General features: G+C 47.3%; 1 protein-coding gene and 1 long non-coding RNA gene across 3 annotated transcripts; both read left to right on the forward strand.

Annotated features, from left to right (window-relative positions):
• Positions 1–14528: 14528 nt before the first annotated feature.
• LOC115333736 (gamma-aminobutyric acid type A receptor subunit theta) lies at positions 14529–89719 on the forward strand. Of its 2 annotated transcripts, none has more exons than XM_029997090.2 (9): positions 14529–15500; positions 19556–19644; positions 42302–42369; positions 65745–65965; positions 78803–78885; positions 83213–83350; positions 84970–85122; positions 87860–88116; positions 88608–89719. In XM_029997090.2, exons 1-9 carry the CDS (start codon positions 15421–15423, stop codon positions 88983–88985), a joined length of 1467 nt encoding a protein of 488 aa, XP_029852950.1. In that variant the 5' UTR covers positions 14529–15420; the 3' UTR covers positions 88986–89719. The 2 variants fall into 2 exon arrangements, with proteins under 2 accessions (XP_029852950.1, XP_029852951.1); XM_029997091.2 differs by having other exon boundaries at positions 87860–88104.
• A 5057-nt stretch (positions 89720–94776) lies between these two features.
• On the forward strand, positions 94777–99722 carry LOC121232502. Its single transcript, XR_005931062.1, has 2 exons — positions 94777–96654; positions 97331–99722. It is a non-coding gene; the product is annotated as an uncharacterized LOC121232502 (long non-coding RNA).
• The last annotated feature ends 43240 nt before the right edge of the window (positions 99723–142962 follow it).

The following is a 142962-nucleotide window of genomic DNA, read 5'->3' on the forward strand; positions in this document are numbered from 1 at the left end:
ACAAGGTGGAGTGAGTGAGAGAGAGAGAGTGTGCGTGCGGTTGGTATTTTTTAAATCTATCAAACATTTCCCCGTTCTGCTGATTGCAAACTCCTGCCCGGCCGTCCCTGCCGCAGCATCCCGCGTTGCCATGTCAACAGAGGCTGTCATCCCCTGTGTCGTGAGGGAACGCTCCGCTTTCCTGGGGGCCGCGGGCTGGCAATGGAGGGATGTGCATGTGCCCAGCTGTTGCTGACCCCTTACCAGAGCATTTTTTGGTAATTTTTCCCCAGAGCTTCCAGTGCCGGGAGATGATTTACCCCTCACCAGCCCCTTTAAGATGTCATCATCAGTGTTTGACTTAATCAGGACATCTTGGCATGAAAAACAGCTTTCTCCTGACCCCTGCGCTTCCACTGCAAATTAGATATAATAAAGCAAACAGCTCTTCCACTCCCCGCGATGCCTTGCCACCTTCCTGCCCTCACTGCCGCTGCAGGGGAGCGTGCAGGGCTGGAGGGAGCTCGTGGATTGGGCTGGGCTGTGGGGCCTCTGTCTGCTTATTTCTGCGCTCTCCTCTCCTCCTCTGTGGGAGCGGGAAGCAGAGGCACCGCAGAGCCAGGCTGCCCAGCCCTGTGCCAGCACGGTTTCTTTTAGAGTGTGTTTAAAGCACCAGCCTCCCAGAAAGATGTCCTGCAGGGCTAGCCAGGAAACAAAGAAGAGAAAGTTTGATGAGCTTTCCCTCTTTCCACCAGGGTGAAGATGCTTTCGGAAGAGTTGTGGATGTAAATGTGAGTGCCACTACCAGGAGACAACAACCTCCCCCAGGGTGTTGGTTGACTCCAAGGACAGGGAAGGAGTGGATCTGCTGACTGGTCCAAAGCTCACAGCAGGCTGTCCTCCCTTCTGTCCCTGGGGCAGAAAAAGTGGCAGCAGGGCAATGTGGGGGGAAGGGGTACAGGGCTTGTGCTAGAAGAGAAAGCAACGGCATGCCAACTACCACTTACCTGAGACTGGGAAAACAAGAACCCCCTTGGATCAGGAGTGTCCCTGGTTTTGCCTGGTGGTTACAAGGTGTGGATGGCTTGCAGTGTGAGGGGAAGTTGGACTAGATGATCTCCAGAGCTTCCTTGCAACCAGTGTTTCTATGATTAAATCTCTGGGCATCACCAATTTGTTGGTTCAGTTTTCTCTGCAGAAAAATTGCTGGAAGCATTGTTATATTGGTGGTCTGGAAAACAACTTCACAGCAAGAAGCTGGGATGGTGGGCTGGGAAGCAGGCTGGGAAGCTGCTGCTTCTCCTGGGAGGCTGCTGGCTGAGGCACCCTAGGTGCAGGTTCCCTGGGGACGCAGGCATCCAGCTCTGTCTTTGCTCCTGGGTTGCCTCTGGAGGCTGTCCCTTATGGTTACATCTACAAAGTGCTTTGTCCTCTCCAGCTGTGGAAGAAAAGTGGCCCATGTTCTGGGTAACAGAGTCTGGAGGAAGGGGATAGCAGAAACACAGGTCACCTCACTTCAGTGTGGGTAGTGTTGTGCTGTGTCCTCCTTTGAAGAGGACCCAAGAAGATGTGAAGGTGTCCTGGTTTCAGCTGGGATAGAGTTAGTTTTCTTCCTAGTAGCTGGTATAGTGTTATGTTTTGCGTTCAGTAGGAGAAGAATGTTGATAACACACTGATGTTTTCCGTTGTTGCTAAGTAGTGTTTATACTAAGTCAAGGATTTTTCAGCTTCTTGTGCCCAGCCAGCAAGAAGGCTGGAGGGGCACAAGAAGTTGGGAAGGGACACAGCCAGGACAGCTGACCCAAACTGGCCAATGGGGTATTCCATACCAAGTGACATCATGTCCAGTATATAAACTGGGATGAGTGGGGCTGGGAGGGATTGCTGCTTGGGTTCTAACTGGGCATCAGTCAGCAGGTGTTGAGCAACTGCATTGTGCATCACTTGTTTTGTATATTCCAATCCTTTTATTATTATTGTAATTTTATTACTGTTATTATCATTATTATTTTCTTCCTTTCTGTTCTATTAAACTGTTCTTATCTCAATCCACGAGTTTTACTTCTTTTCCCAGTTTTCTCCCCCACCCCACTGGGGACAGGGGGGAGTGAGTGAGAGGCTGCGTGGTGCTTAGTTGCTGGCTGGTGTTAAACCACAACAGAAGGTCAGGATTTAGCTTGAGCTGTGGGTTATTTAGGCTTTACAGTACACTTCCACTGGGGCCCCCAGGGAAGGCAGCAGTGGGATTTGCTTTTATTCAATTAAGGAAGCAAAATGCATCACTGATATCTGCAAGCCCAATACGGCTAGCTGTTTGCTTTGCAAAATCTTGACCAGCCAAATGTGCAACCACACAGTGCCTGTTTTTTAGCCTTAGCTTCAGGTCACCTCCTATAGCCTTTTGGTTTGCAAATGAGGGCTAGAAACTCCAAAGAAAGCAAAGAGAAGTTTCCAGGACCTGGGAGTTCAGGGTGAAATGGCAGCCTATGGGAACACGGCAGAGGCCAGCAAGACCCTGGTTTCAGCACCCACCACTGACCCAGCCAGGGTTCACTGCGTCCCAGGACAGCACAGCACAGAGGTCCTGCTCTCCTGGGCTGCTGCTCCTCCCTGCAAGCCTCTGCCTGCACATCCCACAAGAAGGCTGAATGCTGTGGCCATTCCTATTTCCCATTCATAAAGGAAACTGCCTTTCCCTCCTGGAGGAGGTTTGTACTGAGCAGTGTTGCAGGAATGCTTTATACTTCCCCTTCCAGTTGCTTTCTTCTCTTGTCTCCCTGCAGTTTCCTTGGAAAGTGTAATTTTCCCTATGGACTTTCTTTAGATGGAAACATTTCCCCTCAATGGATTTGGTGAGCACAGAAAACACCAGTTTGGAATCTGAATGGAAATAATTTGAAGCACCTTGGTGAAGAAAAAGTGGGCATTCACTGAGAAAGCTTGCACCCCTGTATCCATGCCTTGGTTCACGTACGTATGAGATATGGCCTAAATTTATGTCAATAGCTTCCCAAAAGCTCTTGTGCTAGCTTCCACTCACTTTCTACTACCTTCTGCAGCAGCTGGCACCAGCATAAAGCAAATCTAACACGCTACTAAAGTGTTATGTCTTTGCACTCACTTTAGGCTGGTGCTAGCTGCAGCAGGAGGTGTTGGCTGGTGGAAAAATCAGATGTTTTAGCTATTGCTTCAATTATAGGTAGCTCTTCCTGAGAAAAGACTTTTCTGCCTGAGAAAAAGGCAGTGGAGTGAGAGGGACAGCAGCCCAGCATGAGGATGACTGAGAAAGGATGCACAGCTCCTCTCCACCCTGCACAGGGAACACGCTGTAACCCTCCTCTGTCAAGTTTTCTGGGTATCGCGCTTAAGAAAAGGTTCTTTTCATTGCGAAGCTCAGGCTATGGCAAGGACAGACATGGTTAGCAACACAGCTGGCACAGGCAAACTCAGTGTGACCAGTGCACGTCCTGGTCTTGCAGCTGCTTCACCCTGCAAGCACCAGCCCCAGGGAACGCTGCCTCCCCTTACGCTCTCAGGTGCTGTGCTGAGCCTTAATTTTTAAAAAGAAAGCAATAGATTAATTTTCCCAGAAAACATGGTACAAAATGGAAATGTTCTGTGGAGAGGAATTGATTTTTTTTCCTCAATACTCATGATAGTAGATTGTAATAGACTTTGTTCTGATAAGTGTTGCAGTCCTTATCAGTTTAAATTTAGTATTGCTTCATATTAGAAATTACAAGAAAGGTACAGCTAAGACAAAACTTTATCCCAACATCTCATAAGCAGCTGTACTTAGAAAAAGTATTTTTGCTCATCTTTCCAAATTGGGATAAATTAACTCCTGGATTTGGGATTTCCTGCCAGGTCGAATTCCTGTTACAACACTGTTTTCAGTCAGGCTGGGTGGAAAAGCATCAAGATGGAAAGAACTGAACTAAAAGGTTTATCTTAATTATTAAGACTCTAGAGCTGAGCATGGGGAAACCACAGTCTATCACAACCCTACTACTCCTTCACTGTGTGAGTGTGAACAAGATACCTTGTTTTATGTGTCCCAGAGGCAACATGGATGAATACCTCCTCCTGAGGACACTGTGAGGTAGTGTGGTTACTCTAAAAAAGCAAAAGGGAAAGACAGAGGGTGGCCAAAGGGATGGCTCACATCCTTTTTGCAACGTGTTCTATGCAGGGGCGGTCTTGTGTGGTATCAGGGGACTGATGCGGAGGGCTGAGCTCTCAGCCTCCTGCCTGATTCAGTGCTGAAAATGGGTTGAAATGCAAGCAGAGGGAGGTGGGAAAACATCACGTGTGGGACAAAACAGCACTCCAGAAAATTTCTTTTGGGTGTCTGGGGCAGAGGTCTTCAGCCAGGATTCATGGTGCCATGCTCCAGGTAAGGGGGATTACAGACATTGCCTGGGGAGGGATCAGCAGTGGTGAATGAGCGACCTACCAACAGGCCTGGAATTTCCTGGTGGGAAAGGACCCAGTGACACTTCAGTCAGCATGGTGGCCTTCCCCAGGGATCTTCCCTGAGGGCTGGCTGTAACCCCTCCCTGCCATCCCTCCCTGAGCCATAGCTCAGCTCCAAGCAGGGAGTCCCCTCTGGTCTGCATTTTGATGTGGGGAAAGGGATCCCCAAATGTTGTTGTGGATGCAAATGAAAGGACAGAGGTGCAGGGGCACCTGTGGCTTTGAGAGGGATTATCAAGACCAAAAGCATTTAGTATGGATGGAAACCAATTGCTTTCCTTGTTCATTTACCCTGTTCCTATATTCTTTTCTTCTCTTGCTTCCTTTTTTCTTTTTCTTTCTTTCTTTCCCTTCTTTCCTTTCTTTCTTTCCTTTCTTTCTTTCCTTTTCTTTTTCTCTCCTTCCTTCCTTCTTTCTTTCTTTCTTTTGTTATTTCTTTCATTATTTCCAAGCAGGAAATGAAGATTAGACTCATACCCTCTATGCTGGCCATGTCTGACCCCTTAGCCCCAGTGTGGTCCCCTTGGGACAGTTGAACTGGGAGTGGGATCCTTTCAGGGGTTTGTCTGAAAGGTGGTGTTATTCCCAATGTAGCCTTGTGTGGATGCTCATTGCTCAGAAAAATTCCCTTAGCCCAAATCAGTGCAATCAGCTTCAAAACTTGTCTGAGGTCTCCAGGGGTTGTGAGGGCAGCAGGACTATGTGAATCCCTTACAGGTGAAGAAACACCACTGGCGCTCAAACTGCATTTTCCTGCAGTTCTTTGGGTCAAAGCTAGGACACACCTGAAGAGAGACAGCAGCCGTCCCTGGGAGGTGACAGCCACGAGCCCTTGTAGCTCAGTGAGTGCCCAGATGTCTTCCCTGGCCTCCCCTTTCCTCTCTCCCTCTCTGACTTCTCTCTTTTCCCCTACCCTCAGTTAGACTTTCATCTCCCTCTTGGTTCTTCTCACTTTTTTGTGCCTGTGCCTTTGCTCCAAGATATGTCCCTCTCTGCTGGAGCATGCTCCCCTTCCCTCTGCTACATGCACACACATGCAGGCACCATGGCTGGAGATGCTCCTCTCCAGCACAGCCCTGGAGAAGAGTTGCCCTGTGCTCCATCACTCCCAGCCTGTTGCCAGGCAACACACCATCACATAGATTTCACTCCCAAGCTCCAAGATAAACTGTATCTACAGAGGATTTTCCTCCTGTTCCTCCAAAGAGGGACCTCGTGGACATGGGGACTGGCAGGTCTGAGAGGGTGAAGGGTCTCCAGCAGTCACTGTTGGCTGCTGGCTTTGCTGGGGTGCCGCTCTGCCTGGAGCAGGAAAGCTGGGACAGAGTGGGGTGGTGAAGGCAGAGAGGAGACACCTGTAACTCCTGCTGGGACCAACCATGATTTCCTTGTCCCCCCGTGCAGCTTGCTCACACTTGACATCTACCTCCCACGCTGCAGTCACAAGGGATGGGGAGCAAGACTTCTGCCAACCTTTGGGACCAGCGCTGTTTTCTGTTATGCTGGTTCAGATCAAGGCAGTTTCTTACCAGTGTTAAGAGTGAACACAGCCCATCTCAGTTCTTTTCTTTTCCAAGGCATAGGCATACTTAAGACACAACTCCTCCCTTTACCTTCCCATCTGCCAGGTTTGAACCTGGGAAGTCCCATGCTGAGTTTTGTTGGAAGGCAGCGGCTCCCTCTGGGCACAGCCCCACAGGTGGCGGCAAGCCAGACACTTGGGACTGGTAAGAAACACTGGCACAATCCTTGTGTCCCACAGGGATTTGTTTAACAGGTGCCCCACCTTCAGCCTGCACAGGACTGGCAGACTGCAGGCTTTAATTTGGTACTCTGCATACCTACACAGGAGTTTTGTTTTCACATCTACAGAGTGAATGCTAAACTGACTTCAGAAGTTGAGCCATGACCCAAGCTGCTTGTCAGCAGGCTGATGGACTGTCAGACCTATTTCAGGAGCAAGACACATCTCACTGTCTCCCATCCTATAATGTACAAATTGCATTTCATGACAGCCATCTAACAGTCCTGAGAGCAAATTTTGGCACAATTATCACCCTTTTCAGGTCCTAAAAGTCACTCAGCTCTCAGCCACCTATTTCAGAGCTGTCAGCCAAAGCCCCTTGCAATCAGTGCAGTGGTTAAACACCACAGGAAAGCACGCATGAATATTATCTCATATAAAATGCTGACTTAATGAGGAGCACACATCATGTTTCCAGTGAGAATGTATTGCAAATACCCGGTCCCAGGCAGGAGGAATCCTAGAGGAAGCACGCCTTTTCCAAAGCAGCATATGCTTCAGAAAGCACATTTCAGATGTGTCCTCCTGCATTTCCACACTAAAAACTGGACTCAGTATACTGTCTCCATCACAGAAACAAGCCTGCTAGTTGGCTCAGGTGTCCAGTCAAAACTGAGAGACCAAATTTGGGAAGTCAGAGACCTCCCAACTGGGAATGGGGCACTTGCACTACCAGTGGGGACCTCTTGATCCAGCACATAATTAAGGGGATCCTAGTCTGCTCCAGGGAAGCAACTGAGCAGAGCAGCTTCCTGGCATGGTGTGACACTGGAAAGCTGCAGGCTGACAGCACTGCGGTGCAGGACTTTCTGCTGTCATAGTGCCCGTGGCCCTGCCTACAGGGCTGTACTGTGTTAGATGTTCTACGGACGCAGGAACGTAAATGCCTTCCCTCAAGGGGGCAACTGTGCTGCAAATGTCTTTGGATGGAATGGCCATTGGGATTGGTGCCACCTAACGCCAAGGGATTTTTTCCACCCAGTTTTGCACTCCTCATGTAAATAATCACCCATGCCTTAATTGGAGCCTTCCCCAGGACACAGACATGGCACCTGCCTCTCTTCCCTTACTGAAGTATTTTGTACATTTGATCACCAGAAGTGTCAGCATTTCATTCTGAACCAAAACTATGTATTAAAAACCTCCCTGAAATCATCACTGAGCTGAAATATCCGAGTGACTGAAAGACCCAAAGAACTAACCTTTACCTTTTCTACTGCACAAGTCTATCATGTTTGGGGGTGAGATGCTCTTGCAATGTGACATTGCTCTGGCTGCACCTTCCTGGGTTCTTGGTCCCTCACAGAGCTACCCCTGAACAGACAACTTCCTGGCTCTCAATTTAAAACATCAACTTGGGGAAAACTTCTCTTTCTTACTGTCTTGTTTTTCTCCTGTTAATCTCAAATGTCGTCTTACAAAGGTCCAGTGTTTTTAAATCTTCTACAAAGAGAATACTTTAATAGTTAAAAAGGAGGCAAGAGTTTTAGAAGACTGAACTTGTGTGTTGTAGGCAGGTAATTAAACTAGTATCTGCCTCAATTTCCCACCTGAAAAATAAAAACAGGAATTTATGATGAACAAAGGAATAGGGTTGTTCTTTCTGCATTCAGTCTGAGAAACTCTGAATGCAGTTTTATGTTCTCTCTTTCAGCTCTGCTCAGAGTATAAAGCCCAGATGGGCACCCCGATGTGTGTGACACCAGTGTCCTTCACTGATGTCACAGTCTGAGGACTTCATGCATTTGCCCGTCTCTGCAGGTCACACATCTTTGGGATGCTGCCTTCAGCAATGTGCTTACTCAGGCACCTTCTATGTGTTCATCACTTGACACTTCCGTCCACCCATGACATCACTGGCCATCTTTCCCTGCCATTTTCCAGAGTGTGACTGTGCCTGGGTGACCCCTACAAGCCCCTATGCATGGCCTTTCCTGTGCAAGGGGGTCCTGTTTGCAAGCAAGCCCCAAGCCAGTGACCCAACCAGCCCCTGCTGAGCAGGAAAGTCATGGGAGAGAGCCCCAGCTGTCTCCAACCACCGGACATTGCTTGTGGATGACATCACCATAAGCTTTGTCATGGAATAAAATACAGATGAGGACTCGCTCTCTCCTATGTGCCTGGGACACTAATGAGGGAATGGAGCACAGGTGCTCCATGGTGTGCAGGAACGATCTCTTTTATCACTTTTGCTGTAGCCCCTCAGTGCAGGTGGTGGATGCTGCAGGGCTTTGGGAGGAGACAGCTCCAGGTGTCACCTGCTCTGGGAACATATTGTCCCTGTGGCAAGTGGGGACCAGCAACTGGCTTTCTCAGCTCCTCCTGCCTCCTGGGTGATGGTGTTGAGCCCTGGCTCTCCTCAGAGTAGGAGAGCTGCAGGGAGAGATGGAGAGTGAGGACCTGAAACCATTCACACCTCCATGTGGTGGTCAGGAGTGGAATTTTTTACCTAGATCCCTGTGACCCATTTCACTGCTGCTTCCAGCACTTTTTGTTGGATCTCCATGACTCAAACCAGAAGCTTCGACTCGGAAGGGGACTTCTCTGCTGGTGTAAATTGGAAGGAGCATCCCTAGGAGCAAGAGGTGCTATACCCTCTGAAATGGGGATGCCTCATGGGAGACAGGGGCTCAACAGACACACTCTGTATCAGAGCAGATCTCCATCGTTAACAATAATGAACAGGGAGGCATTTTTTGGCACTTCTTAACTGTCTGCAGGGGATGAAGGGCCTTTTCCTTGCCTTGGGCCCTTCACACTGCCAGTCATAATATGATCAGAAATGCCAGTCCCAAAGGGCATCGCAGCTGCTCCTAACCACCATCGTGGAAATGCGAAGAGAAAATAAACCTGGGGCCTTTTATGTGCTAAGCTCAAACCTGAACAGGTCTTTGGCACAGATCAGGAGTTTGTATTTACAGCCCCGAGGTGAGAAGTGCAAGCGGGATAAGTCGATGACAAGCCACTGCGGTAAGCAGGGCCAGACAGGCTGACACCTAGAGGAGCTGGCCCCGATCTCCACGGCAGTCAGTAGCCAGGGGCATACCACTGTACATGCATTCATGAGTTGACTAAGGCTCTACATCCCTCAACACGCATGCAGGAACAAATCCACGCCTGCTGGGGCACCACAGCTCTACTGCAGCTGTGCGTCAGCCCTAAGGCTGCCCTGCGGACCCGACTCACCTGCCTGCAGGTATGGCTGGAGCAGATCGTCCCTGTGCCACAGGCTCAGCATGGTGTCACTGTCACCGTGCAGGTTGTCTGTGCATGGCAGAAGGCTGTGTCTTGGAGAGACCAGAATGCATAGAGCTGTTCTTTCATTGTAGACATGAGAGCTAAACCTTCTCAACAACCACAGCACTTCTGCACTTTCATAATCGAAGGACCTTCACTTGGCTGTACCATTTTTCAAGTGAAGGAAAGCCCAAACTAGAGTGTCTGCAGCCTCATAAGCTAAAAGACAGGAGGAGTGGGAGCTGGTGTATGAACCCTTCTGCACAGACAATCCTTTCTCCCTTCCCTCCACACTTTCCATCCTCTAGTTAAAGAGATTTGAGCACAAAGGAGATAGATACACAGCTGCCTGCAAAGCTCCGTTCACCCATTCATGGTTCCTAAGAATGGTCAACAATTCTACTTACTCTGGAGAAGTCTGCACTATCTTGCAAAGTGATGAAGGATCTTTAATTCGGCAAAGGTGGGGAACCCTGTATATACACTATGTCTTTGGGATATTTCCTCAGGCATATATAACATCTAGTATATGGTGTGTGCAAGCAGAGGGGCTCCCGGACTAATACATTAGGAGTGATTTGTGAGTTAGAGGACACAGAGTTGCCAAAACGACTGTCCCAACTGTCCAAGCAGTTGCCAGTAGCTGTCAGCCCCATCTGACATGGGGACAGTGACTTGTGGTCTTCTCCTGCCAACACCTGAGGGTGATTAGCTGGCCCTGTAATTTCTGATGGAGCATTTGTCCTCCAGGATAGCTTGAGGGAAAACCTTTCCTGCCAGAACTTAGAGCTGGAATTGCAAAGGCAATTGGTGAGTTCAGTCCTGGATGCAGCCGCAGCAGGAGGCAGAGGCTGTGTGCTACACTGGGTGGGAAAGCTTCCCTTGCCTCTGTCCTTCTCTATTTCCACCTCATGAGGTGCACTTCATTTCCTTTCAGGGTGATTTCCACCTTACACACAGGAATGCCAGCTCTAAGGCTGAATATTTTCTCCCTTCCTGCAGGGCTTTTATTAAACTTCTGGTTTAGTGCCTGGTTTGTTTTGCTTTCTCTTCTCTTGTCCTTTTTCTGCTTTAGAAGAACAACCATCTTCTGCTGGGAGTTGTTGGCTTGACAGAAGAGCCAGCCATCCTGCCAGCGGGGAGAGGGGACCAGGAAGATTTTCCACCTTGATGGCAAGCCCTTGGGAAAAACAGCACTTACATGATAATCGTGATGGCAAGGAAAAGAGCTTCTCATTCCCTCCTGCAGCGAGGCAGACACATGACACCTCCTCAGGGCAGGAGGTGGCACAGCTAAGTGGTACTGGTGGACCTCTATTTTGGATGCTCCCTAGTGCTAGTTCTAATTATGGTATTGCCTAATGTTGGATATTTTCTACTGAAATATCTACCCAGAATCCATTTGCTGAGTGCATCTGCATGCTTGGAGAGGAAGTCTAAATCATGCCTTGGTGCTGGCAAAGCTCAGCCTCCCTCTCTTTCCCTGTTTTTGCTAAAAGGTAGAGACAATCTGATTCACTGCCTTGCTGCTTTACTTGTGCAAACCCCTCAGGACAGCACTGATCCTTCTCTCCCATGCCATGAATCCAAAGGTGGAGGTAGCACACAGTTGAAGATTCAGTAAGTAAGTGCTCAACTGTTAGAAACGGTGGAGAAAAAAAAAAAAAGAAAAAAGGGGGAAAAGAAACAAGGAAAAAAAAAAGGAAATTGCACTGTATGTGGTGGCTGTAGACCATAAGCCATGATCTGTAGAAGCTTTCGGCACAACACTGTCACACTGACTGCGACTTGGAGTCAGCAGTGGCCGCAGGATAAGAAGGGAGGTCAGGGTGTGGAGCTTGTGGCAGAGCAACAAGTAAGAGAGGAATGAGAATGAATTATTTGATAGTGGAGGACAGCAAATGGCCACGAACACAATCTTCCATGGCCTCTTCAGGGTGGTTACAGTGACAGCATGTCATCTCCAGCAGCCTCTCACAGCTCTTTTCGTACTCAGAATATGAAGTTCAGAAAAACCCACTGCTGGGCTCTCATGGGAGAGCAGACAGCCCCCAGCAGGGGAGGGAGACCCAGCCTTTGGGATTCTGGGAGGGGCTGAAGCATACCTATCTTCTGGAGGGCAAGAAACAAACACCTCAGTGAGCATCATCACGTGTCAATGTGCATCAGCCTTAATGAGACTCAGCAGACGTGGGTGACTAATTCCAAAGCAGTCCTTTATTCATGAACATGGCTTCAGGTAGATTATTCAAGAGCACACAACAGCTTCTTTGAATGCATTCACTGCTAAGCAATTGGCTTTCCAAAGTTTCCCGTTGTGGCTGAGTGGTCAGCTAATTCATGTGACACGGTTTCTGCTCCCGACTGGGTGAACTTGCAAGCACAAATGTCACCATTTGTGAGCATAATTTTTCCCTTCATGTATGCCTCTGACATTTGCTTTCCACTTACCTTTTTGCCAGTAACGTGCAATCATAGCTGGTGGGAGAGAGCAGTGCTAAGGCCCCAGAAAAGGGAGGAGTGGAAGGGCCCAGGAGGGGCTAAATGGGGACTCTGGTGCCCAGAGCCTTGGCAGAGGCAAATGCTTCTTGACTCCCCAAGAGCTCTTCCCTGGTACCCAGCAGCTTAATTCAGAATAAGTGCCCTCAGAAAGACACTGCTGCCAGGAGACCTGTGCCCTGGCAGCAGCAGATGATGTAAATACCGTACCTGTACAACAGCCGGCACCCGACAGGCACCGGGGCAGCTCATCCCAGGCTCAGGGCTCCCGGTGGTACATGTGCACATGGGGAGATCTCGCAGGACGCTGGCATATCCGTGCCATGGCTGGCTGTGCCCTGCACTGCAGAGCCAGGCACACTGAGTGAGGTACAAGTGACCACACAGGAGACAAACTGCCCTCTGTAAATGGTGGGACCAGCTGCTTTTCAAGTTGGGATTGAGCCTGACCAAGCACAGCCCAGATCTGCTGGGCTGGTTCCTGTTCTTCAACAGGCACATGAGGAAACCTTATTGCTTCGGCCTGTCTCCCCAGAGCCCTTTAGCAAAGATGAACCCCTCAGCCACATGAATCAGGGAGCCACAAGCTTCTGGGGGAGTTGACAAAGCGTGTATTGCTCATGACACCAGGGCACATCGAAGCTAGGGCACATCCTGAGGGCATACACCCTCAGTACAGCAGTCAGCCCAGTGCTGAGAGCCTAGGCAGACAGGCAATGGTTGCTTTGGGCTACAATGCAGCTAAATAGCACCAGCCATAGCCAGATGTCATGGACGAGTCCCTGCATCAAACTGCAGCCTGGGACGCCACAGCGAGTGGTCTGCAGTGAAACCCCGTGGGTAGCGTGCTGCATCCCAGCCCCTGACTCCTCACACGCAGACACATTCGCTGGCATGTGACAAGTGCCACTTATCTGCTTTGGCCTGAGAGAAAACACAGTGGGAGATCACTGCTCTGAGCTTAACTCACGGAGGTCTGGAGGAGCAGGGGTCGGCTGGGCTCTAAATCAAGCAGAGATCATTTTCCACCAGCTTCAGCAGCAGGTGAGAAGACTTTTCCCCTTCCTGTTCCAGCACAGCCTCGTTGTAAACGCAAAACCTTCCTGGAGCCCTCCTTTTCCCCACAAGCCTCGCATGCTGGCTGCCCCCAGGACCTCCCTTTTGTGACAGGAGCCGCAGGGGAGATGGCCTGAGCTGTGACACCAGGACAGTGCATCACACAACCCAGCTTTTCCTTGTTTTAATGTCTCTGCGTCGCAACAGCTCAGTCTGGCCTGAAACTGGGAAGCTCTTCAAAACAGTCACTCTCCATCCCCCTTTTTGGGAGAAGGAGATGCAGAGTACGTGATCTGTGGTGTGCCTCTGATGAGGAAACCACAAAGAGCCATGCCAAGCATGACGGAAGGGAGCATTATGAACCCCAGAGCCAAGGATTTGCCCAGCCAGGACTGGGGCAGATCTCCCTGCAGGGAAGGGTAGGACAAGGGCACTGCCCAGCGGCCACTGCGCATTGCCCTGTGCCTCTTCAGAGGCATTTTGGACCTTGTCCTGCCCAGCTGCAGTGACACATCTGCTCTGCCCTCTTGGCCCAGAAGGCTTTGGAGACCATCCACACACGGATGTCAGCCAGCGCCAGGGGAGGGGAGGCTTACCTGCTCGGAGGGTCTGCTCTGAGCTGCCAGGCAGATACAGAGGAGACAGGATCTGGGACGGTCCTGGTGTGAGAGCTAAGACGTTTCCTCCTTGAGCCATGGCTTCAGCTCCGCGTTCAAAGTGCTGCTGGATCTCTTCTTTTTCCTAGGAAAAAATCCTCCATACATTACTGCATGTCTGATGTAGAGCTCCTTAATTATATTACTTTTTAAAGATATAGATCAGAAGCTGATGCACAGGAGATAGTGACTGTGAAGATTTCAATGGGTGTAACCATTTCAGCAGGCAAAGCCACAGCACCAGGAGCTGATCCTCAGCAGCATTTCTGGAAGTTCAGGCTCCCTTTTCCCACAAACTGTATTGTACCCATAACACAGCACCCCCCAGGGAAAGCTGAGTATCCCTGCCGAGCTGGGCTTCCCTGGCCTGGGGAAGCCTCCAGCCCCACCAGTGGCTTCAGATCTTCCCCAGTGCCCCAGGAGAAGGCCACCAGGCCACTGTGCTCCATGGCATGGAGAGAGTCTCAGTAAAACACTTTTTTATCTCTGTGGCTCAAGGAAGAAGCTCAGCCTTTGCTGATCACACTATTTCAGGCAACGACAGCACCCATCAGCACTTGCAGCTGAGCCACTCTTGTCCAGGCGCATCCCCCCGCTTGCCAAAATGCCATCACCTTTCCCATCCCCTCCCCTGCTCCCACATCCCTGGGAAAAAAAGAAAAAAAAATCCCCTCTGCAAGCCAGCAGGGGTTAATGTTGTCAGCCATGACGTCAGGATCCCAATTTGTCCGGAGAGTCCCCCTCCCCATCCACAAACTCCCTCTCTCCTCCCCTCCTCTTGTGACTTTGCAATGAGCAGCAAAACTCCACAGGAGCTGCGGCAACAGCACTAGGGAGACATCCAGCCCTCCCTCCGAGAGCAGCCCTTTCCGCAGACAGGGATTTATTTATTTTCTACACATGCATATATGTATTTATTTATTTACTGGGTTGCATTTGTTTTCCCTTTTTTTAACCCTTTCAGAAAAAGCCCCAAACCTTCCAAGTGATGAGTCTGAGATTTCCCTAAAATAAAATAACTGCACAGTGGGGTTGGGTTGCTTCCCCTTCCCCCTCGGAAAATAAAGAGGGAAGGGGGAGCAAGTAGGTAAAATCCAGAATAAAATCATATTGCTAGATAACTCACACCTCCCCCCTCACACACACACACACACTCACACACACAGACACACACACACTCTCTCTCTCTCTCTCTTTCTCCTCCTCCTCTTCTCTGAAGGTGGGTAGCAGGAGCCATGCAACATCTGCAGAACCGGATGGCAAAAGAGCAGGAGGAAAAATAATCCAAGTGGAGTGCTCAGGGGACACTGAGTTCTTTTTTCCTTTTTCTTTTTTTTTTTTTTATTTTTTGTTCTTCTCCTTCTTCTACATACCTGTGAGATTCAATTTCACATTTTGCTGAGCCCATTTTGGGGCATTTTATTTTTCTTTCTCTTGGGATTTTCTCCATTGCCAGAGGATGTCTCTTGTTGAGAGGATGCTGAAAGGAAGAAGAAACGAATTCTTTGACTGGCACTGAAGGAGGGGGGGGGGGGATATTTTTCCCCCACATTTTTTAGTTTTTTCATTATTCTTTTTCTCTAGGAAATCATTAACAGGGGGGGTTGGTTTCTTTTTTCCCTCCCCCCCTTTTTTTGGAGGGGGATTTCAGAAGATCCATCCTTCTTTCCCCTCCCCTCCAAAGATTTTTTTTCATCCTTCGTCTTTGTGGAAATGTGGACATTTCAGGCAGACAGATTGAGTGGAATTGTCTCTGCTTTAGCAGCTCTTTGTCTCGCCTGCTGTGCGCAAAGGTAAGGATTGCGATCCCAGGCTGCAGGGACAGGGGGGTTGATACAAGATTTGTTTGTTTTGTTTGGGGTTTTCTCCATCGATCTCTATGTGGTAAAGGGGAGGGGGTTCTTTTCCCAAATTGCTTCCCCTGCTGCCTGCTGTTGTTATTTCCCAGTCCGTGTCATTTTAGGGGGTGGAGGGATGCTCATACATGAGATGTGGAGCAGGCTCTCTGCAGACGGAGCCCACCTCGCAGCCCACTTGCAGCGCGTCGTCGTCCGTCCCCCCCCCCCCCCACCGTACGCGACCTGGGGGAAAATGGCAAAATGAAGCATTTTGCTGGGGAACATGGTGTCCATAGGAGCCGATGGAGTGCATGGCACCGAGCTGTGTGCATACGCACCCCAGCACAAGGCTGCCTTGGCCATGCCTGTGTCTGCACACACACAGTGCACACGCAGCCACACTCACATCCAAGCGTGCTGTGCCTGTACCAAAGCCCTGGCTCTGCGGTGTACGGGAGGCAATGCCTACGTCTGTGCCTCCACGCAGATTTATGGCATGCAACATAATCATCCGTGGGTGCGATCCGTTCAGATACACCCCTGCATGTGCACATTCATCCATGCCCATTCGGGTGCACATGCATGTGTATCACAACACACCTACAGAGCACAACACTCTTGCCTGCTCTGCGTATAGCTGTGTAAATGGTTGCACTAAATACCCTGCATACTCAAGCTGCAGCTATTCCTGGTATATGCCCTGGGCGCTCTGAGTGATCCAAGCAACCAGAGGTGCAGGCACCCATCCAGCCTGGACAAGGTGTACAGAGCACACCTGTTTGCTCTGACACAGGCGTTTATCCACTGTCTTCACACACAGGAGTAGCGCTGCCTACTCCTCCTCACCCTCCCTTCTCCCACATGCTGGCAGGTGGGTTTGTACCTCTGTGCGTGCATGAAGTCTATTGGGGGGGAGCTGTGGCATTTCCTTGCTCAGCCATGCACACTGAGCAGTGTGTTCCCAACACACACATGCAGGTCCCTGCACAGGCTTGCAGATCTGTGTATACAAAGATTTATGTTCCCATAGTTATAAACATGCACATGCGCAGATTCATGCCCACCTTACCCACACCATTCATGCATGGTTCCACTGTGTATGGACACATACACAGGCATGCTCAGAGGCAGTGTCCAAGCAAATGTGTAAAGAGCAATGCCCATATCAAAAGCCTTTGCTCAGACGTGTCCTTGCATGTGTGTTTGTATCTGCTTATGTCCAGGACTGATATTCACCTATAGTCTGCATGTATATCTGTGCACACCTTGGAGACAAAACACTCTCCCATGCGCACATGCCTTCAGCTACTCCCACACATCCCAGCCAGCAGCACAGTGTGCATATATGTAGATGCTTGGCTGCAAGTGTACGTGTATATGCAAAGCACATGCACACCCACACAGAGTCAGGGACACAGTATTCAAAAATTCAGTTCACAGGCTGGATGTACGTGCTCCCTAAGCGGATGCAGACCCATATTTGCCAGGAATAGCACTTACATGCAGCTGCTCACCCGCAGCTGGGCAAATGCACAACTTGACTGTTCAGCGGGAGGAACGTGACTTTTTGAATCAAAAGGAGCACTGAGGGGCAAGAGACCTTGCCCTTAATCATGACACCAGTTTATGCCCTCACTGGGCCAACTTGTAGCTGGTGAGGAGGAGAGTCCCTATATCCCCTTTCCCACTTTGCCCCTTTCTGCAGGGCCCCTGGCACATTGGTTACTGTCTGTGCCTCAATTTCCTTGCCTGTATTAGGGAGGTAACACTGCTTCCTGAGTTTATGTCCTGTGTGAAGCTAAACAGAAGTGTCTAAATTGCTAGAGAAATACATAGTGTCTATATTATGAATATGGAAATCTATGTACCTAGGAATGACTGTCCACAGATGAACAAATCCTGGTGCACATCATCAATCCACAGTGAGCATATATACACAAGCATGTTGTAAAACCTCACATACCTGCATAGAAATCCACAGGTGCAAGTGGACCTTGCAAGCCTAGACACAGTGTGTGTACCCCTATTGCCTTTTTACAGTGATTAAAGCAATGAAATGGAGAGCTGTACCCCTCTAAGGTGCACGCTCAGGAACGCAGCTCAGACACTTCCGCCCCCAGCACAAGTGCTGAACAGTTTGTTCATGCACCAAAGCTGGGCCTGGGAAGTGTGCTGTCTCACATTTGCACATCCCTGTTCGGTTGAGAAATCCCAGCACATATACACCCTGTGCATCCAGAGCTTTAACGCATGCCCAGACTCCCCAGTGGTCCCACATGCCTCCACCCACACCTGTATGGAGAGTCTGGGCACCTGGGAAGCCAGTCTCAGGCACCCACAAATGTTTGTTTCTGTGCTCCTGCATAAATTGTGTCCACAGCCCAGTGTATCATCATAACCCGATGGAGCAAGATCTGCACTCACAGTCATTTCCACGCAGACTTGGATGCGGTCACACACATGCACACACGTTTGTGCATGTTTCACAGCTGTACCCTTGAGCTCCAGTGCTTTCATGTGTCTGCATGTCTGTGTGCACAGGCAGGGAGTCTATACATCCTCCGTACAGTCAGGAGAGCATGCATGTCTCTGGGGTGGGTGGGTGGGTGTGTGTGTGTGTGCAGACACATGGATATGTCAATGCAAACCCCGGTGTCCAGTGAGGCACTGAGCTGGCTGACAGAGGTAGTGCTATGGTGTGGCTTTCCACCTTGACTTGGATGGATGTGGGAGGTGGTGTTGATAGGGAGACATGCTGTTGGGGTGGGTGACTGCAAAGAGCAGCAGTTGTCACCGGCAGGGTCTCTATTCTCATGCAAAGCAGGGGACGAGGGTGGCACAGAGGCTGGGTATTCAGGCAGAAAACCTATAAACCCCGCAGTACTGAATAGGTTCGATATTTTTAGCATCCTCTGCTTTCTGGTTTCCCACCTTCAGTTTTGCTTTGGCTCTTGGGCTGTTTTTAGAGGGAGCTCCCTTCTTGCTGAAATGGCTGGAGGAGCTGGATCAGTGTTAGGGAGGATGGCTGCCCCGCTGTGTGCAAGTCAGAGGGTCGGGAGGGAAAGTATCGCTGCTCTGGAATACAGAGGGAAAGATGGACTCTCCTTCCCTGTCTCTGTCTCTTGATTTGTGTTGCTAAGAAGTCACTCAGTGATGCTGAGTGACAGAAAATGAATTTTTACGTGCCAAAAATCAGGCGTATGTTGAAGCCATAGAACAAAAGGAACAGTCTTTTTTTCCTTTACTTTAATAATATGAAGAAATACCTGGGTGCACTGAGAAGCAGAGGTTTCACTGGTGCTTGTGACAGTGCAGGGCGGCTGCTGAGGGGGGGACTTGTGTAGTGGGGACCTCAGTGCATGACAAGTCCGTGCTGTGCAGTGTGAGACGGGAGCAAGTGCCCAGCGTGGCAGGGGAAGGGGAGCAAGCCCTGCAAGAGAGAGCCTGCAGCTGCCCTGTGCATGCCTTGCTGAAAAAGAAAGGGCAATTTCTGCCTGTGTGTGTGTGTGTGTGTGTGCACCCACCTACGGGCAGGGCACAGTGAGGCACCCCGAGTGCGCGGGTTGGTGGCCAGGGAGAGAGCGTGCGTGGTGAGCGGTGCCTACGTTGAGGGGTGCACCAGCCCGGCGGGACCGCTGGGATGCAGGCACACACCAGGCAGAAGCACAGGGGATGGAGTTTGGGGTACCCAGGAGTCAGAGTGAGCCACAGAAGAGGAGCCAAAATACCTGCTGAGACTCCTGTGCCACTCCACAGAACAGCTTAGGAGCCCTGGCAGCCCTGTGGGGCTCATGTGCAGGTCAGGGGCCGCGAGCTGTGCCAGGGACAGAAAATATGAGTGAGAAAGGGAACGGGGACGCTCTGCCCATGGCTGGGGTGCCTGTCGCACACACAGGTGCTTTGGTGCCATGAGGCGTGAGGGATGCTGCGGTGGTGCTGCCCGGGCAGGACCACCGCCCACGTGGCTGCTGACACACGGATGACAAGGACTCTCTTCTTTTGTCTTTCAGCCCATCCACTGGGAATATTTCTGTGGTGAAAGAGATTGTGGACAAACTGCTGAAGGGCTATGACGTCCGCCTCAGGCCTGACTTTGGAGGTATGGTGATGGCCAGTTGCAGGGAGCAGAGCACGGGGGCCATTGCGTGTCTGTGCTGCTGGCTTGGCCGCTCGCAGCATGTACTGACCTCGTGAAATGCTCCCATCTGACGTCCCCTACCCTGCGCTGTTTGCTAGCCCTCATCTCCTTCTTGCCCTCTCCCTCATGTTTCTTTCTTGCCTTATGTTTTCCCTCCTTCTGTCACTGGCTCCTCTCCTCCCACTGTCACCCATTTCTGCACAGTTGGATTGTCCATGGTGTAATGTTTCTGGGGACTTTTTGCTGCGACAGAGACACTCTGCTTTTCCCCTGTTCCAGAGGGTTGGGGTGATAGCTCGCAGGGCTGTTGGTTGGTCTGCCACGCTGTCCCCTCAGCAACAATATGGGATAAACCATTCCCTGGGGAGCTGGTGGCCTGGCTGCTATTCAGTAGGAGATGCAAGGATCTGAAATTCCTCTCTTGTGTCCTGTGAGCAAAAAGGAGAATGGGAAGGGCCTTCTCTTTGTTGTCCTGGTGGAGATGAAATATGAAATAATCCTTGGGTACCACCGTACTCCAGGCTACAGTTGAGGTCCATTTGTTGGAGAGGAGCAGGCAGTGGAGAACCACAGCTGACTGCACAGGGAGGGGGATTTGGAGGACTTCTGGCTTCATGCTGCTGAGCTTAGCTGTTTTCAGTCTTTTCTGGGCAATGTTATTTCCTCCTCATGAGGAGATGTGTGGGATTGGGGGATGTTCAGCCTGCAGGAGGACAGGAACCACATCGAGATGTCCTTCTTCAGATAACTGCTGGGAAGCAGATTCGTGCTTGTGCTCTCGAGGGGGAGAGATGCCAGGGCCAACTCCATGGTGATACAAGGGAGGAGTTTTCTCCCAAAGGGCGCGATCCAGAGTTCCTTGAAGCTGGGGGTGGAGGAATATCCCCACTGATTTCATCAGGTTTTGAAGTCACCCCTGTGTATTCCAGTTTCCCATGACCCCATGAACGAACCTGTCTCTCCCTGAAACCTCTGTTTTCCCTGTACGTCACCCAAACCTGCGCCCATCCACTCACCACCTCTTACCCTTCAGCAGATGCTGCCTTCCCTCCCCACGCACACTATCCTCACTGCCCTTGCCACCGCGCTTTACCCCGAGGTGGAGCAGGGGCTTTCTGGCAGCAGCACCAAGTGCTGGACTCTGGCCTCAGGGAGGGCTGTGGGGTGGGGGAGATGCTCATCCCTCCATAGGGCTCGGGGCATCTGGGAGGTCACTTCAGCGCAGTGGGGAACCAATTTGGAGGGGCTTGCAGCGCTCTGCGAGGAAACAGGGCTTCCCCCTCTCCCTTCTGTCCTTTGAACATGGGATACGGCTGGATTTGATTTAAAGGCTCTGTCTGGTAAACATGAAATGTCCCTATTAGCTAACCAGCCCCAATCACAGGAATTGGTGCAGTCACACTTTATGAGGGGGAGAACTGCAGAGATGACATAAAAACTGCAAGAAAACCATCTTGTAAGCCATTGAGATGATTATGATACAGTAAAACAGTAGGTGATCTGGTTCCATGGAGGCACAGAGCAGAGGGGTGCAGTGGGGAGCCATGGGGCTGGAGGTCTAGCAGCCCAGGTCCACTTCACAGCCTGTGTGCTCCAATGCCAGGTCCCCAGGGCATCCAGCCGCTCCCCTCAGGACACAGAGCACCCCTTCCTTCAGCCCGCGCAAGGCAGCAAGGGGCTCCGTGCAGGCGGTGCTGCTGACCCTGTCATGTCTGTGTGGTGCACAGGCTGGGCTCGGCAAGCACTGCATCCTTCCTGACTTTAAAATGGATGGTTTGGGGCAACCGTTGCATTTTATTTGATTTTACTCTGAATTCCCAAAGTACAAACTGCATTTTCCCTCACTCAAGCAGAGAAATAGAAAGACGACGGTAACCCTCTTTCCTGCACTCATCTCAGTGTTGCCTTTCACCCTTTCTTGTCCTTCCCTTTGCTCGTGAGTGCAAAGTCCTGGCTGACAGCACCAGTGACCATGCTCGGTGTGCAGGGATGCCCTAACTCTCAGCAAGTCTGGCCCCCTCCCCCTGAGGATAAGCTTATCTGAACAAAATTGCCCCTGCAGCATTTACAGTTGAGGGAAGAGTGGGCTGAGAGGTGAGTCTGAAAGCTGAAGATCATTGGTATTACAAGCCCAGGGGAAAGGGGTGGAAGTTTCCTTGCTTCACTGCTGTCCCCAGAGCTCACCAGCTCTCTGAGATTTTGGGCCAAATCCATTGCTAGGAGAAATCCAGTGGGATCACACCAGGATGTGTCTAACCCTTTGAGGCTTCTAGTTCATCCACAGTCCTGCTGTGGAGAGGGCGATGTTCCCCCCAAGAAATTGTGTGCAGCTGGAAAAGGCACATTTTGGGCAAAGCCCCGGAACCTGTGTGTACGCAGACCTGCTATCTCTCAGGGATGTGTGGGACTGGACTGAACCCCAGTCCCAGCACCCTGAGGACTGGGCTGTTCTCCAGGACACTGCCCCACAGCCCCCCTCGTGCTTCACCTGGACATCCTGCCACCCCTTTGGCTGCCTTCCAGCTGGGTAAGATGGGTGTAAGCCATCTCTGCTGGGGGACACAATCACTCTTCACCCACTTGTGCTCTTGCCCCAGGAAGACCAGTCAGGGTGAGCTGTGAATGGCCAAGGCAGCACCTCGGAGGGGTGGCAGGTCCTGCTTGGAGCTGTGTGCCCCAGAGGAATGGCATGGGGCTATCTCAGGGCTGGCCCAGCAGTGACTGAGGGGTCTGGCTGGACAGGCAGCTGCATGCAGGAGGAGTGGAGAGGTCTGGAGCAAAGCAGTTACCACTCAGTTGCCTGTGAGCCAGGCTGAGCTGCTCCAGAGAGCACCTCTACAAGGCAGAGCCCTCGGCCCTCTGCAGCTCAAGGGTGAGGGCATTGGGGGCGGGAAGGTCAGAGCAGCCAGTGCTGGGCACCCCAGATGTGCAGACAAAGAAAGGTCCTTCCCAGACAGATTCCCACGTGAGAAATGCAACCCACAAAAGTGATAAACCAGGCTGCCCTCTCTTCCCTCCCTTCTCTGCTCTTTCCCTTCTGGCTTTCCCCATATCTTACTCCTACAGGAGTGTTGTTTCCTTCTTGCCATCCTCCCCCCACCTCAGTGCCTGAGGTGGCAATCATCCCGCTTAGCCATAAGGGCAGGGTACCACCTCTGCATCCTGGGGTGCCTCCTCCACGCACCCATGGTTGCTGTCTGCAGAGCAGGAGGGAGCTGGGGACCTTTGGATGTAGAGGCAATGGAAGAGCCTCTTCCTGTGTTCCCTTCGTGCGCCTTGCCACTGCCAGGCAGGTCTTGCACGTCACAACCTTTCTAAGAGAGCCAGTGCTTCCATGGCACAGCAGCCCCAGGCTGCCCTCCTCATTCCAGCACCCCCACCGTCCGCGGGATGTGGTGCTTCAACGGCTCCAAATGCAACTCACGGCTCCCCAGTCCTCTTTTTTTTTGAGAGAAAGAGAACTCCGACTAATGCCAAAAGGAGGACAGGCCTGCTGGGGATTGCAGTTCACTTTTTAATTTTGAGATGCCTCGTTAGCTCTGGGCCGAGCTGAGTGGCTGAGAAGCATCAGCCACTCGTTCTCCTCCCCTCTCCCCCACCCCCTTGGAAACCCATTAGGCCGATGAGCAGGTCGGCTCTCAGGGGTAGTGCTGTGGCAATGAGTGTGACGTGCTCACCCGGGGAGCTGGGCTGAATGGGGGGACACAGGGGAGAAAGGGGAAAAGTTGGAGCCATATGGAGGTGATGGAAAAATCTGGGAGCAACTCCTCCAGAAAGCCATCCCGGCTCAGTGGGGGCAGCCCAAGGGGGTCAAGCACCAGGTGAGGTGCAGTGGAGGGGCTGGCGTTGAAGGGCCTGCAGGTACATCAGTCCTTGGGGTGCAGGTGATAAACCCTTCCAGCCTGGGGAGCCCTGGACAATCCCCTCTTACTTCTCAGCCACAGTCCCCCAAGCCCTAGAGTAGCACACCATGTCATAGAGATCTGGGACAGTGGCCAGGTGGGACATGAAGAGACCACAAAGCCCAATTTTCATGGGCTGAGCAAGGAGATGACCTGGGACTGAAAGGGCAGGGGGTCATTGTAAAGCAGGTCTAAGGGGTTTGGCCAGGGTTGTGGTGGGGATCTGGAGCAGTCTTGGAGGAGGGATTTGCTGGGTAGGAGGAAGATCCAGCCAGGGCCCTTGGTCTGCTGAAGAGGGAGATCTCTGTGCTGGTACTGCAAGATCAGCAACGATGCAGAGCGAGGTCTTTTGGCAGGTTATGCTGGGGGCCCTGCTCGGCTGTGGGGGAGCAGGGCAGCGTATCTCACAGGGAGATCAAATCGCAGGTGGGTGTCATCCAGCTGGCCCTGGCCTGGGAGATGGACAGTATGGTGGGCAAGGTTCAGTGGGTATATTGCAAGCACAATAATTACACCACAGTAAGGCAAGCAGGATGCTCACGGTTTAGGACTGGATGAGCAGGGGATGCTGCAGGTCAGGTCTGGGAAGCATTGCAGGGCCACAGGTTGGGGAGAGAGGGAGCTTTCAGAGCAACACCCTGGTTCTTGTAAGTGCTCTTAGGCACTCGCTTTCAGAAGCATTAGTTCCATAGGAGAAAAAAAAAAAGAAAGAAAAAAGAGTAAACGAAGACTGTATTGCCCCACAGTAGAGAAGGCAATGAAGGAATGGCAGGAGGATCCCACTTGAGCTCAGTGACTCAGCTGCTCTCTGTTTGTGCAATATTTCCAGCCCAAAACTTTGCAAGAGTTTCAAGCAGATAGCTCTGCTTCCCAGGAACGGATGGAAAGGGGACCATTTATGGTTTCCCAGCATCATTTACAGATCTTGTTAGGGGAGGACATTCTCTGCTCCTTGCCCCCAGCCCACCTAGAGTGCAGGGTTCCTAGTGTTTCTCCTGGGTGGTGTGCACAGTATCTGAAAATGCCTGGTGAAAAACGAATGACCAGGAAGCCCTCAAGATTACACAGTAAATCCTGTGTTTTCATGCCTGTGGATCCAGCAGCTTTCCCTGCCCCGTTTTTAATTCAAACTTCCGTAAGGAGAATTAGGGCTTAGGGGGTCTTGGATTGAAATGAGCCTGTGTCCTGCTCCTGTGTCTGCTCTGCGGCAGGGACCTGGCTTCCCAGCTCTCATCACCCTTGCCCGGTCTCACCCCTCTCCTTTGACACCCAAATCCCTCCTTAGCTGCAATATCTTGGCCTCCATCCTTTCTTTCCCCTGTCCCTCCTTCCCTCAGCCCCTCTCTGCTCCATCACACCTGCAATCTCTTGGGGACCCAGCCTGCCTCCACGTCCTGCTCGTTCCCCAGTGTTTCTTCTTCAAAGGCCGCTCCAAATTCAGTGGACCTGGGGATGAAATCCTCAGCCCTTCCCTGTGTAACAGCATCACTTGAAATCCAGAATTGTAAAAATAAATGATTGCTGATGCATAAAGTGTTGCAGTGAAGCATCATCAGTAGTTCAGGGCTCCAAAACTGGCGGGGCTGGCAGGCTGAGCGGCTGCGTTGGCTGGCACAAATGCGGCAGGAGGCGGAGGGGGGCCCGAGCCCTGGCCCACCAGCCCTGTGTGGCTGGGAAACAGCCGGTCTTAGTGGTCCTGTACTGGAAGGAATGGGAATTTGGTTTCTTATGTAGTCAAGGCTGGTGGTATTGCACATTGTTAAGGCTTCCCGAAAATGTCCCTGTTTTCCACTGCGTATAAGGTTCAGCCACAGCGGTTGTGTTTTTTTCATGCAGCTAGCTTGCTTTGGCTTTTTGAAGGGGAGGAGGGAAAATTTAAGCAAAATGATTCAGAAATTTCCGAGGCATGTATGTGCTGGGTTTTTTTCCTCTCCTAAAATGTTGGGGGGTGAAACCGGCAGCACCTCCAGCAGGGCTGGCCCAGGTGCGTGTGTAGCAGGCGGGTGCCCAGGGCCGCCAGCAACCCGGCTGGCACAAGTGCGGTGGTCCCACCACGTCTGTTGCTGGCGCAGCATCCCAGAGTGGTAGTGCTGCTGCAGGAGGACCAGGGTGTGGGGCTGGGAAGGGGGGAGCCCAGCAGGGGAGCGGGCACTGGTCCTGGGCTGCCTGTCCTGGGGGCAGTAGGAGCTGCAAACCTGCCTTTCTAGGGCTTAGTCCTCAGCTCTCCAGCTCTCTTCCCCTCCACTTCTGTGGCAAAATCGTTTAAATCTCAGAGCAGCCAGATTCAATTATCCCTATGCTTCTGAGATGCCTTGAGCCAACTCTTTTGCACGCTTTGGGGCAGGGAATTGAGACTTAGCAGGAAGGCATCCCTCCCGCCAGGGCCATCTCCTTCTCTGCCTGCAGGAGAAATTGCCCAAAGCTGGACACAGGGTTAACCTGAAATGCTGCATTTCACAGAGCCTTACTGCAGCGGGAAATATCACCCTTCCTTCCCTATAACCTGGCAGGGCAGAGGAGCAGGTCTGGATTTGAAAGCAGAAGGGTGAATATGAATCAGATTGGGAAAGGACTAAATTGAGGAAGGAGAGACAGGAGCTGTCTGGAGAAGTCTGCAAACCCCAGTGTCACCCAGGACCAAAGAAAAGATGGGTATGCTGCCAGGGCTGCCAGTAGTCCCACTTTCCTTCCTGAGAAAAGGGTGTTAAGAAAAGGATGTTCTTGGTCAGTAAAACTGGCTGCAGCTGTGTAGCCCTCACTTCCTCCCCTGTTTACGTGACTTCTGGCTCCAGACCATGGGTCACATCCTCTCTAGGGCTAATCCAGAAGGAAGATGACAATCTCCTGCTGTTGTGTCTTACTTCATTAACTGAAGTGGCAGGAAATGAAAGGATCCAGTCCTTCTTGGGACATATGTGGATGTTAACACATTGCCACATGATGGAATTTCTATTTTTTTCACTGCTCTTTTTATAGGAAATACATGCTGTGAAAAGGACTTTCAGGCTGTAAAGTCAGACACTCAGGACTTCAGAAAAGCCAGAATTAGGGTTTCTCCCTGGATCTATATTTGGTCCCCTTGTGAGGATGCATCAGGAGGCAAGGTCCAACAGTCGTTTCCTCCTGAACATCTCTACAGAGCACACAAGAGATGCCATTTACACGTGGAGTTGATCTTTCTTGTTCCCTTCATTCAAGAGGGGGACAGGCTGGGAGCATGACAGTGGAGAGACTAGCTGAGGTAGTCACAGCAGGTGATTAGGACAGGTTGAGCCAGACTGGAGTGAGATGTGTGTCTGATGCAAAGCCTGGGACTGAGCAGGCAAAGACCATCTTGGAATCGTGCTTCCTTGACTACTCTGTATTCAGACCTGCTCACAACACAAAATTAGTTGTTTTTATAACTGTTGTCAAGCACACCAGTACAGCATGAACATGTTCACACCTCTCCTCTGAGGAGTCAAAGGTATCCCCTGCTGTGGGATGCCCAGCCAAAACACCTGATTTTCCAGAATACTTAGCAGCATTGTAGTCAGCACACTGCGTGTTCAAAGTACAGCTCCTATTGATTTCAGCCACAGCTGTGAGTGCACAGCCCCAGTGCCCCAAGAGACAGACATGCAGAGTTCACGAAAACTTGTGAGGTTTAGGTGACTTGCATAGGAAGGAGCACATAGGAACCCCTGTGACACATCCAGTCCTGGAGAACAGGACTCAGCTACACAAACATCTTCTTTCCTTTCCCAGAGGCCTCCCCCTCACTCACTGCATGGCTATCAGCTTCTTCAGCAAATCAGGCAGGGACCCCACTGTCAGTGCTATCCTCTGGTATATAATCCTGCGTCATCCTCAGAGCAAATCCATCCTCTGTCAAACAAGCAAAAGGAATGAACAAGGATCCTGTGGACTGTTTAATTAAGAACTGGCTCCATAACATCCATTCAGCAGTGGGCATCTTTCCACCTAACTTTCATCGATTTTGTTTTCTCATGCATTTTTTTTGAGTGCAATATTTTAGAATATTAGACCAGTCCCTTCCTCCAGTGTGATAGAGCTTGTGAACTTCTTGCTCATGTTGAACATATTTGTGCATTTATCTGTGGCCCCACAAGGTCCTTATTTTCCTCCTTCAGAGACAGGAAGCTCTGACACAGCAGTGGAGGGAGTTTTGGGTGGCGTGACGAAGACAGCAACGAAGATGAGTTCCCCTGAGTCTCAGCCCAGAGTCAAATTGGGCTTGGGTTTCTGAGCAATCTGTGTGCCTGCCCTAGAGCTGTGCTTGGTAGTACCAAATATTTTTTTCTGGATTTGGTATCTGGCAAAGGACATGAATTCTTGTCATCATCCATTAAGCCAGTATATTTTCACAGGAACCGGAGGAGAGGTTGACTCGCACGTTTGTGCCAAAGCCCATGTTGGATAATTGCATCCGGTTGCCCTCCTCCTTCCTTTCCACCCTTGGCTGGTGCAGTCTTTCCCTGCAGCTCTGCTCGGTCCCTGACACAGCCGCTTTCCAGCACTGCTGGAGCTAGTCCATGGTAGTGCACCTTGGCTAGCAAGGGACAGTGCACCGTGGCTAGTGAGGGGCTCTGAGATAGCTCTCTAAAAGAAAGATGTCATCATCATTTTAACAAAGCATTTATTCTGTTAATTTTGCCTCTTTTCTTAGTCATAGATTTTTTATGACCAAATACAATGCATTCAAGTTACTGATTAGTAGAATAATTCCAATATTTCTCTAATTAATTAACTGATTAAAAACAGATTGTTGCTTATAGCCAGTCTGGAGGATGTTTGCCATTTCACCTGGACCCATCTTCCTCCTTGACTAACATCTACATAGCAGTCACCATTTCTGAGATTATTCTTGCTGGTAAACTTGCCTTCGAGGGACTGCCACTGAAAGCAAAATGTAAAAAGAGTGTAAAACCCATTAGTACAAGTCCTTTTGATTACTCAAAATACATTCCCACAGCCCTAGAGCTGTTCATCAGAGCAGCTTTACATATCTGCATTGTTCATTTCCTAAGACTCCCAATATCCCAGTTAGGCAGAAAAATATTTTTAACCCACATAGCACAAAATATAAAAGGAATATGGTGTAGTTTTACTGCTACATGAAAGACAAACTGTGTGTGCATGTCAATTTTCTCACCTATGTCTGGTTCAAAGAAAAAAAAGTTGAAGGCTACTAAAGTGTCAGGCTGAACTGATGTAAGATGGTTCTTCAGCAGTAGTGACAGTATTTGGTGCAGAAGTCCATAAGATCCATTCTTGCAGATAGCCCTTGGTGGGATTTGTTAAGTGCATATTTAGATCTTGATATTTCACGTGAAATATCATGGACTTGTTAAAACATGACTAGAAACATGGACAAGACAAATGATGCACTTAATGATGGCATAAAGCCCATTAAAGGAATTTACATCACATATGTGAGAAGGATAAGTGTTGGACAGTGGAGACATATATCATGAACAGATCGGTCAAATAAACAGGTATCCTGGAGATCCAGTGATTGATCCTGTTCCCATTAAATGGAAAGAAACAGAGCTCTTCTCAGTCAGCCCTTCCTCCCAGGCTGTAGATGTGCCACTGTTTCCTTTGAGCAGGGTATGAATTTCAGGCTGGTTTGGGGAACACTGAGCGTGCAGTTCCTATAGGCTATTCTTCTGGTTTCAGCACTTATCCTTGGTTTTGTGTCAGACCTAAAAACTCTTTTTCTTCTCTGAACTTTCTCACCTCCCCTTCCTGTATCTCCTGCTCTTTGCAGTCCTGCAGGAACAGTGCTTTTAAGTAATTGTGCACTTATAGATGTCTGTGCTTGTGACAGGGGTGAGCCTCAGCCAAACCTACCATGGCTTGAATTTCCTTCCCCAGACCTCAGGACCTCTTAGTTCAAGTCTGGGATGGCTCCGAGTACAGTTATAGTTGGAGAAGAGCCTCTGTAAAAATTACATCTTGTTGTTCCATATTTATTCTCCCTCAGTGGTTTCCATGTCAAACTTGCTCAGTTTACCAGTCAAAACAAGATATTTCTACCTGCCAGCTCTGCCAGCTCAGCCTGGGCTCTGGAAATCAAGCTGTGCTCTCTCTGCTCTGGACATCATCACCAGCAAAAAAGGATTCTCAAATCAGGGCTGAGCTGGATGTGATTTTGATTGTGCATGAATATAATTTGTTCTCAGGTAGTATTAGGGGCTCTATGTGACAGAGAGCAGCAAGGCTCCTGTGCTGTGTAAGCATTGACTAACAAATCTTCCCCACTAGCCGTGGGATGATGGGCCACTGCTAGATCCATTTTACACCTTCAGTGCTCTGGTCTGCTGCTTGACGACAAAACTGTGACCTTACCTTCAACTGTGGTAGCCTGTGAAATCCCCAGAGGGAACAGACAGGTGGCCCCACTTCTTGCTGCAGAGAAGTGGAAGTGGCATAGCCATAGGAAAGGCTCTTACATGCAGTGGGTATTAATTTTGTTCACAAATAGTTCCCCTTCTGGTGGGTGGAGCAGGAGGGCATTCCTCACTGTCCTTTTCAGAAACACTGAAATTTTGAAAATGTTATCATTGGCTAAATATTTCAAAAAATTATACATGGCAGATAATATATTCACTGTGTATGATCATGTCATATAGTAGAGAAAGTGGGAAGGGTGTCCTGGCTATTGCACTAGTTCCAACCTTCACTCTTCTTGTGCTTCTGTAATGAATCTCACCACGGGCTGTCAGCAAGAAGGGACATCAGAGTCTTCCCTGTCCCAGTGCGAGACTCTGCTCTCTGTGCCCACAGGGTTATTTCAGCCGCTAAAAGCCATGGTAGGTTTTTATCTACTATGCAGACCGACCCCTACCAAGAGCAATGACCCAGAAGTAATGTGCCTTACTTGGTTCCTATGACAGTTTATCATGCTGCACTTGCATTTGGGACCAAGACTCATCAGTCAGCTGCGGTGTGAGAACACCAAACTGCCTCTTCCTCTTCTTTCTTTAAGGAGCTTTGAGTTAGTGAGACCACAGCAGATTACTCCTCCAGGTTGGGAGAAACTTGTGCCATGGGAAAGGCCAGGTTTGGGGGCTGCACTGGGCAGTTCAACAGGGAATGCATAAAGAAGGGCACTGCCCATTGCAGGTATCAAAGCTCCGGGTGTAACATCAGAGGCTGTCACACCAGGAGAGGAGGCCACCCAGGTTACGGTTGGGAGCTTACTGGTAGGACATTGTCACCTGAAAAAGGAAACCTCCTCCAGCTGGGGCGGTCTGCTGGAAAGCAAAGGTTTGCTGGCCTCTGGGGAAGGGTCTCAGCTTGGTAGGAAATTTTTGGAAGTGAGGGAGAGGGTAGGCTATGAGCTGAATTTTTCTTCTTATCCTCCTTTCATAGCAAAAATAGAATATTCATCACAAGTTTCCCTACATGTTTTTCTTCCCTATTGCGCACTAGCTCCTTGCTAGTATTTGAAGCTAGAGAAAAAAAATTGATGAGTACTCAAGTTAATAATGCGTGATTATTATGTTGATGAATTGCTGGAGATGAATATATATGTAAAAGCTCTGCAAGATTCGCTCATCCATGCATCCTGAGTGAAAGCAATTATTTTGGTGAACAAATGGCAGTTCTATCTCTTAATAAGAGGTGCTGGGGTAAAAGGTAACCTGGTAACTTTTGTCCTGCTGAATTTCCAGGACACTTCTGCAAATCAGTCATTACTGAAATGATGGAAACACCAGTGCAGGGGTCAATCTTTCAAAAGTGACCAACTTACAAACTTGAATACTTCTTCCTACAAAACTCTTGCAATTCTCAGTCATCACTGAAGTTTGTAAGATTTCCTCTGTCTTGAGACTGGGGAGAAAATGCAGAACAACCTGAACAAGGCACATGTCTCAGAAACTGTGAGATGAAAACATATAATCCTATGTATAACATTTGGAAAGGGGGAGGCTTGTTTGTGTGTGTGCTTTACTTCTCATGATTTCTAACTCAGACTCATGATTTTAATGTGAATGTCATGATATTTTCAGGCCTGACTCACTCCTTTTTTTTCAATACTTGCACTGTAAATTGTCCTGTCACTGAGCATAACCCTTGGGCACCATGTGACCCCAAAACTCTGCCTCCGAGCTGAGCCAAAGGGACACGTGCCCTTCATAGGGTAAGGAAAGGATTGGGTGTGTAGTATGGGGAGGTAGTGGTTGGAAGCATCTGAAGTCAGCATTAACAAAAGCCCTAATAGCAGGCTCTATCAGGAAGGATAAGGCGGGCACCGGGAAAGGGCTATATCTCCACAAAGGACTTGACAGAAGTAACAAGAAATGAGAGACCTTCTCTCCCTTGGAGACCCCAGCCATTGACTTTGCGCTGTGTCGGGGGATGAAGGACCATGTCCAGCACCATTAAAAAATCATCTCATGGAGGTATGGCAAGAGGGCCCACAGAAGGGCTGTCCCCTGTTGCTCCTGGATGTCCCAGCCCTGATTTCAATATCTGTGCAAGTTTGGCATGTCCTGACCTGGCCATCTTGTTTCTTTTCTTTTTTTCCCCACATGCTGTGCATGTCCAACTGGATTCAATCCAGGAGTTAGGTGCTGTGGTATCCTTTAAAGGCAAGAGTCTGTAAACAGTGATGAGGAGGTGTGACTAACTCATTAAAAATTGAAAATGGGGAAAAGAAGGAAAACACCTTCTTGTTGTCACTTTGATAAAAATGACAAGTCCAGATATTTTGTTGTTGTTACAAATAATTCCAGGACAGAGTAATGGATTTGATATGAATGGAGAAGCTTGTGTTAACCCATTGAAATTAATTTGGTTTGGCTCATTTTCAGCTAAGGGGATTAGATGGCTCAGGATTTGGTAATGTGTGAGAGTGTTTTCCCAGACAGGTCACATACTCAAGTACAGGCCAAGTCTGCATTTGTTTGGGGGGTGATATCTCCACTGCACGTAAGACAGGCTCCTCCATGTAGCAAGCATTTATTGGTAATGTGCCAGAAAAGCCCAGCACTGAAAAGGTGGGTCAGGACCTTTGTGCCCTGAGACAGCTGCCAGCTGGTATGCAGGAAAAATTGCTAAATGGCCTCGCCTGTGTGCCACCCTGGCAGCCCCACCTGAGGGGGGTGGAGGGTCCTGTGGAGGGAGGGAGCTGGGCGGTTGGATCCTGTGTCAGTGCCCAGTTAAGCACTGGGATGGGATGTGCCACACAGACCACCAGCCCTGTCGGTCGGAGCTGTTTGGCTGTGGGTAGGAGGATGGTGCTGTGGTTTTCCCAGGTAGTTTGCTGTACTCCTCCCTCCTGGGCTGTTGCAAGAGTGTCATGGTGCTGTGGGGGTCCCAGCACTAGGAATTCAGCCCTAATCCTGCTTAAAAATCTATATGCATTTGTGGACCTTGTAGCACCAGAGCTTGTGCAGGAATCCAGCATTTTGGGTGGTAAAAAGTGTTTTCTAGCCTGTGAGGGAGCCCTGGAGGTGGGTCTGTTCTGAGACTAACCTGGTGAGCTGGAGATGAGGCAGGAGAGAGTAGCTGCCTGCGCTGAGGCTTGTGGAGTGTGCTCTGGTGGAAAGCTGTAGGTATGTGATTAAATACCCTACTCACTTTTGCACATTTACCTATGGGTTTCAATATACTTAGTGTCTGTGTGCAATCCTTTCTGAAGACCTGCCCTCTTAAAAAGCAGGATAACAGGCGGTGGGCTGGGCAATGAGAAGCAGCAGGGTACCAAAGGCTTCTAAGCCTGCCCAAGCTGGGGGAGCGGTGGCTCTAGGAGTGCAGACAAATGCCCAGGCTGGCTGTGAGGAGATGGAGCAAACGTGAGCTCTGAGGGCTTGAGTAAAAGCAAAAGGGCTGGACTACTCCCAAGTCCCCCCCAGCTTCCCAGGCAGGCGGGCAGAACTGTGTCCCACGGCTGCACTGGCAGGACCCACAAGGGAGACACACTTGCCTGCCAGGATCCTGACAGAGGTAGGAGGGAAGTCTTCTCAGGTGGAGAAATGTGGGGGTGGCTGATCAGTGTGGGTCTGATGCTTCACATTGCTGCTGAGGAAGAAATGCCTGGCTTGTGCTGATCTGCTGTCAGTCTACAATATATGCTTGCTTGGGAAGCCCTGTTGCCCTCCTGCTACTACTCTTGGTGGAGAGTAAGAGCTGAAGGGATCTGGGATGCTCAGTGTCTCTGCTTTTCCCAGGGTTAGCTTAGCATAACCACAGGGAAATTCAATGTTTCGTAGTGCCCGGCCCTGCAGAGCTCAAAGCCATGGAGCAGGTCTGTGTGGGTGCCCTGGAGGACACGGAGAGGAATGTCCCTGGAAGGGGAGGGCAGGTGACCAATCCTTGCTCTAGCAGCACAGTGCACAAGGAGGTCAGGGCATTGCCTTCGTCATCTCCTGATGGTCAGATATGGATCTGTCTTCTGCAGCCACCCTGCTCTGACAAAGAAACTGATGGCTGTGGCAGCCCTGCAAAGTAAACTGGCTTTGATCTGAGCTGGGTGTTGCCTGCTTCAAGGGATGGATGGTGGTTGGGAATTGGTGCTCTTGGTAAAGTTACTCTTAAAGAGTTGATTGCTTGGGATCCACTGGTGGTGCCAGGTTGATAATGATCAGGTCTAGTAAGGTGATGCAGTTGTGTATGTCTGTAATGAGAGCAAATATGCAGTTTAACAAACCCAGGAACTTATTTTGCTCTCACTTCAGTGTGACTTTACCAAGCCTGCATCACCCAGGCAAGAGATATGCATATGGAAGGCTTTGGAAGACTATCTTCATCACTGAGGATGGAAAAGCTTTAAAAATCTGTCTCCTGAATATTGACCTAGGCCTCTCCCAAGAAGAGATGGTATTCTGAGTAGTCTGTGATTCTTGTTAATGCTGAAAGCCCTGTGTGTGTGTACAGGTGCTTTCCTGAACTGAGTCCACCAGTAGTACAGATGCTGTAAGGGTTGGCGTCTACTCTCTTGTTCCATTTTTAGGCCTGTACATTTGAGACCTTGTTTTTATTCAGCTTGGGTAGCTGTCTACCAACATCTTTTAAAATCAACCTTGATTTAGCTTCCTCTGTAATCCTTCAATACCTCTGGGACAACCTTTACACTGTTTTTGCAGCCAGTTGATTGTTCTCTCTCACTTCCAAATTTCCATGGGATATTTGCCATATCCCACTCTAATACCTACTAATCCATTAAAAATACCCATGAGATAGATTAGGTAATCCACTGTGCCTCAAAGATTGTGCTCCTTAGCTCTCTGCTTTCCCTAGAATAGTCACAGAATGAGCACTACGTCTGCATTGGGAAAGCATTGTTCCTCCAAAAGGATCCCTCAGCACTGGCTCACAAGCAGGCACAGCTTGCTTGAGAAAATTCTCTGTATCTATTCAGATCTACAGGGACAGCTTCATTTGACAACATGCTGGAAATGTGGCTGCCATTATCAAGGTTAACCTGTGCGTTTGCAAAGGGCATTACAGGAGAGCAGTACTTGAGTGGTCAGTTCTGCCTGCTCTGCAAGTGCTGTGTTTCTTGGCTCCTTGCTGAAGAATTGGCCTCATTGCTTGCTGAGAGGAAAGCCTGTCTCTTGCTGAAGCCCTTGATTTGTTCAGTGTTTGGATATTCCAAAGGCCTGCTCAAGAGCTATGCTATGGTTGTACCCTCCCTTAGATGTTCCATCAAACGTGTGCTGTCCTTGATGTCACCATCTTGGCAAGAGCTTGCTCTAACTTTTGATTTCTCTTGGAAAGTCCCTAGTATTCCCCATTCTTAAATGAACAGTACAAACTCAGTCATCTGACTGGATGAGGTGAAAAGCCAGGCTACCAGGAGAGCAGAATGGTACAGGCTGGAAATTGTCATTAGCCTCCTCGCATAGGGCGATGCTGTGTCTGGTCTGATGTGGATGGATGGAAAGCATAGCAAGGTAAGGCATGATCTTGTTCTATGTGCAGGCTCAGCGGCTTAAAAAGTGCCAAGCACTCCCTAAAGAAGTACGGCAGAATGCAGGAAACCTGTCAGGCGGAAGAAACTGTTTTCTGCCACAGCTACTTGGAGACTAGCTGCAATCTCCATGAGAATTAGTGGTGGTAGATACCTCTCCTGCCCCTGCAGAACAATGAACCCATGGGGAAATAGCAGGCACTGACAGACCCAGATATTCTGGAGACCAGGGCCCTGTATTTCAGCTCCAGAATACCACGCTTTCTTTATGTGGAGGAGATTCCTCAGCAGCAGCAAGTCATTCATACTCACTGTTCCCCCACAGACAAGAAAGCAATGTCATATTTGCTGACTTGCCATGAGACCATCTCTCTTTCTGGTAATGTATAACAGTGGCCAAAAGCAATGTCATGGTATGCTTTGCTCTTTGAAATCCAATGGATGTCATGGAGTGACCTGCTAAGAGTAGGGGGAGAGCTTTGATATCAGCCTCTGAATGTGTTTGATGGTCCTGGCTGTTGTGCTGAGCCCTGCAAGCTTAGTGCGCAGCATTGGCTGTGGGTGGGGGAGAGGTCAAGGAGATAAGAGTAAAAAACCAAGTGGAAGAAGGGTTGGAGAGTGTTTAATGGGTATTTAAACCTAATTTTCTTGGAAAAGTTTAAGCAGATTCTTAGGAGACCCTGCTGCACTTGGTGCTTCTAGATGTCACTGTAAATCAGAGATGCTGGATGAAAGTGATTCCCAGAACATTTCTGCTTTCATGATACTTTTGTAGCTCCTCAAGCAATGTTAACACTTACTGAATTTGTGCTTGATGCTGTACCTAAGATAAAAAAAAAAAGGAAAGGAACAGAAAAATTAGTTTTGGGAAAATTCTTTGTGATTTGGCTTGTGTAGTCTGCTGGGATGGCACCTTTTAGACATTCTCCTATTAACTGCTGTAGGAGAGCCTCAGTCTTTAGATCTGTGAGCACAGCTATTATGCAGATAGCAATTTGTGAACTCCTCTTACTATCCTCCTGTATGGTGAAAACCCAGGAGCTCTTCCATTCTCCCTGTTCTGGGGTGTTGATATAGACTCCTCCACTTCAGAGGAGTTCTCCACTCCAGAATTTGAGTGTCCTGACTACTCACAGGCTGGCCTCTGAGTTACCTTTTGGGTGGGTTTAAAAAAAACTATGGCCCAGGACTAACTAGTCCATCAGCTGAAAATTATTTAAGGGTATCTGTTTTGGGAGGGACAGAGTGGGATTTCTTAAGAGATCATATGGTTGCATCCAGGCAGCAGCTCCTCAGCTAGTAACAAGCTTCATGCTGAATGTGCTGCCTTCTGCACCTCTGATTACCTGGGAGCTCTTGCCTCCAAACTAACCATGACTGTCAGCCCTTGTATAGCTAACTCATCGCTGCACGTAGCAGTGACGTGGGTCATGGTTTTAAGCAGTAAACTTAAAGCCAGGGTGCCCTGAGGTTCAGTGCTGTGAACAAAGCAGAAGCAGCGGCTTGGGCAAACTATTTTCTGCAGAAAGAGCAAGTAGATACTGAACAGTTCTCCCTTGTCCAGGGAAGTGGGGTTAAGACTGAAGGAAAAAGTCCTGGGAGTGAAATTACAGTCTGTGCTGGTCATGCCTTTGGCAAGTCTGACAATATCCTAACTGCTGATCCTGTTTGGTGTGGGGGTCACTGAAAATGCAAGTGAGGCACTGCAGTCCTGTAGCTACATACTATCAGCAAACCTTGCTCTCCATGCCTGCCTGTATCACCCTGCATTTGCAGAAACAGTTCTGCCAGCCAGTGCAGGACAACCTTGTCTGGGACTTGCTGTTTCTGGGCTCTAGTGCCACTGCTGTCCCCTGGCTTCTGGACAGCTGGGGATGAGGAGCAGGGTTTTGCATGGATGGAATTTTATACCTGTGGGTATTTACCATTGCAGGGTAAGGCACAGACCTGTTCTGTATGTAGGTTTAGTGGCTGAAGCCTCTAATTTTCTCTGGTTGGCTTTGTTTACTCAGCAGAAGACCTTAAAGCAGCTTTCCGGCTGCTGCAGGGATCTTGGAGGCTGGTGATGCCACAGGCAGGGTGCAAGCAGGGAATGCTGGGGCTCATGCACAAAGCTGTCTTGAATAATCTTACCTCTTGTTCAAAAGAGACAGTGCTGTACTCCTTCTTCCTGCATGCATGATGCACTCTAACGGCAAGAGCTAGGCTGCCCCTTTAACATCTCTAACCTCCTACACAAAGTGAGCAGCTTCCAGGGTGGGTGCAGTGGGTTTGGAGAGGCTTCTGTGGTTTTATGAGAATGCTGTACACAGGAGGTTGCTTTTCTTTTCTCTGTACTGGTGACATGTCATCTTTGCTTCAGTGGCTGGCTTCTGGATACCGTGCTTTAAAATAGAGATGTAGACAAATTGGCAAAAGGCCAGAGGAGAGCAGCACTAATTGTCAGAGCTTTAGAAAACATGACCTCTAAGGAGAGGTTGAAGAAATCAGGTGCATTTAATCTAGGCAAGCCAGTATGGTGGGGGAGGGAGAGGGTTGTCATGATTTCTCAGTACATAAAAGCTGTTGTTACGGAAGGATGATTGATATATTCTTTCACTATCATTGGGAGGAAATGATGAGACAAAACTACATTTACACTGCAGAGATGGTTTAGTTTGGGTGTTTAGGAAAAACCTTCAGTGCAGTGAAATGCAGGAGGAGATTGTCCAGGGCAGCTGTGGAATTTCTGACACTGGTGGTTTAAAGAAACTCTGGTCTGCTTCCATAAAAAATATGGGCTGTGCAACCTCCCAAGATCCCTGTTAGTATCTTTGTTCCTGTAGTTTAGGCTAAAGGGTAGGTTTGAGGCTGATGCCAGTCCCTTAGCAACTGCAAGCCTTGGCTCTGCCAGCATTGCTGAGTTCGTGTGGTCAGAAATGCATGCACCAGACTCCTCGAGCATTGGCTGGAGTTTGTAAAAATGGTGTGGCTTCAGTGGATGATAAAGTAAGCTCTGTTTACCTGCCTGCTGGTTTTGAGTCTTTTTGGCTGTGTTTGTATTGCAATTGGAGATCTGATGGCAGAGAAACCCAAGCTTGCTTTAGTCTAGCTTTCTTGGGTAGGAGTGAAGAAAGGGCAGCTTGGACCTTAGTACAGGGCAGCTGCCCAAGTAAGCATCCACCGACTGGAGAGCTATTACACTGAATTTTGTGCTATTGTCTTCACTGCTCTCTGCAGCTGAGGTACCAGGCTGAGATCTGGAAGAGATGTCCTGATCCAGGCTGCCGTCACCTCTGGCTGTAGTGTAGGTAGACACAGGCTTGGAAACACAACCCTTCCTCTGCAGTTGTGCCATAGGAATTATTTCTGTAGCAACATGACTCTAGGTTCTGGGGCTTTTAAGCATTATAAAATAAAATGTGAAAGTAATAACTGGTTGCTGGGAAAATATTGCAGATTAGCACAACTTGTTCTCTACCTTGACTGTTTTTATATTTGGCAAGTATCACTTGCAGAAAAAGGACAGGTTTTATTATAACTCTTTTGTCTGCTTCCCTTCCAACTTTCCAAGTACATTTTTCACAGGCGTCAAACTACTTTCAGGACAAAATGTTGGTGATTTCTCCAGTGGTGGTGAGAAACGAGGATGTGTGAGGGTGCCGTTCACTGGTGAAAGTGGCAGAATTTCTCACACTCCCTCACTTGTGATCTTGCTTACAAATCTTTTCTAGGCATAATCTTTTTCTTTAAGGGGAGAAGGTTTAGTTTTTGCACCCATTGGCAAGGCACAGATAAAAGCATGGACATTTAATATCAGGTTTGTTTTGTTTGCCTCGTCTCAGATCCACAAATGCGGAGTTCTGCCTTTTTGGACAAATTTACAGATGACGTTATCCCATATTTTGAATACCCTACTTTTGTATCCCTCTTGCCTGAAGCTATTAACATTGGCAGAATTGATGTCCTTTGTTTATTTTGTGTACTACTTACAGCCTGAATGTTGGACATCAGCCGATCTAGTTTTTCATTGGGCTGCAGTAAGAGGTAGGGCATGCTTTTTCTGTTGGCTCTGTACATGCTCTTGCACTCCTGCCCTGAGGAGACTGTGAGGCAGTCTTCAGAACAGGGATGGAGAAGGTGAAATGGCTTCCCTGTGATCAAGCTAGGAGTAGGTCCAGTAAAGGCAGGACTTCGCATACCTTCATCCTTGGAGTGCTTGTATGACAATCACACGCTTCTGCCTGTGGGTTGATGGGCACATCCCCCAGGGATCGCAAGAGGGCAGGGGAGCCTCCCACGTGCTGTGATAGATGGGGTGTGGAGGCCTTGGCAGTGCCCAGAGCGGCCAAGAGGAACATTGCTGACTGCGCACGGGGGCTGGGTGCAGCTGAGCCCGGGCTGATGGGGAGCAGCGTGGCTGATCTCTACTCCAGCATCCAGAGGATCTGGGAGTCGGGAGGTCTGGATCTTATCCACGGCTCTGACACTGAGTCACTGCATGACCTCAGGCACTCAGATACCATGGTGATGAACACAGCACAAATGTCTAGACAGATAGATTAGATTGGATAGACTTTGTATTTGACAAATATTTGTATATCACCACTGTCGGTGCTCCCCTGCTATAACCATCCAGCCTGATGGTTTCAGTGGGTCTCCTACACAGGGGCAGGGGGGAAGAACCACTTTTTGCACTGAGGAAGGAGGGGAGACATAACCACAGTGACACAAGTGTCGGTGGTGACAGACTGGAAGCAAAGCAGGCAGTAGGGCAGCCCTTGGAGGAAACAACGCTGCATGGCAGAAAGGCTCAGGAGTCAGGAGCTGGCTTCTCCCCAGCTCTGCTGCAGCCCTGTGCATGGCCCTGTCTTTCCTCCTGTAACCAATGAATCGGTAACATCCTCAAGGCAGCGGTGACTTCCTCCTCCTGCTACGGCTTCTATCACAAGGCCCTGATTTCAGAAAAAAAGACAAACTATCAAAGTGAGATTCCTTAAAAGCTTTCCTGTGCCCCTGTCAGCCTCTGGCACAGGGGAGGATGCAGGAGAATCAGGTCTCCCTGGAGTGACTCTTGGTTATTTTCCCACCTGGTTCCCATATGAAAGATGAACATAGCAGTACAGCAAAGATATGGCTAGGAGCATGGCCGTGTAGGGATTTTCAGAGGCTCTGCAAGGTCTCCTGAGCACCCCTGCCTCCAGCACCCCAACAGCAAACCAGGAGTGCTGGAGAAAAGCACTGCCTCTTTAAGGAGATTTGCATAGCAAGGCCTAATTACAGTTGTTGATTCTGATGTTTTCAGTGTTGTTCATATTCCATTAAAGGATAATGCTGCTTAATTTGCAACAGAGGGTCTCGGTTAACAGTATATCCAATCACAAGGCAGCCCTAATGACACTACTTCCCTACTTCTGGTAACACATAATTAAAAAATCACTTCATTTCCAGTTGTGTGGTTCTCCCCTCTCCCCCAATCTCCTAATTACTTTCTAAGCCATTTCATGATTATCTGTAAACATTTCAGCACTTAGATCTACTAACGAGTCCATGGAAGAGTTAATACCTTGCATGGCATAACTGCTTGCCATTCCCTTTCTAGTACTGCATTGCAAGGAATAATTTTCCACCTTGCATGTGCAAGACGAGGGGCTTTGCTTGCTGTGGGATTGGGTTTGTGCTCTGGCTTTGGGGCTGTGGGGATGACAGGAGGGGGGTAGGACTCAGAAACACCGTCTCAAGCTACAGGAGGTATTTTGCTGGTTTTGGTAGTGGATGCGTATCTCTGCAAATTGTTTTATGTGGCTTAAATCCCACTGAAAGGGCTGTCCTGTTGCCTGGCTGTGGGAGCTGCTAGTCACACAGGCTTAGGTAGAACTGGGTGTGAGTCTGCATCTAGCTGGGATGCCCATACATCTGGAAGAATCGGCTGAAATGGCTGGTTTCTGCCCTGACTCTACAGGTTTGTGGGAAGTGATAATACAGCTCTTGCTGCACTTGGGCAAGAGAGGGCAATAGGTCTGGCTGTGACTGCCCTTGTGTGGTGTTTCTTCACAAGTTCATCTTGCATGCCACAGTTGGTGGCACTTACTGCAGCATGAGAGTAGCTTGGTCACCAGGTAAGGGAATATCTGAATTGCCCAGCAAATCTGTGCACAGATGTCTACCACAGCTCCGCGGCTGCAGGCAAGAGGATGTGGGGTGACATGTGCCCTGATGCCCCTGGTAAAATGGGGAATCTGTTCTCTAATCCAAGTGCTGCTCTGGTCTGAAAAGCCACTATACAAATGCTGCTTTCTCACGTCATAGATCTGGTTCCTGTACTTGTCTGGTATCTTGGGTATTAAAATTCACTTGGGGTTTTCAGATTGAGCACTCAGAACTGACGGAGTGATATAGGAGTGAGCTGGAGTATCTTTCCTGCCCATGTGTTGCATGGGCTTGATTGCTATGTTCTTTGTATGGTCAATCAGTAACACCTTATGCAAGCCCACTGGGAGCCTACTGATGGTCTCTGAAGGCATTATTTGGAATAACCAGAGATAATTGTATAACTAGGGGGTAATTAACTTCCAGGAATTAAAGAATCAAGCTTAGGCTGCACTACTCCTAAGGGTGAGTCTGTAAGGCTGGGAATTAGAGAAATCTACTCTTGTCTAATCATTTGAGCACATGTGACTTGGAAATCCTTGATACTTGGGGAATGTGGGTCTGCTTCAAATCATATCCATGCATTTCTAGGCAATTCTTTAATAGCAGATAAAGGAGGAGGGCTTGAATATTGTCCTAACCCAGTCCATTTGTGTTCCAGGTAACCCTGTCACAGTGGGAATGAGCATCCATATCTCCAGCATTGACCAGATCTCTGAAGTCAACATGGTAAGTTTGGAAAGAAAAATTGAAAAAAGCCTAATAAATTGTTCTTCCATTTTCTGCTTGAGATGTGCTTCCAAGGCAATGGCTCCTTGGAGCTACCTGAGATCTCAGGGTGCACTTCTGACAAGTAGGGTAGTCACACCCCTGCTCCCTTCACCTCCTACTACAGATCTTCCCTGCAGCTGGGAAGTTGTTGGAGGAAGAGTGACATTTGTCTGGTACTGAAGAAGTATTTTTTTTCTTCTGCTTTGGACAGAATGTTGAGGGGTGATGGGAACTCTGATTTAAGACAGAATTCTTCCTCACTAAAGAATAAGGAATTCAAGGATCATTTCTCCACATGTAGTGTGATGAAAAATAACATCAAACACATAACTGGGCTGTAGGAAATGAGGGTTTTTTTCCAAATTTATTTCTTAGCATGCTGGTTTCAGTCTGAGCCTTGCTCCTTCCACCCACTGAGTGGCCTGTGTCACTGGGACTGCCTGTCAGTTGTCCCCACAGCCTTAGCCCAGCCCCAGGCTAAAACAATCCTGAACTTACTGAAACAACACTTGCAAGACAGGACTGGCATGTGGGACCTCTGTGGCATACACCTACCACTGCTGGTGGTACTTGTGATGTGGTCAGACATGCTGAAAGACTGAAGTTCACTTCCTAATGTGGGGTAAATTCTAGTAGGGTTAGTGAGTGTCTATAACAGCACACTGAAGCATCCCTGGTGTTATCTGTGAACATGTGGATGGAGGATCTCTGCTGGCATCTCTGGAGCTAGTGGCATCTTATCCAGAGTAGATTCTCATCCCTTATACTTCTGTGCTGGTTGCACAGCCACCTCTCCAAGCCATTAATGCTTATGCCTTAGAAGAGTAGATGGGAATTGTATTTTTTCGCTTGATACAAAGGCAATGGTGGCTTTACAGTCAGCCTGTGCCTGCCAAGTTGAAAAACAGTTAGTGGCTTTTCATGTTTGCTGGCAGTAATTTGGCTTTTCTTTGGAGATCTGTACTGGAAAGGGAGGCATCTAATGGAGATCTGGTTTTAGGTGGCATTGATAGACTGGAGCTTTTCATAAGACTGAAAAGAAAAAATTTATCTGCTCAGACAGCAATGGTTTGGGGTGAAATTTGTTAATTATTTTGGTCATGGTTTGGGTACTCATCCAGGCCTGTGCTATATGTCCCTGAGAATCCCTTAGCACCCAGCGGAGGACATGGATTGCACTGATCATTGCCTAACCTTGCCTTCCTCCCTGCTGCCCAGAGCCTTTTCCTCCAAACTCCTCTCATTTCCAAGAGGCTGAGTGGAGTGCAAGGCTGGTGGGGACCTCCTCGCGGCAGCTGTCCTGTTCCTCGGTTCTTGACCCACGCAGGAGAATCCTAGGCCAGTTTAAAGCTTTTGCTATTCAAGTCAATTAAAACCTTGGTCTCCCAAAGCTCCTGTCCTACTTATCTGTTTCTGGACTCTCCTGCCCTGTTTCTCTAGCCCACCAGCTATTCTGCTGTTGCATGGCGGGGAGGAGGGGAGGCAAGACAATCTGACTAATTGTTTTTGTTTCCAAACGGCTTGAAAATCCTGAATGCATATGTTGATACAACCCAGGGTGAAGGGCCAACCATGAACCTTCAGGTTCTCATATTGAACGGTTTCTTTTGCAGACTCTCTCCTAGCATCCCTCCATTACTGTAATTATCTGCATGGCATGTTAGACCACAGTCTAGTAACAGTGACACTGGACAGTGTGTACAGTCAGAAATTCAGGTACAGACCTATGTCCCCATTGCATTGGGTAGCTGTGCTTGAGGTTAGGCTCAACTTGGAAGAGCCAGATGGCTTAACCTAGTTCCATCTATCTTGCCTGTCAGTGCAGAGCTCAACTTTGAGTCATGTCCTCCCCCGGTCTCAACTTGGACCTGAATTTTCCTATGTGGTGAACCAGCTGTCACCCTCCTTGCTAGAGCCAGCATGAACAATTTGGGGTCTGGACCTGTAGCTTAAGACCCCAGCTTGCACAAACATAACTGGGAGGGAGTGTGGGATTTGGTTCTCAGCTTACCTGTAACAACTGCCCTGATCTTCCTCTGCAGACCTGAGAAGATAGCTGAGAAGGGCAGAGGCTGATTCAGGATGAATCTCCTGCTGGAGATGTGTCCATGGACTATAAAGGGTGATCAAGTGCTTTGTCATACACCTGTTGTTAGCAGCTGTGGCCAGGCATGCTGTGTCCTAGGCTAGTAGCCATGCTCTTAGCAATACTTTTCAACCCTTGCCATGTGAATGCAATGCTCTCCCCTCTCCAGTGAACGCCTGCTTCCCTCTGCCACAGGATGGCTGGGACAAATGTGTATGCTCAGGTCTGGGGAGAAAGAGCAACAATAATATCTCTGTGGGGTGCATGGGAAAGCAGGTTTCCTGGCATCAATCTTCATCCACATGCTGCTCTGATCTTGCAGAATTTGGGCAGCACTACTGATGGACATTGAATGTTTTGATGGTTGTGGCATGGCTGTAGTCAGGCTGGGCACCAGGCACTGTCCATGCCACGCTCCTGTTGATACTGTGAAGGCATGTCACTTCTGGGCTTTTGATTATCCCTCCTGGCTTTCTGCTTGACTTGACAAGCATAATCTCCTGCCCATCCTTCCTACATATGTTGGGGCAGGGGGTGGGAAAGGGGGACAAAGTGGCTATATGTGAGAACTTGATCAAGGTCTATAAGCACCATGGTGAGGCAGCTGCAAAAAGGGGTTAAAAAATCAGAATCATCTTAAAGAACAAACATTTAGGGAGCAGAAGAGCTCTCATGTGATGTAAGTTTCCAGGCTGAAGGGATTTTATGTGCATCATTCTTCTCTGTGACAGATGCCCCGGGGAAAGGGCTGTGTCTTACCCCTGCTCTGGACATGGATACTGGCAAGAAAAACAAGGCATTTTTTGGCATCATGTGTGATTGGGAAAGGGACTGTGCAATGAATAAATTAAAGGCACACAAGTGAAGCTGGGTTGTCATGGCAACCAAATAGCTTCTATTGTTCCACAAGGAGTGTTATTACTTACTGCCCCTTGTAGGATAATTAATTAATCCTCAGACATCCTTTCTGGAACAATGGCCCTGGTGCTGGGGCTGGGCAGGCTGAGGAGAGCCCCCAGCTCCCCATGCCTTTCCCTGGGACTCTTTGTGTCTTCTGGCTGTGTGATGGTGGGGAACAAGTGTTGTCAGTGACTAGTCGTTGCATGATTCAAAAAGTTGTTTTTCACAGGAGTCCAGCTGGATGTGGTGCTGTGGAGGAATACAGCTCCACCCATCATCTAAGGGGCAATCCTTGCCTTCACTCCCATGGGAACTGTATTCCCAATATGATGATGTGGTGACATTTCAACCCTGGAGGATACAGGGCTCTCTGCAAAGGCAACACAGTTATGTCTTTATGCTGGAAGTTCCCAGGCACTCTGATGTACAGGCAGCTACAAAGCATTCTGTATATGTTATGTGTTTCCTGGTGCCTTGCTACACGAAGTCGGTGCATCTCCACCTCCTTGAGGGCCATGCCCAGATACTGTGCCAAGGTATAGCTCAGAAGATGGAGTTGTGCCAGGACACAGGACATTCATATGTGCAGTGCTGGCTTTGTAACGATCTCCCAAGAATGAGGGACCAAAACTACAGTCCTTATTTTAAAAAAATGGCACCTTCTTGTTCATCGCAGCTGCTGCCTGTGTGTGGTCAGCCGTATTTTCAAGCTCACTTGCTAGAGTAATGCTTTATTACTGTGTACTCCTCTTAGCCCTGCTAAGCAACACTGAGCTGCAGCCTCTGTTCTTGTCAGTGATTAGAAGGATTATTTGCTGAGCCAAGATCAGTGACATCAATTGAAATGCCTAGGAAAGGATGCCAGGGGCCAGGCCAAACAGGTATTGGGGAGGGCACATTTGACTGGCAGACCATCTGGGAAGTGCTGATCCATGAAGATGAAAGGCCTAGCTGGAGTCTTTTCACATCCTGTACAAATTTGCAAGTTGGGGATTTAAAGGCAGACTGAAAGGCGGAACATGTTCATAATGATGTTCAGTAGCTCAGATGATCTGCAAAGAATGGAATGATGGTATCTCCTAGTTCTCCTTAAAGGAAATGGGCTGGATAAGTTATCTGGTAAATGCCATTTTGCTACAGGTGGTTGAATTGCAGTAAGCATGGAACAACATGCAGGTATTTATAGATGCTTGTTGGTGTATAGTGGTACTTGGACAGTGCTATGTTCAGACCTCTTAGTACAGTACCCAAGTTACTGAGGAGTCTAGCAGTACTTCTGACCCAGGAAGAATGAAGAGCACTGGCAGCATGGAACTCTAGTTACTCTGCAGCTGAAGCAGCATGCAGGTTTCTGTCCTTGTGCTACATGGCCTGAATGCTGCCCAAAGTCACTATCAGCTTAATCGTCTGGTTCAACCAACCTGCTTTGGTGGATCCAGTTCTCACAGTATCCAGTACCAATGGCTGCAGAAGGAGCTGGAAGTCTTCTCCTACTCCTCCATGTCCTTTCAACAGACAGCAGATGACTGGCCTGTTCAGGGCATATTGTACTTGCTGCAAGGTGGGACTAGAGGCTAATACTTCCAACTGTAGCCTTCTCTCTCTCTCTAGGTATTCTTTGGGGATGTATTTTTCTAGTACCAGACAGTTCAGACTCCCTTCAAGCATTAATGAACTATTTCAGTAAGGAAAACAACCAGAAGTTTTGTATGCATTTGAAATAAGAGATGGTTACCCTTCATAACGCTTCAATTTTCCTGCCCTATGATCTGTGCAGTCCTAAGCCCGCTCCCTCCTGTGTATCTGCACACCGTAGGCAGCTTGGAGCATCCAGCCGTTATAGTTGTGATTTCTTTGTGGCTCCTATAATTTATTCATCCCAAGATGCTCTCCTACATCTGCAATAACATTGTTTCAGTTTGTTATAGCACTAGCTTTAAAGTTTTATAAACCTGGTGACAAGTTGAAAAGTTACAAGAGGATTGCTGTAGAGGGCTAGTGCAAGAAGCAAGGCTTCCAAATAGAAATGTTTGCAGGAATATGCATTAAAGGAATGATGCCTGTGGGATTGGCAATACCTTTTGCTGGGGGACAGTCTGCAGTGCAGATGATAGGTTAGAAGTTGGTGCAGGATGCTTGGCAAAACTGACCCTGATGCTTCGCTTCATTGCCTCCTGCTCCCTACTCCTGTACCACCTGTTGCCTCACTGCTGCCTTGTCGGAGTGACGGCACTCGCACTAGCATACTGCACTGGATCTCTTGGGCGTTATGGAAGGAAACATCATGTCTGTTATTTCCCAACTTCCTGAAGCTTGCTTGAAAAACAAGCTGTCTTGTTTGGCAAAAACGTTTTCCCTGTTCAAGAGAGATGTAAAGCATGTCCCAAGACAGTGATGAGCTGCAATGGTTTTAAATTGGCTTTTAACCCAAAACAAAGAGTGGATCAGGTTGTGTGTAAGGGTGCTCTTGTCCAGGACAGTTCATTCTACAACCTGTTATGCCATCATCAGTGGGGCAGCACTCTTCTCACTACATCAAATTTTCTATCTATTAGGCATGCTTGAAATAGCCTTTGTAGTGGAATCTGTCCTGATCAGACTTTGCAGTTCTGTTTTCACTAAAATATGAATATGCACTGACTGGTTGAATCTCAATTTCAGTGTAACCCATGCACAGTAAAATATGTGCTTAACTCCACTGTATGGTGGGCGTAGTTGATGAAAGAAGCCAGTGTGGATGGGTAGGCTCCATACAAGAGGCTTTCTTTGGTACACAACACAGCAGTCAGGCCGTACAGTCTCCTGGTCAGAGCTCTTGACACTTGGGCCCTTTCAGGAAAGGGGAAGGGAAAGGAAGGAAAATGTATATCCATACGGGATCACTGATCTGGATGCATGATGTCCAATCCATTCTTGAACTGTTCTGACAGTCAAACTGTGTATGCAAACCCCTGGTTTCCCTGGGGCTAATGCAGCTTTGGCAGTAGCCTTTGAGGACCCTCAGCAGACCCTCTGTATGCCTGCAATAACAGACAGAAACAACTTTGTGCAATACACCCCCGAAAAGGATTTTCCATTGGTATATAAGTCTTGAGCTTTAAAAACCAAGATTTTTAAGAAAAAGTTCCTACTATTATACTGTGCCTTATACTACCATATATTCCCTTCAAATACATCAGCATTTTCCTTATTCTTAACTGAAAGTGTTCTGGTTTGTTGCCATGTCTTTTCAATGGAGAAATGACATACAGATATTTCCCAGTCAGTCTATTCTATGTCCCTGGGTATCCAAAGGTTTTAAAAAAGCAAAGGTTAAAGCATTTAAATCCTACAGTCAGAGGTTCCTGTAGTTATATATGCTATGAGATACAAGGTTGACATGGCACTCCAGTGCTGTAAATGCTTCCCTGTAGCCTAGGGTATCTCCAGCCCTGTGGCACTGTGGTATCTAAACTGAGTGTGTGTGTGTATATATTACATCTTGGTATTTAAGGCTGCTGAATATCGAAGACTGCCAAAATATGGTAAAAATAAGAGGCTGAGCTGAGCTAATGATGGGTGTGCTGTAATGGTACTGCAGGGGCTGTAGTCCTGTGGGATTGCTGTAGGCTCCTGGGATGGTAGTGTTGCAGGTAGCAGAGTATGTGGGGCCTTAGTACTGGAGAAGGGCCAGACCCTACCAGTGTGGCATGGTACCATAAGAATGTACCATAAGAATGGTACAGCTCTGACTTAGGGTGAGATATCCCCAGGCTCTGTGCTGGCATGAACAGGTAGGGGTTATATGATTTTTCTTCACATGCTAGGGGCTTCTGTGTGCTGTGATTGAAACTAACCTATTGCAAACATGCAGCTGAGCTGGAAGGTTGCAAGTGTCTGTGCCTTCCTCCGCCGACGATCGCTTCAGTACAACTTAGGTCATGCAGCTATTGTCACTTCAAGTCCTGATGTGCAGGGATGCAATGCATTGGATGGCTGTTTTCTTGGGAAATCAAACAGTGGCAGCTCTGCACGCGTGAAACAGCATTTTCCTGAAGGGGAGAGTTATCAGGGAATGCAAAGGGCAGGGTGGTCCCACACAATGGTTGTGCGCAGTGTCCTGTGCACACTGCCATCAGTTACATATAGTCACCTTGGTGGCCTTCTCACGTCTCTGCTTCTCCAGCAACAGGAAGCAGCTTGTGCATAAACACACAAGCACGTGGCTAGCTGAAGGAAAGCAACAGCATCTTGATGCTTTTTCCTTCTGCTAGAGGGATGTTTGGAGAAATAAAAGATGGTTGTAGCAGGGTGGAGAGTAACCGCCAAACCACCCTAGACACAGCAGCTTTGAGCTGCTCTCTTTTGCAGTCAGGAGGTACAACTGCCTGCTCTGTGGCTCATCTAGATAGATGGTAAGAGTAGAAATCTAGTGAGCTCCTAGAAACTTCTTCGCAACAAAGCAGATGTCAGGGACCTATCTTACCTGCCATTGCTAGATTTGAGGGTACTTTGTCTGTCCTTGCAGTGGTGACATCCTGTGACTGCTGAGGCTCAGGGTGACTTTCACCAGCACTGATACAGTCTAAAAAGTCAAGAATCAGATGTGGATATCTGCTCACAGCACATTATGCTTTTCTTTAACAGAAACCTCACTGATTGTGCTGAAAGATCTCTTGGACTAAGGTAGTGCATGAGGACAAGCAAAGCATCTGGCCTCAGGCGTGCTCTGCACTGTGGTGGTAGTGGGGAGTGGATGCTCAAGTTTAAACAAGCAGTGGTCCCCTTTCTGCCCAAAAGACAGGGATGGTCCTTTCACAAGAGGATAGGGTTCTTGCGCAAAATAGTTAAGAATAAAGCAAACTTGTGAAGGGGCCTGAAGTACTCCCCATTCATTTGTTCTGAAATGTGTTGCAAAGAGATTGTCCCAGCTTAAAAACTAGAAAATAGGTCAGTGTGACTCATATGTCAATATTTACTGCATTTATGGCAACTTATAGAAGCGAAAAATCTTATCTGTCTTCCATAATGTTTCACAGGTTATCCCATTCCTATGACAAAATTCTCGCTTTGCCCTTGGTCCTGGTGTTGCTTGACTGCAGAGACAGCCCAGTAAATTCAGTACATCTTAGAGTCAAGTTGCTAAGTAACAACCCAAAGACCACCATACAGTCTCTTCAAATGCTGTGGCCAGCTGAAAGCTAGGATCTGCACAAAGCACAAGGAATTCCTTCTGAGACAGAGGTCTCAAGGACTCAGTGCATGGGTAGCAGAGAGCAACCTGGTAAAGCAGCAGTCCTGCCAGGTCCCTGCCACTGTACTGCCTGGAGGTGTCCTCATGTGAGAGTGGACAGCTTTATCGCTTCCCCTATAAAGTGGTATCCTATGCTTGTGCTGAAGGGCTCTGATGTTTTGAACCTTAATGATGCCCTTGAATGAAATACTTTTGCTGGCTGAATTGCATGATTTTGCCATGTACATAGATCAGCAGATGGTGAACTGTGGAAACCTTGCTGAAACAAGCGCTCTAGCTGAAGAAAGACTGTGAACTTCTGGACTAGGGAATGACTCTGTCCCTGAGGCTTTCTATTCTACCATGCTTGTTTATTCCTAGGGATCTTGTAGCATTTACATGATATCTTAATGGGATAGTTTGCAGAAAGCTCTTTGCATAACTGAAAATTCTTGGTTACAGGAAAGCTGTTGGGTAGACTGGCTGATTCCTAGCCTAGACCTTGGGTTTTGCAGCACAAATAAAATGTGGTGGCAATGTTTGTTGCAAATTATTCCCCCCTGTGCATCTTTCCATGATGCTGTTATCCCTAAGGAACAGCTCTGCAAGTCCTCCAGTATCACAAGTTCAAGCCTCAGGAGGGCTGAGTCAACCCTGCTCCAGTACTGAGAAACAGAGTTCACATGTTTTGCTCACTAGGCGATTTCCCAAATGAGAACATTTCTGTGCTCTCACTGAAGAGGCTAAGTTCACTCTGCATTTTGTACGTGACTCCACCCCACGGTAGGAGAGAAGTCATGTTGGAGAGGATGAGAGTCCATGGCTATATAGTTTGCAGCGTGCTTTCAGCTGAACAGTGCTATGTATTGCAGTGCTCCATCTGTTCCTGTATCAGCCAAGTTATCTTTAGATCTGAACATGTCAGTGTTGTATGGTGGTGGTATGAACCACTTCAGCTTGCACCACAGCATTCCTGTAGTAGTTAGAATTGCTGCTGCAGAAAACTTTGCCCAGGATAAAAATGTCTTTTTTTTTTTTTTTTTTTTTTTTTTTCCCTGCATAAGTTTTTATTCAGGTTTTTACACAGGCAGAACTCCCACAGCCTTTATATATATTCTTATATATATATTAAAAAGCTGTCTGTATTTGAGAGCAATGTTCCAAACTGCCACCTGTTTCAATAGCAGTTCTGCAGCATTGGAGAGGATTACTGCAGAATGCTAAAGTATCTTCCCACAAGTGAAAGCTTCATCTAGTTTGATTGAAAACCAAATTAGATCTTGAGAATCTAACCTTCTGACATCCTGTCATATATGCATTTAAAGCATCTAGCAATAGAGAGTGTATGTGCGCAAGAGTGCCAGTGCCTCGATATAGAGCGTAGATCCAAATACAAGTGCATGCGTGTCGTGTTGCTATTTCAATATGTAAATAAATGGAGCTATATATAGCTCTATATGCTATGTACATGTTAAGTGAAGGTGGCAGATACGACAGCTGAATAGCTTTGCTGTTTCTGAATGCTGGTAGAGGTTCCCTGCATGCTCCCTACATCTCTCGTGCTTGCTCCTACCCCTCTCAGCCTTTCTGCTATCACATTTTTCAGGCCTCTGGAGAAGATCGTGTGTGGGGACAGGAGTTGTTAATATTCTGAGTCTGTGCTGAGTTGCTAGGCTACAGAGAAAAATGAACATTCAAGGAAAAGGGATGGTGAAAGGAAGAGGATCTGCTGAGCTGCTTGGAGATCCAGAAAGGTCCTCTAGTCAGATGAAAGCGATCATTTGGGGGAAGGAGGGTGTGCATGCACGTGGGATGAAATGTGGGTAGTCCCTGCTGCCCTGACACAAGTGGAGTCTCAGGCCAGCTCCAGCCAGAAAAATAGCAGAGGAAGGAGTAAAAGACAAGATCCACTGGCCCCGTCTATGTCACTGCTTGCAAGGTGTGCACAGCTGGCCTCCTACTATCTGTGCCAGGGTGCAGTGGGTCACCAGGCTGGAGTATGCCCTCTTATACATCCGTTGCCCCTTCTTTGCAGGGTGCACTGAGCTCCCATCTGAGGCTCTAGTGAAGAGGGAAGCAATCCCAAAACATACTCACTTCTTACAGGTTGGACCTCATCTCCCTTTTCCACTGCAGCAACTGGCTACCGCAGTATCTCCTTTAACTTCAGTGTGACTGCAGGGGAAGGCAGCCTGTGGCTTGTATCTCTCTGTCCATCCCCTTCGCATTCCTAGGTCATGGATACACAAAGTATTGACCCTCTTATCCATCAAGAGTTTGCAGCTAATGTTCAAGAGGACTTGAGGTTTTACAATACACAAGCTCCTGTCTGAGCCTAGAATTCCTGAGTCCCAGTCTAGTTCCTGAACACAAACCCTCTTCCTTTTCAGCTGTTCCCCCCATAAATGAGTGTCAGATATTTAGCTGTACAGGCCATGAGCCATCAGACCTACCAGGTGCCTTGTGTTCCACTCTTCTGGAAGGCTGGATTTGCCCTGTGCTCCTGTCCGCAAGATTTCTGTTCCCTCTCAATATTACTGGCTGTATCAGAACTCTCAGAAAAATTAAACAGTGCCTTTGGGTATTTTTATTATCTGGATACTTTATTTACCGAGCTCACATGGGCTCCCTGCCAATAACTTTCAGCCAGCTCTGCAAATAGAGCTCCTTGGCTCCAGGACTGTTGGTCCTGGTACTGCAGAGAGCACTCACTCAGCATGGACAGAGACTGCAGCTTGTTCTCTGCCATCCAGTTGGCCGTGAAGTCAAAGTCTGCTTGCTTGTGGACCTCCACAGCCTGCTGAAATCTCCTTTTTCTTCATGCACCCTGTAATAAGCTTGACTTGTTCAGCAGAATCAGGAGTGTTTCATGCAGCTGCATTTTGAATGCTATTGTCAGTTAACTACACTGCACCCATCTATCAGGTTTATGATCCCGCAGCCAAGAGTTGGATTGCTAAAGCAGAAGAATGATAGTATGGGCCATATTGTGTGCACTGCTGCTGGTGTCAGCCTGGACTGGTTCCCTTGGCTTTACCCCGGCATAACCAAGGGCAGACTAACCCATGGATAGAGGCAGAGGTAGACTAAATTCATGATGATACACTGTCTGGTCAGTACCGCTGACAGTAGAAATTGTTTCCTAGATACTCCTGTACTTTTTTGTTGTCCCAGCATGACTATACAGTACTCTGCTCACCCCACAGTTGAGACAGTTGACTGCTAGCCCTTTGCTCTAATAACTCAATCTGACTGAGTTTCTCAACTTAGGGGTCACAAATACAGCTATGCAGAATATTCATATGTAGAAGGAGTCACCCCAGATACAGGACTGGGACCCTGTGTGCAGGAGTCTCAGGGTTTTCAAGTACAATAGTTTGCAACCAGTTTGCTTGGGCACGTTGAAAAGTAGGCCTTTTTTTTCAAACCATAGGGCTGCCATCCTCTACCCTTAGGGGACTCCCCTTGACTTAAATGAACCCTATCGCCAGAAATAAATTGTGCTCTTCTGCATCTCACCATCTTATCTGCGTACTCCCAGTTATCCTTCCTACATGATCAAACTTCGCTTTCTTCAGGAAATAAACACCATTCTAACCTTTTGCTCAAGCCAATCTGTGTCAGCCTAGTTGAGGTGATTGCTCTGCCCAGGACATGTTAGTTGTCTTACATCATTTAAAGGATTTGTTTGCCTCTGGCTGCCTCCTGGGAAATGACATCTTTGTGGCAGTTTTCAGAATCTGGAATATCAAACCTTCCTTCTCTAAGTTAAAACAGTGTCTTTAAAGCACTGTGTGCCTTGATATTGTTGCAGAGTCTCATGGTTTCAGTGCTTAGAGCTGTATATAGAGCATTTTATTCTGCCATATAAAGTAGTAATATTGCTTCATTCATAACATGATTCTCTATCTGTGCAGCTCCAAACAGCATCGGTGGTCTTGACTGCCACAGGGAATTACAAGCTCTATTTAATTTTTTTTCCCCAGGGAGAAAAAGTAATTTCTGTTCATTACACACTTAGCACTTGCCTAGACATGTGGGGATCACAAACTGCAGCAGGGAGGCAAGTTAGCTTCAGTGTCTTATTTTTACACATAACAGAAAATGAGGCATAGGTGAGCATGCCCAAAGTCTCCTACAGAATTAGCATTGAGTGAGCTGAAATTGATACTCAGAGGTGTTTTCTAGAGTACCCTAATTCCAATGGGCTACTAAGCCCCCTAGCTGCTTTAATTCTGCATTCCCCCAGCCTTTTCTCCCCATGATCTCTAGTAGTCAGTGTCTATGTGGAGGGCTGCAGAACCTCTCCTGCTTGGGGTAGAGTCTGATTGGATTGGTGTCCAGTAAAACACCTGGCAAGGTGAAAAGGATGTTTCATTTAAAGGAGTGAAGAGTTCTGGGAACGCTTTGGAGAAATTACATTTTTCCATTACTAGGTTGCTCCTGCTAGAAAGCCTATTGAGTTTTAACCACCTGAAGTGAGCATCTCTCAGCAAGTAGGAGGTAAGAAAGTCACTACAAGGTGAAAATTCTCTGACGATACATGCAGAAGCTATGAAGCCCCTTTGAAAAGGTTTAGAGAGCATCACTGGTCTTCCAGCATCACCTTTCCCTTGACATAATACAGTTTTCTTCCCCCATCTTTCTGAGGGCTTTAGAAACTGATATCTTCACTAGTCACTGTTCAAATGTCTCACTCAAATTTAATTTACTCTAATAGGCTAGTTGTTGCATGTTTAATTAAATATAAAGTGATTATTAAAAACATTTTTGAGCTTTAATGGCTATATATTAGATATGCCTAGATGTGTATGCAGGATGACACTGGCAACACATGCTGTAAAGTAGTAAGGGTAGTGCTGGGAAAGTACAAAAAGATGAGTTGAGAGAAGCTAGGTGGGAGAGGGGAGGAGAAGAGGTGGGATACAGGCACCAGCACTGACCCATGGCTTGTAAGTGTGCAGAAGGCAGCTGTGTAGCATACTAAATTAGTGCAGGCAAACAGTGGAAGGTAAAGATGGCCTTTCTGAAGGCACCATGTTTTCCTGTCATGGGTCAGCAGAAGCCTATGGCAGCAAAATCTGTTTTAAATTACCCAGTACTTCAAACCAGAAAGCTTGTTGTAATATAAGCATGCCCTTGGACTCCATTTCCCAGCTATGCAATGCGTGGTCGTAACACTTCTCTGAGACTCCATAGAGATAGCGCATTAATGCTTGTGTGTCTCACACTGTGGTAATGGGTGACCTTGCACATACCTAGGCAGAGGCTAAGAGAATCAACAAAAAGGCCTAAGTTAAGATTTTGCCTTAAGTAAATATGGTAAGAGAGAGAAGGGATTTGGGAAGGCTTGATGAATCCATTTGGAGACATCTGATACACTAGCAGATGATAGATGTAAGCAATCAATTTTTAAGGATCTCCAGAAGGGGAAAGAACCCATGTTACCTGCACTGTCTGGGACCCATGTCATTCCTGGAACAGACTTCACTTGGGAAAACATACGTTGTACTTCTCATGACGGGGGCGGGTGTGTGTCATCTTGCTGCCCTCCCTGCACTATCTCAAGCCAGTCACCCCTCTAACTTGCCATTTTCCTGGAAGAAATTACTCAGCTGTGGCCTTGCTGCCTGAGCTCCCTGCTTGTTTAAGCGGGCATCTTACCTATTTTTAGCTCTCCTAGTACTACAATGAGTCCTTACCAGTTCCTGGCCCACCTAGGATGAGAAGATAGTGTAAGTACCACCCCTTTGACTTTCTGCCTGAAAATTGGTCAAATTCATGCATTACCTTTTTCTGAACTTAACGTATGGCCTTGCTTCTCTGGCCTTAGTTGGCTCTCTGGACAAAGCGTGCCCTTCTGTGCTGGTTTGGCATGGGAAGGTATAGGAACCAAAAATGAGTTTGACCAATTCTCAGTAAGTGGTTCCTCTCTGGGAAAGACAATTTCTCAAGTTATGATGAGGTTTGGACTGAAAGCTAGCTGGTGGTGCAGAAATGGGAAGGTCAAACAATGCTGCTTTTGGGCATAGAATGGGCTCTGGGTTTTGTCCAGCTACTAGGTGATGGGGAACTGAGTGAGGAGACCAGACCAGCAGAAATGGTATGCAGTAGCTCACAGATTTTATGCCTTAAGAATAGAAACTGCCTGGCATTGTTTTCTAAGAGCTTGCCTGAGGAAGATGTCATGCTGCAGGTGGTGATTTTGGGATTGCTGCCTATAACACTGAACAAGGTTGCTGGTTTGCATATGCTCATAAAGCAGGTGATACTCATCCCTGTGCCCATCAGTTCTGGCTTTCTCCTCTTGACCTCTGCTTCCAGCATGACTGGAGCTGTTAAGCAGATGACATGCGGTGCTGCCCCCTGCTCAGATAGGGCATTGATATACAGGCTCAGAAGTCTGAAAGCCTTTTCATGGGCAGATCAATGCCCTTTTGGCTTAGGACCCAACTAGGTAGGTCCTCTATCTTACACCTGCAAGACCAGCACCAATCCAGGTGCTGCAGGGATAGGGCATGGCAGGAGAGAAATAGGGCAGCAAAGTGACACTTTACGTGCACACCCCTAGCTGTTGAGGATAGCTGATACCTGTCCCAGTTTCTGGACATGCATTCAGCAATTAAACACATGCAAATTACTACAAAAGTAGATCAGATTAGTGAGAGGAACATCTCCATGCAAAGTACTTCTCAGGTCCTAAAGAAAAATGAGTTCAAGAGCACAAAGACCTGCAGCACAAAAGGGCATAGAGCATATACTAGAAGCCAACCATTCCTGTCTCCTTGCATTACTGGCAGAAAGATTGCAGATGGAAGGTGCTCTTCTTGATCCCCAAGTCAGTGCTGACATCTGGTTATTCAGAAACAGGGGAGGTGGAAAGTGACTGTGGCTTTCTCACCTGCTAAGCTGAAATGTAGGGAAAAGGGCAGTATCTAAAATAGTTGTCACTTTATGTATAACAGTTGTCATGCAGAACTTCAGACTTGTAAACTGGGCACTGGCTTGCACCAAAAGAGAAATTAAAAGCAGCAAAAATGCCAAAAGGCAGAATACTCTCCCCATGAGAAGTACAGTAAGTACAAGAGCTGCTGCCTCCTGCTCTAAGCAAAGGCAAGAGTATGAACAGACTTTGTGCTGTCTTAGGGCTGGAGAGACTGCTATCAGGTATTTACTTATGTCAGATTAACTGGTGCTCATTAAAGTCTGGGACCCATTGATTTATCTGCATGGAAATGGACAATCCCTTATGAGGGCAAAGTAGTTTTCTTAAACAAGCTTGCTAAGGAAGAACTATGGTTGTCTTGCTTTGTCCTTCATGTATTCTCCTGTACATTTTACACTGCTCCAATTCTTTGCACCTGAATGCAGGCACATCCTGTCTCCTCCCCTTAAAAATAATTCCTCTTATTTCCCCTACCCCCTCCTTAAAATGAAACATACTTGAGGACTACTTTGTCCTTTAATTTCTTTCCCAAGAATGACGGGAACAGGAGATGGTGTTTAATCATCAAAGAAGTTGAAGCCAGCAAACTGTTCATTAGTCTCTGGCAGTGGCAGCTTGGTTTTTACTAAGTCAGATGTTCCATTTTTCTCCCTCTTTCTGGAGCATCTTGGCTTTCCTAATGTTCTTTTGTGATCTTGGACAAGGAGACCATATGTCATTTGCTTATATGGGGAAGGACTTTTATTTGGTCACTTCTCCAAAAGGAGGTGCTTTATCAAAGTCAGGGTGGAGAGGAAATGAGGGAAAAAGGTTAAGTGGCACAGCTAGTGCTAGAGGCAAGTTGCAAAATCTCCTTGATCCCTTGTGCCCAAAGTCATGCAGCAGCGGAAGAGCAGTGTAAACTCTCCCCTGCAAAAAAGTTATTGCTTCCAGTACCTTACAAGTGCTTGGTGAAACACAACCTCCACTAGCAGCCTGGAATAGTCACCTTCACTTTCAAAGCCCCTCCAAAAAGTATCCGAGTCATTTGTCATCCCCAAAAATGGACCAGGCACAGGAGACATCCATGTTGCCAGAAATACCGTATTCTGAGCAAAGATTCGACCCTTTCACATACATTATTCCTTCCATTTCTAATCCTGGCTTCTGAGTCTAGTGTAGCTCCCAATGAGCATGCACATTTCTGCCTCTGGACAAGTTTAGTACTGGGGACTCTATAGGTCACAGCACAAAGGCAAATGATCTGACCCAACCTGCCAATGATTTTCGTTTCCCAGGAGTCATGCTGAGGGTTAATGAAGCAGCCTGCCTGGGAGGGATGCTTCTGGTGACTTTCTGTTGGAAGATGGAGCTTCTGCCTTGCAGCAGGAGGCTCTGCGTCCTTGGGTTATTCTTTTCTGTTAGTCCCTTCCTTTTATGACTTGGACTGTAATTTCCACATTAATGCCTAGACCTTTCAAAATATTGTTAAGCTCCTGACTTCATGCTTTTGTAACAGCAAATTCCACAGGCTCTGTGGAAAGTTATTTCCATTACCTTGCCTTCAGTCTGTTCTTGTGCAACAACCCATTGCAGAACGTCAGATACTGTCATCATACAGCTCTGTTCTGTGTTTAACATGTGCAACAGTTCTCCCTTGCCTTGCTGCTTCCTGCCTCTACCAGAGCCTTTCTACCACTTTTGAGAGTGTATGTAGTTATTTGTGTTCTGCTCAGTAACCCTAAAGTATCTAAAAGGGGGTAGGACCCTGTGAGCTTGAGTAGCATAGGGTTATGATTATTTACTGACTTAATGCAAGCACTAAAGGGAATCAGAAAAGAGTAAGACTGATTTGTACTTTTAAAGTGATGTAAATACAGGGAAGAACAAAACTGTGGAACTCACTACCAGAAGACTGCAAATGCCAAAGGCTGAATATTCTGAGAGATAAGACAAACTCTCAGAAGAGAAACTGAGTATCTTCAATTAAGAAGGCAGAAGCTCTGGCTCAGGAGATCCTTAGGCCTCAAATAACTGGAGAATTAAGTATCACAACAGAGACCCTGTTTTGCTTATATTCCTCCCTGCTATTCTCTTTACTGTTACTGAAGACAGGATATTAATGTAGAAAGACTTTTGGTCTGTCACAGTGTCTCCAAAATCAGCACAAGCACACTTGTAAGAATACCACTTGGGACATATACCATGTTTGTGTTCTGCATGCTGACATGAGACTGTGCAGAAGGGCAGCTCTTTCTGAGGAAGAGGGGGTCCTTAATTTTGCAGCCCTTCTCTCACTGCAGTGAGCAGAAAGAGATACACGGTGCTATCCTCCAAAGGGGCATCCTTGAACCTAGGGACTCTTAACAGTGCGTCACTGCATGCAAAGGAGGAGTGCCTTAGGTGGCTTTCCAGTTAAAGACTGAAGCTGCTCTCTGCAGAGTGCTGCCCTTGTTACTGAGGTGCCTTAACTGGTCCTGCTCTACTCCTTGCTGTTCTTTGATCTGTAGACAAGGAAGTTCAGGTTCCCACCCTGAACTGACTCCCCGAAGTGTTGTGTCCCTTGGTGGTCTGGGCGCACCCCTGCATGCTGCTCAAGGCACTTGGCTGGCCCAGAAGCAACTGGCCACATGCCCATGTTCTCACCTGGGTTGTGGTGGCTTCAGATAGTATCTTCTACCCCCAAGCGCTCCAGCTTCCTCCTGCCCTCCTTTTTGTCATTGCTTCAGTGGCAACCAACCTGTGCTCCCAGCACGAGGAGTGACCCACTCTCCTGTATTAGTCCCCTTTCCTGGACCCACATGTCCTCTCACTGACTTGGCCTCCTTAAACTTCGCCTTCCTCTGCACAAGTGGGTTTGTTCCCATTAGGCTTAGATCTGGCATCCTCCTCCTGCTACACTTCTGCTCCAAGAGGCAGCTTTGGACTCCTGTGACAGTGAGCTCATTTCTGCTCCCAGACTGCACAGAGCCAGCACAAGTGGGGAAGGGTCCAGGGTGAGTCCAGGTTTGCTTTCTAAGGATAGGTGAGCATTTCACTCCCAAAGAGGCTCTGTAGAGATGGAGGTGGAGGGGCTCGTATGTTAGGTGCTAATAAAGGCGTTTGAAATATAAGCCAGTGGAAATTCATTCTTGAATTCATACTGTTGGTGCCAGCTTATTTCCCTTCTTGCTGTGCCTCAGCTGCTGTTCCCTTAGACTTATCTGCCCTGTCCTCTGAGAAACTGGGGAATCCCTGTGCATGCTTGACTTAATTTGTTGCCTCTGGGGTTCTGCAGGAGATACCTTCCTTCCATCTATGCCCCTCTCACGTCAACATTTCAGCCTTTCACTGCTCAGTTCTCTTACATCATCTTTGGTTTGGGGTCTCTGCTGAGTTTCAGGAAAGGCTGTAATTATCAGTCTCCTTCTCTTGTGTGGAGACGGATGCTAGCAGTGCTGTCCTCAGCAGCTGGTAGGATGCACTGTCATTTCAGCACGTGAGGCCCCCAGGTAAGCTCCTCTTCCTTCTCTGGGGCTTTTGTGGGCCTCTAAGTGAGCTGCCCTCCCTCCTTGCAGGGAGGCACCTCTGCAACACGAGTGTCTGCCGGCTCCATGTGTTGCTCTCACCTCTGTTTTGTGTGCGTCACACGCAGCAAGAAGGAGGAGGGAGAAAGAGAGCAAAGCCTTTGCAAAACCTGGGAGTGGGGGAGGCAAAGGGGGCTGGGACTGACAGCTCGCAAGGAGCTGCTCAGCAGAGCAGACGGAATAGAGGCATGTGGAGGGGGGTCCCAAGGGGATGGTCATGCTGAGCAGCTTTCCAGGAGGCTCAGGTGCCATCTCGGCTTCATGAGGGGCCGATGGGGAGCTGTAGTGCTGAGTGCGGTCCCGCACGCAGCTGGGCCACGAGGTCTGCCTTGCAAGGCAGGGAGGGCAGCACAGGAGTACTGCGGTAAATAAAAGGGCTGGAAGCAGCATTGCAGTTGTGCAGCTTGTGAGCTACTGGGTACCAGACTTCTGGGACAAACCAAGTGATCTGGCCAGTGCTGGGCTAGCAGAGATGGAGGAGAGAGGAACAGCTTGTTTTGAAACACAAGCTCTTTCGGCATAAGGGACACATGATTTGTAGGTCAGTGAGACTGGGCAGGGCTCATCTGGGTCTGAAAACAGGCTTTCCCCTTGCCAGCACTGTTCACTACAGCATTTCAGCTTCCCGCAGCGGGATGCTGGTCAGGGTAGGTACAGGCTGACATAGCCAGCTAAGCTACAGTAGCAAAGCCTAGTTAGAGAAAGTTTGCAGGTATCTTTGGAAAGCTTGTTTTCCTGTGGGTGGAAAACAGAGGACCAGGTGGAAGGACATAACTTCTGGTCATGTCCACCCTTCAGAAGCCCTCTTTCCATTGTCCCAGCCTTTGCTTTTTAAAACCTGAACTCTAAGTTCACACTGAACAATTTCCAAAGGTCTTTGCAGTGCAAAAGCTTGGAGCTTCTGATGAGGAGTGGTATCTCCCTTCCTCCACGCTTGCCTCTGCTCCCCCAGTAGCCACCAGACGAAGCAGGAGGTTGCACAGGGTGGCCTGACACATGTATGCTCCCTCCAGCGTGGGTCCTGCCTTTTCTCCCCAGTGCAATAGGTGTACCTGGCAGGGTGAGCCAGGAGCTCCCTGCAAAGCTTTCCCATCCTTGCCGCAGCAGTGACTGGCCTTGGCCAGACTCTGGCCCTGCCTGACCATTTTATGGTCCTCCAGAAAGACCCAGTGGAATACATAGCAGGAAATTTGGAAGCATTTTTCTTGCTACTGGAGCTGCACTGGTGCAGTCTGGAGAGGGTCTAGGCTGCTAGTTGAGAGGCAAGGGGAAAGACATATTTGCCTGCATCTCCCGCTTGCTTCTCCAGCAGCGGCAGCAGTAGAGAAAGCTGCTTACTGGGTACACATGCACAGAGAAAGCCCCCTCGCTCATCCCTAGCACAGACAGCAGGGAAATTCAGCTGCGTTGTCCCACTAAAGTGCTTCCGTGGTGAGCTGGAAGGAAGAGCTGGAGGTGTGCATGGGCTCCGGGTGTCTTTGGTTTTGAAGTTCTTCACTGAGCCTGGTAAATGGGCCAACTTTCTAACTGCTGGTGATGCTGAGAAACCCAGGTTGTGGTATATCTGTGGCATCAGCGGGCTTGTGAATGTCACTGGTTACTGGGAGATTTGGGAAGGTCTCGTATTAGCCCAATGACAGATAAAACCCTACAACAAAGGGATTGTCATTCAAGACTTGGAGGAAAATCAGGCTCATTACTTCTGATTCCTGAACTTATGAACCACTACATGTATTGGCTCCATCTCCCCATTCTGCTTCTGCAGAACAATGTCACCCTCGGTCATTATTTTATATGCCTCTGAAAGGAAGGCTATGATTAAGATCTCATCAGCTCTGGAGCCTGGCCAGGTGATGATGCTAGGATGTCACATGGGTACTTCATAATTGCCTGCCCAGGCTATGGGGTATAAAGGGGAAGTCAAGCTCACTGCTTTCTCTCCTGAGTACTGGTCCCTCTTACTTACTGTAGTGGGTCATATCAGTACTTCCTCCAGCCCCCCGGTCTGTGCCCTGCCTTCTCCCAGGGGCCTGGAGGCAGAGCATCCATCTTCCCCATAGCTCAGTGCTGTGCTCATCAGTATGTCAGCAGCATCTGTCCTCGCAGGGAGGACTGACCTCTGTCGGGTGGACACTTGTCTTTTCATTCTGCCCAGAAATCCTGCTTACTGTTCAACAGTGTGATGGGGTAGGGAGAGCAGGAGAATGACAAGTGGACCACAGGAATCAGCAGAGAGAGGGGCTAAGGAAAACTGCAGGCACTAGATGAACCATGATTATCAAGTGCTCTAGACTTCCATGATGCTGCCCAAAGAAATCTTTAGTGCCAAGAAGCCCAGGAATATCGGAGAACAGAGCTCAGCCCAGGGCTGGGCTGGCTGTTCTTCTCCAGAAAGGTCTCTGCACCTGAAGAACATCATCAGCCTGAATGCTAGGGTGTAGGCTTTTATTTCTGCACCCTTCTGAGTTTGTTCCCATCAACCCTGGAAATATAGAAGATGTGTTTAGAAGGTGTATCTCTTAGGTGCTAATGACTGATCACTTTGTAAGCAGCTTGCCTTTTTTTGTCTTCTGGAGATCAGTGCCACCTCTTGTCTGCTGCTGCTTGAAGGCTGGCAGGAGCCTGTAGTGAGAGCAGGGTGGCCTGGTTAGGGGTGAGGTGTTGCAGGGCTCTGTCAAGGATTAGGAAAATGCAGGTCAGTGAAGCAGCTTGCTAAGGTGTGCGGGTGGAGTTCTTAAAGGGGAGACAAAGGAAATGATGCCCCTGTAGCCGCGTTTCCCACAGGCAGGGGAAGAGATGGTTAGCAAGGGGGGTAAGAGGCTCCAGGAACTCAGACACTCTGCTCCTCTGTGCTCTCACTGCAATGCAGGTCCAAACTCCCTGGGAGGGGTACCGGGGAGAACATTTTCCTTTGTAAAGTCTTGACCGAAATGAAAATATTTGTGCCCCTGTGAGATGGACTGTGAAGTTTCTGAGGCAGGAGTTTAGCAGTCCTTGAAAAAGCAAAGCAGAACAGTTTCTTGGCCAGAAAGCTGTCACTGTGTTTTTGTTCTTTTCAATATAACACAGAAAGTGACAGATATAGCTTTTACATCCAGTCTATACCACAGATTTACTCTGTGACCTTTCGGATATGCATGTGGGTCTAGATTTCTGAATCATAGTTAGATACCCAAAAGCTGGCATACCCATAATGTGGAATTATTTGAGCTTGTTTTCAGAGGTGTTAATCAAACCTGGCTTTGAGTGAAGTCAGTGGGAGAAGACAGGCAGGCAGGATGCCTGCCTCTGTGCTCAGCCCAGATGTTAGCACATGAGCAAGGTCCTCATCAGCCCTTTGCACAGAGGTGGAATTTGCAGAGCAGAAACGCCCGTCATGCAAATCTGTGTGGTCAAGAGGATTTCTGTGGCACTGTAGGTATCTGCTTTGGAAGAGACAATGCATCTCTGGCCCCACACATTCTAGATCATTTGCATGCATTTGCAAAAATGCTTTTTATTTAAGGACTTGTGAAAAAACACTGACTTCTGTAAGGCCACTGTCAGCAAGACTTGTGCCCGCCTCCTAATCAGCATCCTGTTATTTTAAGGCTAGCTGTTTTACCCCCCAAAACCTTGGCTTATACCCTATTTAAGACCTGTTGTGAGAATGTTTTCTGTCATTGGTATGTACAAGACCCCTTCCTGTACTACTCGTTTACCTGAGAAGAAATAATTGTTCTTCTAGAATGGTGCCACGATACTTTGTCTCTGAACAAGCTGGTCTGGGACCTCTGGATCTCCCCTGGATGTGCTGTTACTGTACTGCAACCACTATGGTTTCTGCAGAGCTACAGCTATGGGCCACCAAAGAGCTCTCCCTCCCCTCTATAAAATTCTTGTCTTAGCAACAGTTTTAAGTGCCAACTTTTTACTATCGAACAGAAGAGGAGCAGGAGATGCATATGGCATTGTGCTAGCTGGGGATGGTTAGGGAACTGCCCCTTTACCAGTGGGTCATGCTCCACTGGTGACAGATTTCCTCCACATATGTCCCTTCCTGAGAATTGCAATGAACTCCCAACTTAGCTCATATAACAAGGCAAGTGCTAATAGCTTGACATGGCTGACCTGGGTTGACTTTGAAACCTTGGCCTGGAGGTGAGATTCTCCATGTGCTCTTGGGAATCTCCTGAGTTTCTGCTCAAAATAAAATTGGCTTTTACCAACTGTGTGGTAACAAGCAGTGGCTGAGTGTGACTGCATTGTGTCCAGACACCTTTATGTAACTTAATTGGGAGATCAACCTTTGAAGTCTTTGGCATGGTGTAGCCCACTGTTGGTTGACATCCTTTAGTGCTATCGTAGTTCTCACTACTACTAGTTTTGCAGCCAGACTCCAAGCAGTGTGGGTCAACATGGGTGGGATGCAGTTTTGTTTGGGTGGAGTCATGTAATGCCATTTTGTCCCCTACAAAGCTCAGGCTTATTTCCATTTTCCCAGAACAAAGCACAGTCCCCCCAGCTGGTAGAGGTGCGGACACGAACATTTGGGTGCCAAGGAATTTGCAGACCCATCAAAGGTCTTGGCAGCGGCAGTAGTGAAGGGACTGAGTTATGTCCCTGTCCTGGAGCCAGGCTGACATTTGCATGTTTCTCTCCCAGGACTACACCATCACCATGTACTTCCAGCAGAGCTGGCGGGATAAACGCCTGGCATATAACGACCTTCCTCTCAACCTGACCCTGGACAACCGGGTGGCTGACCAGCTGTGGCTGCCTGACACCTATTTCCTGAATGACAAGAAGTCCTTTCTGCATGGGGTGACAGTGAAGAATCGCATGATTCGGCTTCATCCTGATGGGACTGTCCTGTATGGCCTGAGGTAAGTCTAAGGGGAATCTTTGTTGGCTGCAGTCAAGAATGACATCTTATCTAAACATCCCCAATTTTCAAAGATATTCTGGTAAGGCAAGGACCCAAAAGCCCAGAAGATACTCAAGTGTTGCACAGTTTTAAGTATCTGCTCTTTCTCCAAGCTAGAAATGGTTGTTTCCTTCAGGCCTCCAAAGTTTCCTGTGCTGTTATGGACAAATGTTGGAGATAGGAATAGTCTGCTCTGAGTGTTTCAGGTCACTGTCATTCACATTGCATAACACTTCCATTTGAAACACTCATTTTCAGTTGCTTATAATTTTCCGCAAGTTTGGCCTATGGAGATGAGACTTCATTACTCTCGTATCTAAGGCTGAATTTCTGTAGTATTTGAGTCAAATCACTTTAGTCATTTCTGAGTATGAGATAGGAGACATGTTTTTGTACAGTTAAAAAAAAAAGTCTCTTTACCAGAGCAATTCTGAAGATTGAGGCTTGAAAGTTGATATCTAGTAGGGGAATGGTCCTCAGTGAGGAGGCTTTTTGTGGTGTCTGGAGTAAATTAGCGTAGGCAAGTCCACAGCCTTTGAAAGTGCTGTGCTTGTGTGCGGTGGAGGTGGCAAAGATTGGCCTTACTGTACTATCTGGATATGTGGAGATGCCAGGGTAGGTAAGAAAGTAAAATGGAGGGGGTAGAGGGCTAAAAGGGGAGTTTACAGCTATAGGTAAGAGTGCAGGTTTTGGACGCTGTAGCTGAAATCTAGGCAATTATTTTCCCAACCCTGTATTTGTCTGCTTTGAGTTTTTCTCCTAGTTTGTTTGGTTTTTTCCTTTTTGACTACCAAAATTCACAGCTGGCTTTTTAGTCCTGCCTCCACAATTACAAATGATTGCAATAGCAGCTCTGGGCTTACTTTCCAGTGCAGCAAAGGGGGAGGAAAGACCTTTCTCCTTCAAAGAGGGTACACCCACCCTTCCCATTTACAGTATCAGCTCCTCTGCTGCTTCGTGTTTTGTGGCAAAGTCTGAATTGTTATGATTTTTTCCTTCTTTTTAAGTAGCAGGGCTGTTTTGGGGAGGGTAAGGCTGGGTGTAGGCACAGCAAAGTAGGAGGCTGCTCAGGGCATCATCCTGCCAGGGCAGCAAGGTGGCTGTGCCCTGTGCTTCCCCTGTGGCAGAGCTGACTACCCCAAATTTCCTCATTGTGTTAAAACAAGAGTGAAGGCTAGGCAAAAAGATACTTTGACTCGGGGTAGGTAGGAGCATAAATTCAGCCTGTTGGGAAGGAGGGGGCAAAGAGTGCTGTTAAGCTTAGGCTGCTTTTTGCTGCTGAACCAGCCCACCTGATCGTAGAGCTGCCTCCCCCAGGCTGGTGGGAAATCTTTGCACACACCTGCACAGCAAAAGAAGAAGAAATGCTAGTATATTTTTATCAGCTGCCATTTAGTCAGCTCAAATAATGAGCAGCGTGAACCCTGCAGCACAGGTGACAGGCAGTGGAAGTCCTTGGAGGGTTTGCACTTGAGCTGGCTTGGGCTGGGACGCTGTGCAAGCACCTCCTGCACTATTCCTTTCCTTCCCTTCCCCTCCCACGGGGCCCAGCAGCATGGGGAAGGGAGCTCAGCTCCCTCACATGACCTGTGTAAATGGGTAAGATGAGGAAAATTGCATCGAGGCCAAAAGAAAGAAAATGACAGCTGTTTGCCCCTGTTATTTCCAGGGCCATAGTAAGAGCTGCCTGTGTTGTTTTAACTTTTGGCTGGTTTTCCTGGAAGCTGCTCTCTTGCCCCTGGAGAAAATGGCAATTGCGAAAATGAAATACTGAGCAACTGCAGCTCCTGTTCCCAAACTGTACCCCAGGTCAGGGTGGCTGGCTTTTGCTATCTTGAAAGCACTGGGGTTTTGGGGGACAAGCCAGGTGCCCTGAATGCTTGAAGTCTCTCTAGCTTTATTCATAGTGGTATGGACAACGATTTCCTTAGGGCTGCTTTCGGTACTGACTCCTGCAACTGCAATTTTGCTGACAACAGAAGTACTAGGTCCAGTTTTGCAGGTGCAAATAACTGTGATCCTATTAAAAAATACATAGCCATGTGCACAGCAGGTGTAAGCAAGTAAGAAAATAGTCTTTGAATATTCACCTGTGTTCCCTTTATCTTTGTAAAAATGCAGTCATGCTTGTCCTGCAAACAGGAAGAAAAGTGCAGGTCCCCCCTGTATTTTGAAGCCTGTTCTTGTCTTTTCCTGCATTTTTCAGAAGGATTCATAAAATGGAGTTGCCCTGATGGAAGAAGGCCAAAGGAAGCAATTTCTGTTTCTTTTCCTTTGTTTGCCTGTTTGCTTTTCCCCGAGCGAGATACCACAGCTCTGCTTCTTCTCCTGCTACCTTCTCGCCAGTCACTTCCCCCTCCTTTGAGCTGATCCTGTAGCAAAGTGACTCAATCATGCTATTTGTAGCACAACAGTAATTTTTCTTTCCAGCAGTCTCTGATGTCAGAGACTGGGGAGTATGACACCCTGGCAGGCCCCTGCCTCCAGCAAGTGTTCAAGCAACCAGCAGGATCAGGCTCAAGCGCTGGATCAGACCACAAGGTCCAAGTTAGCTCACGTGGAAGTCAATGGGTATTTTGTCTCTGACTTCAGTGAGAACAAGATCAGGCTTCAGATAACTTGTTTGCCTGAGTAAATGAAGCCCTTTATTCCTCTACTCGACTCCATTGTGAAAGTTGTGTGTCAGAAAAGCATATGCTTGTTTTTGGTAGAATTAGCAAATTAATGGATGAAGTGAGTGCAGCAGATGTAATACAGCTACATCTTAGGAAAGCGTTCGATATAAAAGCTTACTCCAAAATTGATTCCCACTGGGCTCGGATTAAAAGCTGGTTGCCAGGTCTCCAACAAAAGGAATGCATAAACAGCAGCGGGCTGTGCTGGGACAGTGATGCTGGGCTGCTGCGGGGCTGAAGTCAGGCTTGGTGTTCTCTACCCCCTTCCCCTACAAGTTAGCAGATGGCATAAATCCCAGAAGGCCAAATAGGGGCCTGGAGCCCAGATCCAGCCCAGAGGGCATTCTTATCTCTGCAAACACAAAGTGGGATGGGAGGATGCAAATCGGCAGAGCTGAAAGGGTTTTTAGGAGGTGTAACCTGGTATGATGGTGCCTGAACTCGCCTGGCCCCCAAACACCTTACAGGAATAAAAAGTGCCTGTGAAGCATAGGAGAGCTGGTCACCTGTGGCACGCAGCAGGAAAGTGCTAAAATGATGTGGGAAGTCTGCAAGATGAAGGGAGGCTTAAAGGATCTACCCACAAAGACAAAGCAATCAGCCATTGGGTAGTGGAGGGAGGCATATAAAATAGTGAGGAAGAGCTGGATAGCACTGGCTGAATTCAATATATTTTTCCTCCTAATGGCTTTTTGTCAGAAATTGCATTGGTTTCATCAAATTTTAAATAAAAAATTAGGGAGAAATTTTTCATTTAAGAAGCAGCATTTCAGAGAATGTTGATGTTTCATTCCTAATTTCTTGTAGAGAATTTTTCACTTATGTCAATATTTCCCTCACTATTTCAAGCTGCTTTACTACCACTACTGATGTCTGAGTAACACAGAGAATCATCAAAGGCTTTCTCTAGACCTCCAGAGACTGTCTAGTCCACCCCTGCCACAATATTCAATAAGCTTTACATTATCACATGTACAAGCTTTATATTACGGTCTGAGATTTTTATTTCATTTTCTATACCATGTAGCATCCATTTGGTAGTGAAACAGGTTGACACTTGTCAAATGCTGATGTCATCAGCATTTTGCTATCTGTTTTCAGAGACCTAAAAATAGAAACTGTAACAATGCTGAAATTCTCATATGGTGATTTGAAATCATATTTGAAACCAGCTTTAAAACATCCTTCAGGGAAATTTTGAAGCTATTTGATTTCATTCTAATTAAGGACAAAACCAGATTCAAGCAAAACAGGTGCTTAGAGGAGCCCAGACTGCATCCCTGAGCTTGCAGGGGGAGCGGGTGGGCTCTGGGATGCTGGGAAGCAGGTGCGAAGCCGGGTGGACAGCAAGCGAGATGCAATGCCTGGCTGGCGAGGAGCCCAGGCAATGTAAACTGAGCAACTGAAAAACTGCAGAGGAATTTAGTCACTGTCATCGACGGAGACTAAATCCTGTGCAGAGAGAATGAGGGATCTCCTCCTGCGAAGGTGGTAGTGGTGGTAGGGAGCGTGTGCATGCGTGTTTTGGGGTTTTTATTCCTGTCCATGGTAGTCCCTGCAATAAGGTGTGTTTTAGAGATGAGGCAGTTTGGATGCATGCAAAGGTGCCAAGGCACAGCAGGGCTCTGAGCCCAGTGAGTGCCCTTCTGGGGAGGAAGGCCCCTGCTATCCTCATCAGTGTAAATACTTGTTCAGTGCTCAAAGCAAGGGGGAGAGAGTTGTCATACTTCAAACAACTCAAAATGTGCAGTTTTAAACTGAGAGAAGCTGGGCGTATCTGCTTTGGCAGCACTTAATTTCTGCTTTTCACGGGGTAAGTTCTCACCAGTCAGCTGCTCCCTGCAAGGTAGTAGCTCCCGGGGGATGTCGGCCCTCGCATTGCAGCAAGCTACCGCTGACCTGCTTGTGGACCAGACCTTGTTCCTGGGCAAGGCAACGGCTAGAGCACCACTTCTAGCTCACCTTACATAGGGAAGCAATGCAGGTTAACAGACGTATGTCAAGCATCCCACCCACTCACTCATCCAACACCAGGTACTTTGTCAGAATCCCCCATGCCACCCTGGTGTGTGGTGCCCCCAGGGCTGCCCTGCCTGCTCCCCATGGCTGGGGCTCTGCTGGAGCTCATCCTGGGGACTTCTTCATAGCTCTCTTCTCCAACCTGCCTCTTGATCAGGACCCAGGCCTGCCTGCGTTACATTCTCCAGGTCCCAGCCTAGGGTTATTGGGTTGTCCAACTGGTAGAAAGGTTTCTCCTGGTCCTGTCTCACTTGAAGATGTTTGCAGCCATGTCCTTGTTCCCTCCATGGGTGTTATTTGATTTTCTGCAGAGAAGATGGCCTGATGGGTTAAGACTGAGGAGTTTTTTCTACACTGAGACCACTGAACAATTTTCTTCTCCCATCTCACAGACCAGAAAGGAAGAAATCTGTGATTTTTGCTTCTCCTTCCCTCCCTGAGAGAGGTTTCTCTAGAAATGTGAGACATGATTCAAGCTCTACCCTGTCTCTAGTAGCTCTGCCTGTACCCTCCGCAGGTTAGGCAAAGGCAACAGAAATCTCTCCTTTGACAGCTTGGGTGCAAAGACTTGGGCTTATGTCCATCCAGCTGGCCCCTTGGAGCTAGTCCTGCAGTCTTGTACTGCTTCCACCACAGAGCTCTGCTTTGGGTCAGCTCCTTAGCGCAAAGATGTGGGGGGTGGGAAAAGAGTTTGTTAGGTGGGGGAGGGGAAAAGAGAATTTAATTAGGAACTCAGCTCCCCAATTGAGGTGAAGGACAGATCTCCTGCATTTTTGCCTCCTTAGGGTTGGGATGAGGGACTTAGCTGGAAACACTGGAGGGAAGTTTTATAATATGGAATTTCAGAATAATCTTAGAAACTGTGGAAGAAATTGGAGCTCACTAAAACAGGATAAAGCAGCAAGCCAGAGCTGCTTCTCCATCCTTGATGTTGCAAGAACAGAGGCAAGCATCGTCAGGGCCTGGCTGGAATTGCTGCCTGTGCTACATCTCCTATAAGTCCAACTTGTTTATTAGCAAAAACAGAGGTCAAGGTGTATCCACAAGCAGCTGATTACCACTGTCTCCTCACAGATCACTGAAACAGCTTGTGTGCCCTGAACCCAAGGCTCACCCTGACAGCACCTCTTGATCTTCCTGCTTATCCTATCGCAGCCACCAGTCTGAGCCCATCCCTGGACCCTGTCTATTCTTTGCCAAACCCCACAGGTTTAATTCATGGGTTACTGTTTTATTAATTCAACTTCATTCCAGCCTGATGCTGTCGAAGGAAGAGACCTCCTGCTCCATTAAGTGCAGGTCACTGTTGTCTGAAGCAACTGTAACAAATGAATCTCTTCTAAAACATGTTCCACTTGGGTCTCTCTTGTCCCCCAATCCAGCTGACAACTTGCCAGACACACAGCGCATTTGGAATAGTGTAAAGGGCAGAAAAGCAAAACCTTGCAGCCAAAGCAACTCTGCTTTGTACTCTGCTTTGTACTCTCCCAGGCTGGAAAAACAGTTGATTTAGATGGCTGGTACCCTGAGTACTAGTTGAGAAGAGGTTTTTTTTTCTCCCCCATTTGAGTGCAGTGCACACTTATTTATCAAAGGATGCCTATGCAAGCACAGATACTTTTGGAAACAGAGTGACCTTAGAAGGATTGTGCCAAGGCTCATGGAGTCGGTTTTAGGCAAAGAGACACAAGGGGAAAATATTCCATATCCTTGCCTTGCTCTTGGTTCTAACATGACCTCCAGGAGTTTGCAAAGATCAGACCGTGTTAAAAGAATGGCAAAATTCACCATGGGTTTATAAATCCCTCCAGGCCCTACAAAGTTTGTGCTTACTGCCAGGCAGAAAGTGACATTTGCCAGCCTGTTTTTATGACTGACTTTGAGAATGTATAGAGTAAAAATTCAATTTTGTTTTTTTCCCATGTTCAGCAAAACAGCAATTTTGCCTCTCTCTCTACTCTTAGTTGCCAGAATTCCCTTACAAGTCGAACTTCCCCATGGGGCGAGCCTGCACAAGTCCTACGAAACCTGAGCTGCTTCCATCCGTTCTCCTTATTGCTGCAAACTGTTGTGAGCTTTGGGAGTCTGTATCCCGGGGGGACAGGAGAGTCTTCAGCTTCTCAGGAGATCTGAAATCCAAAAAGTTGCAACTAGCAACTTAAAAAAATGTTTATCTTTTGCTGTGAGTGTGTTTGTGTTAGTCCCTGCATAATAATGATACTTAATCCGTAACTGCAAAACAGAGTAAGTGCCTGAACTGCTGGCTCTGTCTCCCCTTGAATTAGGAAGGCAATGGTGGGGGTATTTGTGCTATAGTCCTCCTATTCTCATCCATACTGAGTTTTAGGCAACATCCTTTTGAAGCGAAAGGTATCGGGGAACATTCCTGGGCACTGGACATCAGTGGCCCACATAGTCAATTTGTTTCCTGGGTTTGGTCTGTGTCCACGAACAGTCTCTTGGGCATTTCCCAGTCAGAGCACAGCAGAGGCTTGTGACCATTCTCAATAGGCATTTTGCATGCAGCCAGACCCTTTTTCTGGAGGGTAAGGATTTAAGTATAGACAATTGACATTGGCCCCAGAAACCAGTGCCAGGCATGTTTAGTTTCCTGATATAGACACAGTTATGATGCAGACAGTGCAGTAGTTTATTTTGTAAGGATGAGCTTAAGGGGAAAGGGACCCCACTTGCTTTAGGAACCCCTCAAAGGTAATAGTCTTCCCCTCTCTCCCACCCAGTCCTCCTTAGAGAGTCTGGACCTGCTCCTTTTGAAACCAGATGGTATTTTGGGGAAGTCATTTTTTTGCCCCTTACACTTGTAGCTGGTGAATTTGGTTCTCCCAACACACTGGAGATGATCTAGAGAATGAATGGGTGGCTGAGGGCCTTCAGAGCTGAACTTTGGTAGAGGGAGATCTGACTGGGGCAGGAGCTGAAAGGGCAGCTACCTTGGAAGCGGCCAGCGACAGGATAAGGAAGGGATGGAAAGAAGACATTCAACCGCGGCAGGTTTTAATGGCAAGTTGGAGCTCTATGCTGCTGTATGTCTGTGAACTTATATAATCATTCTAAATAAGACAGAAGAAACCATTAATAAGTAAACAGCAATGAGGAGGATCAGAGAGGGAATGAAACGGCTGGTGGTGTTCATGTCTGAGAACTGAAATATTTGCAGAGACTGACGGTTTGCAGAAACCTGAGAGTTCCCTTTTGAGCTGCAGCTGTGGTGGGACAGTCCTCTGCTGCTGCGGGGTTCAGCCTGCAGAGTAGGCAGTGGTGCAGGGACAGCAGGGTAAGGTTGCATTACCCTTTCTCTGCCAGCTTCTGCTTTGTCAATACAAGCTTCAGGTGGACAGAGCTTTCCTCATTGTAACAAATAGACACCTAGCACTCAGCCTTGTGTAACTTAGAGCTTTGTGGCAGCTTTTCTAGAGATGGTCTCTACCTCTCCTGGGGTTGAAGGATGCTCTCCAGAGAAAGGTATCCATGCTACTTTGGCTTCTGCTTGGATCCACTGGGTGCCAGCAGAGAAGGGGGATCTCCATCACCCCACAGCCTGTCAGAGCTGCTTGACATCTCATGAATGCTTGTCCCTTTTTTCCTTTTTTGGGGGGGATGTACGGTGTTTTCTCCACAGCCCTATCTCCCCCGAGATGAACTGTGTCCACCTGCCAGCTATATGCAGCGAAGTAGCAGGGCAGTGAGGACTTGGCTGCTTGATAGCACGACTGCCTACAGATCTCAGGAGAAACAATTAGGGCAAGGGCATGAATGTCTTTTTTGTGGGGAAGGAGGTGTAAAGGTTGTGACATGTGAGGGGGCTGACCCAGAGGCCCACAGGGTGGGCAGAGATTGGGGGAGGAAAGGGGAGCTGGAGACGGAGGGTGGTGGTGGTGGCTGGAGGGAACGGGACTGCTTCATTGAGTGCATTGTGCAAAGCGCAGGCGAGCCTCTCCCCTCCGATGGGCAGTGTCTCTGTGAATCGCCGTCAAAGCAGATGAAATTTCACACCACACAAATTTTTGAATTTAAAAGGGGAGGGAGGTGGGCAGAGAAGCAGGAGAGGAGGAGGGGGAGGGAGAAGACGCAGGCTGGCCGGTTGCCAGCGCCTCTTGCTAACGCCACGGGGAAGGTGGCATCCTTTCCTGGCGTTCCCTCCAGCCCCCGCGCTCCCTGCTCCCTTTCACTTTGCTCGCATCTCCTGGAGGCAGCGCGCTCTGTCTAGAGCTGTTTACAAGGCGATGGTTTGTTCTCTGTATCCTCATCTCCTTTCTCACAGTGTAAGTATCCACTCCTCCTCTGCTTTCTGTCTTTTAACCTCTTGTTTTTCTCCAGCTCTCCTTCCCCAGGCTGCTTTACCCCTTGCTTCCCCTGATCCCTCTCCTCTGTTCCCTTACCCCAGTGGCCTCCTGTCCTGCACTATCTGCTCTTCTGTCTCTCATCTCCACTGCTGCCTCCCCCATCAGTGCTCCTGATGTCATCAGTCTTTGATCCTTTCCTCATTTTTCCACCTCTTACTTTGCTTCCACCTTTATTGCCTGTTAACCCTGTTGAGACACCCAGGAGCTCCTTAGTGTCAATCCCCCCCATCTATCTCTCCATCCAGTACTCCACACACTGTCTTCTATGTGCCAGGCAAACACATCTCTTCACACAACAGCTCAGAGCGTATCAAGCTAATACATTTATACCCATCAAAACATGAGGCAGAGCTTGGTCCTGTGGCCTTCTGGACCAGAGATGGCATGTGCTGTGACTCCACAAGGTCACTGGGGTGCCTGTGTTTTGCTCCCATTCCCCCTTTGGCTGCGAGAGGTGAGTGGAATCTCTCACCCCTTTATGAGTGCCACTGCCCACAGTACACAGCCACCAAAGGAGCTTGAGAAATTGCTTGTTGGCCTCTCTAGGAGCAAGTGAATGTTGAGTCAGTCACAGAGGCCACAGGTGGATATTTCACCAACAGTGGCAGGTGCTGTGTAAAGCAATGACAGGGTTGTGATGCTGTGGGTCACCCATGAACTTCAAGCAGGGTATAGCAAAGGGAAGTTGGTGTCCAGGATGCTTTTTGAGATCCGAAGTCTAAAGAATTAGACAATCCCTTCCTCTCTGGGATACCACTTGCTGTATCAGGGTGTAGGAAGCCCAGATGCAGGACCTGAGATGAACCTGGTTCCCCAGGCCAGCTGCCCCTCGCATCTTGTCATGCTGCAGGAGGCCCACATCCAGGTGGTCCTGTGGTGCTGGTGTCCCTGGGCTTGCCAGGCACACCTCACCGTGGGTACAGCACTGCAGCTGAAATGCTCTGGACAAGCAGGAGGCTACAGCCCAGGACAGCCACGTGCAGCTGTGCTACCTCTGCTCTGAAAACAGAATAAAACCTTCACCCTACATCGTCCCAATTCTCACCTGCCTGAGCAGCATTACATGGGCAGATCACCAGGAGTCTGGGACCTGCAGCCAACTGGGGTATCTCTGGAGGATGCTGAACTATACAGTGTGGATACACCTGCCCTTTAATCAGAAGGAAGGAGAAATTACCTGGCTTTTGAGGACAGATGCCCTCTTAATCTTGTTTTTCTCCTTTCTGTCCTACCTATCCTGAGGTTCTCTTCTTTTTGAATCAACACAGCTAAATTCTGCCCTGATGTAAATCTCTGCTGATATAAATTGGTGTGATCTTGCAAAAATCATTGGAGTGGCTCTGGATTTATGCTGGCTGTTAGTGTGAGCAGGATTTGGCGCATGGAGTGTGGTAGCCATAGCTCACTGTGTCGTGCTCTGCATTTCCAACCAGCACTGCAGGTGATAAGCAAATCCTGTCGAGAGGCGAGAAGGTCCCTCTCGAACCAGAAAAGGCTTCCTCTGGATGTCCTTTGTGTGGCCAAGTTAGCCAGCCAGGCTGCAATTTTGGGATGGACACTGTGGAAAGGTTTTAGCCCACAGGGTCCCACAAATGGGGTGGAAAATTTTCATTTAATACATTTTTGCATCTCACACTTTAGGGAAAACAGGAAAACGCATTTGTAACTGCTATTTCCCACGGGTGCAGTATAATATATACAGTATATGCCGTGTGCAGCATAGGGGGATGAGTCATACCCGTGCATGACTCTTTGGTCTCAGTGCCTGGCCAGGATGGACTCTGCACCTGCCACTTTGGGCTTTCCTGGCAAGGTGCAGCTCCCCCCAGGTGTGCTTCGGATCTGCTCCTCCACTGTGGTCTGCTGTGCCCAGCTACCCTGGTCCGGGAGGACTAGGGTGGGTGAGGCATTGTGTTTCCAGCAGCCCTCCTGGAGGTGCCAAACTGGGAGGCTGTAAAAGCAGTACATGCAATCCCAAAGCCATGGTGATAATTTTTAAGTGGCTCCTGTCCTGTTATCCTTCTCCCCCTCTGAGCTTTCTCCTCCACCCCAACCACATTACAGATAAAAGGGTTAAGAGCTCACTTGGGCCCCCTGCTCGGAGAGAGGGCAGTTGCAATGTTGTATCTAGACCCAGTGAGGATATATATAAATTCCCTCCGTCGCTTCGGATCTATTTATAGCACAGCAGGCAGTGGCAAAGGCTCTCCTCAAGGCTTCATCTCCTACAAACAGTCTTCACAGACAGCAGAGAGATAAATTTAGCACACGAGATTTCTTAAAGAGCCAGCAGCTCTGCGGGGCTGCTCGCCTGCCCTGCTACAGCCCCCACCCCGATACCCCCACCGGGACAGCCCTCTCCCGTGGGCACTTGCCCCCCCCCCCTTCTCCTCCCCGTTTCCAATTTTCTGTCCAGCTTCACCCATTCTCTCCCCCTTTCTGGTCTCTTTTCCTATCATTGATGTTTTTTCTTTTTTTTTTCCTTCTTTTTTGCTGGTTCGCCATCTCATCCTCTCTGCTTTCTTGGTTTTCTTTTTTTCCTCTCTTTTCTCTCTCCCAGGCCACGGGGCTCAGAAGATAAAGCTTTCTCGTTAACAGTTCACTGGTTATGCCTACATAGTAAAAAATGTGTAGCTTGATTAATGCCTTCCAGATGGTTAACTGAAAAAAAGAGGGGGGGAATGCACCAATCTCTCCCCCCTCTTCAGCACTCTGCACACATACATTGCACAGGAAGAAAACTGCACTAAAGGGTGAGGGGAGCAATATATTTTGGAAATAGGGGCAGCCTGTTAACTCCAGGGCAGCGTTGCCAGGCTGGTGAGTTATCTGTTGATTTGCTCTGTCCCTACTTCATGCCCTCTTCCCTCATCTATCCCACCCTAAAATTCCCCATCCCAGTAAGCGATGTTCTTTCATGTACAAGATGTAACACACACAAACCCTCCTCGCACCCTCAAGTGAACCCCACCATGGGCACCATGCCGCTCTGCCCCCACCCCATGCTCTGACACCCCCAAAGCAACACCGACCCTCAATCTCTCCTCATATTAATTTTTCAGGGGGATGCACACTCACACCCATGTGTCTTTCATGAATCTTGATCATGCAATTGGTTGCACGAGAGTGACTCTGTTACCAGAGCCATAAGCTCACAGGAGCAGAAGGGCCTCGTTGGTGGGGTCTGGGCTTTTGGATTTGGCAGTGCCAAAGTGGGTGCGATGGAGAGGGCATGAGTCGGTGGAGGCTGCAAGTAGCGTCATTGGGGCAACTCAGGAGGAAAGTGGGGGGGAATAACGTTGTCAGCTATTCTTCTCCATAGTCATTGCTGCGCAATTTAATCAATACATCTTCTGTTTTATGGACACATATCAGCTGTCTGTCTCTTACAAACTGACATGCCTCTCCTCTTCCCCCTGCCCATAGCTCTGCCTACTCCTTGTTTCTTTGTCTCTCTCAAGGGAGAGGCAGAGGAGGAACACAAATCCCTCCCCACCCCATTAATAGAGATACTGCCTTGCTGACGTGAGTCACGAAGGGTTTATGCCGTACAGTTGAGGGTGAGCGGCATCCAGCCCCCCGCCCTGCACACCTCCCACCACGGATCTCCCTGGTTTCCAGGGAAACAGCGGCCCCAAATGCTGCCTGACTTTCATGTCTGCCTTTCATTTCTCCTTTTTTTTATTTTTTTGTAAGAAAAAACACTTAACTGATTTTTTTTCTCCCTTCTCCTTTCAGGATCACCACCACGGCCGCTTGCATGATGGACCTGCGGAGGTACCCCCTGGACCAGCAGAACTGCACGCTGGAGATCGAGAGCTGTGCGTATGCCTCATGCCCACCCTCCGCCATGCGGTGCCACCTGATGCCACCCACCCCAGCCGCAACTTTCCACTCATGGGATGCCTTCCCGGGGTGTTATGGGTCACCCCTCCTGGAGGATGTCCCCTGGGGCAGGACCAGGCTCCCTCATCCAAACTCCATCCTGAGGGGACCTCATGGTTGAAATACCCAGGAAAATGGAGCTCTAGCAGCAGGCTGGGCATTAAAATCACTCTCACCCTCAGGAGAGCGGTAGAAGCCTCCCTTAGCCCTAAGAAAGTCCTGGGAGCCTGCCCTCGCTCATGGCTGGCCCCGCTCTGCGCAGGAGGTGGGACCCAAGCCATCCCGCAGTCCCTCCCCACCTCAAGGATCTTCCCTTAACTCCTATGGAAAACCTCTCCCGACCGTGCTGGCAGAGGAGGTCCGGCTTTCCCTCATAAAAATGCACCACGCTATCCCCGCAGGAGCGGTCCAGAGCAGCAGATCTTACAGTAATGATGATGCAGCTTCAGTGGTGATTATCAGAGAATTGCTTTTTTCATAAAAGAGGTCCCACAGCATCCATAGTCGGAAGGCGCCGTGCCGCCTTACCAGCCCTGCCTGCGCCTGGGAGCCCCCTTGCTGCTCCTGTTGCTCGGGATGCGCAGCCATCACAGCGCTTGGTGTGGCGGGTAATGGGATGTAAATTAGGTCCTGCTGGAGGCACTAATGACATGTCATTTCTGGCACTCCTTAGCATTTTGAGAATAGTTTACGGTACAACCAAGAAAACAGAAGGCAGAGAATTACCCACAGTTCCCCATGTTGCTATTTTGTCCTTAATGGGACATGTCAAGCCAATTTGCTAGTCAAAGCTACGTTTCCTTACAATATTTCTAAGATCCACGCAGAGATGAAGAGATTCAATCGTTTCCTTCCTCAGAGCTTTTGTCTTTTACACACTTGCCCATTCGAAATCTGCAGGGCTCCATTTTGGTTGCTTCCAAGTCCACACAACTCTGGAATAACAGTCCTTTTATGGCTGGCTTAAAAAACAAAGTATATAAAAAACCAAAACCAAAACAAACCACTAAAATAGCCCTTTTGTGGTGCAGGGGTGCTGGGTTTGTAAAGCAGCAGCAAGCAGCTGGGGTCTCCTTCCCCACAGCAGCTTGGGACACTTACCTGCAGGACATAAGCCAGTGCTGGCACTGCCTGTTGATCCCATCCCTCCATCCCCAAAATAGCCCTCATCGCGTATACCCCTGCCTAGGTGTGTGACAGGATTCAACAAAAACCTGATGAGGCAGACTGCAAACAGGCTGTTAATCTGACGTTTTAAGACGTCGTATCAATACTTTATGATATTTCAGGTTGAAATGACTTGTCTTTGTGAAAGTTCTTTTACTTTTAAAAAGTAAAATGGAAATTTGGTTTTCTTTTTAAAGCTAGAAATCAAAGTGAAGCATTTATTTTTAGACTGAACAACCTTTCCCTTTAGAATCACTTTAAAAAATGGCTTCCTGAAAAACATGTTTGATTTCATATTGCATAATGCCATAATAAAAAAAAAATACAAAAATTCATACCCACTACCAGCAGGTCATAGAATAAATGGAATAGAGCTAGTTAACTGTGAGATCTCCTAAAATTAGTTACTGTAATTTGACATTTTCATTGCTGATCAGGAAGTAAATTTGAAGTCACTGCTGTTAAATTTGTGGATGATGAAGATAGCAGTCTGTGTGGCTTGCTCGCTGCACATTTGAATACCTCCCAATTTGAATACATCCAGAATGCATTTGAATACAGCTAAATGCGGAGGTCTGTGCCTGGGTGCGGGAGCACGGGCCAGGCTGCCAGACTGAGGAACTCGTACCCGCACGGGTATCGACCGGGGGAAACGATGAAGGGATGGCAGCCCTGAGCACCACTGCTGGAGGTTTCATAGCAGGGCTCTGACAAAAAGGGCTGGAGCGAGCCTTGGTTATACAAACTAGGGGAGCCGTGAGTCAGAGCAGGGAGTCGACTGGCCTCTGAATATGTCGCTGGTGAAACAGGGAAGGGGACTTTGTCTGTATTTGGTTTCCAAAATTTAGAAAGGAAGTTGAGAAATCAGAAGAGGTTGAGAAAGGATGCTAAAAAGTAGTTCAAGGACTAGAGCAGATGTTTTGCAGCGAGAAACCTCAATAGCTCAATCTGGTTTGTTTACTGCAAAGGAGGTGGAGAGGTGACTTGTTTACAGGCTGGGTGCACCTCTGCAGAGGGGGAGTGCTGGGTGGAAAGGGCTTAGTAACCTCCTAGAAAAATTCAGAACAACCACCAGAGTCTGAAAGTCTGAGCCAGAAGAATTCAAATGTAAAATCACACACAATGTTTTTAGCTGCGAGAGTGTTTGAGCCGCTGAAATCAACCACCAGGAGGAGTGGGGGACTTGGCTGTTTCTTGCTGCTTTCCACATTTGGTCTCAGTGCTCTGGGAGAGATGCTGCAGCCAGATGCAAATACCAGTTCCTGTGCAGAAAGCTGGGGTACTCGAGGCAGTGCAACACCCTGTGACACCCCAGTGTCTGCAGCAGATGAGATGATAACCTAAGGGTCCTGAATGTGGGTGGACATTCCCCCACAGATTTGGGCTCGTGGGTGTGGGTGCTTTACCCACTTACTGCCATGGGAGCAGAAGCATGACATGAGGGGAGGAGGTGGAGCCCTGGTTTAGCTGATCTACATCAAAAGCAGATCTGGCATGGCATTTGGAAGATTGTTATTATTTTTTAGCACCCATGAATAAGTGCAGTAATGACAGAGAGCACAGGCTGTGGGCTTCGACACTACACAGTCATCAAATAATTCAGTTTGGGAAGAGACCTCAGGACGTCTCTAGTCCAGCCAGCAGCTCCAAGCAGGGTCAGCTATGAGATCAGACTGGGTTGCTCAGCTCTTTGTCTGCTTGGGAGCTGCAGGATGACACCATCCTCAAAGGTTCAGCTCTGATCTGGGGTAACCCTTGGCCCTTAAGGTTAGGTAGAAGAATTTCTCCTCCATGGTACATTCAACAGCTCTTCGTTCCCCTGATCCCACTTATAGTCTGGTGCTGGTTTTGGTGGCAGCTCTCCCTGGTGGATGTTAGCCTTGCTGGGTATTGCTAGCCAACTGCCTCTCTGCTGGGAGGGCTTGTGGATAAGGCTGTTGTGCTGCAGTGCAGGTTGTGAAAAAAAGCTGTCTGCGGGCATAGATGAAGTTCATGCTCTAAAGGAAGCCTTGCACCATGCCACACCAAAGCCTGTACATATCTTACTGCTCCTTTGCACACAGAGATGATCCCGTGCAGCTCTGCACTTTGCTTTGAATAAGAGGCCACCCTTTGTGCAGCAACAGCCACAGTGCTTCAAAACCCAGCTTGCCGCAAGTAGCATTAATTTTTAGGTGGAGATGAATCCTTGCCCACAAGGGCAACAGGCAGGGCTGTGAACATCACGCTGATGGGAGGGGAGCTGCGTGAGTTCATCCCCTGGGCCTCATTCCCCATGAGTCCAGAGCATCTGGGGAGTCTTTCTCCTGGGACTGTGGCTTTGGGCTCCTCAGCACTTCCAGCCTGTGCAGCCCTGTCTGGCATGTATAGTTTGGGGCTGAAGTAAGAGGCTGTAGACTTGGTTGAGTTAACAAATCCATTACCCTGGAACTTAAGGGATTAGTATTTATTACCAGCCTGACTCCCCTTCCTCTCTTTTCCCATTACTGCTCTTTTCAGCCAGCACTTGGTGAAAGCAGCCCCTGATCTCAGATACTCTGTCCACTTCTCAGCTTCAAATTTTGACTGAGAGTACTTAGAAGATGGAGGTGCTCTGATGTTCAAATTTCTTTTCAACTGCTGCTGTAAATCTTTTTCTTTCTGGGAATTTTTAATACTTGGATGATCTGTTTACGTAGTCCCCACCTGAATCTATTGTGTGGTCTCCCCCTTCTGGTAGAAGGAGGCAGTTTTTTAAAAAACAAAATGCCATGTTTGGTGCATTTGACAGAGGCTTCTGATGCACAAGTCCTTTTCATGTCAGCCATGGAGATTATGTAGCACAAGTCAAAGCTCGATGGGCCACTTCTCACTTTTTTCTCCTGAATTCTAGCCAGAAGTGGGAGTTCTGACCAATTTTTTCCTGTTTTCCTGGGGACTGTACTGCCAAGCTCAGCTGAAGAAGAAAAGTACGTCAGCAGGGAGGGGCTATGCTTGCTATCTGATGGTGTGGGCTCTCCTTTGGATCCTTTTCCAGATCATCTTAGAGAAAATGGGGGTGTCATCTGCTCCAGCTTGTCAGCTCAGTTCTCTCTCTCTGCTTCTTCATCTCTGCAGATGGTTACACGGTTGATGACATTGTCTTCTTCTGGCAAGGAAATGATTCTGCTGTCACAGGGATGGAGGTGCTAGAATTGCCTCAGTTCACCATTATCGAGCAGAGGCTGGTCAGCAGGGAAGTGGTCTTCACCACCGGTGAGTCTCTGATGAAGGGATGTGATGGAATGTGCAAACCTTCTGCTGATCAACATCAATGTGGTTGTTCCTCTGATTCAGATGCTGAGGCACTAATTTAGGATGTAGGCTTCAACTTAGGGTCCTGTTCCATTGGAAAAGAGGCATCCTTGCCCACCAAGTTTCCTTTTTTTTTTGGCTGCTTCTCTTCAGAGACTTATGGGATCATTTTTTTGCTGCAGTTGTTTCCATTTCTTAGTCAAAACACTAATTGAGCTCAAAACAGTACCTCTTTAGAAGGTTCTCAGCCTTTACCTTATTTTTATGTGGTTTGCAACTAGCTCTCGAAGCTAATGTAGGTGCAATAGTGAGTAGAAGAATATATCAGTTGAAAAGCAAGTGGTCTATGAAATGATGCAAACCCATCTGTACATGGCAACAAAAAGATCTGGAGAGAATACCTTAGACTATTCAGCTACTGCCAGTTGGAAAGTTGGAGGGGTTTGGATTTGGTTGCTGTCTTCACTTTGATCTGGCATGGAGTTCACTGTGAAAACAGCATGCCACACACCTGTTAAATAGGACAATTTTTGAAATGCCACAGCCTAAGTCTATCAGCCGTGGTGGCAGATGGTGATGTTGCTACAATAGTGCCTTGGGGGCACGCTGGGAGCCGGGTCCCATTGCAATGGTAATCTAGAGACCCACAACAAGAGGCAGTGTTCCTCCAAAAGAAGTTTGCAGTCTAAATAGGTAAGACCTTCAAAAAAAGACTGGTGAAATACTGTGTTCAAGCTACACAAATGGCACATAATGGTAAGAGAACATAACCTCCTTTTTCCCAGTCTACCTCCTTGATCATTAAAGGCTGTTGTTCTCTTGTTACTTTAGCTGCCAACCCATGATTACACCCATGTTTCAGGCTGCTGTATTGCCTAAGGAACGGAGGTGGGAAGGAGGAATGACTTGGACTTTGTTTCACAGCAATGAGAGAGGCCTGGCTTTGTCCCTGTCAAAATGACCCTGCTCCAGTGGAAGGACTGTAAAAGTACTTATTGTCATCACTATCCCCATTAGGTTTGCTAAAACATTAGGAGGAAGTTGCAAGAACTTGGGAAAAAAAAAAGACCTACAGATTAACTAACAGTACTCTATTTGCATATGAATTTGCCCAGTCTGACCATAACCCATTTTTAGAACAGCATGGGAAAAATACGATTCAGATCTTCATTGCTGTTTGGAGGAAAAGCTAGCACATGAAACATTGGAAAATCATCTTATTGCATCCAGATATAGGGTTAAAGTCTCCTGTGTAAGCCTGTATCAAATTGGCATGTACCATAATAGCAATTTCAGCACTGAACAGACATTCTCCCATGATGTCTGATATCATAATGTAACTTATGTAGAATTTCCTTTCTTCTTAATATTCTGAGCCAACTGAGCAGATGCTGAAGAGGCCTCTTCCAAAAACTGATGAGTCTGCAAAATGAAATGAAGAAAAAAGAGAGATTTCTCATTATCCCTGCCTCTTGAGAACATTTTACAAATAAAATTTCAATTTCTAACCTAAGCTCTTATCATAAACACAGGCTTGCCCTCCTCTCAAACAACATATCCCTTTAATATCTCATTGACAGGTTCATATCTGCGCTTATCCTTGAGTTTCCGGATTAAGAGGAACATTGGTTACTTCATCCTGCAGACTTACATGCCATCTATTCTCATCACCATCCTGTCCTGGGTCTCCTTCTGGATCAATTATGATGCTTCTGCTGCACGAGTGGCACTGGGTATGTACCTTTTCATTATATGTTAAAGAAGGTGGTTTTTTGAGGGAGATCAGCTAGGACAGCTGTAAGAAAGAAAATACATCTTTCTTTGTGAGGCAGCAGCTAAGCAAGCCACATAGGTCTGTCAGACTTGTAGTCCCAAATGAAGGACACTTTTTTTGAGAACAAACTTCAACTTTTCAGCCAGAAGAGTTACTTTTTTTGTTCAGAAGTATCAGTACTTCCCAAGCTTGAGTCTGTATTATTTGAATCAGTAGAAGTTCTACCATAAATTTCTGTAGGTGCAAGTTTAAACTCTGTAACAAAAGCATAAATGGTCACAGCTTCTCAGACATGTGAGACTGACATGCCATGAGCCCACCAGTTCCTTCACTCTGGTTTGTACTTGTTTTCTTAAGAAGAGAAACCTCGGCACCTCTTGGTCAACAGGTGTGCCAGGACTGGTTAGCTGGATGATAAATGCTGAGGGTGGATGACCAAAGAGTAGTAAAAATGGTGAGTGAATGGCTAAAAGATGAAAAAAATAAAGGAAGTGGCATTACACATCTTCGTGATAGTTTAGGCCCCATAGAGACACTTTTTGTAGCTGAAGACCTTCATAACCAAGGCAAATGTGGGACAGTAGTTAAAGTCCAAGTTCTCCTTAAGCACATGCTCCCCTAAATAGGAATGTTTTCCTATAAGAGGAAAAAAATGAGGTCTTTTAAGCAACAGAAGGGAAGTGGGGGTGGATTGCAGATGAGGATTTTGAAGAAGGAACAGGAGAAAGGGGGGATGGCTGGCATATGAGAATGGGGCTGTGTAACATGATGGAAAGTTCAGAGGAAATAGGAGAGCCAAGGAGGGAGAAGGATTTAATCTGTGAGTGGGAAAAGGTTCAGAGAGGCAATGGAGCACAGGTAGAGGCTGGGTCTTACAGAAAAGGTTGGGGGCTTAAATTAGCTCTAGGAGAAGACAGAGTTTGAGAAGACTTAGAGGAGGGATGGTTTGTACAAAGATATAAAACAGATTATTTGGCTGTGCTTGCTTGGAGAGGCTGGAGCAGGGAGACAGGGAGGGAACAAGAAGAACATGGTAAATTAAAAAGGTAAGTTGCATTGACAAGAGTATAATCAGTGACAGAAGAAAAAGAGACCACAGCAGACGTTGCTGGCACAGTGAAAGTGCAAGCAGAAGGGTGGACATGAGATGCACAGCTGTTGAATTTCTGCTGACATCTGGATTCAAAGGAGAAGACAGAAGAAAAACATTGTAGATCAGAACTGGAACAGCTCTCCCTAAACTATTCCTGACAGCTCTCTATCTAACTTGTCCTTAAAAAGCTCCAAAGAAGGAGATTCCACAGCCTCCTCTGGACACTTAATCTCCAGATTTACCTGCTTGGACAGTCAAAAAGCTCTTCTTTGCCTCTGTCCTAAGTCTCCATTGCAATTTGTCCAGCTCTTAATGGAGACATGGAGAACATTCCATTCCCCCTTTCTTTGCCCCAGATTTCTGCATATTTAGACTACTATCTAAATATAGACAATATAATATATTGTATGTATATAAATATATCTCCCTTCTGTTTACTCTTCTGTGCACTTATTAGTTCTTTAAATCTTTTATCAGGAATGACACTAAAGACATGATGAGGGTGAAGGGGAAACAGGACAAGCAGAAGTCCAGGATGCACAGAAAGGTTTGAGAGCCATCACTGTAGAGGTAGGGCTAAAACCAGAAGAGCAAATTAAGGTCATGGAGACTAAGAGAGCTGCCAACAGAGAGATGAGGAGGAGGGACACTAGAAGAAAAGGAGATCAGCAAAGTAGCAAGAAAAGCAGGACAGCTGAGTTAGTGAAGCGGGAAAAGAAGACTAGGTTGAAGAAGAAAAGTTACTGCCCCCAAAAGAAGCATGAATGCTCATTGCCATCTTTTTGAAGCTGGCAGAAGACTGTCAAAGAGACAGTCCAGAGAAGGGAAGAGGCTGAGAAGAAACCTAAGAAGAGGACTGAAGCTGTGAGAGTAATCATGGCACACCAGGCTCTTGGAGACTGAGTAGATGGGGAAGAAAGTGTTCAATGAGACCAAGAAGTGTTTATTTAAGATGCAGGAAATATGAGTAGGCCTAAAATGGAGAGCGTGAGGACCATGGGAGGAGTGTGTACAGATGATAATTGAAGTGGTGAGTAGTAAAACTGGTGAGAGGAAGGTGGGAATTGATGGGGTCAGGGATGTAGACAGAAGCCTATGAGGCAGGCAAAAAAAGAGAGCACATGAAGAGGGAATATCTTCACTTTTCTCCTATTCATGGCATTGGAAAGACACAGCAGATTATAGATTCATGTCAAGGATACTGAGGCATTCAGTAATGCGCAGGGAAGCCTGATGAGTTCATGAAGTGGAAAAGAGGGAGAAGAGGTTGAGAGACTGAGAGCAAAACTGAATGTTTCCTACCATACTGAAGGAAAGAAGGAGGATCAGGGAGGACTTAAAGAACCAAGGCCCAGAGGATGTTGATCCCCATCGTCCTGATGATACTCAGCTTTGACATTTTCTCCCACTGTTGGCAGCTGGTTTATTTTCTGCAGCAATTGATACTGGGCAGCTGGGCTTAGAATAATGACAATTTTCTTCCCAGTTGCACTGCTCCCATTCCTCCTGAGGTTGTCCAGCTGGGAGGAGGGATGGGGAAGCTGAGTGGCATTTCAGGAAACCAACCCACCTTGGTAACAGAGCACCTACCCTCTCCTTACAGGGGTCACCACGGTACTTACAATGACTACCATCAACACCCATCTGCGGGAGACTCTCCCCAAGATCCCTTACGTCAAGGCTATTGATGTTTACCTCATGGGCTGCTTTGTCTTCGTGTTCCTGGCGCTCCTGGAGTATGCTTTTGTCAACTACATATTCTTCGGGCGAGGCCCCCGGCAGCAAAAGAAACAGAGTGAACGGATCAGCAAGGCCAACAATGAACGCCACCGTTACGAGGAGAAGAGGGTGAGAGAGCAGGTTTGTCCCCTTCTTTCATTGTGGCAGGAGAATTCAGACTCTCCACTGTTCATTCAGTCCTGGGTGAGCTATGGAGCAGCCTCTCTTCTCATCACGATAGATGAACTCCTGTTCCCCTGTCTGGTGATTACTGGGAGTCTTTTCTCCCTGATCATTTTGTCATCATCCTCAAGCCAGTCTTATCAGGACCATCCTCTTGCACAGGGCAGGTGTACCCAAAAGTACCCCTGTGGCTTTTGGTCCTACTGTGTTGGCAGAATCACACTAACACGCTCAAAAGTTTGCTGCAAGCACATGTGGCTAGTCCTTCAACTCCAGCATCAGTGGACAACATTTTCAAATGCAGATCTCCAGGTTCAGAGCTCACAAATGACCCAATCAGTGGTATTGTTACACAGAAAACAGTTCAAAATCACCCCTGATGGTGTGGCCCTCTGTGCATTGTGCACAGGACATCCCTGCTACCTTTCTCTCTGTCTTCCCTGTTCTAGGTTGACCCTTATGGTAACATCCTCCTCAGCACTCTGGAGATGAACAACGAGCTGCTGGCCACGGACATGATGAGCAGCGTTGGAGACTCTCGAAACTCTGTCATGTCCTTTGAAGGCTCAGGAATTCAGTTCCGCAAGCAGCTGGCCTCTCGGGATGGATTTGGTCACCACCCAACCCTGGACCGCCACGTCCCACTGACCCACCATGCTGCAGCCCGCAACCGTGCCAACTGCCGTCTCCGCCGGCGGTCATCTAAGCTGAAGCTCAAAATCCCAGACCTGACAGACGTCAGCACCATTGACAAGTGGTCACGAATCATTTTTCCAATCACCTTTGGATTCTTCAACCTTGTTTACTGGTTGTACTATGTAAATTGATGCCTGCAGCCTCCGAGAGAGATAGGGACAGACACTCAGACAATGACAACACAGGAGTGTTGTGGTCTTTTGGGTTTGGGTTTTACTCTTTACTATCATCGTCATTTATTCCTTTGATTCATTAGATTTATTCTAAGCTTATTCTTCTCTTTTCAGCACATGTAGAACCATGGAGTGTGGGGGGGGGTAAGGGAGAGAAGGGTATATGGGAGGGGGTTTCGTTTCAGGGAGGGATGTGTTTGTCTTGATTTTGGTTTCCTGTTGAAGGACTTAAACCATTGTAAAAAAAAAAACCAAAAAACACCAAAAACAAAAAAAGAAAGAAAAAAAAAGAAAAAATGACAGAAAAAAGAAAAAAAAACACACACAAAAAAACCAAAAAACCAAGAAAAGTTTAAAAAAAGGGGGGGAGGGAGATTTAAAGAAATTGAGTCAAAAACTGGTGGGGGTGATAGGTTATCTTTGGCTGTGCTCACTAATGCGCTATTCTCACTTCCATTTCACTACTGAATTTCACCTTTCTCTTCTCAGTATTATATTTTTTTAATCTTTCTTCTGTCACTGCTCTTAACACCTTCATGTTTATTCTTTCATGGATTCATGAGATGGTGGGGTTTCATTCTCATGCTGTGAGATTTCTCTTTTCTTTTTCTCTCTCCCTCTCTCTTGCTTACAAGCCTAAAAGAATCTTTTAAACCAACAAATAAAAAGAATATTTATTTTGGAAGAGCTGGGAAGGGGGGAGGACAAGGCAATTATTTGGGAGGGAAGGGGCAATGTGGGGTTATGGGAGGGGGGGAGGAGGGAGCTTATCAAAAACAAAGGCACATTTGCAAGTTGCCTTTTTCCACCTTCAGGAGTTTGCAAGCTGTTTTTCCTGTATGAATGTGTGTGTCTGCGTGTGTGTGTGCGCGGCGCAGCTGTGTGTGTGTATGTGCGCATGTATGTAGATATGGATGTGTGTGTGCAAGCATGTTTTCTGGGGAGGGGAGCTGGGGAGGGGGGTTTTCTAATGTCTTTTGTAGAAAGAGAACACAGATGACATTTAACTGGCAGTGTTTTGGGGGCAATAGCAGGGGTTTGTTTGCTCATTGCAACTTCGCAAGGTTGGAGTTTGGAGTCCCAGCTTGTATTAGAGAGAGCTGGGGAGGTAGATTGTGCAAACATATACTTGCTGAGCAAAGAGAGGGCTTTGGGGATCAGCAATGGGACAGAGCTGCTGTTCAACACTGGCATCTGATCTCTAGTAGACTAAGCTGATTCAGTCCTGAAAAGAGGGGTTGTTCCTAATCATTTCCACCCTGCATCTTTCTTACTGAGTTTAGGGAGAAAAGCAGTTGCAGGACTCTGAAAACTCAATCCTTCCCCGCCTTTACCTGTGTGTTCCTTGTGCCAGGCAAGGGACTTCACACTCCAGCCCACTGAGTGACCATAGCCTATGGCAAGGTGCAGAAAAGGGTGGATGTCATTAAGTTTGTTGTGCTTCAGGATGAAAAAATCTGGCAATGATTACTATCCCCTTTCCTAAGAAGTTCAGAAGCAACTGGTGGGCTGCTGCTACCCTCTGATCTGTACTGGTTCTATCAGGCCTTGCTTTATGTCTGTTAATACATGCAGAGTGTAGAGAAGAGCACCCTGCATCTCTTCTTGCACAATATGTAACTAAGGATGCAGTAGAGTTCCATGGAGCATGGAAGACGATGGTCTTCAAAGACTGGGCAGGGTGAGAGTTGCAATGAAAATGCTGAGTTTGTCAGTGCTTGTGGAAGCCCCTAAGTCTGTAGCAGCTTCCATCCACAGGCACTCATTATACAGGTACAGAAGGGTAACTTGGCCTTGGAAAGCAAGGTCAACTTTTTCCAAAGGAGCCAGTGACTTTCAGGAAAATCACTGAATTATTGGCCACTTTGGTAATCACTGATGATAGATAATCTCCCTTATAATATTAATAAAAGCCATGAAAATAATAAATTCACAAGTGCAAAACTTTAACCCTAGGGTCATTCTGCCATTCCTGGAGTAAGGATGAGAACCTTGTTCTTACCTGATGGAGGTTTTTACATGCCAGACACACAGACACACACACACTGCCTTGAATCCAACCATCCCTTTATTTTCCTGCTAGCATTCTCTTCCTTTTGCCTTGATTCCATTTGCTTGGGAGAGCAGAGTGACCCTCTGAGACCAGGGAAACTTCTGTTTTTCAAATGACAGATGCATCTAATGCACATCTTTTCATTTACTAATTTATGTCTGTACAGTGCTATGAAAATGTAAATCACTATAGGCCTGACCTAGTAGCACTGAAGTCATGGAAAGTTTTGCCTTGACTTGGATGAAGCAGGATCAAGGCTCATAAGAGTAATAAGTGTTGTTATTTTTTTATCAGTAATGTGTCTTACGCATTTTCTGCTAACAGAATCCTAAGCATAAAGGTAGAACATCCATAATTCTCAATGGCCCCCAATCTCTGCCTCCCTCTCTCATGTTCATGCAGGCACACATTTGGTCCAGGCCTACCTGGACTCACCAAGGTTTTAGCACAATTGTTAAATCAGACCTAGATTCCCAGCTGCCCTGCAGAACAGACTCTTGCTGGTTTCCACATTCAAAAGCCATGCTGTTGAAAATGGGTTTTCCCAATATTGTTGCAGTTTATGGTCTAAATATGTATGTGTAGTAATAAGAGTCTGAAGAGTGAATGGAGCTGGATAAATAGGGCTAGGGCTGGATCGGGTAGTTTTGTCTACCTGATACACAGAAAGTTTAAGCTTGGCCGATAGAGAAAGTTACACTTTCTAGTGGCATTCTATTTGGAAATGGCTTTTAAATGTTTTAATGGAAGTCATAAAGTTGTGTTTTATAACATCAGCAGTATAATGTAGGTGGATAAATGCATGTCAGATGACTGCAGTTCCCAGATGGAGGCTGCCTATCAGCAGGTTCAGTTTTTAAGGGGAGTCCAACCAGCTGATTGATGATTAAATAAAATATCTAAACACTCACCCTTTATATATGTGATTGCAATGTAAATGGTGGCCAGAACGATAGAAGGGGAAAAAAGAGACAGTTATAAGAAGCCTATTAAGATTGGAGGGAGAACAAATGGCCATGTGGTAAGAAATTATGAAGCTGAGGGAGATGACTCAGGAACTCCAGTAATTTGCTAGTTGTAATAAAAGCCTGACAAATGTGTAGTAGGAGTTAGGCACCTGAGAGCTCTCTCAGCTGGTCCCAAAGACTGGCAGGGGCAGCAGCGCACAGATGATGCTCTTTGCTGCTTGGGCGCTGAGCCCCACAAGAAGTGGGGTCCTGACTGACCCCATCCAGCACCCTGCAAGTACAGCCCAGGGCCTCCAGCAGCTGGAGATCAAGCACATGGGGGCTGTGTTTAATATTTGAGGCTTCAATCAGAGACTGAGCCCAGAATTTCATAGCAACAATCCAAAAGCTTTCCAGGGAAAAAGCACTGCTCAGCTGAGCTGGGACTGGGAGCCAGACTCCTTTGCTATTGCCTCAGTTCTCTGTTGGCTGGGTTCTCTTTCTTATCAGGATTCATCCTAGTTTCTCTCTTTGAATGTTTCTGACCTAGTATTACCAGGTCAGTTTTACTTCATAGAGTCAGTCTTAGTATATTCAGACATCTGGACTATTTGGTCCTACACAACAATCCTTGCCAAAGAGTGTGCAGTCAGGACTTTTCACAGTTCAGGAACTGCCTTACAATTTCTGGTGACGGGGCAGAATGCTGGAGAACAACTGAGCGTCCTGTGAGTCGAATGAGTAATAGAAAATGTGTTCCCGTACAGAGGTGAGGGAAGAATGCTGAAGGCCTTTAGAAATGCCCTCCTCCAGAACTCAGGTGGCACCTCCATTTTCCCCCTCCATAGTTGCCTGTGTCCACCCCTAAGAAAGGCAACAAACCCATGTCTCATTTTGAGGTCTAGTGATCCAGAAAGGAGATAGTGGAGAAAAAATGGCATTTTAATCATACTCAAGGCTCAGAGGTTTCAAGCCATCACAAGCATGAGGAAAGGAAAGGCATGAATCTCTCATGCAGTGGGTACAAAGCTTGTGTTACCGGAAAGGTGGTGGGGATTTCCACGCTGCAGCTTGTGTGCCTGCTGCTGTCCACCTTTTCTTTGTGAGGGGAGAGAAGTGGGGAAAGAGGGAGGAAAGTGTGAGTGCTGTTCCAAAGTGGAGCTGCTTCTGACTTTTGCTGCAGTGGTGCAGGAGGCAATTCTGATTGGGACTTGGTTTGTTTGCAGCTTGGGGCAGGATTGCTGCTTGCTGCGTTGTCGTTTTTTAGCAGAGACTGTAACCGGAGTGTGAGGGACCTTCCAGGCTGCCTGAGGGAGCTGGGCTGGGGGACAGTGTTTTGCACCTTTGCCATGCATAACAGCCTAAGGCAAGCATGTGGAGGAGGAAAAGGAAGAGGAGAAATAGAAATGAAATCTCTCTCAGGATATACATGGCCAACACAACTCTATCGCTTCATTTTCTGACACTGTATAGTGCTGTCACTCAGGGACCTTTAGGAACTAGGACCTTGGGACTGTAATCCTACCTGTCCCCCTCCTACCCCCCCTTCACCTTGAGTATTAAGAACTGAAAAGAGAATGAGAGAAAGAGCAAAACAGAAAAATAAGAGCCCTGGTAGCAAACCCCTGCTATTCCATGGGTGAAAGTAAAGCTTTGGTTACTACCGTAAAAGGAAAATGTATACCTTTATATTCATGTCTTCAAGCATAAACCAGCCCATAGTGTATATAGGATAAGTTCACAGTGCATGAAACAAACAACAGGACTGTAGGTCTTAACTGGCATCCAGCTTTCTTGCATGCACATCTGACACCCCGCCAGCAGCTTATGTCTTGCAAATAAGTAGGGAACCTGCCAAGGCTTGGCACTTCCTCTGTCCAATGGACAGCACATCCACTTCCCAGAAACAGAGCCATGCAGGGAACTGATCGGGCCAGTCTGTTTGACCAGATCTGCTCCAGAGGCTCTGGCAGGAGGAGATAAGGGGTGGGGGAGGGAGTTGGTTTTGTTTTCTTTTGGGGGGTTGGGACGAGGAAGGGGTTTTAAATCTCTGAGCTGTTACCAGGCAGAAGAGAAACCTCTGGAGCTGCAGACCAAAGGACAGTGGCTTTAGGGAAGGTGGTTACTGAAATTCTAATGGGGAGGATGGGATGAGGAAGAGGTTGTTGGTGGAAGAGAACTGTAACTTCAGAAGCAAAGCAAATAGGAGAGAGGTAGTGAAAATATATGTGCAATACAACGGGTTTGAAAGGACTAGAGCACTGAAAACCAGGGACCTCCACTGAGTCAGACAGGCTGGGTGCAGCTGCAGGCAGCACTCAAGGAAACCCAGCCATGGCAGCAGTCCCCAGTGGGCAGAGACCAGTCTCTGGGAGGTGGTGAGGTCAGGAACGGGGGAAATAGAGGGAGACTCACGGTGCACTGCCATCAGTATGAGCTCAGTCCCTTTAAGCAGGGACAATCATTTGCATCTGGACAATGTTGCAGGAGCTGGGCTGGGATGCACAGGGGAGCAACCACCTTGCCAAGCTGAGGCAACGGCTGAGCTCTACCCTGGTGTCAGAGATCAGAGCCAACTGGGCAAGAAATGCCATGTGGGTTACCAAATGCTTTCTTGGAGATGAGATTGGGCTTACCAAGCAGGGTGGGATGTCTTTACAGTAGACATGGAAATTGGGTCGGGGGCATGGGCCGGGTGAGAGATGTGAAACCTGTGTTGGAAGCAGGACCTAACACAGATGCTGGGAGGGAGGGAGGAAGGGTGGGAGGGAGGGAGGGGAGCAGAGACTGGGGAGGAGAAGATGTATATAGTATTGGGGCTTGGGTTTTATTTTCATTTGGTTTTTGTTTGGTTTTGTTCTTTTTTTTGAAAGAAAAAAAAAGATGTTTGATTTCTAATGTCTTGATGTAAACCAAATAAAAATGGTTCTGTACATTCAGAAGTAAAGAACAGCTGAAAGGTGACAAGTGTAATAAAGAAGCACTGTCCTCCAGGCTGATATTATAAACGCATTTCCCCAGACTTTTCCCACCGGGGTTGGAGGGCAAACCTGTGCCTGTGCCTGTGCCTGCTCAGAGGCACAGCCTGCCGGGGTGGTGACCTCAGGGCTGGCTCCCTGATCCACCTCCAAGGGCCATAAAGAAGAGGTGGGGAGTAGAGGTGGAAGTGATGGTATGTAAGTAACTTTTCAGTGTTTGATCCCACCATCCCTGAGGCCAATGGGAGGAGGCTGTGTATTAGATGCTAATCTCTTGCGCACATGGTCTCTTCCTGGAGAGCCAACCTGCACTATGCCTTATTGTATTTTGGGATGTAGTGAAGGCGGTGAAGATGATATCAGGTATCACTTGCATAAATGAAGTAATGCAGCTGGAGTAAAGGCAGTATGAGCCTGAACTTTCTTTGAGAATCTTTTGTTGCTGCTGCTGCTTTCCACCCTGTGATTTAGCCTAGGGTGACAAGTGCTAGGAAATGCCCAGCTGCTCAGAAGAGGTACAAAGAAAGCCCTCCATGTGAAAAGATTTATCTTAAGACGCTTTGCAATTCAACAGAACCTTGCCTGTGGGTTCCTGGCTGTTTGTGAAGGATGGGTTTGGAAGAGAGTGCAAAGCCGGGACCTTGTGTTAAGCTTAGTTATCTTTTTTAGTGGCTATTGGCCTTGCAGAGACAAATTCTTCGTCAGAAGTACAAATGAGTGGGCTCAAGTGTAGGGCACTGATTGAATTTGGACTAAGGGACACCTGGTTTCCATGCAACTTCCAGTTAGCAGAAATGAGTAATGGGGAATGCCAAGGATGATGATGATAGTGGGTCTGAGACATATGGGTAACCCTCTATGTTACAATCCATCTTTGTCTGGACTGGGAGGAGCGTCAAGGGTAAAAAGAAATATGAGAAATTGCCTGTCTTATGTTGTCTATCTTACGTTTAGTGCTGTGGAAAATCAGAGGACAGTGTTGCCTTCATGGGGCAGAAGTGTGGCTTCTTTCTACAGCTGGGCTAATGAATGTTGTGTTACTACAGCAACGCTAAAAGAAAAAAACTTTATGTGGAAGGCAGACCAGAAGGAAGTCTCAATCCTCTTAGGAAAGGCCATTCTTCAGCAGTAAGGCTTCTCTCCACTGCAGCTGCCACTCCAACTAGAGTGCATCAGTATGGTGCAGCCACACAGGCCCTGACTTAGCCATTTCTGCTGATGAGCAGATGGTGGGTAAGCAAGGACGGGTGTTTTGCAGAGACAAAACAAGGAGTTTTGTGAGCATGAGCTCCTGAACCCCATTGCGCTCTAGACTAGAAAACCCTGGAACAAAATGCGGTCTCTTGCTCCCAGAAGCTTATGCTGTCATCACCCTCCCTAGAGACAATGGACCCAAACCATCCCAAACCTTCTGTTCTCAGCTCCATGCTGTGGGCGGCCTGCTCCCATGTAAGACAGCCAGAACTTGCCAGTGCCACAGGCATAAAGCACTTACAGAGTAGTATTGAATATGTGTATGGCAAAGTGGGGAGATGAGAGGTGGTAGACCCACTTATGATACAGGGATGCACATATTATCATTTGCACAGGCTGAGCTTGGCATTTATACTGGCAGACATTTCCCCCAGAAAGGATGAGATAGCACAATGGTGAGTAACATTATTTTTTTGAAGAGGGTGATAATATCTCTTCCAGTATCTATTTTAAACAATAGATCAGTATTGGTTTGCCTTCTGTAAAGGCTTATTCCTCCCAGCTCTCAGTGCTATGCCAGCTGAATGACATGGGGCAGCTCCAGGGTTAATTGCCATACTCAGTTAGATACTGGGTCCAGGTCTTATTTGGGGACCTTGCTGGGCATGTAGTGGACAGAGTGCCCAGGCAGGAGCATCAAAGTTCTTTTCCCTGACTTTCCCACCCCTCTGGACATGTCTTTGACCACAGTATGCTCCGCTGGGTATGCCGTCATGTGGCTCACGCTGCCCAGCTGCACAGATAGCCCTGGTGCTGCTGAGCCCAGTGGGGAGGGCTTGGGGACCAACAGGCTGGGAGAAGCCAGGCCAGCAAGGAAAGAAAATGTGATTGCCTTTGTTGTGATGCCAGTGCCTCTTGTGGACTCAAACAAGGGGCAATGGCCTATTTTTCAACATCAGGAACACCCTGTCTCAGGTTAGCAGAGACATTTCTCTCTGTGGCTGATCTCAACTCTTCTCTGCAGAGGAACTGGCATTGCCTCTTCGCTGACAGATGCTCTGCCCCATACTGGGACAGACTCGCTTGACCCCACTCAGTCCTTGATCAGGTCCTCTTTGTTTTTACCTGTAGGGGATGGTGCATTTGGTTCGCCTCTTCTTTCTCATCACCGTCCCCTGGCTGTGCCCAGGGCCATGGATCCTGTGCTGCTGCAGCACCAAGCCCTGCCAAGGCAATGGCCTTTCCCAGTGAGACCAGAGGGTCTCAGTGGTGAGTGCAGGAGGCGAGCAGGTAACTCCTCACTGCAACAGTGGCTGTTGTGCAATATCATGACATGTCAGGTGGGAGGCCAAAGAGGAGGTGCACCTTCTGAGAGAGCTAGCACTGGCATAGCTGGTGATGCTTAACCTTGTTTCTCCAGAGACAGTGACCCACAGGACCTGAAGTTCTGGGGACCTCTGTGCTACCTGCCTCAGGGACATCTGGGGACCCATCAGGGGTGTTTTGGACAGGAATATATCTTTTGCTAGTGCAGCTTCCAGGCTGTTGTTAAAGATCTTGCCAGCCTCGCACCCCATGAATTTGGAGGCAGAAAGGACATGTGTCCCAGAGCCTCTCACAGGCAGAGACTGGGCAGAAATTCTTGGGTTTCAGCCCCTGCCAAGGCTAGGTTTTGATGAAGGAAGAGGTTAGCAAGGGAGGTGAGGTTGCCCCAACCTTTCTCTCTCCCATTCCAATTGCACTGAAGCAAAAAGGGGATGGGCAAAGCAGAGAAACGTGGTGGGATTAAACCTACACAGTACCCCAGTCCAGCAAAGCCCTAGCCCTTGCTCAAGTCTGAGCACAGGAGCAGACCTGATGACTGTGCATCTGCTTAAAATCATGCTTGGATCTGACAGCTTCACTGGGTCAGGGCCAATGTGCTTGGCAGGCCAAAAGGGAAGATTCTTAGTGAGCAACCCCCTAGAAAGGCTCAGCAGTTGTCACAGAGAAGAGTTTCTAAGATCTGGAAAGATGAATAGCTAGGTGCTAGAGAAGAAAATTGGAAAACTGAGAATAAAGGAAAGCCTCAACAGTTACCCAGAAACACCCCATCCGTTGGCGAGTACATGTGACCCTGATGGCAGGACCGTTGTCCAGTCTGTGGTATTTTTTCTTTCCATTGCCTGACATGTCATAATATTGTCTTTGTGTGAAATCATATCCCCTTTCAGAAGAGAAATGAGTTTCTGAAGGACAAATGCCCTCTCACAATGTGCTCACTACAGGGATGTTACGCCAAGAGGTATGAAAGCAAACAAGATTAGACCTCTAAGGCTGGGACATCCTTCCCAGGAAGTTCTAGAACACTTATGCCAATGTATCATCCTCTCAAACTGCACCCATCCATCTTCCTCTCAAAGATGAAGAAGCGGCAACATCTTCTCTAACTGGGGACATCTTAAGTGGCCTGAAATTCAGACAAACGACTAACTGAACAACAACGACAACAGGACAGGGAGATCAATGTCAATGTCAATGTATACTATCAAAGGGACTGCTGTGAACCATCTTAACATACTCTGAGTGGCTGCGTTGCATCCTGTACAGTGTTACAAAAAAAAGAAACAAAAAACAACAATAACAAAAAAACCAGAACAAAACACCCATTTTTACGATCTTTAATTTGCATTTTCTGCATGAAATAAGACCTTGATCCTTGTCTTTTTTCACAAAAGCAGATTCTGCTTTAACTAATGTAAAAAAAAAAAGGAAAGAAAAATAATGTTTCTAGCAAAGTGATTTAGATGTAGAAAATTTTGTATAAAAAGAGGGAAAAAGAAAAAAAAAGGAAAAACAACAAAGAAATAAAATAAAATGACTTAAAGAGCCATCTTTGTCTACTCGAGAGGTGAGAAGGTGTGATTGGTGGGTGGCACTTTCTGCTCTCAGAGCCATCCTGTGTCAGTCAGAGAGGCACTGGAGCCCACACCCCATGCCGCAGGAGGGCTCCCAGGAAAGGTGTGCTCACCAATTACCGCCGGGTGCTTTCAAAAACTGTCTCCTTCATCTTCTTTTAGGGTGAGTGGGCAGGAGGGCAGGGGGAAGGGTGGGAGGGGGCAAGGAGAGTTGCTTTGATTTTATTTTGCGGTTTTGTTTGGGGTATTTTTGTTCCTGCAGTGACAGTTTTTGAAAGGTGATGATGAACAAAAGTAAAAACAAACAAACTTGAAAATAGTTTACAATTTTGTACAAACCATTATAAATACTAACAACAGATGTTTTTAAAAATGGTCCATACCAGTGCCAAAATAATGTAATGTGTACATGAATTTCTTCTTTTTTTTTTTTTTTGAAAAAAAGGTGTTGAAACACAAAAATATTTCTTTTTTAACAAATGCTGTATGTGGACATAAATGTACTTGAACGCTGTTAATTATTAATTGGTTAGGAATCTTTCTTGGGCTTTTGGGTTTGCTTTTTTTTTCCTACCCAGAACAAAAGTAACACTTATAAAATACAGCCTTTAAGGAGAAACAGTCAACTTTTTCTCTGCTGGTTTGAATGTTCTTACATGTTTCCATTTTCAAGGCACTGTCTTTAGGCCAAATCTGTATTACTGGCCTCTGAAAAGCAAATCAACTTTACCATCCAGAGTACTCAAACTTGTCCTTAACTTTAAACATGACTGTAGTGATGCCATTTGAAATGTGTGTCCAAAGGACTTTGCTAAGACTCAAGCAAAGTTTTCTGCACGTCTAAGCATTCTGCTTGGTTGAACCAAGAGCTGGGATACACACAAGCTCTATGACACTGCCTAGAGCAGAGGGGAAAATTAGAATAAATCCCCAGTCTTACTGTTCCACCATAAGGTGAGTAACTTATCCTAACCTTGAGGAACAAAGCTCAGAGATTACCTTTTCAAAGGCTCTTGAGTCCTATTTCCACAAGCAAATAAAGTACTCAAGCACTTCTAGACTTTGCCATGCTAAGCAAAAGTGGATTAGACAGGACCATTTCCAGAAATGACGGATGCACTTAAAGTAAGGCATTGAGCTATTTCATGTTAATAGGCTGAGTCTTAAGCTCCCAGATTTCTTTTTAAAAGTTTAAAAGGCTTGGCCTTTTGAGGTCATCTAGAAGTTTTTTGGAGGAGCAAGTAAGGCTGTCTGGACAGCCATTGCAGAGTAGGCGAGTGCGTTAAGCAGCCAGGGTGCTGCAGTGTGTCAGCGTCACTCAGTGAGGGGCTACGGGGACATGGGGGGATGCTGTTAGGGAGGTGGGAAGCATGGTCAGCTATGACTGCAGGTAAAAGGAGGGGGCTGGCTTTGAATCCCCACTTCCCTGTGGTGCAAAGTGATGTTACTACCCTAAAATCCCTCACCGCAGCTGCGCTGGGTGTCCATGCTCCATCCAGGCTGCGTTCTTCACAGCTTGGTCTGCTCCACACCTCTGTGACTTTGTGCTGTAAGCATATATCTAACAATTAAAAATACAGGGAAAGTGATTAGTGCAGGGACCCTCGTGGGATGCTGGAAATCTCCTTGCCACTGACAGGACCATTCTTGCATCCCTAAAGCAGAGAGATGCTGTCTCCCCCACACTCGGGCAGGAAACAGGAAAATTTACACTGCCTGATATGCTCCAGCTGGGCACTCAGGTATCTGTATCTCTTCTCAGCTGGGACCTACTGCCAGTGGGATCAGTGTGGCTGCTAGGATGAAAAGTCAGGAAAAAAATCATGCTAGGAACTGCATTCAGCACTCAACACGTGAAATCCAGTCCTTGTTCCCCTCTCCAACACCAACCAAAGCCACCACCCATTCAGCAAACCAACTGTATGATATTTGGCACGTGATGGGGAGGAAGGTTTCTTTTTAGCCTTTGGATTTTTTTTTCACTGAAGTCTATATATAATATGAAACCATTACCTTGCTTTCCTCAAATATGACAATTCAACCTTTAGCTCTCCTCACCAGCCACTAGGACAGTTCTTGTCTTTAAAAGCCCCAAAGCCCTGCTGAGCTGAGAGTCTGCCCTTTCCTGGCACAGCCACAGTGGTGAGGAGGCCCTGGGAGCATTGCTCCTCTTAGACTTCCTTCCCACTGCCGTCATATTTGCTTAAAGCTGAAGCTTTTTGAAACCTAACACATGAGATAGGCATCCAGTCCTCAGTCTTGGATGTCCAAACTCTTGAGCGTCTCAGCCTCACCAAAATCATAGATGAAAGCTAAAGAGGCTTTGACCCCCAATAGAAACAGTAAGAGCCAATTATTTGTTAGCTTTAAAAGAGAAATGGCAAGTGGATAGTGTCTGCCGTGTTTATGCTTAAATAATGGGAGACTAGAGCAGAGGAGAGCAGCACAACAGAAATCTTTTCAACCTGCGATGGTGAGTTACAGTTCCTGCTAATCTGCCACTCTGGAGAGTTTCTGTGATGCTTTTTTTCCTCCTGCCTTCATTTTATTAGACAGATAACTGTGTTTATGTTTAGCTGCTGGAAAAACTCCTCATCTTGCCATGTCATTTAATTTAAAGTGAGGTTTTAGCCCTGTTAATCTCACTTTACCTTCCTGTTCTCTTCTGTTTAATCTATTGTCCCCAAGTTTTCATGGCAAGATCTCATACTGCAACAGAAAAGAAGCTTTAATGATTTCTTCTAGTCGTAGTTTGGGACAAGGTGCTAATAATTGCTTCACATCCATAGACAATCTTCAGGGTTCACACCTGCCCAGTGTAAATAACCTCTGTCCTTTTATGAAGAATATTTTGTCTAGATTAGAATTTCAGCACTTCTGCTATATTAATCCGTATCCTTAGTAAGCAGCACCAGTATATACTCAAACATCCTGGAAACCCAGATAGGGTAGGTCTACACTGTTGGCAGCAACAAACACCCTGTTAAATTCAATACCTGCCCACCTCTGTTATGGGGTACTGAAAGGATTTTTTGTTAATAACAGCAGGGACATTGTTATCATTAATGGTGCGAGTAAACTTATTGAATATTCAAATAATGATAGAGCTCCACATTTTCAAAAGCCCTTAAGTGACTGAAGCATCCAAGTTACTCTGACTTTTCAACGACTCCGGCATATAAGTTGCATAATAGTAATATCCAAAGTGATATGCAAAGTTTGTAAAAACATTAATAGCATGTTTAGCTTGGTTTATTCTGGAAATTCTCTTGCTGTTGGAAAGAAGAAAACCTCAAGATCAGTTTGTATAACAGCATGCAAGAATATCAATACACTCCCTCCTAACTCTATTTGCAGGAAATACCACTGCAGATTAACCTCCAAAAGTTTGGAAGGTAGCAACAAGGCAGAGTCTAGTGCATTGCTCTGTCAACTATCATGCATTAAAGTGAATATGTAGCCTCTTAAATTTGAGAAAGAACAGAGATTCTAAAAAAAGAGTTGTTTTGAAAATTTCAAACTAATATCTTTAATGCATGTGAAATCTTCAGTGTTAAAAAGGTTTCATTTTTTGCTGATAAATCTTGGGAGCATTCTGTGTCCAAGAATATATTATGTTTTGACCTGTATCAACACAATTTTCATTAACTAATTTCAGGCAGGCAGAGGCAGAAGAAAGAAAAATTGAGAGCAAAATGGATACTAAAACTTAAATGAAATAAAGTATTTTATTTCAAGGCAGCTGAAAAGCATTTCATTTGAACCACCATGATTTCACTTTTTTTTACAGTTTTTGAAAAAATGCAGATTTTTGAAGGAAAAAAAGAAAGAACAACAAACATTTTCCAGCCAGTTGTCTTCTGAAGTCTCATTTAATAGACCCTGTGCTGAAAAGCCCTTGTAAGTCACTCTCTGCCTGGAGAGTAGAAGGAGCCGAGCCGACTCAGCTGCAACTCAAACACATGGTTTGAGGGAGCCTAGACACTTTGTGCTTGCTGTTTAGATCATGCAGCTTTCCCCCAGACAATACACTCCTCCAAATGAGGGTGATGCTGAAGCAGCTGTCTAAATCGGGCACTGTGTCAACAGTTTAAATATTAACTGTTCCATGTGTTCTCACCAGCCCGTGGGAAATGCAGTATCAGCCAGAGGATTCAACCTTGAATCCTGCTCATGGACTTTTTCCCCCAAACAGAGCTGTTCAGTCACGAAGAGCCTGGAGATAGCCCACACTCTCTTCCAACAGCCACCTCTGTCACTCCATTTCTTACACCAAAAGGGCTATGTAGGAAAACAGGGCTTTTCCATGACCGCAGGGTCTGTTTGGGCAGGCTGCTGCAAACACGAGCAAAAGTAACTCAGCGTCCCAGGACATGTCTGCTGAAGGGGTAAAGGCTCCTTCTCCATGAAACTGAGGACCTATTACCTCCAAAACACGCAGGTTTGAGACATTTGGCTACTCGGCCAAAAAACCCAAACTGTAAAACCTGCTTCCTATAAACCACCAGGAAGCAAGCATGCTTGGGGTCAAACAAGCCAGCAACAGATGTTGCTGACAAGCATAATGTCAGGGTCTGCACCAGCTTTGGTTAATGGGTTCACTTAAGTTTTGACATCGTACTAGGCACAATGCAGGAGTCTGGCCTTGCAATAATGAAGGCACAAATTATGATAGCAAGGTCTGTAGCTGGAAAAATAGTCTTCAGAGGAGTTCCTGGTTAAAAATGTGACTTATATAAGCTGTTATGGACAGTGGTTTTTATGACCTCAGTTTTAGGACTGAAAATTCACCTCTGTAGCCAGTTGTGTATTTACAGGTCAGGTCCTAGATCAGGATTTAGAAGAGCTCCCTAAAGCTCATTACACTGTGTCAAGGAAGGGTCTGACTTCAGCCTGTATCCACTATACGGGAAAAAGATCAACCCATCCCTTTCCCCCGTACTTGCACTCATGTGACAACAGAAGAGCTCAGCTTTAGCACTCACACCACTCCCTCAGGAGATGTTGTTGGGTGAACATGCAAGACAAATTAGAATGTATGAGTCGTTGAAATACGAAGTAGTATCAGCAGAAGTAGATAGATAGGGCAGATATGAGGCTGTGTTCTTCATGATCCATGTCTAAAATCTCTGCTGTACAAGCCCTCGGGAAAGAGCTCTCCCCATGTAGATAAAGCCAGCATTTTGGTGGCATAATACAGAGCTCACAGCAGTACTGTTTTGAGATGGCCCATCTACCGTGTACCCGATCCCACAGGGTAGATCCATCCTCACCCACCCACATCCTCACACTGTATATTCTTTCACTCTGTGGGTTTATTGGTGAATGATGAGTACATTTTCAACTGGATTCATCTTTCAGTTGCTATGCGGAGACGCACCCTCCTCAGGGAGCTGTGAAGATCACAACAGGAGCTGCTGCCCAGTTTGTTAAAATACTGAGTTTAAAGGCAGGTGCTGTAGGTACAGATGGAGCTTCTTTTTAGGACAGGGCTGAAAAGTCAGCACTCTGCTGAGCACCGCCAGTTGCACTCCTGCTGGAGCAGGAACCACTGCTCGGTTCTGCACCTGGACGTCATCGTCGTCTGACAAAGACATCCCTCCCCTGCCATGCACCTTCAGGCAGAGCCGCTGGCAAGCTGGTTCTTCTGCTTAACATTGGATGACCAAGGAGGATACACAAATACTATTACTATTTCATATTTCTATTTCTAGTCTCTGTTCCTTTTCCCAAAGGCAAGGTCTTTTTTTTTTTTCTAAAGTTTGAGCAAAATCCATTCTGCCATTTTGAAGTCAGATGGGTGAAAATGAGCCAACTTTAAATCAGAGTTGCCAACTGGTTTAATTTAATTTGGTGAATTAATCATGAGCCTAGTTCTAAGTCCTTCTTAAAAAAAACAACAACATGTTCTTCGATTCATGGGAATACATCCAGGGCTGTGTTTGCATTTAAAAACAAAAAGCAAGTTTCTGTCATGAAGACAAGCTCTCATAAATGTGACTGCTGGAGTCTATTATCAGAAGATAAATTAAAGGAATCTGCCATTAAATGTTTATTAATCAGGTAATAGGTTTCAAGTCAAAATCAAGATTTTTGAGAAGTGAAAAGGCAAATAACTAATAATTATTCAATATTTGTGTCTAATGGTATTTCTGTACCCGGTCCAAAATCTCCTTATCTCCCTTCCCCTGCAACATACATGTATGTGTACACCCCCTACACCCCCACAGAAGAATTTAACGTTCTCATCTGGGACTCTCTCACAACAGTGCTTCTGATTAGCTTTGCTGGACAAAGAAAAAAACCGTAATTTATGCAGTGGAAGCAAGGATGGCATAGAAGTACATGACTGCTCATTTTTACATTTTTGTTGGATAAAGTTTCCACCTGCCTTCATGTTATGAAACAGTGATGATGATTCACACTACAGGAATACATGAATGCCCCAGGAGGTATGTAAGCAGAGCAAGAGAAAGCCCCCAAGAATGGTATAAGCAAGAAAAACAGAAATGCAGAGTTCAGGTCTCCAGATCTCCTGGTGCAGTACCCTATCCACTGGATCATGTTAGAATCAGAGAGTATTTGTGGACTTGATGGGGAATATACAAGGCTTCCTGCTGCAGAGAACAGCTTGTTCCCCCTCCAGTCATGGTTCAGAAAGAGAAGGTAGGACTATCATCCCAATCAGCTGATGTTATTTACTGGTAGAGCTGTCCAGCTGGAGTTGGGGGAAGCATTGCACTGTCCTTGGAGGCAGGATAAGGTATCTGCTGTGCAACTTAGGGAGAAACTCCTACAACCTATTATGACAATGTGAGTGCTGCATTGGCAGAAGCTGTTGTGCAACCTGGGTCACCCTAATTGTATGAAAAGGTTGTCCACAGAAGGGCGTCAAGAAGGATAAAACAGAAAAGGATGTTTAACCCATCTTCTCACCACCCTACATATTTGCACACATATTGACCTACTTGTCGCTGTGCAAAGTTCCTAGACAAAGTCACATTGAGGTATCGGGATAGTGAAAAGCACCTTCTTCACAGACCTTAGAGGTGAGTGGACAGTGTTTTACAGAAGAGGATCCTTTCCCTGAAAGTGTCTTCAGACCACCGCTTTGTCATCATTCCTTATGGCAGAGAGGGGGTTGATGTGTAGGCAGGCAAAAGGAAGATGAAACTGCTCACCACTGAGGGAGTCTTTTGCAATTTCCCCTCAAACATGTGCCTAGTACCTTCTCTTAAGGAAGGTCATACACAGGAAAATCCCCTTCCATATGCAGCTCTCTGGAGCTTGCTAGGTGTTCCTATATGGCTCATAAATCATAGAGGCAGCTGTTACTATCAGCATTTTCCTTCTCCCTTGAAGTACCAGCAGCCACAGCAGCTGCTGAGTCTGAAGTTAATTTCACAAATTAACCTGAGAGTACCCCACAGTCCCAGGACAGCAACCCTACCTGCTCCATGCATCTTCCTGGGAGGGACAAAGCTTGCAGCCTCAGCACTTCTGTAAACTTTCCAGGAGGAGGGGAAAATCTTAGCGGGGGGGGGGGGGGGGAACCTCAGCTGGTTAAGTGTTGCAGCCAGAAGGCAAATGGAGAAGACAGGATGCATTGTACAAAGGCAAAACACAGAGCAGAGATAAAAATGAGAGAGGAGAAAAGCTCCGAAGAGTATGAATGAAACAAAGAAGGACATGAATAGTTATCAGTTATACTTTGAAAAGAAAGAAATAAGGAGTAAGGCTGGGGCTGGAAGAACTTGGTACCAGTGACAGCTAACCAGGACACAGGGGCCAGAGTCCCGTGGCAGGTTGAATACCTTTGTTTTGTTTAATGTGCTGTGATTTTTTCAATACCATGGTGGAATCACACACACCCCAAGTTTCCCCATGGAGATCTGTCTCTGCTCTCTTTTGTGTCTCTGGGGTGTGGAAGCTTCTTGTGAACCCAGCCCTACATCTCCCCATTTCAGCTGTAGGGCCTAAGCCATGCAGCTCATTATTGTGCTCTGCCTTTTCTCCACTACTTTTACCAACACACCTTCATTCCTACCAGACCTTGGCATAGGGGACATTAAAGCCAAAGAGAGAAAGGAAGAAGGGTGGCTTTTCTCTCTTTACTTGGCAGGTATTTGAAGCTGTTGTGCTACCCCAGTGAACTGCAGAAGGTGTGGGGCCTCCGTCCAGCAGCAGGCTGCGTGCTGGGGGCCAGCAGGCAAACCCACTGAAGCAAACCAGGTACCTACAAGAGATGCACACCTGAGTCATGCTGGTTGCTAACCTGTGTCAGGGCCCTGCCTGCACTAACAGGCTTTAATTAGCCTGAACAGCCTCACCTGGGATCTAGTCCTGGTATGAGTTGTGCTGCTGGTGGGTGTGTGCTCAGCTCTATCCTGGCTTGTGGGTGGGATTGGCATTGGATTTGTCTCTTTGTCTCATGTTTATTTCACAGTTACTGGGCTGTCAATTGATCTCATTACCAGCCCTGCTTTGCCTGGGTACTGTGGGACTGTGACTGCCCTTGTGACAACTCATGGAGCAGCTCTGCTCTTGCTGCTTCCCATCTTTGCAGAAGATCTAGTGGCATTTGGTAGCAGGACTACTGGGACAAGTTCTCACTTTAAAAAGGTAAAATCTGAGATAGCCAAAACACGTCCGATGAAAGCCCTGCCCTCTGAGGCTGGTATGCAAGAGGCCCTGAGCTCTAGGAGAAAGGGTGGGGTGGCAGAAATTCTCTGAGGAAATCTTGAAGTGTGCAACGGACTTACTGAGGTTTGCTAAATGTCCTCCATGGTGTCCAGTACTTGAGTTGTGGTTTGCACAGGGTGTTTCTTGATATTGAAACTGTTGAGATCTGTTGTCTTCTTGCTCATGAAGTAGTGGAAAATGTGAAGGCAGTGGACATTGTTAAATGCCATGCATAACTCCTGCAAGCACTACACCTGGGTGGTCAGGGCCTGGAACGGCAGGCAAATGCATTTGCTAATGTAGATGAATGAATGGTAAGCTCCAGTAATTGATTTGGGTTTCTGTCCCTAGAAACGCAGCTAGTGTTAAAATCCATTACTTACATGGGGTTTGTATTTCTCCTTTAAGGCTGATTAATTAAATTATTTATTTCTGTAAGTATGTAGCAAGAGGGAAGGAAGGTGGTTGAGAGAGACTGGAGCAAACAGAGTGGGCTCCATTCGATCACCAAAGGATGCCTGATTTCCTGGCCCCAGCCATGCTCGCAGGGCAGTCCTGTCCTCCTACCTAATTGGGAAGTGATGGATCAATATTGCCAAGTGTCTGGGTTGCTCCTCAGTTCTTCATAGACCAAATAGCTCTTTTGGGGGACCTTGGCAGAAAGGCTTGAGGAGTTGTCTCCTGGATGTGGTTACTGTGCATGGTGGAAGTCTGCATGACTTGCTGGTCTGGGGAGTGAGAAGTCTGGGCAGTAAACATGGCCTTTTCCTGAGCATCTTGGGATTTACCCTGCTAAGTCCCTCACTACACTTAGTGGGGAGGAGAGGGGAGGTGTGCAGGTGGTTTTCTGTTCTCCTTGGTCAGCAAGCTCCTTTGGTTAGGACCTTTTCTATATGGTGCATGGGGCAATTTCATGATATTTGCAGAGGTGAGGAATTTCCCTGAACACACAGCCAAAAAGGCCTTAAAGGCAGGCAATGGAATAGCACAGGGGGTATTGACCCTGCCTGCTTCCTATGATTTCCTGATCCTTTCCTAAGTGCAAGGTCAAACCCACTCTCTACCTGCTGTGGGAGAACATGCTCTGGGGATGCAGTCCGTGGCCTCTACCTCCTGCAACAGTGAACATTTTGTTACTTGTGTAAACTGGAAAGCCATCAAAATGGGAGGGATGAAGCAGTCTGGTATGCCTTCCCCACCCCAGAGACGTGGGACCTGCTGCTTCAACCCCTTTGGGCAGAGGAGGGAGCTGAGTCTGCCCACATCCTGACTGTAACTGCTGAGCCTATGTTGGGATCAGGATTTTCCCTCCTGACCCAGTTCTGTAAGACTATTTAGTTTCTTTATTTTTTTCTTTCTATGGGACTAAAAAAAAAAATTAAGCCTTTGGTATGAAATGTCTGATTCAGTGTAAAGCCATACACCCTTCATCTCCCACCCTTCTGTGAGAATTGCTTCTTTGCTTTGACTAACAAAAAATAGTGTGTTTGTGTGAGCACAGCCCTACTTACAGGAGGAAATAAAAGTTCAGCATTGCCCACAGTTTTGGGCTTTGATATTCTTGAACACAATGTACTAAACCTAAGGAGTCTGAGCCATCCCTTCTACAGAAAGGAGATGTGTTTGAAGTGCATGTTTGACTATGCAAGAGCTAATCCTGACTGCAGTTGAGCACCTGCAGAATTAGAAGTGGCAGAGCCAAGGTGACACTGTGCCTCCCTTGTCCTATGGAGTGGTGATGACCAGGAACCTGCTTCTCCCTTGCTCGTTGGTGTGAGCTGTGCTGCACCAGATCCTCTGCACCCAGCTGCAGGACCTGAGAGGGATGTGTGCTAGAGGAAAGCTGAGCCCTCACATCTACTTACACTTCTGCTTCCAAGAATTGCTCTTAGGTAAAGAACACTTTGATTAAAAGAACTAATTTACAAAGCAACAATAAGCAGAGAAAACCCTTCTGTGAGCTCTGTACAACAATTGCAGCACCTCACTGCTTCTGAGCTCAAAAGACCAACTTGACATTTCATGCTGGCTCCTGTGCTGAAGCAACAGGAATAATGGGAACCAGAGAGGTCATGCAAACCTTTAGTCCTCTGGGTCCTTCAACAACTAGCTCCTCCTGAGTAGGGCCATGGTTACTCCAGAACAACATCTTGTCATGAAGCAGTGGGGTCCCAGTCATTCTGCGCTTCAGATTCCACTTCAGGGGGAGCTTCCTATGTAATGTCACATTTAGATTTACACCTCCTGTCTGCTTCTCTACTGTCTTCTTCAATAAATGTGTTACAGGGCTCTGCACTAGTCTGACACAGTTTTTCTAGTTCTTTTTCTTCTCAATGTCTGTCCCAACTTTCTCAGTCAAGACCTTCAAAAAGAATTGCCAGTCTCACAATTGAAGGTCCATGCCTTGATCCCGCTCTGATATGTGATGTCCCCTGGCATCTTTAGAACCTGCTGCAGAGACAATAATGCAAAGAGTCTGACCCAGCGTGTGCAGCTCTAGTCTTGGGTTCCTTTTCACATATCCCCTTCTGCACTGTTTTGGTATATATGGAATCCCCTGCTGCATGTCCTTCCACACGCAGTGTTGCTTTGGTGATGTTTATTCAACTGATGACAAACGTCATCAGTTTTGTCTCCATCCTGATTTTACTCTAGGTGTCTGTGGCTGGAAGGAGAGCACATCAGGCTCAAATAGAGAGTCCCTGTGGTTAAAGGGGTAACTGGTGGCGCTATGCTGTGTAGGAATGGGAAGAGTAGACTGACCATCTCAGAAGATCCAACACTGTATCTATGCTGAATACTGGGAAGAGGAGCCCCTTTTGGGGAAGACTGTGGAAAGGCTGCTTCTTGAGAGCCGTATCTATTGGTGTATGTAGCTACGCACATCTTGATCTGGGGCTAAATCCCCAGGAAGTCTGAATCTACAGCTTGGTTTGAATCTGCTGTGCTCAAAGCTGAGGCTGTGCTGTGCACCCTGCTTTTCACAGAGGATTGAGAGCTCTTCTTGGGTCTGTGTACTCGCTTTCTGATTTAATTTGGTCCTAATTAATTTTCACAGTAATAGGATAAGAGGCAGAATTGCAACAGAGGAAATTCTATTAGATAAAAGGAAAAAATTTCCATAGGGAATGCAGTTAGTCATCAAAACATAGTCCCAGGTAGGCTGTGGGATCTCTGTACTTGGAGATACTCATTATTTGACAGGACAGACCTGAGGACCTAAGTTAACTTCAAAGGTGGTCCAGCTTTGGTTGGGAGTTAGACCAGAGACCTACAGAGCTCCCTTCCCACCTGAGTTATTCTGGGATGTTGTGAACTTTGTGTTGGCTCTTGCCTTTCTTCCACCTGCTCCTGACACCACCAGCCTTAGGTGCTGCGGATGTCCCTGGCACCACAAGACCCAAGGGCATGGTCCAGACCAGGGGAAAGAGCTTGGGTGTGCAGACATGACTGTGGAATAAAATTCAGTGAAGCAAACTGATTTGGGTGGAGGAGAGTAAAAATAAAGCATTGCCTTTATCAGTGGACTGTGTCCAGAGGCCAAGGAATTAAACCAGAAACATACACAAGTGTTGGGATGGGGAGTGACTTAATCAGCCGGAATTAGCTGTGGGGTTTGTCACTTCAGCTTTTTGTGTTTGGAGTGATTACAATTAAAAGATCTGACTGCTTAAGTGCTCTGTGCTAATTGGGGAATCAGTGTGCTTTCTTTTCCCTTTCTCCTCTAATTCATCTTAAGGCTTTGTTTCCAGTGCAGAAGGTGTGGCAAGCTCAAGGATTTGAAATGAGGGAGAGAGGTGGGAAATACCAAATCAAAACTGTGTGGGTAATTCCTCTGAAGCTGGGGAGGGAGGGAAGCACAGGGCTCTCCCTGCATAGGGAACAAATTTTTCCAAAGGGATGCAATAATCCTCCTTTCCTCTCCTCTGGTTACTTTTTAAGCTCTGGTCCAACAGCTCTGGGATTTAATTGAATGAGATGGGTTGGTCAAGAGTTTGCATGTTTTTGCAGATAGTATGTAGGCTGGGGCAAAGCACAGTTCCTCAGAGCAGCCAGGGGCCTTTTCTTCACCAATGGGTGCTTTTCAAGGGTGAGGTCCCTGGTCCTTGGAGAAGGCAGCTGAAGAGCTATCACATCCATCTTTTCATATACTCTCACACAAGCAACTAGCAGGCCACAGCTTACTTTCATGAGGTAGATGTTGGCAGCAATTAGCACACTCATGTATCTGCCCCAGATCAGCATGATGCTTCTTGTGCCTGGAAAGGGGATATCCTGCTTGGGTTACCTGGGTGAACAGTGAAAGGGAACAACCTAAGGTCGCCAACATGCAAGAGAGCACAGAGTGGAGACTTCTTCATGCACAAGTGGTGTCTGGGGAAGTCCTGAATGTAGTGTCACTGCAGTTAGTGATGGGGTTGGTCCACAAGTCCAGCCAGTGCACTTCTGCTCCTGATGCTGTGCCAGCTCTACTTTGGGCCACACTTAAGCACCCAGCTGGGGCCAGCTCTGTGGTGGGGTCAGGATTCAGGGGCATTGAAGCACTGGCATCACGAAAAGAATAGTGTCAAGTGCCATTATGGGCAAATGCAGCTATTCCCACCCAAAATTTGTGTTGTCAGCTCTGCTCCTCAGAGATCTGTGGTCAGCAGTGATGGGGAGCTGGGCAAAACCACTGCCATCTGCTGAATTAATCTTTTAGCAGCTGAATGCTCCTTGGTAGCTTTCTGCTTGTGCCCATGATAGCCCCTTGACATGGTGATACCGTTACCCCCTCCTTTTTGATGGAGAGCTGAGGCCCAGAACACACCTGAAATCCAACAAGGTGACTCCAGCACAGCAGGGAACAGAGCTAGCAAGAGCCTGGGTAACCATCATGTCAGAGGCAGGGGATTTGCAGAGCGCAGTGAGGACCGGCAGAGTGAGAGCTAGGGATGCAGTGAGTCACAGGCTGCTCCACCAGCCGTTCGGGAGGGCAAATGGTCCTGGAGAGCCCCTCTTCAGAGGAGGGTTATAGCGATTCTTTACAGACTTCATGACATGCTCTCGAGGAGGGCAGGCATTTCACATGCTCAGTATCTCCTTACTGGGAAGTAGCTGCAGCACTTAAATTAAATAAAAACCCAGGCTCCCCATCTTAAATTCCCCTTCCCTGGACAGGCTGCCTGTGTGCTGTGGGACTGGGGTTGACGACCAGGAAGTGTCCATCTCCAGCTGGAGACCAGGGCTGGCTCTGCAAAGGTTGGGAGGAGGTGAATCCCTCCTTAGAGACATGCAGAGGAGAGCGAGCAAGGGGTACGCTGGGGCTGCGCTGCCTGCACCATGGCCAGGGCCTGCGGGAGTCCTCTGTCCCTAACGAGCCCTTCTCACGCCCAGCCAAGCACGTCAGCAGAGCAGCCCCATCCCCGGGGAAGGGGAGGACGGGTCCCGGGGGCTCTGCCGCAGAGTACCCAGTGATGCAGCTCCTGCTCTCGCTCCAGTGGTCTCCGGAGATGGGCAGCTGTGTGTGAAACGTGTTCATCTTTTTTTCATGAATTCAGCAAGAATTACCACCGGGAAGGGAGGGAGGAGAAAGGAAAAGAACTTCTGATCCAGAGGTTGGGCGGGGGAGGGAAGCAGAGCTGTGGAGGGAGAGGAGAGAGGTGGGCAATTGAGGAGGCCTGTAGCTGTTAGAGCAGAGGTACTGTGAACCCACTGACTGTTGTGTATGATGGTTTTTCCTCCTCCATTGCCCATGCTTCTCCGTTTCCCCACAGGCAGAGCTTGCCTCACATATGGGATACAGGAGATCACCACCCCGAATCCTGAGCAGAGTGTCACCTGCGGCAGGGGATGGCTGTGTGTATGCAGCTCCCCTGGGTGGGCTGGGGGGGGGGGGGGGGGGGTGTGGCCTTGCCAAGCCACACGAGGACCCCATTCAGAACCAGGTCCAGCCGTATTGCTACCCATTACTCCTCCTTGGCTGGGTTTCTGCCTGTCAGCGCATCCCTGTCCTGCCCACGTGCTGTGAGCTGGAGGCAGCCACTGCTGAGCACAGGGCGTTAATGTACCTCATACTGAAAGGAGGAGCGGTTGCCTCTGAGTCACGTCATCGTATTCCCGTTGTTTTCCTTGCTTGGGGTTGGTGGGGAACAAGTACTTTCATGTTCAGGCAGCAAGATGGTGGGTGCTGGCATCAGCCTTTCTGTATTTTTTTGTTGTTTAGCAGCTGGCACCCTGGGGTCTGGTCTGAGGTACCCAAGGAAGGGGCCATGCCACTCCAGCAGCAAGGGAAGGACCAGCATCAAGTCTCTTCCCATTGGCGGGGAGGATGGCCAGAACCCCACTGCAGAAACTGGCTGTGGCACATGCACACTGAGGACTGGTAGTTGGTTTCAGATCTGGAAGCGTTCTCCATCCGTCGTGGTACCTGAGCACTCAGGGAGCAGTGCAAGAATGAATAGAGTCCTAGCTTCTTCCTTGCTGCTGCTGCTCAGCAGATCCTATCAGAATTCAGACTTGGAGGCAGGCTGTGTGAGGCCAGGGAGGTTTTCTTCTGTTCCTACGTAAGCTTGCCAAAGAGCTGGGAATTTGGCTTGAAGCAAGAGCCAAAGTTTGAGATCCAAGTCCTGGGAGCAGGTTGCCCTCATTGAGAAGTCCACAAGCCACCTCCTGTGCTTCTCCTGCACTGAAGGTGTGACCCGAGCTGCAGAGTGGGCTGGTGGACCCTAGATCCTTCTGGGAACAGCTGCCCTGCAATTCTGTCACTGCTTTCCTCGCAGGACCTGCCAGGCCCCTGCTGGCAAGCCCATAGTCTAACAGGCATGCAGCAACTGCAAGCAGCATCCGTATTTTCACTTGGGTGGGTGTCGCAGCTGGCTGTGCCTGGGACTGGCTCCCTTTGGGGGTGCAGGTGTGTTTGGGGTGATGCTGCCAAACAGCCAGGCAGAGCAAGTGGGGAGGACTGGAGCAAGAACCACACGCAATGTGGTGTGGGGGAGAGATGACTATACAGACAGCTTTCACTTTCCTATAGCCTCCAAAGCAGGAGGGAGATATTTAACGGAAATGTGCTGGACTGGCAGGGAAGGAATTTTTTTTTTTAAAGTTCCAAGTCAAACTGCTGCAAAACCAGGTGTTGCTGAGGCAAGCTCTAAACTAAAGGGCATGAGGGCTTTCAACTTGTCCTCCTGAGAGGAAACTCAGAGGCAGAGAGAAGCAAACCCTTCTTGCCTAGAAGCCCCAGGTTTCTCTTTTTCCCTCTTCAAACACCTAAGTGGAAGCACAGAAGGACATGTCAGCAGCACTACCAAGTCACCTGCTTGAGAGCAGCCTTGGGTGGCGAAGGGGCTTTCCAGAAACCACAGGGAGAGCAGGCAACCAGCCCAGTGCTAGGATCACACTGGGCTCTGTAGAGTCGCCTTCCCTTCAGAAGGAGCAAGAAAAATTCAACCGCTTCCTCAGAGGCTTGTTTGTATTGAGGGTCCTCGTACTGATGCTAGTCCTGTTTTTTTGAGCAGCAAGGGAAGGGAGGGAAATAGTCTCCTTGCACTAATATAATGTGGGAAAGCAGGAGGGCAGAGCTGGGTTGAGGAAGAGACACTAGGACAACTGGGATGTTGTACTGGATGTCCCCAAGCTCTGGAGCACCAAGTACCTAAACGTGCTTGTAAAGGAAACCTAATGTGCCAGCTCCTAAAGACCAATCTGAGAACATCCTGCACAAATGCAGAGAGAATTGTGTTAGACATTACACTTTTTGCAAAGTGGAAAGTGCTGTTAATGGCTGTTTTCCTAAGTGCAACAGAGCAGATGAGAAAGCCACTTGTCCCCAAAATGAAGGTGAAACTGGAACTCCAGTTCCTGTCTTAGAGAATATCTTCTGACCACAGCAGACCCGTGGGACTTCTCTTTGTGTGGGCTGGTTCCTTATCTTGAAAGTAATTGGGGCAGTAGGACGGAGTTGGCCTCTTGTGTCTCACTGCTGTCCAGTGGGACATGCAACTTGAGCCACCACCACTTGGTTGTGTTTGGAAAGAATTTGGGACGCCCCCGGGACCCAAACGGTGCCTCTGTCCTGAGGCCTTGGACTCTGCTGTTCCTGGCACTGAGATGCATCTGGAGCCAGGAGAGAGAACGAACAGCCACTCAAAGAAAAAGTCAGTTTTCTTGTTCTCCTGACAAATGAATTTAAATTGAACCAGAAGTTTTAGTGAAGCTGATAATAGCTGTGCTATTTTAATCCATCCGTGTCTCCCTTGCCTCAGCATCAGCACCGACGTCAAAGGCTTCTCAGCCAGGAAAGACCCTGGTCGGATCTCCTGGAAGCTGGCGCTCTCAGCAGCGGCATGGGAGGATTGCAATGTGCAGACGGCTGCAGCTCTGTCTCTGTTAATTGGCTCTGTACCTCTGGATCTAGTGCTTAACCCTCCACAACTGAGCATAAAATATGTTGAGGAAGTTTCCTCCTGCAACAGCAAATCTCAAACCCATATAGCCTTAATAAATAAATAAGGTTCCATGTTCCACTCCCAGATGCCACTGTGGAAATCCAGAATAAGTTCAGTGGATGTATTCTGAAGATACCAGTGTCAGGGAGAGCCGAATTTAGCCTGAATGGCAGAGGAGGGAAATGGGATGCTTTTGCTCACTGCATTGAAGCATAAACATAATTTCCCTTGTGAAGTTTTATAGTGATTCTCTGAAATATAACAAGAGGAAGCTGTGGCTCTTCAGCATCGTTTCTTTCTTTAGCTGCCCTTTGCTGATTGTACCAGAAGCAATATGTTACCTGCGTGTTTGAGGCACAGTGCCACAGAGGAACATGTCTTCGGAATTGTTAAAGCCAAGCATGTCCCAGGTGGGCTTCCTGACATCAGTGATGCCTGTCATGTCACGGGGAACAGCAAGTTGAAGAGCCTACCATGGCTGCAGTTCCTTCTGCCTAAATTTGAACCCCATCTCTGGTGATAATTGAGAAAAATCTCTTCTTTGCCATGAATTAGGGCAAAGCCCTCCTTAATCTTTGCATGAGGCAGATCAGTTGAGCACATGAAAATTGTAAGAAAGGCAGAGGTAATGTGGTTTTACTTCTTCAGCCTTTTTTTATCTTGCTTCCTTCCAGTTCCAAGTTGATTTTTTTGAGCTCAGTTATCTTTTCCCTTGTCCACCCCAAAATTTAGTAGAAGGTTGTGTAAAAAAGAAAAAAAAAAAATTAAGCGAAAGCCTGCAAACAACAGAAACCCCCCCAAAAACCCAATGCAAAAGAGTTTCTTTGTAACCAACTCGATGTCAGCATCTGTGGAAATGAAATATTTAGCCCAGGATTCAGTGCTTATCCTTCTGGTGTCAGCTCTAATCTCAGCTGCCACTTAAGAAAATGAACAAACAAACAAAAAATAGTCTAACCTTTTCCCTTACGATGATAGTTTCAAAGATGTAAATTCAGGACTTGGAATTCATCATAATGAGTTTCTTTGCATATACCAGATTGTTCGGGGGAACTTGTGATGTCCCACCATGGCTTCTGCGGCTCATCTGCACCATTGCATCTCTTCCCTCCCTACCCCAGCTCCCTCTCCATGTGCTCATCTCATTCCCAAATGCCAAAGCTGACATGCACCCTGGGGCAGTAGCAGCTACAGGCCCTGTGGGGCACCAAGATTTTTTACTTAGTTATTTTGTTATTTGCTATCACTGCTGCTCTAGCCTGGTGATGGATGCCTCTCAGCTCTGGTGGGCACCAGGGCAAGGGAGCATGCCTGCAGAGAGGAGGGGCAGTTGCACCTCTCCAGACCTGTGCCAAGCTCCAGGCCAGGTTTCCCTAACACAAATTTAATAATCCATTTTATAGGGACTCTTTAAATTGACCTTTAAGCAACCCCTAATGAGATTCTGTTTGGGGATTTGGTTTTGATTTATTTTTGGCAGCAGTAACGACCAAAAGCCAAATAATATTTTAAGCTTTGGACACCCCCGGACCCTTAACCAATCCAAAAATATTCCTGAAAAGCAAGAGAGCAGTAGTCTGCCTTTCCCATAAATGCCACAAAAATACTAACCCCAGGAGAAACTTTTTTTTAATGCTAAAAGCGAATACATTTTCAGCCAAAATAGAACTTGATGTAATAGATTTGACCTTTCTTGCTTGCTATTGCACAGTGCCGGTGCTTTTTTGCTAGCACATTGCTAAGCTGGGGCCTTACCACACCACAATTCAACCTTGCTGTATCTCAGACATTACATATCCTCTGCCACGAGGTTGTGAGTCAAGCTGGGGGTGCAGAAGAGCCCACCAGCTCCAGGGTTTGCCCAGCTTGGGGGAATCCTCTGTCTCTCTGCTGTTGGCAATGCTGAGGATGCCTGGCCAGTCTTGCTAGGGTCTGGTGAGAGGTCCCCTTCAGGTGGCCCCGAGGTTTCCATGCTTTAGACACTGGTGGTGGGGGCCATCCAGGCCAACCTCAACATAGGGCTGCCACCATCACTAGGCCAGGTCGGTGTGGCTTTGTCTTGTGAAAAACTGATGAAACAGCAGTGGTGATGGGAAGCCAAGGGAATAATGTGCTTTTACTCCAGCTGAGGATCTTGCACTGATTATTTGTGTCTTGGGGATAGATGGTTTGGTCTTTCCCCCGTTCTCCAGGGGATGGCTGGGCTCCTTATCTGGAGGCTGGTCTGGAGAGTGTCTTCACCCCATTCCAAATAGGCCAGTTGTCCCCACCTCAGAAAAGTCATGGACTCCCTGGAGGGCTGCCGGCTCTCACCTTGTCCCTCTGCAGCGGTCTTGATACTGGGAGTCAGCATGCTCTGTTTGCTTTTAATGACCACAGCGATGTTCTCATTGCAGATGAGCCTGCATGTGTTTAAAGCAGCAAAATGAAATTCCCACTGGCCCCCCTCCCCAGCCAAAAATGAAAAGTACAGCAAGGTTGGAGGGGAAATGACACAGCTGGGTGTCCTGCGTGCTCGCCCTCATCGGAGGTGTTAGCCGCCCATCTCTCATGGAGTTTCTTTGAAAAGTGTTCCTCCCCAATCAGCCGAGCCCCGTCCCACAGGGCTGGGGAGGGAAGGGGTGCTGGTGGGCAGGGGGGACTGGCAGCAGGGCGGTAGCAAGGACACAGAGGAGGGAGTACAAGAAGAGGGCTGAAAGGCTGCATGAGGGCGATAGTGAGGAAAGGCACCAGAGTAATGGCCATATAGCATCTCTATAAATACACAGCAAAAAGCTCTCGGTCCCCCAGATTGCTAGAGGCACCTAGTGCTAAGGCTGGGCACTGCCCTGCAAAGCAGAAAAGGCCTTTTCTCACCAAATACTGCTGTGGCACAGCTCATAGTGCCTGTCCTCCTGTCCCCACCAGGAGTGTGAGATGAACCCCACGATGTTGGGGTTCGATGAGGGGGATGCGGTGTCCCCAAGAGGGTACAACAGCGCAGCAGTGGCCGCTGCAGAGTGGCAGCTGCACGCCTTTCAGAGCAAGGCAGTCTCTCTCCTTCACATTTGTGCAACACCGAGCATGTTTTGGATTTGTTTCATGGTTTCTTGGTGCTGCCCTAATGCTTCTCGTGGAGCTTCAGGTGGGCAATAAGGCAAAAATAGAATGGTTCCCTGTAGCAAATGTGCTGTCTGGTCTTCCACCATACTTCTCCTCTGCTATTATAAGCCAAATCTAGGCTTGCCTGGATTTGAGATCTTTGCTTTTAACCCATTCATGGCTTTCTTTTTACCTTTGATCCCTGGCACTGGGTAAAACCCACAGAGCAAATGATGTTTGCCCCCCTTCACGTTTTATTATGAAGCTGAAATTTAGCCTTATTTCACCAAGCGCTTTTAAACTAACTGAGGATGAGCTTCTGGTCACAGGCCTCTGACTTCTTCATTTTTTCTGGGAGTCTAGACATAGGGTCCCTTGGCTATATGTGAATGTAGTCATGGCCTTGCCTTACATGGTCCTTGTAGGAAGCCAGAGAGGGGTTGTGAGTGTCTTGGTGAATTGTTTTCTTTTTTAGTAATCAAAAACCAATTCTGTAAAGCCAAAAGTAGACGTGGGACAGGGGAGGTCTCAATAGATTATACACTTTCAAAAAAATTTAAAAAAACCCCATATATAAGCATGCTCTAAACAAAAAGATCAAACATTTTTCCATAAATTTATATCCACTCATAGCTCAAATTACATGGCATTTAAAAGATCAATAAGGAAATGAAACACAAAAATTACCAGGACAATGTTTCAGCTGTTCAAATGTGCTTATTTGGTCCATTTTAGAACTTATTTTTCCATTTGAAATTTTCATCCTCATTTAGGCTGAAAAAATGCATATGAAACATCAAAACCACACCTGAACTCGAAAAATTATTTTCCTCTGCTTTTGAATGGCTCCTTTCCCAGGCTGTCAGCCACCCACCCAGCTCTTTGCAAAGTCCCTTTGGGCATAAGCAGTCTGCCAGCAGCTCATTTCTGCAGTCCCAGGCCTGCAAAATGCTGCTGCTGTTCCCACAAAGGCCAGATCTCTCAGTGGGATGCCCCAAGAAGTATCTTGCTGATAAGCCACCCTTGGCTGCTCCACGCACGCTGCTCCCCGTGCTCCTGGTCCACCTGCACCTGCCTGCGGTGCTGAGCTCCTGCCAGCCAAAGGCATGTGGTGCCGCCAGCTGGCTTTGTGCCTTGCTCTCTGCATCCCTCTCTAGCTATTAACGTAGTGTCAGGCCATAACGGGAGCTTGCACAGCCACTTGCAAGGCCGGCAGCGCTGCTTTAGCCACCCAGCAGAGGACACTGGGGAATGCTCCTGGCACACTTCTCCTAAGTCTGAAAGGAAATGGAGCCAGTCGGTACCTGAGTCTTGCTGACCAAGGGAGGTAAGAGTGCAAAGCAGAGATACAGAGCAGCCGTTCCCTTTCTTGGGGCTGGCTATGAAGCCCTGAGACTAGCAATGCTGTCACTGAGGAGCAGGAGGAGGTGCTTTTGGCACTGAAAGCTTGCACAAGGGGTGCCAAGAAGAGGGTTTGTGCAGGTGTCTGTCTTGGCTTCAATTCCATATTACGTAAAACTGATGCAACTTTTCTGTGCAGACGAAGCCTCTCCTGGGTAGAAAGGGTATATAAGAGATGCAGGTTTGGGAGAGCACAAGGAACAGAAAGGGGAGGGTGGGGATATCTGAGCCCTCATCACTCTGGGAATTTCAGCAGCTGCAAAAAAGCTCCTGAATCTTGGGGAAAAGTGACTTGTAACTCCCCACAGGACTTGATTATGACAAAACCCAGCTGTGGTTGCAGCAGACAAATGTGCCGTTCTGAGCCTTGGACCTCTGTCTCCCTTGAGATATGTTGCTCTTAATGCAAACCTCAGCTGCTCCTTCCCAGCCTCCTTGAGGAAAGCAAACCATTTTCTCACCCCCCCAGCTTTACTTACAGAGCAGAAGGGGAAACCCACATTAGACTGAGCACTATTTAAACTGGACATCAGGAAAAGAGTCCAGGATAAGCCCTACCCCTGTATTTCTGCTTCCTGTAAACAGCTGACAACTTGGACTGTTGCAAGAACATGGGCCAGATGAAATATCTGAATGGGTCATTGCTCTCTGCGTGGAGAGCAAACCATCTCCACATAGCTCAGGTTTTGCCTGCACCAGTTATCTGAATGGGTAGCTGATTCAAGTAACAATGCCAGTCTGGGTGCTCTCAGTTTGGGTTAAGAACTGTTTATTTTGGAGGCAGGGGAGTTAAATGTAATGTTTTCCTCATGGGCGCAGACTAAATTGCAATAGGAAATTAGGGCATCCTCACAGCATTTGCATACGTCTAATGAAATGCACTTAAAAGCCTAGGTTTCAAGCTCACCTAGGCAGTTGTTGATTTTCTTTTTGGAGCTGGTTTAATTATATTGGTTTAGAAAACAAGGTCTTCAGCATGTTGGATGTTCCTGTGAAAAAGTTACTGTTTGTCTAGTTATTTCACTACAATTATGCTGGTACACACACATCACTGAAAATATAGAAAAAAGAACTGGGAAAGACCAAGAGGAGTAATCTAGACCCAACCAAGCAGTCATCTACCCAAACCCCTCCAGAAGGTTTACATGAATGTACTTGTCCTGCTGGGATCAGCCTATTCAAGTCAGCCCAAAACCAGCGCAGAGACAAGAGGTCTTCAAGCTGCATTGGGTGGGTGACTGCAGTGTGTTACTCATCTGAGCTTGCCAGGGGCTACCCAGCTCGGGTGCAGCGTACAGGGATCACCATGGGTAAGTCCCACTGGTCCTTGCCTCTCCTGAGATTTTTAGACTCAGGTTTCATCACTGTCCAAAGCCCAGAAGTAGACATCCATGATGTTGTGGTTTAAGCCCAGCCGGCAACAAAGCACCACGAAACTGCTTGCTCAATCCTCCCACCCTGGTGGGATGGGGAGAAGAAAATATAAAGAAAAGCTCGTGGGTTGAGACAAGGACAGGGAGGGATCGCTTACCGCTTATGGTCATGGGCAAAAAACCAGACTCAACTTAGGGAAGAAACAAAAGCAATTTAATTTACTACAGATCAAATCAAAACAAGGATAATGAGAAGTAAAACCAAATCTTAGAACACCTTCCCCCATCCCTCCCTCCTTCCCAAGCTCAACTCCACTCCCAATTTTCTCTACCTCCTCCCCCCCAGCAGCGCAGGGTGACAGGGAATGGGGGTTGGGGTCAGTTCATCACACGTTGTCTCTGCCGCTCCTTCCTCCTCAGGGGGAGGACTCCTCACTTTTCCCCTGCTCCACCGTGGGGTCCCTGCCACGGAAGACAATCCTCCATGAACTTCTCTGGCATGGGTCCTTTCCATGGGCTGCAGTCCTTCAGGCACAGACTGCTCCAGCGTGGGCTTCCCACGGGGTTACGGCCTCCTTCGGGCATCCCCCTGCTCTGGCGTGGGGTCCTCCACAGGCTGCAGGTGGGCATCTGCTCCCCCGCTCCCCTCCATGGGCTGGGGGGCGATAACCTGCCGCCTCACCACGGGCTGCGGGGGCATCCCCTCCTCCGGCACACCTCCTCCCCTCCTTCTTCACTGACCTTGCTGTCTGCATAGGGGTTTCTCTCACATTCCCATCCCCTCCCCTGCTGCAGGTTCCCCTTCTTAAATCTGTTCTCCCAGAGGCACTACCGGCATCGCTGATGGGCTCGGCCTTGGCCAGCGGTGGGTCCAACTTGGAGCCGGGGAAGCTTCTAGCAGCTTCTCTCAGGAGCCACCCCTGCAGCCCCTCCCCCAGTACCAAAGGTCCACCACTCAAACCCAAAACACATGAACATATTGAGTAGTGGGCATGTGAAGGGAGCAAGTTAATTCAGTTGTACTACAGCTGAGGTAGATCTCTACAAAGTCTGGCACTGGTTCCTATTTTTCACCCAAAGTGTTCTCTTCAATCTTAAAAATGGCTTTGATATGTGCTGAGTACCAGAGAGGCTGTGATCAATTTGTTAGAATGAGTTTATTAAAGAAGAGAATTCCCAGAAGAAGAAATTGGGAATGTGGCACTTGTAATTATCTTCATCAATTGAGATAGATTCTGAAAACCTGAGCTTCCCCTCTCCAGCTTTGCTGCAACTCTGGTGTTTCACACACAAACTGCATCTCTGAGCCGTGCTGGTTGATTTGCTTTTCTCCTCCGAGCACTGGGTGATTCCTTCCTCTCCTCTCCTGACCATGACATGAATAATCAAAACAAATATGCCAAATTGCTGAAAAATTTCCTTTTTGAGATAAACCCAACCTATGCGCAAATTTGTGTCAAATTCCACAAACAGTTTCAGCCAAAAGCACACAGGACATGTTGAAACATTTTTGGTTTGACGTCAAACTGAAATGTTTCGAAATGGCCTTTTTTAAAATTTCAAAACTGATGCAAATATTGTTTAGCTTAACATTAAAAACCAGACTAGACAATAAAGGAAATTTTCTCTTCCTGTTGAAGGAACCACTTAGGCTTGACTTCAACGATCTTTAGGGTCTTAGTTTGTTTTGCCGAAATGGTTGACCCAAATTTCCTCTGATTGCTTTAGGTTCAGCCACTCGCATGAAAAATAGTCTGTTCAACCAGCTGTAATTCATATGTCTCTTCTAGTTTCTTGCCTGCTGCCCTGGCTTTCCTCCTGCATGGTCTGTTTGCCTCCTTCCCCCATCCAGTTTGATGCCAGTCCTCACCAAACCCCCTCTGTTTGTGATACACTCCCTCCTCTCAAGGCTGTTTCTCAGTGGAGGGCCATTTAATTGTCTGGCATAATTCCCTTATTATTCAGCGCCACACATGTATGTACACATAATAGGAATGAATAATGGATGCTAATAATGCATAATTAATTCATGATAAGTCTCTGTTACAAAGTCAGCATCAAAAGTGGGATCACTGCAGGGAAATTCCCCATCTCCCTCTCAGGCTCCCGATGAGGGGGTTGAAAAGACCAGAGCTCAGTGTGCACCTTGGTGCCTCTCCAAATTACAGAGTGGGGGTCTGGGAGGAGGAGGAGAGACCATCCCCATGTACTCAGAGCAGAGGGAAGGGCTGAAAACTGCAGTGCCAGGAGCTGAGTTACTCCCACATAGCACTGTGTGAAAATGGGCTGGGGACCTGTTCCTCCCCTACCTGCTTCTCATCCTTCCTGACACAGAACAGGACATCAGATCAACACCAGCTGCTCTCCAAACTCCCACCGCTGTCGGGGAAGACCTGGCCAGAGCCTTATCCCTCCTGCTTAATCGTATTTGTTCCCCTGTGTCACCATCGGTCAGGTTGGCACTCGCGCATGACAGCTTTGATCTTCCCAACTGTGCTGCGGGAAGCCTGGCAGGGCCAATGTTGCCTGCTGAGGACCATTAAAGCCTACTTGGTAATGTACCTGATGTCTGAGGCTCTTTGCACTGAGTCCAAGAGCCAGTGTTAGGCTTGGAAACGAGCACAAGTGAATTCCTACAGCCCCCAATGCCTGCACTGCCATCCAGGGAGCACCCATGCCTCTTCCATCTCTTCTGCTTTCCACTGAGCATTAGCAAGGCCACAGATGGTCTCTGGCTGGGGCAAACAAGAAATATGTGTATGGTGATGGGGAAGGAGTCTCTAGCACAAAGCTATTCTGTCTTCCTGAGTGCTGCTGCCTGTCCCCAGTTAACAGTTCCCGTCCATGTGAACACGGGCAATATCTCTCTGTAGTTCACAGGGTCTGCTTGTGTGGTACGTATGGACCCCACGTGTGTTCAGAAGAGTCCTCATTTGTTGCCTGACAAGAAGGCAGAGCACTGTTTTTTCCAAGTGGACTGTAGGCATGACTGAGACCATACTTTCATGCCCCATCAGCCTATACATCCTTGTCACATCTGAGGTCAAGAGGTGCAATGCAATGTAGATGGTCTTAGTTATGGCCCGTAAAGGAGCTCAGTCAGGCTCTGACCTCAGTCACAGGCATGGGAGATCCCACCACCACCCACCACCAACTTCCGAAGGCAGCAGTCAGAGGCTCTGACTCATGCTTTGCAGAAACCCTGCTCCTACCCCATTTCCACTGCTGCAACAAGGCTTGCGAGGATCAGGGACTAATAACAGCTTGAAATATCCTCACAACAGCACCAGTGGTGCTAGTGCTGAGCAACCGTACAAAGTCTTGTCCGAGATGTTCATCAGCTTCTTTGCTATTCACTTTCCCCTGACCCTGCTTCCCACATGTCCCTGTTTCCAGTTTGGCTGATGCCAAAACTAACAAGCCACTGCAACGCTGCTGATCTCCATTACTGTTCCTTCTGCTCCTCCTTCATGTTGGGCTCCACACTCCTCTCCACTTGTCATCACTGACAGTGGAGCAGCTGCTGTCGGCCAAAGCCTTACTTAAGGGAAAATAATTTTAAATTGCTTCAAGAGAGACTCTTGTGAAGATCAGCTGAAAGAAAGCGAGTTTCTTCAACCAAGTCTTCAAATACAGCAGTAACCAGAGAGCCCTTGCATGCTGCAAAGGGAGAGGCAGAAAGCACAAGGAATCCCCTGCAAGAGGGATCTGACCCTGAGTTACGCTGAGGACCTTCTCTGTGCGGGGCCACCCTCACCAGCAGGGATGGGGAGGGGTAGGGACAGAGCTGGGCTGCAAAGAGCCCTGACTAATGGACCCAGGGGACCAGAATCTCACCTATGGAACTGCAAATATATCTCCTCCTGACCCAACATGCATCTGACTTCACAGGAGCATTTGTATCTTGCAGAGCATGGCTGCTCTCCCTTCCCTCACCCACAGGACAATTAGCAAGATCTGACACTTCCTTCCCCATATCTTCAGGGACACTTATTCTCTCTTTCAGACACTGAGGCCACACCGCCTGGCAGAGCAAGACACATTTATCACTTACAGTGTGCAGACAGCCATCTCCTTGCCATGGTCTGCTCCTGCACCCAGGAGTCGTCTCCTCCCTGCTGCCCTTTGCATGGGCCCCGCACCTCCTACCAAGGAGTGGGAATGCTTTTCCTGTGCCACCCTGCACACTGAATGCAAGGGAGCTCTACTGATCCCAGGGACATGCTCCCATCCTCCCAAAGCCAGCAATACCGCCAGGACATCTTGCCTTCCACTTTCCCAAGTCAAGAAATACACATAGTACAGTCCCACCATGGCACACTGCTCTCTTCCTAACCTTGGCACATGCTGCCTCCAAACTCCCTGCCTCAACATGATGTGGTACGGTACCAGCACGCAAAAGGTCAGCTTTCCATTATAAGAAATTCAAGGCATTTAAGCTGTATCAAATGCAGAAAAAGCTCGTGATTCTGCACTACATAAAAACACGGTAAAATTGCAAAAATGTGTTTGACAAATCCATCAAGTTACATCAACAGAGTGCCTGGTGTTTCTGGATTTCTCCATGCATGCTTTTGAAAGCAGTAGGAGTTTGCCAGAGGCTTTCACCAGAGCTGAGCTGTACCCTGGAAATGCAGCTTTCTACAAGCTAATCGTATGCTCACGGTCAAGCACATGAGCTGTGTGGTCTTATCTCCTCCATCTTTCCGAGGTCAGTAAAAGGGCTGTGCATGGGACAGTAGAAGGTGCGGTTCATTGTATTCCCCACCTACCAGGTGACTTATTTCTTTAATTTCTAGATTTGCCTGCTACAAACAACCATCACATCCTGTCTCAGCCTTTGCTGTTTATCCAGTGACAGTCTGAGCACGGGGGCAGGTTTTTCTCCCTCCATCCTCCCTTTCCCATCTTGTCTACCCATGAAATCTAGCAGGAAAGGAAAGCCAAGAAAAGGAAAACCAAGCTGGGGGCAGAGGGTGACCACAGTGCCAGCAGTACCCCCACCAACCAGGGTGGAGTCTCGCCCCATTGAACAAGGCAGACTGGTGACAGTAAGAGTCTCTGGGGAGCCTGTGGTCACCATCAGGCAAGGGAAGATATTGCCCATCCAGCAGTTCAGTCAGGAGTAGTTGAAGACAAAGCTAGAAACTGTGACAGAGCTTAAGTATAGCTCTTAGGACCATGGGTGACGGGTGGGGGTCCCAGATGAGGCAACTAAATCCTATTAGTGCACAGAGGCCTGAAAAAAATCTTTCCTTTCCCTTTCTGGTATAATATGTGTAATTTTTCCTTTATCAGACTGTCTGATCATCATGTACACTAGTCGTTTTCCCAAGAGAGATAAGTGTTACAAAAAAGACGCAGTACCAAGGGAAGAGCAAGAACACTGACAGTGCCCCAGGTGGGGAAAGCCATGCAGGCATTTGGGTGAAGCAAGTCCCACCCCTCCCCACAAAACACTCCAGGAACCAGTCAGCAAGGGGAAGGCTTGGTGAAATGTCTGGGAAGGAGGTAAATCGAAGTGTCAGTGTCAGCCCTCAGCCAGAACGTGATCCTTATGCCAGGAAGAAACAGACCAAAGTCTTCAATGGTCACCTGGCTGCCACCATGCCATCGTTCCCCTTTGCACAGGGGTTACCACCCCCAGCCCTAGCAACTGTGACTGCTGCAAATTCTGCAGCAGCTCTTCTTGCTCTGACAGTGAAATGAAACTGAGTACAAAGGGTGAAAGGCTGGCATCCAAGAACAAGGCACATGAGCTGGACGTTAGATGTCACAGTATGACAGGTCTTCATATGCCTGCCTGAGGAGAAAGATGCTGCCTTCAGACAGCACTGGGCTGGTGTAGCACAGGCAGCTTTGCTGGATACAGAAACCTCAGAGTTTCTCTTTCCAGCTCCCAGGATAAACTCAGTAACTGTTTTCAAATAAATGTTTAGGAAAAGGGTAGCCTATTATAAGGAGCTGAGTGAGAAGGAAATGTGAAGGCCTGATTGAACATAAAATTAAGCCTCGATGTTTGCTGCTTCTCCTCCCCGCCTGGTGTCCAAATCTCTCCTTGGACAAAACTGGTTGTGCTGTCAGTCCTTCACTAGCCTCACTGGAAATTTTCCACTACAGTCTCCCCTGGAGTTGTAATCCAGCGTGTGTGGGAACAAAATTTGCCCTATGATGCTCACTTAGAGAAACACTGAGGGACTTGTGGCCATCTGGCCATGGATGATAGCAGGCCATATTTGTATGGGAATTGTATGCAGGCAGAGGGTTAGTATCAGAACATCTTGATGCTCTTGACAAGAAAACACATTATTTTTCCTTAAGCAGTGCATTGCAGGTGGTTCCCTTGCTTGAATCACTTGAGTATCATGTTGGATCATACTGTACCCAAACTAATCTACTGCATCTATCAATCCATCTGTTTTGTGTTGAAGAATTCCCAGAATGGGAACATGTCTTCAAATGTTTATTTAAAGTATTCGGCCTGGTTAAAGACTTCATATAATCTTCTGGGAAATGAAGAGCGCTGCCCTTCGTGCAGCCGTGCTGTGGACTGCAACAGTAAGTGAAGGGATGTGTGCTGTTCTGAGCCATGAAATGGCCAGATTGGCTGGAGTGATATGGAGGGCGGATTGCTTCTTAAGGACAGGAGATGGCAGATAGATAGCTTTGACATGTCACGAATTAGGAACTGTAAGGAGAAGGATCTTTGTTGCTAGGAGAACTATGTCCCGGTGCCCAAATGATTTTAATCCTGGGAGCAAGCAGCAGTAGCAGCTTTGCTTTATGATACCTGCACACACTTTGTAGAGGAGCATCAAGCTCTGTTGTGCTGCTACATGAACAATGCTTTCTAAACATGAGGTATACTCCCTGACTTAATGAAATCTTAAATCTGGAGGAGAAAAAGAGGTGGTATTTGATTGCCCACACTCCATGCTTATGGAGTGCCTCGTCTTGGAAGAACTGGTGTTCACATACAACAGGGCTGCCTATCACCCTGTTGTTTACCAGCCCTGTTCAGTCAGCCCTGCCTGCCACCACTGTCCTGAGTTAGAGTTAAAAGGGGCAAAGCCCAGGAGGAGAGGGCTGCTTTAGGAGGAGGGTTGGGCCGGTGGTGGAGTTTGGAGAGTAGTTTTTTGATGTAAGCTTTTACGTAAGCGTTGGGGTGTGCTGTGTTGCGTTATTGGCTAGGGGCTGGGTGAAGCAGGAGGGTTCAGTGTGAAGATGGGGGTCTGAAGATGTGGAGCTGCTGCTAAAGATTTGCCTGAGATATTGGGTAGGTGGTGAGGAAGAGTGAGAAAAAATCAGAGAAGAAAAGGCAAAGTAAGGGGTAGCTTGGGGAACAGAAAAGTTGGCTTTGGCTGTATCTTAGGTCTGGTGCTCAGAGCTAGGGGTGGTTTTAATTTTCTAATTAATTTTTTAATTTTTTAAATCCCCTCAGGGATGTGTTACTGAGGGCATGCAGGTGGTACCAACAGGTGATCTGCAAGTGGGGCAGTTGGCAGACAGCTTGCTGCATGCCTGGGTACAGGATTTGACCTCTGCAGGGGAAGGTCAGGCTCAAAGCTATGTCTTGTGTGTGCCTGCACCCTCCCAGTGGTGCAAGGACGTGCTGCAGCCTTATGGGCCCATAGTGCCTCTTTTTACAGAGGAAAACTGGGTTTCCATGGTTGAGTGGGGCCAGAAGTCGGAGACCTGTCTGGCTTTTGCTGTGTTCACTGAGTACTACCTCTGCCTGAGCCTGGCCTGAGAGTGCCTGTGGAGCTTGTGGTCTTTTCCCTCCTACAGAGTGATCTCTGCTAGTAGCAGTTTGATTGTCTGATGGTCTGTTGACAGTTAATGATTGTCACAATTTAAAAAAAAAGTTATTTACCAATTTTCTTTCCTGTGGAGCTGAAAATAATAGCAAAATCAATCTAAACTATATAACACTAAGAAAACAAATAGATTATCCAAGATGACCAAATTAAGCTGCTCACAGATCTCATGGTGGTTCTGTTCAGTTGCAGCCATGGGACTCCAAAATAATTATTGCTAGCTGCCAAATGTGTGATGGGTTGGGACTTTTGGGGGGGAGGGTTGGTTCTTCAGCGGGGGCTGGGAGAAGGGAAGTACAGACAGTCCATGCAGTGGAAAACATGAAGATAACTGCTGGTATCACATAGGTTTAATAGCACTTGGTGTTGGCTTTTTTACTATTCAAAAGAAGTACAGAGATAATAGCAGTGATATGAATGGTACTTTCCAAGGTGAAATGCAGAAAACAAATTCAGAGTGTGAATAAGGTTGTCTGGTAATAATGTGGAGAGTCTGTTTTCTCACAGTAAAAGGCTGTGTGGGGCAGTGAGGAACCTACAGAAATAATAGAACAAAACCATCATATTTTAGGAATGAAAGCAAAAGAAAGGTAACAAAAGGAATCAGAGCTGCTGATTATTTTTTTTAATTATTTTTTTTGCTGGCTGTGTCACTTGCAAGACCATGTTTTAGCTGTGATACTGTCAGGGTGCTAGACAGAATGCTCTTGATTTTTTCTGCCTTTAATGAGGTATTCCTGGAATGCTGTTTTATGGTGTTAAAGATTAAACTGAAATACAACAGGAGGGAAGACTGAGGCCTGCAGCATGGTGGGCAGTGGATTAGTAGGAGAGAGGCTTCTAATCATAGAAAAATGTTCCCCTTTCTTTGGAGAGTGGCATATCTGGAATAGCTACAGTATTGGACTGTCGTCTCTGAAGGAAGGCTCCTAGAAAGGAAGAAGCACACGTAAAGAGAAGGGAGGAGAGAGGCAGTGCAAGCTCTTCTGAAGAGAGAGTTGCAGACGGAGCAAGAAAACAAGTGTGCAGTCCCAAGGGGATGCATTTGTGCCAGTGCTGAGCTTGGGGAGGTAAGTTTTGTAGTTGTCAACAGACAAAAGGTTTGGAGCACAGACTGTACTTTCTTAGCCAAAATGCAGCAGCAATCAGCATTTTGACTCTGATTTGCTCAGGTATTTTTTTGCTTTATCCCCACACACACTTGAATGACTTACTGGTGAGGTTAGACCTCCCCTGGTTTGTGTGCTTGGTGCAGGCTTAGAGCCAGGTCCCGGTTCCCAGCAGATGCTGGTCGCCCATCCCCGCTGTGGAGCAGCAGCCAGCCTGGGTGCAGCTTTGCGAGATGTGGAAGTACAGTCTGTTGGTTCAATGGCCTGTTCAGGCATTGATTGCCTTTGCATTGCTTATGATGCAGCTGGCTGAAAGTTCACCCAGTGCTGGGGGATGCTTGGATTTTGTGAGCAGCTGGAGGCCCCCTCTTAGCCTTAAACCAGCCATTGGGGTCCTTCAAGTCAGCAAAGCAGCTGGGAGGGAAGCTGGGAATAGCTGCTAGTCCCATTCTACATCTTGGTATCATAGGAGGGCACTGACACCACAACTGCTTATGGAAAGAGTAGGAGGTTGAAGCTGGTCTTTAAGGAAAAAACTGCAGGGAAAGCTGCACAATCTGAAATACGAAGGCTTTATTTGCCCACCAACAATTACTCCTAAATTTGTACACCTTTTCTCCTCCAGTAAAAACTAAGACGTCTCTCCTCTCACTGTGGCTGTCTAAATCTAATGAGGTCCCACCTATGCTTAATTTGGCTTTCTATTACCCATGTCCTTTTTTTAAAAGAAAGAAAATTTTTCCTAGATTTAGAAACACCAGGGATTTCTTTTTCTAAAGACACAGCTTGAGGAATTGAGGCAAATTTCCTGATTGACTTCATCTGAGAAAAGGAAAGGAAAAGTTGAAACACTTCCCTTGGAAAACAAGAGATCTAAATATCTGAACAGTGCAGTGTGAAGTGGCATTTTTCATTTTAAAATAGGGGTTTTTTTGTTTGTTTGTTGTCTTTTTTTAAGTGGTTAAGTAACTCAAAGAAAAATTGAGTTATCAGGTGGGAGTACTATCTTGAGTGAGCACTGCTACTGCAAACTACCCATCCTGATACTGGGAAGATGCCCAGCTTTATCCCTTTTTGATGAACACTGGTGGCTCCTGGCTTTTAATTTTTATAGCCTTCACAGTGGAGAGGAAACTGCTTTTGGAAAGCCTCTGCCACTTTCCCTTTGACAACTGGGCTCCTGTAGTTTGAGGCTGGTTTTAACCTTGTTCTGTGTAATTAAGCAGTGCAAGAGAGGGGCTTCTGCAACCACAGTGATATTCCCTTGAATGTGGAGTACACTTAAAACAGGATTAGCCAGCAAGCTGATTTAGGGGATGGAGTTAGACAATGCAATCCTCCCAAATCTGGCTTTGCATATGGAAAACTACCTTGAGGAAGAAGTGGCTGAGGGCAGACCTGCTGCCTGGCTGGTAACACAAGCCCAGCTCTCCCCTGCTATCCCAGGCTCACCTGGAGGAAAAGCATGCAGGTTAAATGGAGAGGCACAAGCCTGGTGATCTGAGATGTTCCTTTTGCAAGGAGCAAACAGGACTTGGTGAGACCCATGGGATGAGTACGCAGATGCATGTGGGGCTGTGGGTTGCAGGGGGTGTTTGTGGAGGAGGACTTTGAACAGACATTGTAATGCAGCACACTGATGCCTGGTCACCCCGCTGCTGCAACTTGGAGTCACTTGCTGTCTTGCCAAGGGAGATTTGTGTGTGCAGCATATTAAAGAGGTGTATCCCATCTCTCTGGATGTGCTGTGGCATTCCCCGGTCGAGGACAGTCGTGTTCCCTGGTCCCTGAGACAGCAGACCCCATGCCCCTGAGAGCTTGTCACCTCCCTGACATGACACAGAGATGAGTCGAGGCCTTTCCTGGAAAGAAGAGCTTTCAGACGGGTGGGGTAAAAGGAAACAGTGTGTTTATCCACAAATCAGATTATAATTCCAGGAGGTTAGAGAGAGGGAGAAGGGAGGCAGTGCTTGGAATTTGAAATGAGATTTAAAGGAATAATTAAGGGTTCTGCCACTGAACAATGCCAATGAACTGGCTGGGAATAAATCAGATTGCACTTGAAGGAAGTGACCTGGAAATATATTACTGCCTGTCCCTTAGCCAAACCTCATCACCATAGGGTGTCATTGAATGGAGGGTGACGTAACCCTGGTTGGAGCCAGGGAGGGCTCAGTCGGGGAGTGAAACCTGCCAGGCAGGGGCTTGGGAGACTCTAAGGTGGCCTTTGTTCCAGACCATGCAAATCTCTGCTCCAAGTAGACCAGCCCCTGTTGGTACAATTTTGCCTCTTGAAAATGCACACAAAATCTTTTATTAAAAACCCTGCAGATAAGTTAACAGCTGGGAGAAGCTGGAATATGATTAATGTCTCGTGAATTAGCCCTGGAGGTACTTTATGGAAATAAGATTTACAACACTATTACACGCAGTCCTGAATGTGTTTTACATTTTTAAATGAGGGGAATGAATATTTCTCTCTGCTCTGCTCCCTTCCCCCTTAGGCCCTTGCAGAGGTACAGAAAGAATCCCAGCCGATTTGGGATGGGAGGTTTTGGCGCTGGGGGAGGTATTGGACTGTGCAGTTAATTGAATGATCTTACTGGCCCCAGCGCTTTATCAAGCAAGGAATCAAAATGTGTCCTGACATGTAGGACGCAATTACAAGTCATTAACAGAGAAATTATAGATGCTAGGATGGAAAGAAGGGATCTATCAGGCTGCTTTGTCCATCCTCTCTCTGCCAATGCAGAATTGCTCCTGACAGCATATGGTTCGGTGCTTCTGGAATAATTTAGCTCCTGACACCTTCTGAGCAGTGTGGTGCTTCGAGCAGTCCCATTTATTTCAGTGTTTTAAATGTTCTACTTAAGATTTCCTTCCCGACTACTCAAGTCTTGCTAGAGGGAGATGGTAATCTCTGTGGAAGCAGCAGTAGGTGGAGCCCCTGCCTGGGTACGTGTGCCACACTGAGCGGGATGCTCTGTGGAGACCTTCCTTAAGAGGAAAGGCAAGTGTCCCCTCCTGGGAGACTTCTGCGGCTGGGATCATGGTACCCTGGGTTTGCCTCACTACAGGAAATGTAATGAATGACCCAATTTGGCAATAACAAAACTCTTCCATTCCTTACGTATGTCATCTTGCATCTGAATAGAAGATGGGCTCCTGAAGCTGTGTGACTGCCTTGTACAACACAGACCAAGTGTGCTCTCCTAGTGTATGCAGGAAAGATTAGAAATGGGCAGCTGAAGCTCTCAGTCTGGTGGTTCTGCTAATGTCAGGCCAAGAGGTATGCGAAGGAAGGAAAAATCCCAGAAATGGACTAGAGGGAATAGCTGAAGAACAATGAACCCCACATTCCCATCACCAGAACTGACCACAGGAGATGACACCCAACTAGTTAAGGTAACCACAGGGTGATAAACCTGGTGAAAATACAAGACACGGTCTTCGGGGAAGGTGACAAAACAGGTGCATCCTCTTGGGTGTCTCTACTAAAGCACTGGTTTTATGGGTGACTAGATGATAAAAGAGCTCTGAACTGGCTTTGAGCTCATACCAGTTTTGAGGCTGTTTCGTACCCAAAAATCCGGTAATTTTCCATGAGTACCTAGTGTTCTAAAAAGCACTGTTTAGGTGGGGACTGTTTTGCTAGAACACCCTGCCATCCATAGGCATATTCAAGCTTGGCAGTGAGCCTTTCTGCTGAAAGGCTGGCTCTGTCCCAGACTATTGCAGATGATCTTGGACCCCAAAATGATGCCGCCCTATTAAAGGGTCCAATCAGACCTGCTTTGATGTCTGGTATGATATCTGCTCCAGGCAAGCTGAAGGCTACAATTATTCACTGGTTTACTGAATACTTTTCAGTAGATTAAGCAATCCAAGGGAAATTGGGATCTTTGTGAGCAGAGAGTGGAGGTGGCATATCTCCCCTTTACCCTAAATGCAGTGGAGGAGTGGGATATCTGAGCCACAACCAGGCTTAGAAGGGACTAATGTGACACAAAGTCTAGCCAGTCCCTCCCAGTCATTTCTGTGACAAGTCCAGGAAAAACTTGTTTTCCTCCCTGAACTGCAGGCTGGGAAGCTCAGCTCAGTTGGGAGCAGTGCGTAAAGCACACAATAGCTTCTGTGAAGGTGGGTGTCTGCGTGAATGTGGAGCAAAGACTTGCCTAAAGCTCCTGTGTGGCATGTAGCCGAGGCCCTACAGGGGACTATAACATGCATTAGCTCTGTCCTGTGCCCATGCCAGCTGGCCCCGCTGGCAGGTACCACTGTGCAATGTGCTTTTCTCGCACAGCTGAAGAGCCCAAATGCTGCAAGTTGTTGTGGTTAGGAGGTAATGTCGTTCTGCTGGACTTTGAAGGGACAAGTGGCTTTCTTCTGGGCTCACAGGCGTAGAGGGGCTGTGGTGTAGCGTTGGGAAACTCCTGCGGCTGCTGTTGGCAGAGATGTTAATGTCAAGTCAGTTTTACTATTTTAGGTTTTATTACCATCTAGTGGCAGGCCTTGGGAACTGAAGTGAAATCAGACTTAAAACTATCCCAGAAGATTGTATGATATAATCTCATAGTCCCTTGCTCTCCCTTTATTTTTTTGCCCTCCTAATTTTATCTTTCAGTTGGAATTATGTTTCCATGGATTGTTGGCTTCCCACAAATTCACTCTCTTGCAAAGTGTAGCTTGAAGGCAGCAAACAAATCCTAGAAGATGAATACCCTATAAATTAACAGGAAAATAATTTAGGAGAGATTGGTGAGAGGGAGCTGATCAGGGGCTCTAAATATGCTAAGCCATCAAGGTCTTGACATCATGTTTTAAGGTCAACTCGCTCAGCACTGGAGGGCTGCTGAGACAAATCAGGAAGACTTGTAATGGTGTTGTCATGTCTGGACTACCAGGTGTTTTGGGTGAATGGGCCCCATCCGTCAAGGGATTCCCTAGTAGAGAGATGAAAACCTGCCAGGGGTGAGCAGGAGTTGCACAGGAATGCTTCATCTTTGACCTTACTGCAGGCTTTGTACTGCTTAAGTGAAAGAGCACTGAATCTGTGATTAGCAAAACTAATATTAAAGTGTAACAGATAAGTAAATGTACTGAACTTCATTTTTTAACCTGACTGCCAATCTAGGTATGTATCTAAGCATTTCTAAGGTGCAAGTCTCCTCTGTCTATTTTCTTTTAAAAAAAAAAAACAACACAAACCAACCAACCAAAAAAAAACCCCACCAAAACAAAACCCTCTGGATTAAAATAGTTCTGCCCTCAGATACCGTATGCCTTTGGATAGATCACCTGCAAACTTGCTATACTGTCACTAACATGAGGTTCCTAAATCTTTAATCTGAAATCGAAATCTTCCAAGAATCCCTATCTGAAACAACCTGAAAGTCACCAGGTGAGACCTGCACTTCTACCACAGAGATAAATAATCCTAGAGATGTACTTTTATAAACTCTACACCACCTTCTGTAGCTCACTGCAGTTCTTTTGAAGAAATTATTCCAGGCAGAAGGACTGTGTTCTTTCTACTTGTTGTACAGTAATGGAAAGAAGTGGTTATGACTGTATTTTCAAAATAATTAAAATCCCATTCTTTAATTGTTTGGATCAAAGACTGTCAGCTTCAGAAATGGTCACTGGAGACCATTTACTCCCCTCTTTCTGGAGATCTTTTTCTCAAGACTATGTGAATCCCATTTGAGGATTTCCTGGTTTACATGCAAGAGGGCCTTCTGGGGCTGAACACTCTTCTCATCAGCATGGGACCCAATACAGCTAATAGTGCCCTAGCTGATTCAGTTGCCTACCAGAAAAAAGTGCTGATTGGTGCAATGTAGTTTGATTTATCTGTCAGACTATTTTGTTGCTGGCTAATTGCATCACAGCAACTAGAAGCAAGTAACTCTGCAATAGGTGGCTGGTCCATGACTTTGCACTCTTACAAAAGGCTCCGAGGGAAACAATGCTGGAAAGGGAGTCAGAGATACCTTGGCAACCTCAACCATTAAAAAAAAAATTTAAAAAAAGGAGGGGGGGGCAGAATATGATGATATGATGACCAGATAGTGAAGGACATAGTGTTGCCAAAGATATTGTGGTGGAATAGTAAATCTGTCCTTAACCATAGATATGAAAGGGTGAAGATTCCAACTCAAAAGCAAAATGAAGCTGGAAATGACTGATACCAGCTGTTGACAAACTGTTTTTAAAAGGGAAAAAAAAAAAAATTCCTATCTTATGTACCAGCCCCGATCTGACTCTGACCTTTGCTATTTCTTGTGATGCAGCACAGCTCTGTGACTCTGTGCTGAAGAAATGTGCTTGCTGCATGCAGGAGTTTTCCCACGAGGTGTGTCAAGGTTTGCTTCTTAGCTCCATTTTTTTCGCATTTCTGTAATGCTCCACTTGTCTCAGGGTTACGAGATGTAATGGGTGATCTGGAATTGCATAACTTGAATTTCAGAAAAAGTAAGGAGGTGAATGAAGGGGGGACTGAGGCGGGTGGGTGGGAGTCCTTGCACATCTCTAAGGAAAGGCATTTAGTAAAGGAATTGGAGGACGCCTTCTGTCCCGCATAATTTGAGATTTATAAGGCAAACTGCTTTACATGCAGTCAGATGTGAAGAAGCAGTCTTACTGCTTTCCAAAATTCACCATTTAATGATTTCTTTTGGAGTATTTAAGCAAAGTTGCCATTTCTGAAATGGCTGAATAGGAGGAAGTGAATGGAAACAGAAAAGTTAAGTGCTTCACTGTTGCGAGGAGGGGGGGGGCATTGCCGTGTTTCACTTCGCCCTAAAGTTTTGGTCTTTCTCCTCCACAGGAATTGACACTGCAAAGCAAGCTTTTATCAACCGCCAGGGCAACAGAAGATCCCTGGGTGTGCTCAAAAGCTCCTTAAGAAGTGGATGCATGTGAGTGTATCTGCAGGCATTGTATCATTGCATGTTCTTGCTTTGCGGTAAATAACTCGGAAGAAAGAACAGCAAATGCTTCTCGCTTATATGTACAACATCTCTACTAACCTCTTAGCCAAATTCATGTTGCTGTTTGGACTCCGTGATGTTTTTGATTCACTGGTTGTGGCAGAGATGTTCAATGCTTTGTTTGAAGAGATGTTTAGAAGTGAGGTGGGTTTTGGTCTGGGAAGACTAATTGTCAGTGCCCTGTCAATTGGCACAACCTCAGAAGGTCCCAGAGGGTTTAGGAGTGAGGGGTTTCAGTCTGGATTCACCCTGCTGTGCCCCCAGCAGCTTTCAGCTTGTGCTGAGGACCCCAGCTGCTCGGGATTTTCACTTGTGGAGCTGTAGGAACCCACAGGTGGGCAGACTTTAATTCCTCGTTTTACTTCTGATATGTATTGTTCAGATGTCTCCATATGAAGCTTTCACCCAAACCTGCATTTATAGTTGTGCTGGTTTTGGCTGGGATAGAGTTAATTTTCTTCATGGTAGGTAGTACGAGGCTATGTTTTGGATTTGTGCTGAAAACAGTGTTGATAATACAGGCATGTTTTCGTTACTGCTGAGCAGTGCTTGCGCAGAGCCAAGGCCTTTTCTGCTCCTCACCCCACCCCACCAGCAAGGAGGCTGGGGGGACACAAGAAGTTGGGAGGGAACACAGCTGGGACAGCTGACCCCAACTGACCAGAGGGATATTCCAGACCATATGACATCATGCTCAGCATAGAAAGCTGAGGGAAGAAGAAGGAAGGGGGGACTTTCAGAGTGATGGCGTTTGTCTTCCCAAGTAACTGTTAACACGTGATGGAGCCCTGCTTTCCTGGACACGGCTGAACACCTGCCTGCTGGTGGGAAGTGGTGAATGGATTCCTTGTTTTGCTTTGCTTACATGCGCAGCTTTTGCTTTACCTATTAAACTGTCTTTACCTCAGCCCAAGTGTTTTCTCACTTTTACCCTCCTGATTCTCTCCACCATCCCACCAGGGGGGAGTGAGCGAGCAGCTGTGTGGTGCTTGGTTGCTGGCTAGGGTTAAACCATGACAATAGCCAACTTCTAGAAGATGACTCCTTCCAGTCACTGCAGGGAGAGATGAATTGTGCTCTGGAAGTGGAGTACAGGTCCCTTTTTCTGTCCCCCCTTCTCAGCCTTTGACTTTTTTAGGCCAAGAAAAACATTTATCTACTTGGTGCCTTAAGTCTTTCACGATGATCTAGATAAAATATGTTGGAAGAGCTTCCCTGCATTACAATGAAGTATTATGTATTTCCATCACATTTTCATGCCTCTCATCATGCCATGAGGTTAAGGCAATAAAAGCCATGTAGGAGGTTCAGGCTCCCTCTTAGTGATCTTTGACTTCTTCAAATGATTTTGTGAATCTTAGCCTACGTTAACTGCTAGCCTCTATTTATGGCTCAGCAACCGCGAGCAAGTTATAGCTGACAGATGAGGCAAAAGCTAAAAAAGGAAGTTTTCTGACATCACAACAGATTTTAAAAAAAATCACGTGCATCTATTCTGGGAACTCAGCTACCAGGTTGGCACTACATGAGGTGTCACTGTGGCTTGAAGAGCAGTCGTAACAGTACGTGGAGGATTCAGACAAGCAGGTTCCGGTTCTGTCTCTAATGTCCCATTTCTTGCAATAAAACACGCCTGAAAATTGGAAAGAAACAAAGGCCAGCCAGATGTCTGTGATGAGGGAAGTCATTCCCAGCAGGCTTAGCAGTTTCACACTGGCATATCCACAGCTTAGGGCTACTTCTCCATCGCAACGTCCACCTCTGATCTACATCCTTACCTCACAGGGCAGCCCAGCTCTGCCAAACAGCAATGCTGGTTGATGGTGCTGATGCGCAAAGAAGCATAAGAAAACTGTGGCCACCTCCTTTTCAGTTCCTCTGGCAGGAGGACTGGGCAGTTTGGTCACTTGGAGTCTGCCCTGTGTCTCTGGGCTGGTTCTGGAGATGTGGGTTTAGCACACAGGGTCACCATCTCATCTTATGCATGCCCAAGTGGAAGATGCCATTCTGGCACGATCAGTGACCAGTGGTGCTGGCAGCCAGCACTGAAAAATCGTAACATGGTGAGCAAAGGAAAAATACAAAATTGGCTTTTAAAACTGAGACGCAAAAAATAATAATCAAGGGTGCTTCATGCTTCTCTTTCAATAGCTTTCTTGCTACCAATGTTACAATGAGAAAAACATCTTCCTGCTGCCCAGTGCTGCGCAGAAATGTAGCACACAGGCATTTCAGGGCCTGCAGAAGCTTCAGATGCTTACAGTTTGCTGGTTATACTAATGTTTTGCCTTGCCTGACCTATGTCCTCAGGGCAGCAATAAAAATAACCAGCTTTAGTCCACTACTTGGCTGCTAATTGTCCACTTGTAGATCTTAGTCCCAGCTGGGCCTGCTTCTGCCCAAAGGCAGTTGTGTTCAGTAAAGTGGCTGTCTGCATTTGCGAGCAGCCTCACAATAGAAGCAGGTGGCTGCCATTTTCCATGCAAGAAAGCTCTTTGGAGGAAAGGGGCAAATGAGGAGAGGAGAAGAAAAAAAAATAACCAAAAACCCAAACCAAACAATGCAAAGCATCTATGAGAGGAAAGCCTCTGCACTGCTCTGGTTGAAACGGATAGAGACCGAAAGTGTGCATAAATTAAAAGAGAAGAGAAGCAATATTTCAGGACATATGAGGGAGAAGAAGAAATGCTGCTTCTATCATTTCTCTGCTAACCACTGGATCCAGGGCTGCCGTCTGTTTTCAGTTTTGATCAGTATGCAACATCTAAGTATTTTCCAGTGAAGATGCAGCCCCCTCTACAGCTAATTTAAGCCTCCTGATTATGACTTCCTTCAGTGAGTTACCTTGTCTTGACAGCTTACAAGTAGTATGTATTTTCCCTGCGGTGCTGCAGACCAGAGGTGGAAACCTGCAGCTAAGCACAAAGAGAGAAAATGGCAAGAAATCACTTCACCGTTGCAAGCTTCAGAGCTCTCCTTTCTTAAGTAGGTGAAAAAGGAAACTTCTAAACTGCCTGTCGCATCCTGTCACTGGTAACAGATGTCACCTCGAAAGGGGACAGCACAGAGCTTGTCTCTGGAAAGAAACAATAGAGGAAAAATGCCACAGAATGTGCTTGTTCAACAGCACTGCTTAGCAGAAGCCAGATTTTTTGTATCAAAGGAAATTCTGCTATTTTAAAATTGTTTTTCATGCAGAAGTGTTGAAAATGGAGCCTTTGAAATTTCTTGCCTTGTGACAATTTAGGGGGGGAGCCTATCAGTCTATCAAAAGACTTTATATTGTTATATTGAATTCCAATATCTGTTCTGTTATACTATCCAATATCTACTCCAATGTCTCATCTATATGCCGACAGCATGTATACATATCAGCGGAATAGAGGGAGTGGTTGGGCACTGACTGTTGACCTCTCTTCCACTACAAGCATCTGGAGACATCAGATAAAACTGATAGGAGCAGTCTGGAAGCAAGCAAAAGGCTGTGATTCTTCACTCAGCCGGTGGTTGATCTTCCTGCAAAGCGATATCATGGATGGCAAAGGTTTACATAGGATCAAGGGGAGAAAAGTCAGTTAATGAAAGACATTCCTACTAGGGCTGCTAAAGACAGAGGAATTGCACCTGCCTCAGAGTCACAGGAGCTGAAAAGGGTTTAAGGTATTAGAGAGTATTAGTATCTCACAGTCTGGCCTTGCTCTTGCCTTCCTTCCCTTTGCTTTCAGCTCCTGTTAGAAGTGATGTACTAGGACTTGTGGACAGTCATGTGACTCATTATGGTGCTTTCTCAAACATAGACTTTTATGTCCTCTTATGATTTTTATTCTATACAAACATTTTTTTAATTCTAAAAAGTGTTTATATTTGGAAAGTAAAAGATTAATTCTTACAAAATATTTGAACTGATATGTTAGAGTATTGATAACTGGTTTTCATTCATCTTTTGGAATAAAATTTTGTCAGTTTTGCATGTTGATATTGTTCCATATTTTCACAAGACGTTTTACCTTCAGGTACACATCATTTTTGAACCACAATCAGTATTAGGTCAGGAATTTCCCAGAACAATGTTTAACCATGTTAAAAATGTGAAAAACTATCCTGGATGCAGATAAGATATGAATGAATTGTAAGAGCTAGTTGTTCTGATATGCAGGTCATGTCATTCCAAAATAACTCCAAGAAGTACACTTTTCAGAGGGATCTGGGCTGGGGACTCAGTGCTTGGGCTGCCATAGTAGGGATTTGTCTTTTTAGATGTGAATATCTTGTGACTCTGGTAGCCTGAGGATATAGAGGCTTCTCCCATCTTCAGAGGGCTGAAGCTATGGCTGACACTTGGATATTCTTGCTGTGGATTGCATAGCTGGACTGTATATTTCAGCTTGTTCATCATTTCTGGACAGATGTCTTCAACACCACGGGTTATGGTGCTCACACAACAGATAGCTGCAGTCTACTCCTTGTTTCTTAGCAAGAATTGGTTGGGTTGAACATTGAGGGCTACAGTTTACAAACTTGGATGTGTAGTGAGCAAACAAGGGTCTCTGTGCAAACTCTCCAGTGATTCTATCTCCATGGACAGGTTCACCTTACAAGAGGTCCAAAAATTTATGGAGAAATCAGAAACTGGCTGGAGAACACATGAAGCAGCGGGAAAAGAGGTTGAAAACCTCTAGGATCTGACCACTCTCTAAATCACAGATGATAATTTCATAATTATTCATGGAGATTCATCTGTAGATATCCAAGCAGTAGGTTTCTTCTTTACTGTTCTAATTGGGATGAAGAAAGAGGGGATTTTTCTGTGGTTGGATTCAATGAGGATTGCAGAGATGGGATAGTGGCTGGCCTATTGCTCTGGGTTTTACCCTAATATGCAGCCTTTTCACTTCCAGGGAGCCATGAGCAACCTCTTGCCTGGACTGTGCTGAGCTACAGTGGGGGCATATGAAATTCTTCAGGAGAACAGTTTTACTGTG

Source organism: Aquila chrysaetos, chromosome 21 (genome assembly GCF_900496995.4).
Source record: "Aquila chrysaetos chrysaetos chromosome 21, bAquChr1.4, whole genome shotgun sequence".
In the NCBI taxonomy this organism is placed as follows: Eukaryota; Metazoa; Chordata; class Aves; order Accipitriformes; family Accipitridae; genus Aquila; species Aquila chrysaetos.

Coding starts and splice junctions, on each gene's coding strand:
- LOC115333736 (XM_029997090.2), top strand. CDS start 15,421: ATGTGGACATTTCAGGCAGACAGATTGAGTGGAATTGTCTCTGCTTTA. Junction 78,886..83,212: donor CACGCTGGAGATCGAGAGCT/GTGCGTATGCCT, acceptor TCATCTCTGCAG/ATGGTTACACGGTTGATGAC. Junction 88,117..88,607: donor AGAAGAGGGTGAGAGAGCAG/GTTTGTCCCCTT, acceptor TCCCTGTTCTAG/GTTGACCCTTATGGTAACAT.